This window comes from Anguilla rostrata, chromosome 4 (assembly GCF_018555375.3).
Source record: "Anguilla rostrata isolate EN2019 chromosome 4, ASM1855537v3, whole genome shotgun sequence".
Lineage (NCBI taxonomy): Eukaryota > Metazoa > Chordata > Actinopteri > Anguilliformes > Anguillidae > Anguilla > Anguilla rostrata.
Window position 1 is genome coordinate 59,660,530 of NC_057936.1, and position 144,179 is coordinate 59,804,708.

Genomic DNA, 144,179 nt, shown 5'->3' on the forward strand with positions numbered 1-144,179 from the left:
CGTGAGGCTGCAGCAGGGGCAAGGGTTCTTAAAGCTGTGGATGGATTGACCAGCGGGACGGCTGAAATAAGGCTGCTGGATACTGTGTGTTTTAGAAGCCCGTTTGTTTATACTAGCATGGTTTCCGTTACAGCGATTCCATGTTAAATTTATTGGCTGATTTTGCAGTTTGTTTACTTCGAGTATCTGATACTTCAGCTGAAATAATTGATTGTACTGTAACTGTGTTTGAAATAAACAGTGAATATATTAAATATCAAGGACATGCTCTGCTCACAGTTTTTAAGAAAAAAAAAAAGATCTTTTACATACATATTTACAGACTGGGGATAATGGAGCCATTCCATTAGCTACAGTGCTCTAAAGTGCCTCTCTAGATCTCGTAGCGCTTAGCATCCAGTGGGACTGCGGCACTTGCTTTGACTCATTGAAGATGTTGCATAGCTTGTGGAGAACATACATGCACCAAGTCCTTGGCTTGCCCTGTGAGTCTTCTGAGGGAGACAGGATCTCCTTTCATCCCAGCTGGAAATGAGAACAGCGCTCCTGTTCCTCAACCCCATTTCCCTCGTCGACGGTAAATTTCATAACTTCGTTCGCTGCCTCTTTTTTTCTCCAGACTGACAGGATAACGGTGAATTACAGCCTGATAGCAGCCTTATGAACATCAGATATCGGTTTGATGTTTTTTTTTCTTCCTCCTCCATTTTGCATTTTCACAGATTTTCTCTGGAACCCTGTCCAGCGTTTACATAAGATGTCTGTGATTTCAGCAGCGGGCTTCTTCAGCCCGACGGGACGCTAGAATCGTGACCCTCGCTGAGTGAAGCAGGCTTATGTAAACGGCACACGTTACACACCCAGTCCGCAAAAGCTTGTCCTGGCAGAGCATCTCGTCGAAAAACAACAGCTGCACCCTCGGCGCGGCGTGCCAGACTGTGCGGTGCGCTGAAGGTAGCCTGTTCCCAGCATGCATTGTGTTCGGAGGAAGGTCCTTAATTAAGCATTAAAACCGCTACCCTCGGTCACTTACGGCTTCCTTTGTGCTGCTCTTTGTTGTCTAAATCAGGCACGGTTCGTTTAATTTACCCGCATGTTAAAAGTAATGGGCATCCGGATTGTTCTCCGCACATAAAACACCCAGGTCTGCTGTGAATGTGCAGATGTGTATTGAAATGGTTAGTGAGTGTAGCCTTTGGTTTATTTGCTTATTCTCAACACGTTTAGATGTTTCTGATACGGGCTCGCGAGCACTCATCCTTTGTGAATCGATGAGCAGCAGTAATTGCGTGTGTTATGGATGTTTTGCCTGGGCAGTGCCTCCAGAAACACAGGTACTGGAGCAGAGTGCTGCAGCTCTCGGTGGCTTATTGACTGTGTGTGTGGCCAAGGTCTGTCTTGAAAAAAAAAAACTATTTTTTACTCTCAGTGGGATTGGCTGGTAAAAATAAGGAGCATTTAGAATTGATTGATATTTTTTGAGCAGTTCACTGTAATCTATGTGTGGAGGCTGGGTTCAGCGTGATGGATAACAAACCCCATCAGACTCCATCAGCTGTATCCCCAGTGCAATGCCTGACTGTCTGACCCTGACTGATGCTATTAAATGAGCCTGTGCAGGGCGTGCAGAGAGAGGGAGAGAGAGGGGATCAGTGGCAGGGCGTGCAGAGTGGGGGAGAGAGGTGAGGATCAGTGGCAGGGCGTGCAGAGATGGGAGAGAGAGGGGATCAGTGGCAGGGTGTGCAGAGGGGGAGAGAGAGGGATCAGTGGCAGGGCGTGCAGAGGGGGAGAGAGAGGGGATCAGTGGCAGGGCGTGCAGAGGGGGAGAGAGAGGGGATCAGTGGCAGGGCGTGCAGAGGGGGAGAGAGAGGGGATCAGTGGCAGGGCGTGCAGAGAGGGGCAGAGCAGGAGGATCAGCGGCAGGGGCGGGGGGTTTTCCACTTTCATCTAATCCAGGGGAATCTCCGGCGGCTCTGGTTAGGGGTTCGAGCGCTGCGCCGTCGTTCCTTTTCACTTCTGAGACGCGGCGCTCTTTCCCGCGGCGCTCAGGCGGCGAGCGGCCGGGCTAGTTTACGCTCGCAGACACGGCTGATTTTCCACCGGGGTTTTTTTTTTTTTTTTCACGCCGTGTTTTCAGGCCGTCGAATCGAAGCGAAATCCCGCCGCTGCCGCCGCCGCGGATCGTCCTGCGCGGACCTCCGGCTCGCGGGGGTTAAATCAGCCCCTCTTTGTCTAACCGCGTCTCCCTCTCCCACCCCCCACCCCCCCCGCCCACGCCCCCCGCCCCCCTCCCTGCATCAGAGCCGCGGCGTTGCCTGCCACGGTAGAATAATCTTCATTCCGGAGGCTCCTCAGTGCGCTCTTATCTTTTTTTATCAAAATAGACTGGGCCCCTCTTCTCTGCGCATTTATTTTTCATGTCCTGAATTCCTAATGCGCTCGCCTCACATGCGGTTCAGTCAGGAAACGTTCTATAAATGTTTCATGGTCATCGTGTCTTTTTTTCTTCTTCAAAAAAACAAAAAAAACAAATCTCCTCATTGCTAAATCCTACTTGCAAGGAGGCTCTTGAGCTGTCATCTTCAGACTTCTGGGGGGCGTTTGTCGCCCCATCTCGCTTGCGCCCGCTCGTTGTCTCTCCCAAATCCTCGCCCGAAATGTTGCCATTCCGATGTCGTCTTTGACCTGCGGTGGGGCCTCGGGGGGGGGGGGGGGGTAACACAGCAAGGGACAAAGGAAGGGCGTTTGCAGGTGCGTTTACGGGTGCGCGTTTTCTGAAGCGCGCCTTCAGTCAGTGCGTGTGACCGTGGTGCGGTGGGTCACGTCCTCCATCAGCACCGTGACTAAGAAAGGGACAGCAGTCCAGGCTTAACGGATGGTGCGTTCCTTCCCCTGACAGCAGTTTAATGGTGTATGCTCTGCACTGCTGAGAGCAGACCCATCAACCATTGTGCAGGTCACGGGACGCCCGCCGAACACTCACAGACATTTTAGTTCCGTGCTCTCCCCCAACAGAGATTTTTTGGAAAATGTAAATAATAAATTCTGATGTATCGCAATTCTTATATGAGCATAAATGTGTTGCGGACGCGGGTTTTTTATTTGTCTTATAACGGAGTGCAGGGAACAATAGAGGTTGGGCTTGTTTACCACCGGCGCTGAACAAAAGGCTGCACATAATAAACTGCGAGGCAACCCAATTACGCCCTGAAAATTTCAAGGTTGTTGACTGTAACTCGGGCATTTTTCACTGGGTCAGCACGAATCCGGTCTTCAGAAAGCTGACGTCGCTGATGATGAATGCGTTTTACGTTTCATTAATCACCCGCTGAAAGGTGTATAGAAAAACGAGTCTTTTGCCGTCTTTGTTTCGCCCCGTCCTAGCGGCCGCGGACGTGATTTACGTCCTGGAGCTGCAGTTTCGCACGAAGCGTCGTCCAATCAAAGTGACGAGTCAAACGCCTGACACGTTTGAACCGCACCACCTGTGTTCAGGCTTCATCGTGTTCAGCTTTAAGTCCATATTTTAGTTTTTTTTAGTTTTTTTTTTTTTTAATGAAAAGGTGTCACTGTAATACCATGGCAGTGTTCAATCATGTGAGTTCCAGTGTGTGTGAGTTAATTTCATAGCACTACGTTTATAATAATTCAGTGCCATGAGTATCTTAGCTGCTGGGTAAACAGCCTTTGATGCAGGTACCGTTTAATAATGTTGAAAATGCAGATTGTCCATTTTAAATGGGGGGAATTATAGTGTAACTTAATGGACTGTCCCCTCAAGTATATCTTAGCACTGTAAGTAATTGCTGTATCTCTTCACAGCATTAAATATTTATGTTTAAATTAATGTACTTGTTTGTCCTTTATCTATTCAGATAAGTGGCATTTGAATGTGGCCCCAATCTTGTGTATTTCAGAGGGAAGCATTCCGAAAAGCCAAAACCATGTATGTGTCAAATGTTTCACAGTAACAGTGTATTATCACGAGTTTCAGTAGAAGTAGGAATTAATTTATAATCAATCTTTGGTGTCGTTGTTCAGCTGTATCCATTATGCTTATGTGACAGGAACGTTTTTCCTAACTCCTAGCTTTTAGCAGGTATCTCCCCTGCGATCTGTTGTTTGTGAATGTTTCCATTTCCTTGCTGGACACATTTTGTTGTTTTTTTTTACTCTAGTTTGTAAGCTCATAATAGGTCTTTGTGCGGAGGTGTGGGGAGAACTGGTTTATTCCCTCAGTCCTTTGTTATTGTGAGACAGAGAAAAAAAGATCAGTCTTATTCTTGTTTCCCTTTTTATATCAGATTTGATTACTCTGTAATTAGATCAGGACTGTGCCTCTGGAAGATTTTCCCATATACATTCTTTTCATTTGTTATCTGATTAAAGTCAGCTCATGGGCCTCCAGCTCCTGATATAAAGGCACTGCCTTTTATTTAATGTCAAGCTTAATATAGAGAGATAAGAGAGAGCAACTTAATGAAAGATGAAGTTAATGAAACTGATAGCGGGAACCATTGAATCTTATCATAATTATAAATAATGTCACCTATGTAATTGTCCTTATGTGGTAAGAGCCTTGTGTTCAAGTTAATTCAAGTGAACCTGGGTGGCATTTTTTTAATCAACTACAATTCCCAGGAGGAATTCTTCAGGATCAGGTCCCAGTGAAATGTTGAAGTGTAGCCCACACGTGCTGTCTTTGGGAAATAGGTGGATAAATATTAAGAGCGTGTCCATTAATTGGAATTCTCTTTCCCGATTCCTGTCCAGCTCCATTAATCTGTGACTGTTGTGGGGAAAGTGATTTAGATCCTCCGCACAGAATCTGTTCGCTGAAATTGCACCTGCATCACCGCCATCACAATGCTAATTGTTTCGGTCAGTTGATAAGCTCTCTTATGCTTGTGTGTGTGTGCACGCGTGCATGTGCGCGCGTGTCTAGTGCTGCGTGTGCACGTCTCTCCCCGAACAGCTTAGATGGATGGCCCACAGCGACAAGTTAGCTCAGTTGAAATTGTTCAGTCGTACTCATCTGCCTGTGCCTCCGTGATTAATAGCGACGTCACGGGCCCCTCGCCAAACGCCTGAGAAACGACCGCGGCGGATTTTTTTAAAGAGCGGATGAGCAGGAGGAGCAGTGCTGGACACTGAGCAGGCCTGAGGTATGACCGCAGTCAGGCGGCTTTAATGACCGGTGAGCCTGGGACCATGTGACGAAACGCGCTGCGTGCTGCATGCAGTGCAGCTCTGTTCATCACTCACACTGGAGTTAAGGGCTCTCGCCTGACAGTCAGCAGGGAAGAGCATGGCTAGCGCAGTGCGTTTTATTCAAAGCTTCGCGTTCAGTCATTTTCCCTTGCACTGTGTCACGGGCGAATGTTCACAGCCTGTGCAGTGCAGCTCTCACCTACCATTGCCCTCCTATTACGGTGGAATGTCCTTACTCTGGGTAAAAGATGTCGGTCTGTTCTTCGGCCGTGTGAAAACTTGAAGTATCGCGGATGTACTTTCCTTGAAGTGGAGAGAATTGTTTGACTTGTTGAAAATGTCACAGCCGTGCCAAGTACAGAGAGTACGAGTCCATTACTCTTTTTTTTTTTGGGAAATGGTTTGAAATGTTCCGAAGCAGTGCCCTTTTGAATAGCCTTTAAAACAACTGGGCCATTAAGTATTGTTCACATTCCAAAACCAATTTCTAAAAAAAATATATGAAAATAAACCGATAATGAGAGGCTGGAAATGTACAGACTGCTCTTGTCCTTTTGGTTAGTTTTGCGGACACCGCTTCGCAAAAAATTGTCATCTGAAGCACAATTCAATTTGGATTCCGTGGAAACAATGGAATTTTAGCGGCTAGCTCGGTAACGAAAGAGCCGGAACGGAGAGGATGGCTATTGCTGTGACCGCATGGCTCGGTGGAGCGCGGAGGTAACATGGCTGCCCGTGCGCGCCTTTCGATCTGGCGATCCGTGTCTACCACCGGTTCTGAAGGCCCCCCTGCCGAGCCGTGCTGAGCGACAGCGTGCGCGGAGAGTGCGCGAACATGACTGATATGGCGCTGGAGCGCGGGGGTAGTTACATATGGCTACTGCCCCTCTGAGACTCTACCTGCACACATGAGCTCTCTTAAAAGTGATGTCTGTTCTAGCGCAATTTTCTGGACCATTGCCTTGGCTGAAAACCTTTAAAAATGATTAATCCCCGCCTTCAGCGGGCGGGGGGGGAGAGTCGCACGCTCTCGACAGGACACCGCGGGAGTCGGTCGGTTCTTGGTCGGGTTTATATTATTTTTTCGGCGGGGGGAAGGGGGCTGCTATCTGCCCCAGGAGCCTTCGGCCCTAAGCGTGGGAATGGTCCTCAGAAGGCCTTGGTGTGTGTGCCGTGCTCACGGTGCAGCTCCTGCAGGCTCCCATCCATTTTAAATGCAGATCCTGCCCCCCCCCCTTTGAGTGTGTCTGTTATAAAATAACTGGGGGGGGGGGGTTAAGCTTCAGGAATGTTGCTTTCTCAGAGCCCAACCCTACTCCATGGGACAGAGTTGAGGGGTGTTCAACAGGTAATTGTGTCTCACAAGCTGTTGAAGAACCATCTTCTGGTCTCATTTGCCCATTCTGGCACTATGACCTTCCTGGAGATGACAAATGGCAGCATGCTTGACTGGACAGATAACCTGCCACTCAAATCATCTGCCCAATCAGATTACAGATCGAAGAAATTCAGCCCGAAACATGCTGAGCGCGTGGGAGAGCTGTCTGTTAGATCCCGGCAGTAGTGCTGAACTGTGCGACCTCTCTGCTTCCATCTACAGAGATATCGCAGGAAGCCATATTGGGGTCACAGGTCATCTAAGCCATATTCTCACCTATACCCCAAAGCCGGCCACTATAACCCAAGTGTGCCGCAAGCCTTTTGTTCACTGTGCCGCTAATCTCCACCTGTGTATTAGCCCTCCCTTCCCAACACCGTGGTCTGCGTACGGAGACAAGGCCGCATGCCTCTCGGCCAATAAGGCGAGAGAGATGCTGCGCTGTCCTTAAATGGTTTCCTTAAAAGTTTATCTGGTTATCACGGTTCTGTCATGGCTCTGCTTCTTCCCATGAGCCAGCAGAGTGCGATACATCACAGGCTGCCAGGACGGTTACCTGATTTACATTTACATGCCGAGTTTGATATATCGAGAAGAGAACTCTTTGTATCTTGCAAATTGGTTCCGCGGCGTTGAAGATGAAGTGTGTAAAAGAGCCTGACCTGAGTGTGAATGGAAGGCAAGCATGTGTGTAGCTGTGCATGCATACATGCCTGCCTGCCTTTGTGTATACACGTGTGCGCGTTTGTGTGTATACATGTGTGCAGCTGTGCGTGTGCATTGATGTGAGTGATTGTGTGTGTATGCGCATATGCACTGCATTTGTGTGTGTTTGTGCTCTTGCGTGTATTTGTGTGTGTGCTGTGTGTCTTTGCTTGTACGTGTTGTAGGATGTCTATGTGCGCTTGCATGATGTGTGCGTGTGCGTCCATTTGTGCTGGCGTGTGTGTGTGTCTGTAGATGCCTGTGTGTGGATGTCTGCGTGTCTCCATGTGCAATCGTATGTGTTGGTGTGTGTGTGTGGATACGTGTGTGTGTGTGTGTGTGTGTGTGTGCTGAGCTGTGTGTTCCTTAGCAGCCTGTACATTAGCCTTGTCTGTGGCGCTCGGTGTGCAGCGGGCCTGCGGCCTGGCCGGTAATGATCAGCACTGACAGTGCGTCGATGGTCAGAGGCTGTATCACAGAGCATTAACACCTCCCCCTACAGCACACTGTCAGAGCATTAACACCTCCCCCTACAGCACACTGTCAGAGCATTAACACCTCCCCCTACAGCACACTGTCAGAGCATTAACACCTCCCCCTACAGCACACTGTCAGAGCATTAACACCTCCCCCTACAGCACACTGTCAGAGCATTAACACCTCCCCCTACAGCACACTGTCAGAGCATTAACACCTCCCCCTACAGCACACTGTCAGAGCATTAACACCTCCCCCTACAGCACACTGTCAGAGCATTAACACCTCCCCTACAGCACACTGTCAGAGCATTAACACCTCCCCTACAGCACACTGTCAGAGCATTAACACCTCCCCCTACAGCACACTGTCAGAGCATTAACACCTCCCCTACAGCACACTGTCAGAGCATTAACACCTCCCCTACAGCACACTGTCAGAGCATTAACACCTCCCCCTACAGCACACTGTCAGAGCATTAACACCTCCCCTACAGCACACTGTCAGAGCATTAACACCTCCCCTACAGCACACTGTCAGAGCATTAACACCTCCCCCTACAGCACACTGTCAGAGCATTAACACCTCCCCCTACAGCACACTGTCAGAGCATTAACACCTCCCCTACAGCACACTGTCAGAGCATTAACACCTCCCCCTACAGCACACTGTCAGAGCATTAACACCTCCCCCTACAGCACACTGTCAGAGCATTAACACCTCCCCTACAGCACACTGTCAGAGCATTAACACCTCCCCCTACAGCACACTGTCAGAGCATTAACACCTCCCCCTACAGCACACTGTCAGAGCATTAACACCTCCCCCTACAGCGCACTGTCAGAGCATTAACACCTCCCCCTACAGCGCACTGTCAGAGCATTAACACCTCCCCTACAGCGCACTGTCAGAGCATTAACACCTCCCCTACAGCGCACTGTCAGAGCATTAACACCTCCCCTACAGCGCACTGTCAGAGCATTAACACCTCCCCTACAGCGCACTGTCAGAGCATTAACACCTCCCCCTACAGCGCACTGTCAGAGCATTAACACCTCCCCCTACAGCGCACTGTCAGAGCATTAACACCTCCCCCTACAGCGCACTGTCAGAGCATTAACACCTCCCCTACAGCACACTGTCAGAGCATTAACACCTCCCCTACAGCACACTGTCAGAGCATTAACACCTCCCCCTACAGCACACTGTCAGAGCATTAACACCTCCCCCTACAGCACACTGTCAGAGCATTAACACCTCCCCCTACAGCACACTGTCAGAGCATTAACACCTCCCCCTACAGCACACTGTCAGAGCATTAACACCTCCCCCTACAGCATACTGTCAGAGCATTAACACCTCCCCTACAGCACACTGTCAGAGCATTAACACCTCCCCCTACAGCACACTGTCAGAGCATTAACACCTCCCCCTACAGCACACTGTCAGAGCATTAACACCTCCCCCTACAGCACACTGTCAGAGCATTAACACCTCCCCCTACAGCACACTGTCGCCCGCAGCTCCTGTCCCCCAGCTCCCTGCCGGACCTCCCAACTTCATGCCGGTCACCTTCTGTTAAGTGGCCCAAGAGCCTCGCCATCACTGTCTGTCTGCACTGTAACTGGAGTATAGCTTGCTTCCGAGTGAACAAGATGCTAACTGAAGTAGCGCGTCTGAATCGGAGCTCCCGGGGAGGCTAGCGAGAATCCGGTTTTGACCGGTAGTCAGCGTGGATCAGTCACGTTACATTTAGCTCAGGGGGGCTTTGCAGTGAGCCCAGCCGCCCCCAGCCGCTACGCTGTGGAGAGCCCGTTGTGCATTCAGCCTGATTGGTTCCCTCCTGAGGTCTCTCCCGGTACGCCAGTATGATTGTCTACCGCAGGGGTGTCCAGTCTTATCCGAAAAGGGCCAGTGTGGGTGCAGGTGTTTGCCTTAGCCCAGCACTGTGACACCTGATTAAAATCATTAACGAATCGTAGCCAAATAACAAATAACATCAGATAACATTGGGCACCCCTGGTCTACCGTCAGAACAATAAGGCCCTCTCCAGCCCTGTTATCAACTGCTTAATACTGTCCTAATTCTCCCCCCTTCCAAACCCAAACCCCTGACTCAGCCCCCCCCCCCCCCCCCAACCCCCCCTCCACTGGTCTGTCTGTGACCCACATTTTCTGGGTGTTTTCCATGTACAATGTGTTCCGAAATGTTCTTAACGTTCTTGAGTCGGCGTGAGCTTCCTTTGAGAAACGAAATGGCTGACATTTCCTAGCATTCCGAGGTGGAGCTTTGTTATTTGAATGCGCGTAATGGTGGGCCAGCTTGCTCCACACTACCTGCCAAAATGTGTCTGGCTCTCTGTGCCTTGCCTTCTTGAACGCCGCAGGCCCGATTTGACCCCAAATTTGGCAACCCGTTTTTTTCCAATTACGCTGGATTTTTCTCGGTTTTTCACTGTACACAAGCCAATCCGTCTGCTGGTTATTTCTTTGTAGCTTTTGGCCGTTGTGTGCAAGGGGCGGTTATGAAAATCCAGCCTTGAAGTCCCGGCTCTCCCCATACGCGGTGCTATCTGCGGACTCTTATCTCCAGCTAATCCCTGAGACTGCAGATATGGACAGGGTGGGGTGCAGAGATACAGTCATAATCGGCCTTTGGTGTGCCGTTTAACTTTTTTTTAAACTAGACGACTCAATCTCAGATCCGAAAGCTGTTCTCAGCACAGTTCTGTAGTGCTTCCCGTTCAGCGACTGTAGACTGTAGTCTGCTTTGTGTTTTAAGCTGGGAGAGCAAGAATAATGTTGTAAGACACACAGGAAAATGAATGGTGACACTGGCAGTACAGTATGTATCCACGGCAGTGTCCCCGCACACCTCGTACGCAGGTAATGTTGCAGTGTACGTCAGACGCAGCCAATGAGCAGCGAGCTTGACACACTGACGGTGGCGCTGTGCACTTGGCACTGTTTATGGACGATGGCAGCGACCGTGTGTAACGCAGGTCCTCAGAAGCCGTGTGTACCAGCGTGTTAGCAGCTCTAGGGCGCGCGCACACACACACCGACAGACTGTCTGCGCACAGCGCCCCCCCCGCCCCCCCCTCGCCCCCCGTTCCCTCCGTATGGCCCTGCCGGCCCGCGGGTCGTCTCCCTGAATCATTAACGCACGCGGACAGGAGCGGCGCTGAGCGTCCATGTTTGTGCGACTCCGTGGCCGAGTCCTTCTTCACAGACAAGCTTCTGGGGGCCGTCTGGGAACGGTGGAGCAGGTACACGGGGGGGGGGGGGGGGGCGTACCTGCGCTAATGATTGAACCCCCTGAACAGATGTAATCTGTAAAGCGCAGCTGGAGTTCGGCCGGAGGGTCTGGCAGTGAGCGATTTGCCGTTGCCGTAGATGCACGCCCACCCCCCCACACACACACATCTCCCCCCCCCACTGCTCGTCTCCCACCCCCCACCGCTCGTCTCCCCCAAATGGAGAGCGACAGGGTCAGGGGGGGCTGTGATGGAGGTCGCCAGTGATCTGTCACCGTTCCCATTCCGGTAAGGGACCCCGTCGCACGGCAGCGGAGAAACGCCCCCCCCCCCCCTCGCCCCCCCCCCCCTCCCCACGAACACGTCTCACCGTGCAGACCCACACCTGAACTGAATGACAATCGCCCACCAATGACACCGCGAACTCCCCTTACGACCAACCGCCGCACCTACCGCCCACCCCCCCCTCCCCCGTAGTGGAAGCAGATGTACATGTGCGACGGGACGGGGGGGGGGGGCATTATTATTTCAGACAAGTGCGGGGGCCCAGTTTAAAACACTGAGTCAATTAAACCGGGGGAAAAAGGGGGCAAGGGGATGGATGAACACGTTCATGGACATGTACTCACCGCCCAGCCCAGCCGCCCGCTGCGGAGAGCGGACAAAACTCCCGGAGAATCAAACGCTGCTCTTATCGCGCAGCTGCAGCGCTTCATTACTGACAGCGTAAGAAGAAAGCTTGTCATTAAGTGGATTCTTAGGGAAGAAGTCTTGGAGGTTCAAGTAATGTATTCAGGATACATTAACCAGGCCAGTATAATGGCATGTAGTGTGTAGCCATTTTGTATCCTGTTCTTTGATATTTTTTTTTGCTGGGATGAGTTATCATCTGCAGTAAATGGTGTTGTGTGTGTCACTGCTTAAACATGGGCATAGATTCCCAGGCCATGGTCCCCAACATCTTGCAGGCTGTGACTGTCCATTGGCCACTATCCGCCCCCTGTCCCGTGCAGAAGCCCCCTGTCCCATCACCGTCCGCCCCCTGTCCCGTGCAGAAGCCCCCTGTCCCATCACCATCGGCCCCCTGTCCCGTGCAGAAGCCCCCTGTCCCATCACCATCCGCCCCCTGTCCCGTGCAGAAGCCCCCTGTCCCATCACCATCCGCCCCCTGTCCCGTCACCATCAGCCCCCTGTCCCGTGCAGAAGCCCCCTGTCCCATCACCATCCGCCCCCTGTCCGTGCAGAAGCCCCCTGTCCCATCACCATCAGCCCCTGTCCCGTGCAGAAGCCCCCTGTCCCATCACCACCAGCCCCCTGTCCCATGCAGAAGCCCCAGGGCCTGGGAGGGGAGGGGCACACAGGGAGACGTGTGAGTAAAGTGCTGGGAGCAGGAGGGCGCTGGCCTACTTTCACTTTCATCAGCTTCTCCGAGCGCTGCAGCAGGCAGACACACACACTCACACACACACACACACACACACACACACACAGGAACGCACGCACACACACACACACTCACACACACACACACACACACACACACACACGCGCACACACACTCACACACAGGAGCACACGCACGCACACACACACACACACACAGGAGCACACGCACGCACACACACACACACGAGCGCACACACACACAAAACTTCAGACCTGCTTTTATCTCCCCCCCCCCTTTAATTATACATGTCTGAGCTCAGCGCGCTCTCGACGCTGGCGCTCGGGAAGGACGACGCGCGCTCTGACGACGCGCCACCCCACCCCTCCCCACCCCACCTGCGCTCCGGAAACAGGACAGGTCCCTGCGCCCCACCCCCCCCCAAAGAGACGCAGGGGAATCCAGCAGCGAAGCCGGCCCACCTGGGAACCCCCCTCCCCCCAGCACACGCCGCAGTCAGAGCGAGCAGTTCCCACATTCTGAAGAGCCGCTGCACGTGCTGGGAGATCATAAAGAGGCTGAAACTGGTTCGCCCAGGATGTTTTTAGTGGGGGCGGGGGGGGGGGGTGACTTGCGAGCGACCTTGTTGCCGTTCAGTGTGCTGGGATTGTGCGGGGTTGGGATGGAGGGCGGGGGGGGGGGGGGGGGCAGGGACAGGCTTGCTGCAGGCTCGGGGTATGCATGCGGTGGGATTGTACGGGGTTGGGGGGGGCGTAAGGGGGGGGGGGTTAGGGGGGAGGCTGCGCAGTAAATCTCCCCCCGCTGACGCGCCTCCTGGGTCGGGACGGGAACATCAGAGTGACTTTGAAGCGCCGTCTGCGCGCGGCGGCGAAACGGCCGTCCCGCGGAACACAGCGGAGTCGGGCGTCCACCGCACCGCCGAGGGAGGGGGGGGCGTGGGGGGGGGCGCGGCTCCCCGCTCTAATCGAAGAGGCATGTGCTCCGTGGCCCCGCCCGTCTCTCCTCCACCCCTCGCCTGCGCCTCTGCCATTGGCTGCGAGGGGAACGTCCCAGCTTCTGCGGGCCCGCTTTTCGGAACGTCCCACGGATGACCTCCCCCCGTCAGACGGTTCTTGGCACCTGCTTTTTTCCGGGGGCCCCTCCCCTCTGCTCCTGGCGCTCCGCTCCTGCTCTCTCGCTCTCTCTCTCTTGGCTCGCTCTTTCGTGCCTGGACAGCGTCGTGTGCGAGAGCGCGGTGTTCTGCCCAAAGCGTCTCTTTTGAGAAAACACTCGGCGGGCCTGCGGACCAGAACATATCTGCGCGGCCGAGCCAGAACATTCAGCGCGAGGGAGAGCGCACCGAAAACAGCCCGCCAGGGAGGGCCAGCTGGCACGGGCGCGAGGGCTGCGCTGAGCCAGGAGGGGGCTGCAGTCTAGACTCAACACAGGTGCAGACATGCACGCACGCACACACACACACACACACACACACACACACATATACACGCACGCCTACACACGCACACACACACACACACACACACACACACACACACACACACACACACACACACACACACATATACACGCACCCTAACACGCACACACACACACACACACATATACACGCACATACACACACACACACATAAACATGCACACATACACACACACACATAAACACGCACACACACACACACACACAAACATGCACACACACACACACACACACACACACACACACACACACACACACACACACACACACACACACACACGTGTACAAGCTGTGATGCTGCTCACACATTGCACTGCATATTGGCCAGGGCCTGAATAGACCCTATTGCCCAATGAGAAAGATAGATTTTTATGGTCTTTACTTTTTTTCAAGTTCTATCTGTAGCTTTCAGAAATACAGTTTTAATGTGTACGTGCAGGAGATATTGACTGATGATTTAAAGAGGTACATCAATAATATCAACATTAAACAAAATACTTTTCCATGATTCAGCCTTAGGCATATTAGCATTACTTCAGCTTCTGCTCACATTCAGATGACTGGACTTTCCCCTTCAGAATTTTCTGGTAACAGAATTCATGGTTCCTTCAACAATGGCAAGTCATCCACCATGTTTGAGTGTTGGTATGATGTCCTTAGTGCAAAATGCTGTATTTGCTTTATGCCGGGCATAATATATCATCCCAAAAGATGTCCATAATATATCATCCCAAAAGATGTCCATAATATATCATCCCAAAAGGCTTGGGGATCTTCCAGGTGCTTTTTTTTTGCAAATGTGAGATGAGCATTGAAACCATTCAGCAAGACAAATATGTACTAATAGAGGAAATCAGGAAGGGGGCAAATACCTTTCAATGGCACTGTATGTAAAATGACATGCTGACTTTCTGGGGGAGATGGTATTGGCTAGTGCTCATAGTGGGTAAAACCCATGGTAACTGCCCTACCTGCCCCCTCCACAGGGGTGGATTTACTGGAGATGGGCGGGAAGGGTGCTCACCCCCGCGCTCCTCCGCTGTGTGTCAGCATGTGAGATTGGTGGGGGGGGGGGAGAGAAGGGGGCGGGCGGAGCACGCTCGCTGGGCTCATCCATCTTCCCAGCTGCTCCCGCAGACAGGGTCACAGGCTAAATAGCATCCATCGACAGGGAGATAGGGGCTGGGGAAACGGATGCGGCGTGACAATGGAAACGCAGTCAGAGTCTGGCCCTGGCGCGGGGGGGGGGGGGGGGGGCTGCGTATCGGCTGCTAACAGCGTTCATCCGGTGGGGGGGGGGATCTGGGTGAGCCGCCACATCCGTCCCGGTGATGCTCCACGCAGCGGAACAGAAACAGCTCAGGCTGGCTTTTAAAGCCCCTACACGTGTCTATGGACGTGCACGGCGGGACCCCCAGCGAGGGTAAGAGACAGCTTCCGTCGACTCGACGGCTGCCCTCTTCTCTGTGGGGAGGTGCGAGCCCCTTGGTGTGTGTGTGTGTGTGTGTGTGCGCGGCGTGTGGGGGATGGAGCTGTTTGAAGTAGGTGCACAGGCCACAGGTGCGCGGGTGACCCCTGTTCCGCCACGCCGGACCGCGTGGGGGGGGGGGGGGACCGCGCCGTGCCGAGCAACATCCCCGCGGGGACAGGAACCCCCGCCTCGCGGCTTCCTTTGATGTTTCCCCTGTCACTCTCCCCCTTCCTGCCTTCTGGGAATTGTGTTCCAGGGAGGGGATGGGGGTGGGGGGGGGGTTGAACCACCTGGAGGATATGAGTGCTGTTCTGGTTGTGGTGGTGGTGGGTGGTGGTGGGGCGGCCGTGTGCCCTTTGACCCGTGGACCCCGCGAAATGTGGTGTCGGAAGAGCCCGAGCGTAACGGGCACATCTCCTTACCTGCCTGTAGCCGCTGAGCGCAGCGGCATCGAGCGCGCCTCCCAAACGTGCCTCCCGAGCGCGCCTCCTCCTGTCTTTGCCTGCTCAGAGCTCCTGCTCCCTAAAACACACACGCTTCTCTCGGCCTGGCTCTGCTGTTCCTCTCCTGATCAGTCCGCCATGTCTCCGTCTGGGCTTCTGACAGTCGCACTGGACAACCCAACCCCCAGCCAGCCTCAAAAAATTACACCGAATTGGAGGGCGTTTAAGGAGTATAGCCTGAGGTTGCTTTGGGTTGGTTAACTGGGAGTTTTTCAGTACAAGTTATTAGCAAAAGTATGTAGAAATAGCAAGGCTTTCCAACTAAAAGACGTTCTTCTGCCACTTTTCTTCACAGAAATTTCAAACAATGAGAAATCCCAACTGTTCTTTTCAGCACTGAAAAACCGTTGCGGACTGTGCATTGTCTGCTCAGACTGAGGGCTCCCCCTGGTGAGACTCAGGAGTAATGCAGCTTTGTTGAATTTAATTGTACTTTCAGCAGTTTATAGGTATGGACAGCTTTTCCACAAGGAGAGGAAAACGTTTTGTCTTGTCAATCATATTTAATTTTGTGTTGTCAATCATATTTATTTAAAGATGAATTGTTATGCTGTAGCCATTATTTAAACAGTAATATTATGGCAATGAAACTGCCATTTTCTTTATTTTAATGTCATTGTTTTGTTATTATTATGCTATTGTAAATGGACATGCACATTCTGACATATGCAGGAGCAGCAGAGAGATGCACAGCCACTGATCCTAGCTTTCACCCGCACAATTGAACCGGCCCCTTGAAAATTAAAAGGGTTCAAATCGCACTTCATAAAGCCGTTGCCCTAAGGAAGCCCTAATCAATAAATTATTTCCAAAAGAGATGGTCTTTTAAAAAAAAACGCAGCTTTGAATTTGTGCGAGTGTTTGTAATGCAAGCCAGCTGGCTTCAGAAGCAGTAACTAAATGCCTTTCTGGTAAAATGCTGATCCTCTCAATAATACCTGTCACCCGGTGCAGGGGAGCTTCCCCCTCGTTACAGCCTGCCTCGCCGCGCGGACCCAGGGAGGCCCGAATGAAAGCCTGAGAAATTGGTTTCTGTCTCCTTAATAGAAAAGGGATAAAATCTTAGGGGCAGGAGCATTCCCATCAAGCCGTGCGGGTGCCGGAGCAGCAGACGCCGCGCACCGATGCATGCAATAACAATGGAGCCGCCGCATTTGAATGGAGTGTTTTATTTACCGTAAGTGAGCAGGTAGCCTACTGGAGCACCAAATGATATTAGCAGCGGGAGTCTGGCTCTCTGCAGCTGCAGCGCGCCCTTTCTGTATTTTCAGGGTGAGCTGCAGGGCTCTGTTTGTATTGTTGTACCCCTCCTGAGTTAAAAAAAAAAAAAAAACACATTTCCTACATTTACACGGCCCTTGAAGCTAAACATTTTTATTTTTTAATTTTTGAATGCAGATGCAGTAAATGAGATGTGTAGTAAAACGCGAGAATGCACATAAGTTGAAATATGTGTTGCGATATGTGGTTGGGAGATATAGATATTTCAGTGTAGGTGTTAATGTTACTGCACCTGTTTCATAAATTTCCTTCACTTGTGGGTGTGAGATTAGGAAGATTTCATTGTGATGCAACACATGGATAGCTGGTCATGTGACCCTCGGCATACTCCGCCGCCTTGTTCCTCTCTAACCCTGGCTGATCAAGTGCCGCGCAATGTGAGAAATTGCCTCCGTGATGGCTTGTGACAGTGACGCTAATCGAAGCACTGTACGTAAAACGAGCAATATCTCTCCAATTGACACCGAAAATGCGTCTGGCCCCTGTGCACGGCACCCGTGTCTCAACATGCCACGGTTCACGCTGACACGCGGCGTGCCATCCTTGGAGGACGCGCGTTGGCGGCGGCTCGTTTCGGGGCTGTGGGAGTCCGCGCGCTTAGCGCCGCTCGGTAGCCGCTCGGTAGCGCGATCGTGCTAATGTCACTCGGCCAGGGGAGGACAGCAGCACACCATCAGCAGGACAACAAAGGGAGCCGGCAAATTAAAATTCGGTTTCCCTTCCTCAGCTGTTTGCACATTCATAAGCCATCCGGGGCGCCGTGGAGGAGCAGACAGGATGTGGAGCAATTAAACGAGCCGCGCGTGGTTTGAATATCAATGTGCCCCCGCTGCACGTGTAGTCCTGGGTCTCCGTGCCTTTGTGTTACCTGCATCAAAGACCCGCTGCCATTTTCGATATAGATGTCCCGGTGTTCCAGTTCTCAACAAGGACTTTTCAAAATACAGTTTTAAAATTTTGGTCACACCGCCGCCTACAATAATCATTAAAACTCAGTATTCTCGGCACATTTTAGCCATCTTGTGACTGGTTTCCCGAACGCTACCAGCCTGCATTATATAAAAATTCAAGGTTGTTTCACTCATTGTTATTCTGTGAGTAAATCAAGTCCACAGCCTCCATATCCCAATGATGCAGATGAATTGACTCTTCACTTCACACACATCAGGAAAGAAAAGCACAGAAATGCTGCTATTGCTATTGTTACCGTAGCATTTGCATTTTCATGACATTTAGAAATATGCATCCCCAATGAGAAAAGAAAAAAATCCCCTAAAAAATTACTCTCTGTACCTATAAGTATTCTTCATTCTGGCTTTTATATATGCACAGATATATACATATGTATGTATATGTAAGTAAGCATGTATGTGCAATCTAATATTTTCTGTGAAATTGTTTGGACAATGGCCTGTGGCAAACCGTGATTCTCATTAGTCCTGTCACTGAAGGGGACTTGCTAGATTACACACAGGGACAACAGCCATGCAGGGTTCAGGCCTGTTATGCATGTGTGGAAACATGACAGTTGCACTATGCACTTCCTCCCTGGAGAATCCACAATTATTCAATGGTAATTTCATGTAAATGGTAGGATCAGCTATGCAGATGGCATTCGGCGAACAGCTCTCCCATTGTGCAAACGCTGATTTATTTGCGTTTTCCCCCCTTTTTTAACCTTTTCCGGCTCAATTTATTACCAAATTATCAACACAATTTACTTAATAAATAAACCGGAGACGGCGCTGCTGGTCGTGAGCGATGGTTTCTGCACGGATGGCCGTCTGAGGCTGGGAAGCTCGGAGATCGTGTCCACCGGTGACGGCGTGATGGACGCCCACCTGACGCCGGCAAGGCCTCTCCGCTCATCTCTTCCGCCGCTCGGCAAGATGGATTCCCTGAGCTTTCGGTGTGGTGTCAAGGTTGGAGCAGGAACGTCCCGAAACGCGCGCTCGTTTAGAGACCGTAACGAAAGCCGCCGTCGTCAAGATGGGCCCGGGAAGCACTGAGAGAGAGAATGGGGCCGTTTTAAATAAAGTTTTGTTAATTTTTTATATATTTCTTTTGACAGGGACAATACACATTGATCAGCATCACTATTCTGTGATGCAAATGTGCCGTATTTAACCAGTTAATGGCCCGGAAAAGGCCGCTGGAGAAAGTTCCAGAAGCCGAGCGCTCGCAGGGTGCCAGAGAGCGTGCGGGGGATGAACCCTCCCCTCCGCGGCTCATCCCGCCGCGCGGCAGGCTGGAGCGGGAGCGCTGATGGCGAGCTCGCCCGTACGGCCGTAAATCCCGCCGCGTTACGCTGCTTCGCCGAAGGGCCCGCGGGGAACAGGCCGCTCGCTGCTCTTCCAGGATCAGCCAACTCCTCCTCCTCCTCCTCAGTGCGAGCTCTTCCTCTCCTGTTGAGGATATTGATGCCTCACGCTGCCCTTTTTTATGCGTTTCTGTTGAGTGTTTGGCCTGCAAATGGAGCACAGTTATGGTGCAGACTGTACACTGCGCCCTGTTGCACGTACCTCTATGGCTCTGTGTGTAGTCTACAACAGAGTGTGTGAGTACCATTTGCTTGTAGTTGCTAATTACAGAATTGGTGAGAAACTTATATTAGTGGTGGAGTACTGATTCACTGATGGTCCACCCAGAAAGTGAAGTGAAGTTCCTGCAGATGGTGTGGTTCAGATGTGGATTTTGGGGCCTTCTGTGTGTGTGTGTGTGTGTGTGTGTGAGTATCTGTGTGTCCGGTGTGTGTGTGTGTGTGTGTGTGTGTCCGGTGTGTGGGCTTCAGAGCAGTTAATCAGGGGCATTGCTGTTTCTGAGCCGTGTGTGTTCTCCTGTCAGGTTCCTCTGGGCAGGTGGATTTCCCCGAAGCGCCGCCCCTTCCGGACCTGGCCCCCTCGGTGGTTCAGAGGCTCACTGAGGCGTTGGAGAGACAAGGTAAGGCAGAGAGCACCCCCCCCCGAAACCAGCCCCCCCTCCACCCCCCGCACCCCACCCCGTGCTCCAGGGGGCTCTGTCCTGCCTGGGTGATCGCGCTTTGGCGAGAACACGTGTAATAAATTCCCTCGCACCGGGATTAGAGGGGAATGAAATTCTAGCTTTAAACCAAATCCCCGTCAGAATCGCTGATGCTCCCATTTGCATTTCCAGGGTACCGCACGGTGCCGTGCGTAACGTTTGGAACGCACAGGTGGACTCTTTAATGAGAGGTCATTTTTTTTAAGCCCTTCTAATGGCTCTCCCTCCGTTCCCCCCCGCAGGACTGGAGAGCGACTGTCTCTACAGGACGGCCTCGGGCGTCTCGGGGCCCCTGGAGCTTCGACAGGCCCTGGACACAGGTCAGCGACCCCCCCCCAAGACGGACCCCCCCACACACACACACACACATCCCTCGGTGCTCATACACATTGTTCTTTCTCAAGAACATTAAACCTTTTTAAATCTCTGGGGATGCTGTTATGACCAGAGTGGGTTTTTTTTTGCAGCAGTAGAAACACAGAGGAATTTTTTTTTTATGAGTCTGCACATTAATGATTTTTTCATGAGGGCTCACTTCCAGAGCTTAGATTAACATATCCGAGTCGACGCTGAAGAGCCCAAACTCAGTATGAACGAGGTATTAATGAGCAGAAGTGAGTCCCGTTAAGTTCCTAATGAAGTTCACGTAAGTACCACCAGGGAGTGCTCTGGCTCAGCACTTGGATGACAGAGAGGGTTTGGATGCCCTGCATCATGCATCACTCAGTCCTGCCTCCAGTGATGCTGAATGTGCATGCTGTGTCCACAGCCTGATCTCTACGAAAGACACCTGAGAAAATTCACACAGGTGTTCTCCGGGTATGTTTAAATATCTTAAAGGCACTGTCAGGGGCTTATGTCGATAAAGTTGAATATTACATAAGTGGAGGAAAATGCTGAGTCACCTGTGCCAGATCATACACGTACCCGCTTTTTGTGTTCTTGGGGATGTATTTTCCAATTCTGTGTTTAGACAGAAACTTTCTAGGCAGCCTGATGACAGTAATTGAATTGGTCCATTCCACCTGCAAGGTGGCCAATGTAGACTCTTAAATAAGTAAATGACAGACTCATTAGTCGATGATGTCACAGTTCTGTCTTAGCTCTGTCCTTACTGGGGTTGACTGTGTGGAGGGGAGCGGTGTTTCTATCTGTATACTGTATTGAAACACATAGACTGAAAACCTGCTTTATTTCAGTCTATAAGAGGATAGCATGCTATGTGTGTGTGTGTGTGTGTGTGTGTAAGTGTATGCGTGTGTGTGTGTGGTTTATTAAGTAATCGCAGCAGTTAGTTTTGTCCTGTGGAATGCACTGTGTTTCTTGGAGTAATTCTTGGCTGTAACCGTAAGCTGAAGCTCGAGTTATGATCCCTTCCCTTTCCTCTTTTTTCATCAGGTCTGCGGTTCCTGTCGTTATATAACTCAAATGGGGGGGGAGGGGGGGTACTCTTAAAAATACATTTATTGTAGCTGAAATGCACCAAGTATGTAATAAGTTCATGTGCAGACACACCAGATTGGTGTGTGCCTCTGCATGACCATATAAAGCCCGTGAAAGCATGATCTCACTGAGCGGGCGATCCGGTCTCAGCCATGTGGACAGCCAATCTGTGGATGTCGTGTGTTGCCATAGAAACAGTCAAACATTTTGTCGCGGACGCTTGGCGATTCCGTTCCCCTCCTCGTTCTTTAACGGCAATTATGCAAGCGTGCAAACGGCTTGCGCGTGACAAACCGCGAAAACATGTTTCTGGTGCAGAAGCAAGAAGGACAAAAAAAAAGACTTTTCTTTTCTTTTCTTTTTTGCCGCTCTTTTTTTCCCCCTCACCCGCAGTACTCCGTGCTGTACGTGCCGCGTCGACCGTTCGCACTGACGAGCGATTTGCCCTGCATAACGGGGCCGTGTTTGGACACCGGCCGTAGAGATGCTGAGTCAGAGCGGCGATGACAGGCGGACGGCCCCTGCTCAGGGATCAGAGATCAGAAGAGGCGGGACCGACCCAGAATAGCGAACCTCACACCGCCTCACCACCGTCCCAGGCCTCCCTCTTCTTCTTCTTCTTCTCCTCTTCTCAGTCAGCTGGGCTTCTTTTTCCTCTCATTTCCTCGTTGACAATTGTGCTGCGCTCAGCAAAAAAAAAAAAAAAAAAAAAATGGAAAAAAAAATGCCGCTCTCATCCTCGGTGAAAGATCGCCGCTGATTGGCCGCTGGTGATGTCATCATGCATGCACCAGTCAATAACCTATTAGGGCTATACATTTTTTACAATCCGCTAGGGGGGGAAAAAAAAGCACTTTTGCTGCCAGGGCTGTTTATTTTGTTTATTTTATTTTATTAACAGTAAATCAGTAAGCCGTGTGATTAACAGACGAGAGGGGATTGTCATGAGGGCCCCGAGCTCCCCGAGCCTTGCTGTAAAGGGGATTGTGTCTCCGCTTGGCAAAGTCTGTGTTTGCCCGTAGTATTTGTTCTGTACGGTATTGATACGGTTGTATAAAGTTGTACCCTGTCTTTAGTGTAGTTCCGCTTGTACTTTCGGTAATATTTCTAGTTATAGTCACAGTCACGGTCTCTAATCCACACACACAAAAATAAGCACACAGCCGGCTACAGGATAAACTGTCTCTGCGCCGTGAGATTGGGCTGCACCAATGCAGGGTCACACGGTTACTCTATGGGACACGTGCACCGTGAGAAACGTACAGCAGCCTGGGCCTTCGAACAAGAAAACATGCTATGACCCGGGGGTTTCCAAAACTCCCCAAAACCCACAACCGACTAAAATATTTTCTTAAACCCATCCCATGTTATATTTTGTCCCTTAAATATGTAACATAAAAATCTATAAATGTAGTGTTTATAGTGTTGGTTACTGTAAATGTCATTGGAAGGAGCTGAACATGTTTTTAAAATGGACCTTTTCGATCCACTGACCCCTCTCGCTACACAACCATAGTTCCTGACCCCACATTTTGGGAACGCCTAATACAGACCGCTTTAATTATGTAACTGACGTGCGGCACCTGCGCATTACAGACACATTATTTCCACACGCTGCCGTTCCTCTCTCTTTTTAGAAATTTTTGCCAGAGCTTTCCGTCGCTGCTTCGCTTTAGGAGCCCCCCGCTCGTGCGCTGATGTCATCGCTGATGTCATTCCTCAGCAGCGGAGCGATTTCCTTCCTCCCGGTCTTTCCGACAGCCTGTGTCTGTGAATCACCCGCTATATCCATGCCTCCTCCTCCTCTCTGGGTGTGAAGGTGGGAGAAATGCTGCACAGAAGCCGCAGCGTGGACTTGATTAACTCGAAATGATTCAAACCTGCAGCCTTCCCCCTTTAAAAAAAAAAAAAAAAAAAAGACCCCCCCCCCCAATGTTTGCTTGTTGAGTTCCCTGGCCTCCCCGGGGCCTGTATTTCTACACAATTTCAAATGACCCTGTCCCTGTAATGACATTATAGCACGTCTGAAAGGACACTTGTGAGCACGCTCAGTTCCTGCCTCATCGTGGAAAGGTGGAGCTGGACCCTGGCGTGGATCCAAATGGAACCCCCCCCCCCCGCCCTTCTGCGTCATCAGCTTAAGGCCCCTGGCACTACGCTATTGCCTCCCCAGGGCATTACTGCCGGCCTGCCCCTCTGGCCCCGCCCTCGGCTGAGTTAACGCAGAACCTCAACTCTTCACCCTTCACGGTCAGTCCCCTAAACCCCCGTCAGGCCACACTCTCCCCCTCCAGCTTTGAGCAAACACCGGGGTGACCGAGTGTCTCAGAATCCGCCTTTTTTTTTCCTGCCGGTTGCTATTCCTGTGAGCCACTCGAAATGTCAGAAGATTCCCAAGAGCGGTTGGAACCCTGATCCCTGTTTTGTTACTGTTGTGCTTTTATTTCTACGTATCGTCCGTGTACATTTGTTCCGGTCGGAGGGAATGATGTCAGCTCCATTGGTCAGCGTCGTGGTTCGAGGGGCGAGGGAGTTCACTTGGGCGGGGCCTACAGCCCCAGCGGCCCATCTCACCCGCAGAGGGACGGGTCCTGTGGTCAACCAGGAATTAAGGCCGCATTTTCTGCCCCGTCCAAAAGGGCAGTGCTTTCCTGGAACTGAGGAGCACTGAGATCGCACACAGGCAGATAATGCTCATAACACACATATAAACATATTTACAGTTACCTACCGTAATGCTCATAATACACATAACCATATTCACAGTTACCTACTGTAATGCTCATAATGCACATAACCATATTCACAGTTACCTACTGTAATGCTCATAATGCACATAACCATATTCACAGTTACCTACTGTAATGCTCATAATGCACATAACCATATTCACAGTTACCTACTGTAATGCTCATAATGCACATAACCATATTCACCATTAACCGATGCTCAGAAAGCACACGTCCATATCCGGCAGTTACTTGGTGCCCATAAGGCACATGGCCATATTCATAGTCACCTGGTCTCATTGGGAGCGTGAGTAAGAAGGACATTCGGTTAACTGACACTCAGAGCCTCTCAGAGTCGAGCCATAGTGCCACGTATAGAACGCTGCCAGTGCCGATTCTGTGCAGCTCTACACCTGGAGCGGACTAACGAGCATCGCTCTGCACGTGCCTCGCGGTCGCGGGAGTGCAGTGGCTTAACGTTATTGACGTTGTCTGTCGTGATGCACTGTGTGTGTGTGTGTGTAACTGACAGGCATGCCTCCCAGTGCGGCGGCTTGTGCTTCGCTTTTGGCGTTGGCGTTTTAGGCATTAGGGGGACAGGCGGGATGTGTCACGTGAGTCCCTGGTGACGCGGCCAGTAAGGATTCAGTGCGCTGAGCTGTCGGTGGATTCCTGCCAATCACTGCGCGTTGCGATCTGCGCTGCAGTAGGAATACAAGTAGAGCGATTGTGTCGAATCAAGTCCATCGGCCTTTGTGATCAACAGCCATACGCAGTCAGACCCCTTTCCGTTCCCTGTGGAGACGTAGACAGTGTATATAGCGCACAGTCAGACCATCCTGACAGCCATTTTCAAAATTTAGTGCTCTCCATTGAAGAAATCGCTCCTGTGCAGGCCGCAAGACAAAGGCAATCATTGCAAGATGGTGCACCATTTGTATTGGAAATATAGCAAAAAAGGATCAAAACACATCAGAACAAATGATAAAGCCAAAGAGGCTAGGCTTCGCATTGCTGAATGTGTCAGCAATAGCAACTGCATTATAATCCCTGTAGCTGCGTTTTAGTACTGTTTTTTCAACAACTGAAAGCTAATCTCACTCTAGGGTTTTGCCACTGATAAAAACAACTGCAACAAAGGTACTGTGGACAAGTCCTAGTATTGAGTTATGTTCCCAGTTAGTTCTTATACTCCCTCCCTCTGCTCTCTCGCTGGTCAGTGACTGAACGTAGTCCACAATAACTTTGTAAATCTGTTATTCCGAATCGATACAATATTACGCAGCATAATCAAGATAAACGTCTTGGTACTGTAAGCCCCAGCGAGAAAACTAAAGGTGGCATAGACAAAGTCATGGACGTGGACTTTCCTGTTCAAAAGAATCACATTTCGCAGGGTATTCGACTCTGTGGTGGTAGTGTGGTCTGGTCTGGATGATGATGAGAGTGAGAGTCGGTAAAGAATGAGAATCCCTCATGGATACCTTGAATACTTCCTGCTTTGCAGTCCACAGTGTACAGTACTCTGTCAAATGTGCTTGACAGGGGTTCATGAAACAGCACTGTCCAAAAAGAAGTTCCTAGTTAAAATCGAATATCCAAAAGGAGGCACTAGTTAAAATTGAATAACAACTCCCCACAAGACCCAGCATTGTTTTAGCCTGGGAAGCCGATAGGTTTGTCACTATGTTCTCATTTTGGCTGGTGGGCAAGAAAGTCACCGCAGTTTGAATTGGTCAGTGACAGAATGCGATGCAGTGGTTGACCTTTCTGTGTTGTTGTTACTGTGGAGAAACAGGGACTTACTTGTCTTGTCTAGTGATTGTAATAGATTGATTGGTTTAAAGGTGATCAAGTGTCTTCTCCGTGTATGACTATTCAGCTTCAGTGGCGCAAGACTTCTCCTTGAAGGTTTCATAAATAAAAGCAATTGTTCCGTGTTATATTTATGCTATCTTGCTAGTACAGTGGCAGGTGATAAACAGTGGTGTGTGGGGCTGTTCATCCATTAACTGGTGTGTAATGCCAAGAAGAGAGTTTAACAAAAGGGTGATTCATTTTGCAGCATCAAGAATGAGGAATAGTTTCTGTTTTAATTCAGTTAAAGTAACAACATTACACAAATCAGTATAGCAATGTGCGTCTGTCTTTCTATGACTGGGCTATTTTCATTTGACTCTTCTGTTGAATCTAAACCATTTTTTTCATTACGAATGCATGTAATTAAATAACTTCATTGAGAATCCATTTGATCACGCAGAGCATTTGTTTTCATCAAAACGGTGTCTTTTATTTCCCGGTGAACTAAAGACTTTAGTTACTTGAACGATGGAAAAAATTTTAACTAAACTGATCTTATGACTGTTTTAGAGAAAGGAAATTGCTGAATGACACATTGCATACATGGCAGTTGTAGAATGTTGCGGTGTCAGATCTCTAGGTATTACCTTTACATTCTTAAGTATGCTCTTGAATTCTATTTATACATAACCCCAAGCAAATAGTTTTTGGCCACCCATTAGTATTCATCTTCCATGCATTGGAATACTTGAATTTCTTCCACAGCATATACTGCATTATTATGGAGCCATTTGCTTGAATTTTTTTTTCTACAAATTGAATTTTCATTGTATGCAGTCGTACCTTAATTGTCACGTGATTCACAATTGTCATTGTGGTTTTAATGGTTTACTATATAACTAACTTTAATATATGATTTTCATTCCTGAGCAAAATGTAGTTTGCATTGTGAGCGTATCCTTCACTGGGCCATTTTCAATCCTTCATTTCATGTTTATAGGTTTGTCATGACTTCAGTTCCAAAACAGTGAAAATGAGACCACAGAAAGCAGAGGTCAAGAATGTTGGTTACTGGTGGGGCACCGTACGCAAAGATAGCCCTCGGCTGGACAAGGCTAATATACCCCTGAGAAGGAAACAGCATAATTTGAGTTTACTTTGGTAAAAAAAAAAAAAAAAAAAAGACTCTTGCCATATAAGTATATTGACTAAGCTAACAAATATGATAAAACCTCAGAGATATAAAGAGTTCTGCACCGATCGTTCACTGAAAGGCACACACACAAGTCTTATCAATGCGGGCTCTTCATTATCACCAATGCGAAATTAAACTGTAACAAAACTTAACAGAGTCACATTTTCAGGGATGTTGGATTTAGAAGGAAAAATCCACCCTTTGTCTGGTAATAAAGCAGCAATCCGGTCAGGAAAACACTTCACCCTTGAACCAATTATACGGGTCTTTATTTCTACAGAAAAGTGTATGCCTGCAAGACAAAGTCAACACTGTACTAAAAAAGCATTATTTACAGCAGTCCTTTATACCCTCCCAGAGAGGCAGAGCAACCGCGTGAGCCAGGTCCAAGGACAACCGCCTCATTAGGTAGAAAAGTAAAACTCATTTTCCCACCATTCTGCTGCATACTTTCTTTTTGGTTTTTTTTTTTTTGGTTTTTTTTTACGCTCAAGGTCTGTGGAAGTTGAGGATAGGGCCCCTGCCTGTGATATATCGGCACCTGATGCACGTGTATGCCCAGCCAGGACCACCGTCCTGCTTCTTTTCTTCCCTTTCTGTCCAAAAACTTTTTTTTTTTAAAAGAAGACAAAAAAACTATTCTTTTTTAAAAATCCTGGCACCCATTGTGGGACTTGAACATTTCCAAGTCCCACCCTAATTTGGAATGTCCCCTTAGCCACCCAGCGGCTCTTGAACATGCTTTTCTATCACAGAGTGACCTTCTAGACCCACCCCACCCCGGCTTTAGGGCTGACAGTGCAGCAGGGACTTGCACTCCTTGCAGTGAGTGAGGAGCTCAGTGCTGCAAAGCCAGCTCTTCTCTTCTCTGTTTTTATTCTCCTCAACCTCTCTGCAGCATTTGATACTGCTCTCCACCGACTCCTGCTGTCTCCCCTGACTGTGTGGCACAGCTCTCAACTGCCCTGCTTCTTGCCTCAACTGTTACTCCTTCCAGGTTGCATGGGGGGGGGGGGGCAGTTTCAAGACCTTAAGAACTCTTAACAGGTGTCCCCCAGGGCTCAGTCTTCTCCTCCCATAGCCTGTCTGATCATTCCTATGCCTCCGCTGACCTCCTCTAAACAACCTTTCTTTTTATCTTTCGTTCTTTAGATTTCCTGAATAATGTTATAGTTATGGCTGTGCACAGATAGGTTATCTGTCATGTGTTGATTTTGTTATTCTTACAATACAAATGGGTGTTTATTAGGTTAGTAGCCTTACACTTATTAATTGCAAATGTGCCTCAGTCTGTTCTTGGTGATATCTCATGTTTGTATTCCTGAGAATTACACTGATGTTCTCCACTTCTTTTACGTCACTCTAGATAAGTTTGTCTGTGATTTTAATGTGATGTGTTAACAGATGGAAAATAACAAGCAATGTTGAATAGAAGAGAATACATCTTTCTTAAAATCTGTGAAACAAAATGTAATAATGACATGGATACGAACATGTTGTCCCTTCTGTGAGAAACTCAAAATACTGTCAACACAGACAAAAGGGTACAGCTTAGCACTTAGCAAGAATACAAATAGGAAGAATAACAGTGTTTGTTATAAGTAAGGGCCAGAACAAAACTGAACCAGAAGACAGTGGGTCACTGAGAAAGAGATGGATCATTCAGAAGGCCAATGTAGAAAGAAGAATGGGAGTGCTAATGAGATTCTGATTACCTCTGGTTTCCTATTGGTTCATTTAAACCAAGATTGAGCAACAGAATGAGAGTAAACCTATTTAAGATAAATAAGGCAACTGTATGTTTTCTTTTTAGTTTGTTATGTTGTATCATGGGATGCAACTTTTTTAAGGAGCTCTTGTAGTCATTTGTTTAGTTCTACTATAATCCCTTTTTCAAAACTACCCTAAGTCTCAGTTCTCATTGCCGTTCTCTCCCCTCCTCCAGCAGTCCTGCTTTTACCAAAGCATGGCAGTGCAAGTGATACTGGAAAATATCACTTTAAGCATGGAAAGAAAAAAAAAAAAACTTTAGCGCAAAATGTAAGAGGTGCTCAGGCAGCCCGATTCCCCCTTGTGTAAATAAAAGGAGATTAATGACCTCTGAACGAAGCACGAACGCAGATGGTAGTCTGCCATCAGACCGGTGCTCTCGCGCTAGAAAATTACTCATTTTCAGTTGGCCCGGTTCATCTCTTGTATCTTTATTGTCTGTTTGTAACTGGGACGGCTGCCATTTAGGTTTGCGTTTGGTGCCCGTGCCAAAAAAGGCTGCGGCCTGCCAGGACCGACGAGAGGAGAACGGGGGGGGGGGTTGGCGGGGCTTCCGTGGAGAGCCAAACCAAACATGGCGGCCCGGAACAGCGATCTGGGAGAGACCTGCTGAGGAGTAACACGTTCCCCCTGGCACCGTTGCGCCGGGGCCCTGCTCGTACAAACACATCCCTTCACTCAACAGTCTGTCGGGTTATACGTCTCCGAAAACCGACAGTTGACCCCTGCAGGCTTACTTTTTTAGAAGACATCGTGGTTAAACGGATACGCACCTATTTTTTAAATCACTATTAGTGGACCGTGGTCGATGGTAAAAGTACGGCAGTGATCGAATAGGCAGTTCCAGCACTATTCTGCTTTTAGAATTTTTACTTAGTGTGTTACTTTTCAGTTGCCTTTTCCTTTTTTGTCTGTGCAGCTTATGCGATCTAGAATCTTAACATTAAAAACTAGTAGAAAAACTAGCTGGTTAAACGTTTGGAGTCCCTTAAGTGTCGTCTGATATACTCCGAAGCCCTCTTTAAACTTTGCAAGTCCTTCCAATGTAAGAGAAGTCACTGGGCAGCCATCACACACAACGGACCCTCCAGAACCCAGGGAGTTCATGGGTGGCGTCTGTCCGTCTAATGTCAACTGTGTTTTAAATGGCTGGATTACCATGCAGATAAATAGATAAACTGAAAAAAGGATCAATGCTGTGGGCAGACAGATTGCCACAGAATTTGACAGGGATTTACAATGACAGCCCTGTAAATGGATGGAATGAAAGCTCTGGGAGGGGCCAGTCCGGCTTGATTGATGAGCTGGAGGACTGCGAGAAAAGAAGAGAGGTTGTGAAAGACAAGCATCGATAAACAGCTCTAGAGAAACTCTGCTGAGGTATGGATTTAACAGACAGGGGGAGAGATTGATTACTGAATGGCTAGAAATAAAAGGTTGCAGCTGGGCATCCTTTTGGGAAAGCTATAAGAGTAGGACTACATACGTGTGTGTGTGTGGATATATATGGCTAGATCAGATGGACAGCTGGACCAAAAAATAGGATGCATTGAAACGGCTGATCAATACTGTGGGGTCGTTTCTTGCATGACCGCGGAGCGAGTGTGTTCTGCGGCAAAATCGTTAATAGATGCAAATTTTGGTAGATATGAGAGAAGAGCCCAAGACGTTGTCCATAAAGCCGTATGCATGTAGAGACTGGCTGAGCGTCGAAGATATAGCCAGTAGGCAGAAATGGATACCAGTAGGATAACTGGAGTGCAGTTTTCAGTGATTTACACGTGCAAGCATGACGTCTGCAAGAGGTCCTGACATTCCTGATGCACGTGGTCAGATGGCTCAGGCCACAGTCACTGTCCAGCAGTCACACTTGACCGAGGCTCCAGTCAGTGGAAGTCTGGTGTCTGATTGTTCTGTGATTGGCTGCCCCGGCGGTGGGGCCATTGAAGTCGTGAGCCTCCCACAACTGCCTTGGGGTGATTAAACAGCTGTTGGTCATTTGGGAAGCCATTTTCAATAAAACCTGACACGGGATCCCACCAATGGACTGCTTGGTTTCTGGCTGTCCGAATGAGAATTGATCTGATGATTAATTTATTTTTTCACAGCCTCCACAAGAATCCTGTAATGACTGTGCCTGAGGTTCCCACCCCTGGTGCCTCCCGGGTCCCTCTGAGCCCATTCATTACTTCTTTAACGACTCGGTGCAAATGCTACCCTAACTACTTAGTGTGATTGGCCACCGGACACAAAGAGTGCGCATTGAAACATGCAGATGTTAGGAAGAATATTTTGTCCTTCTCTGAATCATTGGGATGCATTTTTGCATATGTTCCAAGTAGCCAGCCCAAAACTAACAGCAAGCTTAGTGGTTGATTGTCAGATCTGGAAAAAAAAAACAAAAAAACTCATGGTAAAAACTGTGGGAAAGATCCAGGTGTCATAATTGTCATCAAATGTAATCTTCATATTAACACACTATAAATCCACAGAAAAGTATGTCACATAAATTGTCCAGATGGCGCTCAAAGCCACAGCCCAGTTTCTGTCTCCTCTGTTCCCTCTCTGTAGTCAGAGTTGGCTCAGCGCACTGTGATCCATTGAACCTTGGGCAGCTCATTGTGAGGCAGAGGCTGAGCCAGGCACCTTGGCTGGAGAGTAATTGTATTGGAAAGGGAGAAGGTCAGCACGGGAGCTTAATGAGCTTTTGATTTCCGAGGCACTTGATGACTCGAAAGTTTATTAGACGCGCAATCAGGAGTGAATCAATGCCATTAACAATGTTGCGCCGGGTCTGGCAATTGCAGGTGGAGGAGGGATGAGAGGATGAAGAGGGTGGTGGAGGAAGAGGGGTGGGAACGGGAGAACGAAGATGTCAGGCTTCACCCGGGAAGGCGGGGACGGTCTCTGCTGCTCCTCCCTCTTCTGAAGTGTGCAAAACTGCAGCTCCACCCATTCCCCCTATCTGTCAGCTGTCGGCCATGGCCCTGTTGTGTCTATGAGTTAAAACTCTGGGTGCAAGCACACTGCTCCGTACATGTGGGAAGTCTGTTATCTGATAGATAATTTCTATTTTCCCTTGAACTGACTGACCCTGAATTTTGAACGGTTTCCGTTCGTGTTAAATGGACTGCATTTATATAGCGCTTTTATTCAAACGCTTTACAATTGATGCCTCTCATTCACCAGAGAAATTAGGGGTTAGGTGTCTTGCTCAGGGACACTTTGACACGCCCAGGGTGGGGATCGAACCGGCAACCCTCCGACTGCCAGACAACCGCTCTTACCTCCTGAGCTATGTCGTTAACATTCAAACACAATGTCCGCAAGGCAATGAAATAATGAACTCTTGTACAATTGGTGCGATTGAGAGTGTGTGTGATCCCGTTGTTTGGTAAAGGATGCTGCTGTGCTGTGAGAGTGAACCATGGGGATGATGGTGTGATTCACCCTTGTTTCCGGCAGACCCGTCATCGGTGGACCTGGATCAGTATGATGTCAGCGCCTTGGCCGACACCCTGAGAGCCTATCTGCAGGACCTCCCCTCCCCCATCGTCCCGGCGGGCATCTACAGCGAGCTGGTCTACACAGCCCAAGGTACGGTAGGGCCCCAGGAAAAGGGGGGGGGGGCGGGGGGGCAGGGGAACAATGCACTATTCTACCTCAATGTGGTGTTTTTTCTGTGGACTGTCATTGGCTCAAACTGGCTTCCCCAAAGTGGCAACCTTTGGAGCAGTGGGCTTCTTACATACGGGTTATGAGAGCTGGTGATACAGATGTATAACATCTGCAAAACATGTATAACATTAAAGGAATAATGAATGTAAAAAATGTCAATAGCGTATTTTTATATTATCTGCTGATGATAATACATGATACCCTCTTCCTGTTCAATGAGAGAACTCCTCCTATGAGTATGACAAATCACACACGATGAACCCCACTCCTGTGTGATCAGAAGTACATGTGTATTGGCATTCACTTCCTTGTTATTATCCTTACAATTTCAAAATCAATCATCTACACATGGGTGGGTATTTTTTTTTCCTCTGTTAATTGAGCAATTCAAAATGTCAATACAATATTCCTGTCTATTAAACTATATCTTGAGAATCAACTCAGCCATTTCCCTTGAATGAGTGTTTCCCTTGTCGCATGTACCCATCATGCATTGCTTCATCCTTCCTGTGTATCCAGTCAAAGGCACTTACCCAGTTTAAGGGATATGCAGTTGGATCAAACCATATTCAAGTTTTTTTATTTTTTTTTATTTTTTACCATTAACATATTGTATGGTATGATGAATTTGTCCTTTATTCACTCTTTAAGCACACACTGTATTGTATGTATTGTCTGCACTTCCCTGTAGTTTTTATGATGATGTGGATTTTGTAGTTTTACTCAGCCCACGCTTATTCAGTTTGCCACAGCGGTGTTCATTTTGTGAGCTGGCCTTTTGGGTGGCATTCTTCTCGAGTGAGTAATAATTGAGCTCAGAAGAACTGCAGATAGTAAAGCCAAATTAAACTCATTTATCTTCTACCTTCTGCTAAATATGTTTATACATAAAGATTCAGCTTCTAAATGTTACGAAGAGCTTCTAAGATATTTTTTCTTGAACACGTCCTCTGTGGAAAGAACACATTTGGACTCCCACGTGGAATCACTCTTGTAGGTAGTGTGTTCTTTCTTTATTGATTGCCTTTAATGTTGCTCCTGCAATAACCAAATACACCGTGAGAGAGTTTCCTCTGATCCAAACCGTCTCATCTGCACCACTGCCTCCTGGCCCCAAATCATGTTTGAATTTCTTTTTTCTTTGCCTTGGCATCAAACATTTTCATAACCCTTTTTTATTTTTTGGGTAGTGAAGCAGTAGTTTGCTCCAGGTGCCTTCAAACCTCCTTCCAATTTAATGCAGTGAGTGACTCAAATCTCAGCATGCTCATGTCTCCACGGTGACATCACTGTCCTTTTTAAGAGCAGCTGATGTATTTTTCATAACCGCTGGAGCATGTGGTGTTCACTAAGTTGTCAGAGATCTCCAGAGCGTGAAGTGGGGGAGAGGGGTGATGACACACCTCGGGGCAAGTTCACACGCCACCCCAACCCCAGCACCCATCCCCCCCAACCCCCCCCACCCCCCGCGTCGGCCCGACCTCTTCTGAACCGCTCTTCAGACCTAACCAGTCTGACCCTGTCTATGCTGGCTGTGCAGAACTGCAGGCTCTTTTATTTTATTTTCTGTTTTCAGGAAAGTCGCTCGGCTAATTCAAAGCCCTGGCTGCGTCTCTGTATGTCTGGCCAGACAGGCTGTGCTGGGAGGTCAGGGTTCAGTACGTGGCCTGATCTTGGGCTGATACCGTGTGTGTAATCCTGGGTAAGGGCTGTTGAGCTTTGCCTCTCCTTCAGGGCAGTGAGTCCCGAGCTCAGAGGAGTGTGTAATATTTACAAGGCACTGGGTTGGTGTCACTGGTTTTTCACTAAGGAGCTCCTTCCTTGCTTTTGTACATCCATCCATCCATCCATCCATTTTCTAAATCGTTTATTCCCTGTCAGGGTGCGGGAGGGCGAGAAGGGGGACACGCCCTGGACAGTTCACCAGTTTATCGCTGGGCCCATCCCTGCTTTTGCAAACGCCTGCAATCTGATTTCTTGCTCATTGTAGTTCCTCTCCAGAAACAAATTCATCTCATTTCTTCATTTGGTTGAGCCATGCAGTAATCCCAGATCCTCTCCCATCCTGTTAATGTGGAAGCTGTCGCACCTGCTGGACTTGGGCTAAACCCATTTATATTGATGCCCGCCTCTGAAAAATCACTGCGCTGTGTGCGTCAAATCACATTAAGACGCTGTCTTTAGTAAAGGCGTTTGCATGCATCTCCTCTGTTGAAACTCAGACTGCCAAATGGTGTAATCCCGTGCGATCTGTGGAAAGGGCTGAGCGGAGGCCTCCATATGGCCGCTTGTCGCTGACGCGTTCTTTCCGTCCCCCGAAAAACTGCTCTCGGTCTGTTTGGCCAACCCGCATCGGCTCCTGTGGGGGACAGCTGGGTTGGCCAAGTTCCCAGCTCTGCCCTATTGAACAGGGGTCAGGATTTATCAATATTGGCCGCGGGAGCCCAGACGGGGGGTGTGGGATGGGGGTTGAAGGCCAGTGCTTGTGACGCTGGTCAGTGGGAGCGAGACGAAGGTCAATGCGCTGACCCCCATCAGACCAGCAGATTGTCAACCATCCATCAATCGGCAGACCTGTCCCCAACCGCTCGTGACCCCTGACCCCGGGACACTTATCTTATATAAGCATCCCAATAAAATAAAAAAACAGCCTCGCCTTAATGGCTCGAGTCGCGGTTGTAATTCATTAAGGAAGTACAGAGGACAGGGGCATGGGTGAGACCCCTGCAGATACGGTCCCAGGGTGCATGTGTGTATGTGTGTGTGTGTTTGTGTGTGTGTGTGTGTGCGTGCGTGTGTGTGTGTGTGTGTGTGTGTGTGTGTGCGTGTGTGCGTGTGTGTGTTTGTGTGCATGCATGTGTTTGTGTGTGCGAATGTGTGTGCGTGCATGCGTGTGTGTGTTTGTGTGCATGCATGTGCGTGTGTGCGTGCGTGCGTGTGTGTGTGTGTTTGTGTGCATGCATGTACGTGTGTGCGTGCGTGCATGTGTTTGTGTGCGTGCATGTGTGCTCAAAGCATTGTGACAGCATTTGACCAGAAGCTAGATGCGTTTACTAAATTCGAAATGCTAAATTACCCTCTCCATGAGTTCAGATCAGAGTATTTCAAAATCTGCCAAATGTATGCAGGCTAGTATGTATTTTATGCTTATGGAACTGGTTTGTGCATGCTGTTAAACTCCAGAATCAATTTCCCTTCTATTGTTGCTGCTACGAGTATCTAGGCTTTACCTCTGTTCCAGAAGTTAACCACCCCCCCCCTCCCAGGATGTCTATTTTTGTAAAGAAAAAAAAAAAAGAAATTAAATTTCACTTGTACCCCAGTTGCATCTACCTCTTGACTTCATTCTCCATTGCTCTTAACATTGCATACTTTGCAATAGATCACACAAGGGAAAGCACTATGTAAAAACATTCAAATGAGCCAGAGTTACTGAATCACTTGTATTTTTATTCCCTTTTTTGACCCATGAGGGGACTTGCTTCTCCAAGTTTTTGTTATTTCATATGGAGTTCAGTTACTCTTTTAAAGGAAATATTAGTGCACTGCACACTTCTGGCTTAACCATCAATGCAGGGCTTTTTTCATCATCCTTGCCTTTTGGCAAAGGGCAGCCAATGAACTATTTCTTGATATTCCCTGACTTTTTATTTATGAGATGCACATGTGCACTGGGAGTAGGGATGAATTACTCACCATATGTAGAACTGCGCACTGTGCGACTCGTCGGGATACGAACCGCACGGTTGATTTGAGGCCTTCCCCGAGACGAGAGCAGTCATAAAACGCAGGGTGTGTAGGATGGCGGGAAAATCGCCACTTTTCATTGGACCCAAAGTGGGAAAGACGTGGCTCTGAGAAGGTGATATGGACGTTATGAGTTGGTCGTCGCGGTGATTTAACTTTAAATCGCATTGAGAACCCTATGAGACCGGACTGCAAGCCAGGGTGTGTAGAGCAAAGCCCCCAGTGTCCTGCCGTGAGCTCCTGGTTGCTGTGTACATATAGTGAAGAACACGTTACCACGGAGACAGCTTGACTTTGTCTGACCGCCCAGCAGCGAGGAGAGGGGTGCGGTGCGGTTGCTTAGCTGAAGATGGACCCACGCTAAATTAGACTAATGGTTCCTTGGTTGATGTGGTGTCTTGACTGATAATGTACCGTATGAATGCGATTCCCAAATGCGGTCGTGTCCTGAATCCAGTCCTCATCTGAGGTGACCTCGCTGACCTCAGTTGTAACTGCAACCGTCACTGCAGCTGATTTTCTAGTATGCTGTAAATAAAGCGTAAATAATTTAGTCTTGTTTTTTTTTAAGGCACATTTTGTGCCTTAAATGAGCTACTCGTGTGCTTCTTTAGGTGACTGAAGAGCCTGGAGGTTAGGCGCGTGTTCAGATAGAAGTATGAAGGCTGAGAAACGGGGAAGAAGCTGTATTAGTTCTGGAAAGGACTGTGATTCTTTGTGTCATTTGTACGTGACTGCCTACCATAAAGGGAAATTAAAGTGCTGTATGGTACAGTATGTCCATGGAGGGAGACAGCTACATTGTTTAGAATTTGAGCGTACTCCAGAAATAGGGGGGGGGGGGTGTACTCCTGGAGCTTGCAGTGCATTATGACCTCCTCAATCATGAACGTACTGATACATAATGTACATTTCACACTGTAGTCTTCGACCGGAGTTCTTATTTAAGAGAAGCAACGGGCCTACAGTAGATCCTCTCCATTTGTCAGAAGATATTACCGTACCGGGGGGAGGGGGGGTAGGGGGGTAGGGGGGTAGGGGGGGGGAGGCTGAAACAGCTCAGCACCAACCATATGTTGGTTCCTATAGGAACAGCACATTATGTCCACAGTGCAGAAAGACAATGGGCTCGAAGGCAGTCCCAGGGTGGTCCTTGCTCCGCTGCTTGTCTAAGTGGAGCCAAAATTATGGTCCTCCATTACGGCAGACGGCACAGTGGAGCAGCCGCCAGCCCAGCCCAGCCCAGCCCAGGGAAACTGATGAAACGTAATGAACGCCGTGAGAAGGCAGCGGTGGGAGCACTTCTCTTTGAGTGCATATGCGAACCTTTGATTTTATGACACTGTTTGACGGGGAAAGAGTCATTCCGAGGGCCTCTGTCATCACAGTTCGCTCAGAGATTTTTTTTTTTTTTGATCAGCTCGCTTTGAAAGAGGAGGCATTAATTAGCAGTGTTAGTGATTTTACGCAGCCAGAGAAAAATCATTATTTAAAACCACAATGGAAGAAGCCCGCTTGTAGATTTCAGAAAGACGTGAGCATACTCGAGGAAGCGTACGAATGAATGGAAGGGGAAGACAACCATGTAAAAAAAAAAAAAAAAAAAAAAAAAATGGAAAAATGAAAAATGGAAGGACTGTTTGACTGGTGCTTTCATAAAGCCCAGGCATTGAGCGTAGCGGTTAGCTTTGTGACAACATGAAGACATTGTACTGGTTACAGTGAATCCGGGACACCCCGCGGTTCACTCCTGACCTCTGGGACTTGGCTGCGAGGCGGCCGTTGTGTGATGTGACAGGATCCTTTGTCTGGAGCTTTTCCTCAATGGACGCGGCTTCCCATTGGTCCGCTCCGCGGGGGCTTGCCAGAGTGGGCCGTCTCAAGGCAAACTTCAGCAGGCTTCGTGCTCCAGCCTTGGGAGGGGAAAAAAAAAAAACAAGAAAGAAACAAAAAAAGAAGCATGTATAAAGATTCTCTGGAAAAGTATAATTTTTTACACTCACATGTTTATCACTCACAATAGGAACAAAAAAAGGTTCAGTTTGATCCCCTGAAGTTACTGGTGGCTTGAAAGGACCAGAAATTAGACTGGAAAATGCTGCATATTCAGTCATAAATGTCTGCCCGTCTGTTCGTTTCAGAGACCCAGAGCATCGAGGAGTGTGGCCAGCAACTGAAGAGAATTTTGGAGTCTCCCAGTATTCCGCAGCCCAACCACCAGCTCCTGCTGCATCTCACTCGACACCTGTGCAGAGTGTCCCAGAGCGGGGCGCAGAGTCAGGCGAGCCCCAGGCTGCTCGGCCAGGCCTTCAGTGACGTGCTCTTTAAACACACCCTCTCCAGGTACAGTACCAGGCAGCCTGTCTTCTTTGGAATGAATTAATATGTTAAAAGATTTTGTGTCAAATGAGGGTCACGGTATGTTTTTAAGCCAACGAATCTCAGAATGGTATTTTAAACATTCTTAGAGGATTGCGGTCAAATGTTAGAGACAGGAATTAGTCGTCCCACTGTGATAGAACAAACATAACGATTGGCTAAGAATTGAAATGTAAATATCTTATTTCTGTGCTAAGAAGGAATGTAGCACAGTGGCCATATATAGTATTTACAGTTTAGATGGAAATTGAGGACATGGCTCTAAAAAACAGAAATATACCTTTCAAATAGTGGGTGGGAGTTTTTTCAGAAGCTTGCTTTGCTGTTTGGTTTGCTGGAGAGTTTGAAAAAGAACATGAATGCGGTGATGTCGAACTGATAATATTTACAAATGGTCTCTGACATTGGCCCTGCATTGTTATTTTTGAAGTTCTGAAAAATGAACACGCTATTATCCGGCAGCATGTGCTCTCCGACATGCCATGTGCTCGGTAAACATGACCCTTCGGTTGTTGTCTCCGTGCCAACGGCCATTAAACACGGCTGATCTCCTTTCTGTGAGCCGCCATGAATAGAGCACTTGAATGAGGAGGAAAAAACGTTAGCGACGGACCGACAAGACACCCAACCGCCAGTCCAACGAGAGGCAGGAAAGAAAAGTTCCACAGACCTCAGGAAAACAAGCCGCAGCTCTGCGGAATAGGTCTCATTTTCGGGATGACTGATGTACAGTACTGTAACCCATACTGTGACTGTATTTCTTTCCACTGATGTCTTGATTTGTAAATCATAGCCGTTTTCTGCTACTTCACGAGCCACGCGCTGTATTTCTATAAGAAAAGGAAACCCAGAAAAAGAAACTGCGTGTGGGTAATCTGAACTCTTGCTGTACTGACTGATCATTGTAAGGACCATATACTTTTTACTTGTATGTACGTTGCCATGTTGTTTTATAGAAACCATAAAGGTTATTGCCAAGTGATCATTGTAAAGAAAGCTAAAGATTGTCTTTCAGGGGCTGGACTTGGTGACAGGCCATCAGGGTAAAATCCTCCCCGACCTTTAGCTTAGCTTGAATTTGCTGATGAAATAAGCAGGGACTGTTTTGTGCCTCAAACAGGCTTTTGTTTAGTCAGCGGATTCACCAGAGTCAGGCAATCATCACAGGACAGGGACTGCGGAAAATAAATAACTAAACAACTCCCTTTTTTGCCAAAGCAAAATTAAATAGAGATCTAAATGGAAGACTGCCAGTCTCTATCACGTCTTCTGTTTAACGTGCTTGTGCTCCATCAGTAAAGCTCATCTTAATCTGTGCTTATCAGTTGGCAGACGAAAATCCACTGATACTGAGGGGAAGTTGTGTAAGGGTGCATTGGGTTCGGACGCATGTGATCATGTGATCCGTTTACCGGGGGACGATGTAGAACATTCTGCGAACGACTTAACTCAGTTATCCAGACGCCTTTTATTTATCGGGATGATTTTTTTTTTTTTTGCGTTCTTCGGGCCAAATCCAGACCTGTGCTTGAGTGCGTTTTCCGTGCAAGTGTCTCACTCTTTCAGTGGTGAGTTACACGGAAAATGCACTTAGTGTGAGCGCAGAGCTGGATTGGGCCCATAAAGGGTAAAATATAAAGCTACCCACATATAGGTGAAATTATACACATGCGGTTTTATACGAGAAACATAAAACCCCTGAAACCTTTGGGATTCATCAGGGGTAGCCTGAGAGTATTTTCTGTACGGCAGGCACGTGCGTTCCTTCCTGCAGGTACGTGTCTCACAGTCTCATTGGGCTCTTGGTTTCGAGTCGTGTGTGAGGCCGCTTGTGTCCTGTGTCTTCCCATGACAGTGCGGACGTGAACCCCGAGCACCACGTCAAGATCATCGAGGCCTTGATCGTAGCTGGAGGCCTGGCGGACACGCAGGCAGCACCAGGTAGTCCAAGTTTCCGCTCTTATGTTCCTCTCTCCTCCTCTTAGTTTTTGGATTTCTGTTGCAGGTGTTTATCAGGGTCATGCTATATGCCTTTTCCCTGTCTGCTTATTCTGTGTGCTGGGTTTATTATTAAGATATCAACCATAAGCTGTTTTTGTCATCCATTCCAGCTGGTGGAGTGTCTCCTTTTTTATTTTTATAGTTTAAATCCGTTGGTAATTGTTTGTTAGCAATTGTTTGATAGCGTACTGGCTGGCTGTAGCCTGCATGTTTTGCTTTTGAGACATCCCACAATAATTTCATTAGCTCAGCCCTGTAAATAGAAATTTCTGCTTTATATAAACTTGTTGTGCGCGCCGTGTTTCCAGTAACTGGCTATCAGTGAAACGAGCAGGAGACAAGGTAATAGCGTAGCTGTCAATGGGAGCCTACTGGGCCGTGGAAAGGTGGAGTCAACGTCGCTAAATATAGACAGCTAATTCCCAGACGAGGTCTCCTGTCTCTCGTCTCCGTTTTCGGGCCCTGTGGACAGCCAGGGAAGCCCAGGTTGTTTTTGCCTCCCCCCCCCCCCCCTCGTCTGTCTCTTGCTTTAAGCCGGCCTGCGGAGAGTCAGCCTGCCTTTTGTGGCGAAAGGAAATCAGGTTAACCCAAGGCTGCCGAAGAGAAGAGTGGGAAAACCTTTCCTGCCAAGGACAGCCTTCGTTTACAAGGCTCCGTGGGGTTTTGGCAGACATCTGAGATAATGAATTCTTGCTTTCTCTTAAGAGTTATTGCAGCGAGGGTTTGTTATAGGTCTATTTTGTGGTTTAATGAATAGAATTGGACCGAAGCCCAAAGCAGTGCTCTGTATTTTGTTCAACTTAAGATATTTCTCTCAGCGGGAAAATTACTGGGCGTCTTTTGCAAAATAATCTTTATTACCAGAAATTGGAGCAGAAGTTTTTTTTTTTTAAATGACAGAACTTTGGAAGGTGTTGTAAAAAAAAAAATTGGATAGCAACATGGGTTTCCAAAGGTAACTTGGGTGCACATGCAAAGGTGGAGCAAAGCTTCCATCCAGTAGCATTTTTTCATTTAAAGGCACAGTTAAAGATAGGAAATGAATAGTTTTGTTTCGGGGGTTGTATTTCAGTGAAATATTTTATGCGTCATAAATGTGTATTGATTGGGGGCTGTGTTGATGTGGAGGTTCCCAGGGCTTGGCTGGAAGGGGCTTGGTGAGATAGCAGGGTTCCTGAGGCTGGCAGTAGGGAGTGGGAGGGTGGGGGGTTTGGGAGTGGGGGGGGGGGGGGGCATGGGGTATGTGGTGTTGGGTGTGCTATTTGCTAAGGGTTGACCGGAGCTGGCCAGCCGGTTTAATAAAATGTTATGACAGTGGTAATGAATGCTGGAGCCGTAAATTAACATAGCGACTCACCAGGTCAAGAAAACACCCCATAACTTAGGAGCAATCAATGGTCTGGGCATGCAGTGGACAGACAGATTTATGGAGCAGCTTTTGTCCCTAAGAGGTCATGGGGGGGTGGGGCAGGGGAGCAGTGAGCACTGAGAGTGGGAGGCTCAAATTCATCTTGTGTGCATGGTGCTGCTGCTGCTGCTCCTAGAGCCTGCTTTGTCATCCCACTAATGATGTAACTGCACACAGTGACTGTGAGCGTATTCTATGCAGCATATTCAAACAAAATGCAGTGATAAATATGCTCTGAACTACAGCCCGATTACAGGCTTGAACGTTGAACATAAATGGAGGATTGGTTTGTGCGTGTATGTTCGTACGTGATTACGCGTTTGAGTGTGTGTGTTCATTGTGTTTCTACATTGAACATGCCCAATTCATATTACGAATGCTGAACTTAGACTAGAAGTGCACTCTGTTTGGTTTCAGCTACGTAGAGTTAGACATTTTCGTTCTGAAATTCAACAAGAGGGAGCGTTTAAAGTGACAAAAGCATGCTGGGAAGTATGAAGAGCCACATTCTGTTTTTTTATTAGCTGGGAGTGTGACAGGAGGGAAGCCATACGCAGCAGGGGCCAGGCTACTAATGATACCAGGGAATTTCTTCAATGGATAAATGTAAGACGAAGGAGCATTTTGCCTTCTGGCTTGCAGGTGGAACGTGATCACAGATTCCTCCTCAAACAGAGGGCAGGGAGGGAGAGTCTTGCTTGTTTTCCCCTCGCCTGTGATGTCATCGCATCACCGGTAGTGACACGCTGAAGGCAGCACCGCAAGGCTTCATGGGCACTGCCGGGGGTCTGTGGGAGGGCTATACATTTCCACAATTAACCCAGGAAAATTGACCCAGGGCCTGTACTATTATACGGTACATTCAGTAAGCTACTGTGAGCAACAAGACTTCTCTGGTCTGACCTGAAAGCATTTACAGGGGGCTAATTTTTCACCCATAAAGCTAACTAAATATAATGCCATATACTAAATATAACAGCTTAGGTGCAGCAAATAATTAACAGCATGATATTTTTCTCCTCTCACTGGCATAGAAACCATACCACATGGCACAGTGTGTTTACCCCATACCTCAGGCCATTTAATAAACGTTTAAATGCGGATCGGCTTGGGGAAGCTCGCTGGTGAAACATCTGGTCTAAAGGCAGATCTTCCTCACTCTCGGACGACTGCGTCTGTCAGCTGTCCATGGATTCACTGTGGCGGCAAACGCCTGCCCTGAAAATAATAATACCAGAATAGAAAATAATAAATGAATAAAAAGTGCTAAAGAACAGACGGTGGGGGGGGGGGGACTCTACAACATAGAGGGAGTCCTCCCACACAACTGCGATGATGTCACTTTCCCCTCTTGGGTCTATTCTTGGCGCTCATTATTGTTCTATGGTCTCTTGTGTGACAGCGCTTTCCGTTTCAATCGAGAAGTGTTCCGTTGGGTTTTTTTTTGTTTTTAATTCACCTCTCACCCCATCAGTACACAAGCGCGCTGATTCATTTGTTCATTTGAAAGAAAAAGTATCAGCGTCGTTACGTGCTGGCGCTGATCTTTGCGCTAGATGCAAGGCACTGCATTTGTGTCGTTTTTCCTAAGCTCTTGCTTTAATATGGACTAAAAAAAAAGCAGTGTTCACCTCCCTCTGGCTGAAGGTGAGTCAGCCCTGGTCCCCTGTGAGTGACCTGCTCTGCCGCACGCGCTCCTGCCGCATCCTGTCACTCAGCACTCTGTGGTAAATAGAACGTCGGTCACGACAGCATTCCGCCTAGGGCTTAACAAGGTGTGCCAGGCGCCCTGTATTGTTGTGAAGTGCATCATGAAATTGAGGTGCTGTGCGGGTTTGCTGAGGACAATAAATAGTGTTCATTCAATTGGTGGGGGGGGGTGTGGGGGGTGTGGTCATAACTCCACTTGATTTAGGCCATCTTCAGACCACCTTCTGCATGATGCTTGTGTTTCCTCTGTGTCAGTAGCTTTGCAGGATACTGGCGCGTCTAAGGTCTGCCCACGAGCCCAGGAGAGACAGTGTGACTCATTAAAACGTTGTGAGTTCGTCTGAGATGTTGACCTGCGCCAAGACAAGGGAAAAAGTTTAGATGTTGCCAAGGAACAGGGCAGCTCGGGGGCACCTCAGAAAGCTAAGCTGTGCGAAGACTTGTTAAAAAAGAAAAGAAAAAACTGACCCACGCGCTGAAATGAAGTGTGGAGAAGTGTGTCTTCGAGCGGGCCGACGGGACTGAGGGCCTGCTTCTGCCCGCGGAGCCCAGACAGCTTCTGCCACCACCAGACTGAGCCGCACTGAGATCAGAGAGCAGGCGGAGGGACAGCGTCGGTGCGCGGGGAGAGGAGGACCGTTCAGAGAGTCTGGCCCCGCATAGCTGACCCCAGTGCCACCTCTGGCCCGAATGCCTGCCACAGTCTGCTGTGGTTTCTCGGCTGTGTGATTCTCTGTGGTTCACTGTGTGAGGCAGCGTGTCACAGCCACCATTTTTCCCTTTTTGTTTCCACAGAACATTATAATTCCGGCTTCTTTGTTAATCGATATATATATATATATATATATATATATATATATATATATATATATATATATATATATATATGTATATATACGTTTGAAACTTTATGCATACGTAGATTGCGTTAATGTTTGGCTAAACGCAGTGTGAATTAAAGAGTAAAGTAATCGGCTTCAAACTAAAACTTCAACATGCATGTTGTCGTCTTGGTCAGGTTTTCTCTGTGAAAAGGATTTCACGTCACCGCGAGACCTCTTAATAAATTAATAGGTAAATAACACAAAATAAATATTTGCTGAGGTGTAGGTGAGGCGAGAAGTCAAAGGATAAGGCAAACAGACCGGTGGCGGTGGTGCTATCTGGGTTGGCTACGTGCTGCAAACAGGGGTGTCATGTTACAGACGGATTCCTCTACACCCGTTAGTCGTAAAGATTTTTACCACGCACTTGTAAAAAAAAAACTTTACCTTTTAAAGGAGCTAAACACTATTTAGACATTACCTGTCGACTTACGTATCATTGTGATTCAAGTTAGCGCCATCTTTAATGATGCTGGAGAGCGAGTGCGTTGATTATAATTTGTCTTCATAGTATTTGTTGGATTTTTTCTTCTCCTGTTCAGTTGAATGATGAAAAGCTTAAAAGCCTGATGAATAAAGACAACGTGCTGTAGGGTAGCGTGACCCAGCTAGCCTCAGGGATGGGTCACGGATCGGGACTGGGTTGTTGATACGAGCTGAGGGAGACAAGCTGTTGGAGACATAATCCAGGCTGACAGACACATGGGGCATTGCGTGGTAGCTCTGGCCATTCACATCCTCATCATCGCTTACCGCTGGCTCTACTGCTCGGACAGGACCTCAGTCAACAGCTCCTGGTCTCCTATGCTGTACTGATGTACTGTGCTGGGTACATCGCAATAGGCCTGCAGCTGTTGGAGTGGTGGATTGCTTATGTTTTGAGAAGCATAAACCTTTGTGTATATGTTGGCGGCGGCGGCGGGGGGGGGGGGGGGGGGTAATGATGTGTGGCAGTGGAGTTAGTCTGTGAGGTGATGGAATCACACTGTTAGAGATGGTGTGGGAATGGTGTGGGATGAGAAGGGTCGGTGTGGTGGTTTGGGTGTGGTACTGTATGTGGAAGGATAGGGTTAGGTACTATAGTTATGGAGTGTTTGGTGGAGTTGACACACCCTGCTATGTGTTGGTTGCATCAGGGCCAGACCACAGTCAACAAAAATGACACTCATTGCCCAATGTCCCTCTCACAGAAAACTCTCTCATCATGCCCATTTCACATCAGAACATTCCGTTATGTATTTAGTGGCATTCTAGTGTTAGAAATATATCTTTATGCATTTGTTGAGAAAATAAATTTAATGTGAAGATTGCTTATATTGGAGTAGTTAAAGTCCTGCATCGGTAACATCAGCCAATCAAATCTTCATTTTAAACATTCCACTTTGAAGATAAAATTCCATTTCGTTTTCCCATGATTTATTCAATAAAAAGTGGCATGTAATTCCAGAATAAAAGCTGCCCCGGTCATGGTCTAGTTCTTTTATGGTCCAGTTCTTTTATGTTTTTAGAATTGCCGGCCCGGCCAACTTTGTAAGAAGTGGGCATATGTCTGAGAGCTTGAAACATGCAGTTAATTTGGCATTCAGCCCGCGTCTGTGAAGTCTCAGACAAAGGCATCGTCGCAGACGCTCTTACATAATGCAAACATCGCACAGGCCAAGGAGAGGGCACGGCTGCCGGCTCTACCTCCTTAACGAGTGCTGGATGGGCCGGTCCAGCAGTCGCGGCGGCGGCTTCAGAAAAAGAAAACAAAAAACCCTACCGCCACTGTGCAGGGCACATTGGAAACGAACGAGGTCCTATCATGCGGTTGTAAACAGAATGTAATCAGATCTTTTTTTAAATCAGTTATAGAATAGGAGTCTGTCTTCTTTAAGTACATTGCAAATGAATCCCTAATTAATATGATGTTCGCTGCCCCTTAGGCAGTTTGCAGGGGTCAGTGAGTTTGTTAAGTGCGTGGACTTGGGTTGACTTTCATGCACCACTCAACTGGTGTTATGTTGACGTGTGGTTGCCAGGGTGTAGGGTTGCAAGGTTGATCTTATTGTGCTCGGGTAATAAAACCATGGCATATCAACTGGAGATTTTGGGGTAGATTTTGGTAATGTGAACATCCAAGCTTGTACGACTTAAATACATGACCATTCATGTGTTTTTATAGCAATCAGAAATATCTTGTATTATAAAATACAATATAAATAAATACTCATAACAGTGAAAGTAAATACTTATAAGAGTGAAAGTGGAATCAATTCTGCTGTACCCCTCCTGGGACTGAAGGAGACGCCATTTATCCCTCCTGGGAGTGGAGGAGACACCATGTACCCCTCCTGGTAGTGGAGGAGAGACCATGTATCCCTCCTGGGACTGAAGGAGACGCCATGTACCCATCCTGGGAGTGGAGGAGAGACCATGTACACCTCCTGGTAGTGGAGGAGAGACCATGTACACCTCCTGGTAGTGGAGGAGAGACCATGTATCCCTCCTGGTAGTGGGGGTGAGACCATGTATCCTTCCTGGTAGTGGAGGAGAGACCATGTACACCTCCTGGTAGTGGAGGAGAGACCATGTACACCTCCTGGTAGTGGAGGAGAGACCATGTATCCCTCCTGGTAGTGGAGGAGAGACCATGTATCCCTCCTGGTAGTGGAGGAGAGACCATGTACACCTCCTGGTAGTGGAGGAGAGACCATGTACACCTCCTGGTAGTGGAGGAGAGACCATGTACACCTCCTGGTAGTGGAGGAGAGACCATGTTTGTTCCTCAGGGCGTTTCCAGAGTAAGCTTCGGCGCTGCGGATCTCGTCCCGCTCCGGTCCTCCGGGGAACTTGGCCGTGTCCCACCACTGCCTAATCTTAGACAAATATTTGAATCAAACGGTCAACGCGGTGCAGATGGGAACCGGTCCAGGCAGCTCTCATTACACTACTGCTGACGATAAGCAGGAAATGAAGAGGGAGTGAGCAGCCGTCACACAAAGAGGGGCCATTATATAATCCCAGATCAGCTTTAACGGTTGAGTGGAGCGGTGGAGGTTTAGAAAAGAGCCCAGAACTACCGAGGCTACAGGACGAGTAAGCATTATTATGAATTGAACATGTTCATGTAGAAACACAATGAACACAGACGCTCAAACTCATAATCACACACGCACGCACGCACACACTCACACGCACGCACGCACGCACGCATGTACGCACACACATACACACACACACACTCACAAACCGATCCTCCGTTAATGTCTAGTGCCAGGCCTGGAAGAGTCAAAGACAAAGACGTGTCATTTTGCCAGGCTGCTCTCTGCCACATTTGCTAACAAGAGAACCCTTTCTCCTGATGCCATGACACTGCGTGACCGCAGGCAAAGGCTATGACCTAGAGTAAACCGAAATCCGGCATTCAGTGTTGTTATTGTAGATTGTGTGCATTATAATGTGTTATCTGGCTTTTGTTTATGGATTTTCTTATTTTGTGTCTCTAATTTTGTTGTCCCTTGCAAAGGGTTTGTCAAGCATTGAGCACAGAATTTCACAGCGCCAGTAAGTGCATAGCTTAAAATATTATTTGAGTCTTTGGGAAAACTACTGGTTCCTTAACCCATCATGCATTGAAATACATTCAAATGTGACAATATTGTAGACATTTCTATAACTTTATATAGAAAATGACAAAATGCAATGACCGCTGTCCTGCCAGTTTTTTTTCTTTGTTGCTTTTAAATGCATTAAAATAGTATTATAGGCTACTGTGCTAAATGTGCCATATCATTAGATTAAGCTCGTTTCATTTGTCCTCAGTTTGTCAAAAATGTTGACGAGGAGCATCATAAATATGATTTTAATTTTTCAGTTTCTCTAAATATATGAAAAGACATATCGTGGCTGAAACTGTGCTGGTGATTACATAAAATCATATCACCCACCCCTGATGTTTATTTTGTGTGTGTGTGTGTGCGTGTGTGTGTGTGTGCCTGTGCATTTCCATGCCTGTGTGTGTGCATGTGCATGTATGTGTGTGTATTCCCCACACTTGGATGGAATGAATGTTTCACCTTGTAGATTTCTCAGGGGTATTAGGCCAGAGCCAAAAAAAGAAGTGCTCCACTGAGGAGGATCTAGAAGATGTCTCTCTCCACCTCTTTCTTCTGTGATTAAGCAAGGCGGTGCATGGGACTCTTTCTCTCACTCTCACTCTCTCTCTCTTCCTCTCTCTCTCTCTCTCTCTCTCACTCCCTCACTCCCTCTCTCTCTCATTCTATCTCTCTCTTTCTCCCTCTCTCTCTCTCTCTCTCATTCTATCTCTCTCTCTCTCTCTCTCTCTCTCTCTCTCTCTCTCCCTCTCGCTCCCTCTCTCCCTCTCTCCCCTTGCCTTGAAGATCGCGGTTCAAACAGACTTGAAAAGGTCCCCGGCGTGGGGAGAGGGCTTTGAAGGTCCGGTGTGGCTGATCTTCAGTAATCCCGGCTATATTTAATCGACCTGTCTGGGGCTCTTTCGACGGCGTCGACAGGCAAAAGCGCTGCGAGTGTTACGGAGTGAAAATGTGTACAGTATACCCAGTAGAGAACAAAGCTTCTGGTCCTGGCATCAGTGGTTCTGTTCCTCATCCCTGTCCCTCTGTATCGGGAATGTCATAGTGGAACTTGGACCTGTGTCCGTCCCCTGTTGCTATTGCAAAAAAGAGAAATTTATGCACAACAACATTTATTGCCGTCATTCATTCTTCAGGCATTGCCTGTGCCTTGTTAATCATTAATGTCGTGCCACTGACTTATTGCTGTGATGAGAAATTGGATCGTTAGCATACGGCAGTTGAATGCTACGCTGTAACTATGATTTGGTTCACGAAAGTGCAAGTAATGCCGATTATGTAAAAGGTTAGCTGAAAGAATGTCCTGCAGACAGTTGAAGAGACAATATCTTCTTTTCTTGCGAGATACCAGATACCGACATACCAGTTTCCGGGAACTATAACTGAATGCGGTGGCTTTGAGGTGAAGGGTACATTTTCTGTCTAATTCTCTCCTTTGAGTGTTGGACAGAACCAGGTTCTCTTTAACGGAAGTGTTTATACAGCATTGCACTGAATTTTGTTACACTGAGCCATATTGAGATTCAAGAAATGACTCTCTAAGCGACCACGAGTTCCTGCCTAGAACAGTAAGTACACATTAAAGAGCCCGGGAGCTGGAAAAGATATTTGTCTATGCCAGGTGCTTGTTATTCCACACCGGTTTTTTTATTAACATTAATGGCTGCGATAATGCTGGAGAATAAGGAGGTTCAGCGGAAAGCCTTGGCTTCTCTGCTGGGGTTTGGGGTAGAGAGACAGTCAGGAGGGATCAAACTCAAACAAATCAAACTCAAGCGTGACTCAGACTGTCACGTGCAATAACCAGCATTCTCCCAGTCAGGAAATCAGTTCAGAGCAAAAGGCGAAAGCAAAAAATCTGTCTTAATTGATAAAGGAACAAATGGAAATTCATTTGGGAAATGAATTGTTCTGCAACCGAGAGGCATTCTTTTTGGATCTCTGGGAGCTCTGATGTGCTGCAAAACAAATGCACCAGCATGAAGCTTTTCAGCTTGGGCTGAAGGTCTTAGGGCAGTCCTGCAGGCTTAGGAGATTGTCTGAGCTCAGGTGGGCCTCTGCCGGCTGGACAAAGAGCTGACGGTGGCAGCTGGCGAGGCGGTGGGGGGGGGACGTGGGCGGAATGGCAGGCCCCGGGCGGTGGGCTGGGGCGGTGGAGGAGCGGGTGGGGCGGTGGGACTGGCAGGGCCAGCGGGGCGTGGGCGGGGCGGTGGATGGCCAGGGGCGGTGGCGGAGGCGGTGGGGCGGGGGGTGGATGGCAGGCCACGGGGGGTGCGCAGCGGGCGGTGGGTGCGGTGGTGGACGGCGGGCCAGCGGGCGGGGCGGTGGCGGTGGATGGCAGGCCAGCGGGCGGTGGGCGGGTGACAGCGGGCGGGGGGCGGTGGATGGGCCAGGTGGGGGGGCGGGGCGGCGGGCGGGCGGATGGCAGGCCAGCGGCGTGGGGGGCGGTGGTGGCGGCGGTGGGGCGATGGGCGTAGCCTGCTGTGACAGCCTGAGGGGGACCGTGACCCAGCAGAAACGCTCAGGCCTCCTTCTTCACCACAAGCACCCGGTGTGAAATCCGGCATGTTCAGCCGCACACTGGGGCCTTTGTTATATTGGCCTCGTTGCAAGGAGGGAGGGAGAGAGAGAAGAAAACAACATCCTCCCACTGGGGATTCATCGCAAAGCGTGATTGTGCATACTTGGGATTGCATGACCTTTTTTTTCTATTTATTTTTTTTGACATCATGTAAGTTTTTAGTACAAATTTGTTTTCGGTGCAGGTGAAAGCTCTGTAGGAAATTTGGAAGCGCCCCAGGTGAATGTGCCGGCTCTTTTGGCTGGAGGGGAACCCCCCCCATGCTGGGCTGCCTGGTCTTCAGAGGGCAGCTGGTGGTGACGCCACCGCAAGCTCTGTTCAGATAATTAATCCAGGCGGAGCGGAGAGCACTGGGAAACACCTGGGGAGATCTTCACCGTGCCTGGGGCACCCCCCCCCCCCCCCAAATCCTGCTAATTTCTCATGTCCCCACTAAGGGGAGGAGATAAGAGAGGAGGAGCATGATAAAATCACCAGTGCACTAGGCCTCCCTCATCTCTGGTGTTTGGTAAATTGCACGCCAGTAAGCGAACAAACGGTGGCCAAAACTGTCCCTCTCAGCTTAATTCAGTTACCCTGGCCTCTGATCGGTGGTGGAAAATGTGCCGGTTTCCTTGACGTTTGTCTGTTGAACGTCTCGTTTCAAAAGCAAGGGAGGGGAAAATCCGTAAAATGCTGAAGTTGAAGTCTATATTTGTACATCGGTGTATCAGTACATTCATTGGTAAAGCCCCAATTTGTGGGTGTTTTTTCTCCAGAAAGGAGTCTTTGTTTGATCTGAGGTCACAAACTTGTGCGGTCACGGATTACTGGCACGTCTAAACTCTAATGCGTGCATTTATTTCATGTGCGCATTTTACGAAAATTTCAGCTGCTCGTTAAAATCAGTTGAAGGCTTGTGCGGGCCAGTCCCAGTAGCGGCGGGGAGAGCGAGGGGCGGGGGGGGGGGGTGGTGGTGGAGGGGGGGCAAGGGGGATTTTCTGAGAGGACTGTCGTTAGCAGTGACTCATAAGTGAAAGGTCGTCCCTGGTTGACAGAGAGCACTTGCGCGGGTGAGCTAGCGGATAGCATCCACCTCTGACATTAACTGTGATGCCACCAGCCCACACACCGGGGATGCCAACGTAGCACAAAGCGGCACAGTCCCAATGTGAAGTTTTGGGGGGTTTTTTTTTTTTCAGTGGCGAACAGACACCAGAGAAGTTCAAGCGCTCAGTCATAACAGGCGGAATCGGGCGCACCGCAGGCTCACAGCTGAACGCTTAACACACGCTGATTTACCGGCCCTTGGCAACGGGGAGATGTTTTATATGTCCGTGGAGTTATGGCCCTGCAGTTTATCAGCACGCGCTGCGTTATGATCTGGCTCACCTGCATGGAAAGTAATGGTGTCGCATTACGGACTTAATGTAGCGGTGGAGTTAAAGGTCAAGGTCAATTCACCTGCCGGAAGGCAATCAGACCTACTTTTCTGAAGGTGTATTCATATAAAAACAGGACTAATTCCTCCTCACATTTCTATTAGAGCCCCCATCGCATTTTCTTTCAAACAGTGCGTCTTTACAGGCGGCAGGGGCCCTATAAGCACTGCCTGACAGGGTACCCTCTGATGCGGGAGCCTGCGTGTAATGACATCTCATCTGTGCCTGCCACACCACCACTGGGAGCCACATTTCACCGCCTCTCATTTCCCCCCAGAGACGGCTGTGGTCTCCCCTACACGCACACACACGCACACACATACACACACACACACACACACACACACACGCACACACACACACACACACACACACACACACACATACACACACACACACACACACACACACACAGGCATATAAACACACAAGCACACCTGCACTCACACAAGCACACACACGCACACACGTACACACACACACACACACACACACACACACACAGGTGCACACACATGAGCCTGCACACCCTCATCTACACACACATATCACACTGGCCAGGTTGGGACCCAGGTGCGATGAGTTTTCTCTCCCTCAGTTTGGGCAGAGGTGCAGGGCAGCAGGGCGTGGCCGATCGTTCAGCAGGGCGTGGCCGATCGTGCGGCAGGGGCGGATGTGACCGTTGGGTCGGCTGCGCTAGCCGGAGGGGTGAGGTCAGCCGCGGAAGGCCCGAGGAGCTGCTCGGTTTTCGGGAGCCCTTCCAGGTGTCTGTCCCTCGTCTGCAGGGGAACCGCGCGTGCTGTCTTTCACCTCCGAGCGGCCGCCTGCCTCCAGGGCTTCGGGGGTTCGAAGGCTTTTTCCTCTCGGTGCTCTTCCGTGCGCTCCCCCTTCCTTCCTTCCTTCCCCCAGCTCTGCACCACCACCACAGCAACAGCCCAGGAGCATTTGTAAAAAAAAAAAAAACCTGATCTAAGTCATTTACTGGGTCTGCAAAACAGTCAAGCTCGAGCTTTTTCATAAGGCAGAAAGGTTTAATCGCATCGCTGGCGTCAGCATTGGTGTTGCATGCATGAATGTGTGGCCAGAATCATGTAGTCAGTGAGCCAGTTGGACTGCAGCCAGCATGTGCACTGCACCCGTGTGTGTGTGTGTTGGGAGCATGCGCCCATGAAGTTGCATGGAAGTTACCTTTTGATGGCTTTTTACCATGGAAACCCAGGTGACGTGCTTGAATTTGAGTTCCAAATAAGGTAAGCGAGCCGGGCTTGCAGCTCTGGGGTTGCAGGTTTCATTCCCAAACGGGACTGCTGCCTTTGAAACCCTCGAGCCAAGGTGCTTAACCCGAATTGCTTCAGTAAATATCCAGCTGTATAAATGGATTGTGCGTAAAAAAAAAAAGAAGAATGAAAGTCGCTCTGGATAAGAGCGTCTGCTAAATGCCCAAAGAGTGAATGTAAAAATGAGTGACCCATCAGACCCGGCGCTCCTGCGCTTGAGCTGATTTATCGTCTGCTGCCGTGCTCTCCAGGGCACGTCAGTTATGTTTTCTGGGAAGGCCAGGCAATGAAAGGAATGCCCTTGGGGGCCCGTCGCTGTGTGTGAAGTGCCCCTTACCCCGCATCCAGCCGCTTACCGACACAAAATTGCCTGCTCTACTCGATTTTTATTTAGTGTTTAGAATGAGAGATTAGGAATGATTTAGTCTTCCGCAGTAGGTTATTGCTGTCTTTTGACCATGTAGTTTTTTTTGTCTCTTTCTGGAACGATATGAGCGAGCAGCTGTGTTCGTCGAAACGGACCCATCGCAGTGCCTTTCACTTTGACCTTTGGCCACTTTAGAGGTACTTTGTTGTATCGGTGGGAAGTACTCCATTTTAACCATTCTTTTTAACGCTGAGGTTTCCCCTGCTTGTGCTACATTAAAAGGGAATGTATCAGTTTTCTTATTGAGCAGTACGCACAGAAGGAAAAGAAATCTGTTTTCAATGGAAAAAACCATGACATACTAAAAGGACTCTCCATTGGGAACAACATGAACAGAATACACAGAGAATGATTGACTGTTGGCTATTCTGAGGGGTGGTTTTAATGGTTGTTGGTTTGTTTAAAACCAAGGCAATAAATTGAATGTGAATATTAAAACCACATTTTTGGATACCGAGAAAAGTCGTCTTCCCTTCAAAAAGCATGGAACTGTGTTGGTAAACAAGGCTTCAGCCTTTTAAAGAGCGATTAAAAAATCTAAAGTATATTTTTGTACAAGTGCAAATCTTTTCACAAGCCTGAAGATATTCAATGTTCCATATCTTTCATTCTTTGAAATCGTGATAGTAACTTCAGGTGTGATATTAAGATAACGCATTCATCAATGCCATCTATTAGCATATATTTGTCAAATTTGTTTAGTGCTATTGACACTTTTACATATATGTGTGTATAAAAGCCTTCTTTTTGAATAACTGCAAACAATTTTTTATAAGAAAAGGATATTGGAGGGATAAACTACCTTTCATATATTTAATGCCTCCAAGCAAATTGTGTGAACAATGTAAGACCAAACACATTCTTATTATTTTTTGTGCATCAGACTGTTTATGAGTGAATATTTAAGCAAAACAAAAAATCTCCTAACTGTGTCAAATAGCGCACAGATTAAAATGCCATTTCAAATTGTGATATCTGATAGAAATGTGTTCTATCGAGGAGCACAGCTGCACAACTACTTACGATATATGGGGGATGGAAATTGGTCAGCTGATATATTTCACTTGAAATTGGATGATCTTCATAACCTGCGATGTCCAACACTGTATGGAATAATAAATGACTCCTCAGATAGGATGGAGAGGGAGATCCATTCCTGCATTTTCACGGGTTGCTGGTACGAATCTGATATTCTATCAGTAATTTGATAGCTGCCCCTTTCCCCCCAGAGTCCCTGCTAATTGCCGCTCATAAATCCTGCTCAAGGAGATGTTCTTCAGCGCTTCAGATTCATGCGATTGCTTGATTCAGGCAATATAATGAATCTTATTCAGTAGTCATTTTTATAATTGTCTTTGTTGTAGCAGCGTATGATATGTGTAATAATTCAAACCCTTGAAACGGTGGAGAAGTAACGTTTCGTATTTTTCATGGTATGTCCCACTCTTGACGCCCATTATTGCCAGCGGTATTATATTCTATAACTCAACCTTGTTTTATTCGGAGAATATGATTGAAATTATCAGTGAAAGTGTGGAGTCCCCTGGGAAGATGAGTGCTTTAATATACTCCCACCTTTAAAAGAATGAAGAACTGTGAGTTGTACGCAAGTCATTGGTGTTTGTTGATAAGTCCTTGTTTGGTGTGCCGTACATTTGCAGCACACACAGGACAGCAGAAAACACAGTCGCAAAAAAATGTCTGTAGCCTTCTGTAGTCTTCTGAATGCCTCATTTATGTGAAGCAAATCCCCATTAACGGCATTATACAGTGAAAGGCTGACCCCTGAAATGGATCTAACAGAGGGGGAAAAACCACTTAATTGAATAAGAGAATCACTGTAAGACTGTGAAGTACAATCTAATTCCTGACTTTATTTCTAATTTGATTGTGTTTCTGGAACATTTTAGGGTATTAGCTAAAGGGAGTCCTTGTCAGAGCTTTATTGTGTTATTTAGATGTAGGTGGCCAGCGCCCTGTCTGAATAGAAGCAATGCACGAACACATACACACAGAAACACACGCACACACACACACACACACACACACACACACACACGCACACAAAATTGGCCTAATTTTGTATTAGCCTAATTACATTGCATTCCAGTCTAATGACCTATCAATCCTGAGAATGTCTTGATTGTGCATTCTTGTTTCTGTGAACAAATGTATTGTTTTTCTGCTTCTTTCAGTTAGTGTTTACTGTCACAGCTGAATACCTTTGAAGATAAGTTTGTGTCAGCTCACACAATAAAACAAGTATTGCTCGGGAAAGGAAATTCCATAGACCAAAGCTTTTAGATGTCCAAAGGAAACCAGTACACTTCATATTACAGGTGCAACAGGTCATATTTTTATTAACAATAAAATGCTTATTGCTTATTTTTTCATGGTCCTGGCTTCATATACGTATCCGACTTTGTCTCTTTGTCTCTTTTCTCTTGCTGTTGTCAGCATGACCTCCCTTGTGTCCTGTGAGCTGAAAAACCTCACCAACTCACAAAGCATCCGTCTCCACCCTCAGAAGCTTTTTCAGCTCCGCGTGTTTATCTGCCGAAACGCACCTCCAGACGCAGACCGGAAACGAAAGCGGGGCGCGTTGCGATCGTTCTGAAAGCGGAAAGCGTTCGGCGCCGATTGTTCTTAATTTTGGGATGAAGCATGAACGTGGCCCGGCTGTGTGGGCTGTGGACGGGGAGGCCTGTTGTCATGGAACACGCAATGAGAGCTCATTTGCAGCTTAACAAAGAGTCTGGTTTTTTTTTTGGTTTTTTTTATTTTTATACTGCGGTGTCCACCGGGCCCGTGCCAAGCTAAGCACCTTGTGACGTGGAGCTCTAAACTTCTTTATTAAAGCCCTGCAGTCTTCAGTCTTCATGCAAAGATTGGGAAAGGCACCATCTGCATTTTAGCGCAGTCACGTACAGTATTGAACGCAGGCAGGAGATGAAGCTGAAGCACAGTCAGTTATGAAGCACAGTTAATACTTGAGTTATTTTCCTTCTTTCTGTTCACATTTCATCCCCTCACCTGCACTATTCTCTAGGTTGTGTTATGGAATGGTTTAGCAGGAACCGAAACGAATGGAGACCATACGTCCAGTACTGCATACTATGCCTGCTGGGTTTCAGTCCCTGTGTAAGGCCATACTGTGATTATTTTTGTAATACTTCCAATACAGTGTAATATTAGTGTAATCGAATGTTACGTTTCTATAATCATTTCTATAAATACCTTTTATAATGGAATGGAAAAGGAAGCTTGTTTTTAAGAAAAACAGTATCATAGAATGGCTAGAGAATTACTCCTTTGAGACTTTTTGTGACTTCATGTCTACACACATTTAATAAAATACTATTTTCTCTACGTTTTCAAGGAAGTACACAATTACACTCAGGCTAACCAAGCAAGACCTTTATCAACTACAAATTGATGGGTATTGAAATTGAAGTATTTCAGTTTTAGTTTCTTAGTATTAGCCAGTTTTTTACCAGTGGTAATTACCCAATTATGTGCTATCCTTACCACATATTTACCTGATATATGCCTAGTGCTTAGGGGACTATAAAAGGAAGCATTGCAGATTATGCATGATTTAAGAGTCATATAAAGCTTTGGAAGCCTTTCAGTTTTACTGTAATGGATAGTGTTTTGGTACGGTTATAATGGCAGGTTGGCATTCATTTTTAAATGGGCTTTTCCAGGAATGATCTTGTGGCTTTTAATGTTCCTGAAGTGCAATAATTCGTCACTGCGATAATTGCAGTAAATCCTGATTATTAAACTGTGATCGCAGAGTGATGCCCGGAGGGAGCTTTGGATCATCATGGTGCCTTCTGGCCCCAAACGGCACACTGCGCTACCCTTGCCTCAGCCTCCGTCCCCATGCCCCTCTCATGGGTCAGCCGTGTCTGCGCATCAACTGACTGTGGGTGGGAGGCTCTGGTCCAATTGGGATGCTGTGAAGTAGCATCCCTCCCCACCTTCCATCCATTTGTAATTTCACTGATCTGAACTTAAGTGACAGTTGGTTTCCTAGGTGAGGTTTCATTTGCCTTATTGCTTTCATCTGTCCGTACACCAAAGATCAACTGAGAAGGAAGGAAGGAAGGAAGGACACAGCATTAGAGTTTGAATTTGTGTCCTTTCTGTTCTGTTTGAATTAATCATCCTCTGGGTAGTTTACTTCATTTCTTCAACGTTGACAGTAATTGTGGTGCTGGTGCAAAGCACCACAATTGCTGGCAGTGTTAAAGAATTGCATAACTTTGCAACTGTCAAAAATACAACGAAACCAATGTGTCACATTGCTCAATACTCTTTCTGTTATGTTGGTTTTTTGCTCGCTGTATTTCAGGCCTTGATAGCTTCCAGAAGCACGGTTATTTGTAGCATTTGTCTGTATGACAAGTCAGTGCGACAGTACTCCCCGACTAGTAATGGTAGGAGAGACATCAACCCCTGTAGTGAGGCGCTGTAGAAATGCGAATTGGCCGATACATCTGGGACAAGTAGTCCTTCAGCAATATCTGGTGCTAACGCTCCCCATAAAATATTATGAAAATGTGGTCTACCGCACATTAACACACAGCTGAGTTATTGAACTATGATGTCATTTCTGTGTAGTAAAAACAGAGGCATTCCTCCATTATACCGTTTTTTGCAACTGGCTAGAAAGTTGCAGCTTGATGCATTTTATTGCAAAATTAAATCATAATGGGATTGCCAAAGTGCCCTCAGGCCATGAATCCGTTTCTTAATAACCATTCGAGTTCTTGCAAATAATTGCTAATGTACTGCTGCTATGGTAACAGGAATCAAATTATAACGTGACGTCTTTGGAGTTGTCACCTGACGTGATGGAGGTTTGCCCCTTGGACGGAACCCTCCGGAACTCAAAGGTCTGCTTTAATAATCTTGCAGGTGAAAGAGCCTGTTTAATATGCTTTTAAAAAAAAACTGGCATACTGAGATCTGGATCCCTTTAGTGTCATCAGTAACCCAAATGCAGTGATTTCAAGCCGCAGAGTCTGAGCTTCTGGTTGCTTTTTGCAATACTTCTACCCAACAAGTTAGATATAAAGCACCTCTCTAATAAGTGCTAGCTGTCCTGTAGCACTGTATTTCCTGTGCTGGGTAAACCAGTCAGTTTTTCCTGTGAATGAACTAAACGAGTGCATCCTGCTTCAGGTACAGTACTGCTACACTGGAAACAAAATTGGTTTAAGCAGTGCTGTAGTAGAGTACAAAAAATACAAAAAGCATAGTCAAACAAATAAACCAACGTGTAGTTGTGTGCTTTACACTGTACCACAGGTACTGGACCACAGAGGTTCCCCCTCACTTGCTGTAGAGTCAGGTTCACTTGCGGTGACTCATACTCAGGTGTGAGCTATGCAGGGCATTTGGGGGGGGGAGGGGGGGGGGTTTAATTGACGACCCCCCCGCCACTGCTCCTCCCTTACAGTGCACTCCCCACAGAGGCCTTTGCCTCGGCCGGGCTAATTAGCCTAACAGCCAGAGGCTGGCATAATGGGACCCCTGTGTGAAAGGGGGATGCGGGGTGGTCTACTCTGTGGAGAGATGAGCCGCAGCTGGTCTGTCGCCAGCGGCAACCAAGGGGGAGGAGCCGTGGCACACCACAGGGGACGGGAGGGGCTTGGCCTTTCAACATCACTGCCTACTGTACCTGGAGCTGGCTGGGCTGGAGTCTACCTTCCAGTAGCCATCCCATTGCAGGAAACTCCAAGAACCTGACAGCACAAGCAACAGAACCATCACAGGCCCAGTGGGGTCAGGAGAGGAAAGATTAAAGGTCCCATATCTTAAAAAATCAGGAGTAGTTTTGAAATTGATTGTGCAGTGTAGCATGATACTCGTGTTGCTGGTAAAATATGAACTCTGTTATACTTCAGATTTTATGACCTCTGTTATACTTCACCAGGCTAAACGGTCCATTTATTGGCCCCAGTTTCTGCTTCACAACTGGGCTCCTGTAAAAACAGCCAATCATGTTTAACTGTATCATTTGCATAAACCCGGGCCTTGGTGATAACCTTCTAAGAACAAGGTAATGCCCGCCTTTTTGTGATTTAACATTTACAACCACAGAATAGAATTACGAACAAAATGGCAAGCGCCGTAAGATTTTGAACATGACTGGCTAAACTGGCCATGCTAAATGTGCTGTGTCAAGGCATTTTTAATCTTTCCAGCTACAAGTATGATCAGCAACAATAGCACTGCATTTTACAGCTCTTAAGCTAAGTAGCTGGGTATGCAATAGCGGGCTTATAGTTTCCGATTAGATATAAAAAGCTTACCAATTCGGCCTATTCCTGCAGGACCCTTGCTTCTTAAACTGACTCCTGGTTTTCCTCTATGGCTTTGAATTCAGAATCCGACTCCCAACTCGAACATACACGGTGTATCCAGGGTGATTTGCGTACGCCATGTTTGTTTGTTTGCTTGCTTTTGCTTGAGGGGGTATGTTGGCAGGAAATGGGAGGGGTGCTCGTGTCATTCCTGGTCAACTAATCAATCAACGAAAAAAGCATGCAACGCCCACCCAAACCAGCCCGTTCAGCTTGAAGGGTAAGAATCCCACTGGATTTGTGTGGTTTTTTAAAAAAAAATGTACTGCAATATAAATTTTCCCTTAAAAGACCTCAACAACATGCTCGATAGGCCTTGCGGGATAATATAAAATTGCCGAAAAATAGCATAACAGGGGACCTCTGAGGGAAATTGGGCTGAATGCTACTTGTGCCAAGACCCATGCCGTGGAGACTGCAGTGCCCCGCTCCCTCTCTCTCTCAGCCACCGTAACGTGCGGAGAGATCTGCCCTCTCCGGGTGAGGTGGACCTCGGGGAGCGGCGGGCCGCTGGGCCGGGCTCCAGCGACCACGCTGCCCACAGAGCAGCCTCCCTCTCCCAGCCGGCTCTGGCAGCCCGTCCCCTTATTTGCTTTATTGATAGAAGCAATCCCATGCTCGGTCTCGCCCCCCCCCACCCCCTAATGATGCTGTCAGAAAAGAATGTGTAACCAAAAAAAGCCCTTTTTGCCTTCTGCACGCACACGCCAGATTTCGTTAAAAAAAAGATTTTTACATAACGGCGCGGATCCGATATTATACAAACACACACTCGCACGCACGCACCCGACACGCGCACTCATGCGTGTATACACACGCACACACGGGCACATGCTCATATGCAGATACACATGCACATATGCACACACACACAGGCACACACACATATGCACACGCACACACACACACATACACACATAATGGCACACGCACATACGCACACACACACACATAAAGAACATAACATGTGACATTCAGTGCGCACTTGTTTTTATTTACATCTGTACTGGGTTTTTAAACAGTATGCGTGATTATCCTGCAGACCTGACCATGCAGCTTTCCACGCTGGTCCACTGGCGATCAGCCTGGATGGCCAGCAGGATCCCGGATCTTTGAGCATATCTTCTTACTCAATCCAGATGCTGCTGTTTTCACAGTGTCTGCTGACAAATTTAAAGATTAAGGGAATTTTTCCTCCTGGAAAGCGCACTGTTTTTGTTTCGGAGGTCTCTGCAGGGTTAGGAAAACCTCAAACCATCCTCCGCTTGTCCCACTGTCCGCTCCTCCTCTGCAGTTAGCCAGGATTGGGCCTTATCGCATCTCAGCGAGCTGTAGTACTCGGTGTTGACATACTCCCGTTCTGACATGGCTATTAATATTTCTCTACCTATATACTATACATTAATGCTATACACTGAAATCTCGCTTCACCTTAGGGGTCTCTGTAAAGGAAGAAATGCTACGCGGGTATAAGTAGCAGTAATGCATATCGGCCTAACTAAACAGGATTGACCTGCTCTTAAGAATAAATCCCAACTGCAACTGCAGCGTGCAGATTGACCTCAAGGCTGGCAAAGCACTTAAGCTTGTTCATTCATAATGGATGGTGATATTAATCCACTGCGATCTCTTTGCTAATGAGACCAGCCACCTAAACACATGAATGAGCCCCTGCTGTTGGGGGAAATGATGGAAAGGGGGTGTGTGTGGGGGGGGGGGGGGGGGGGGGGAACAAACAAGGTGCAGAAATTCTACCTTATCCTCCGCCCCTAATGACACTTCCCCGAGGTAATTGTAAGCCATGTAATTGCTGATCAAATTACCGGTTGCTACAAAAAAGGATCAAATCATTAAGTAATGGAGGCAGCTGGGAGAGGATTATGAGGGTAGAGGAGAGAGAGAGAGCTCACTTAAGAGTCTTTGTATGATGCGGGGGGGTGGGGGGGGGGGGCGGTTTCTTGTCCAGAGGCTAATGTGCCGCAACAGGTAGCCTTATGATGTCATGCTAGCCGTTCTTCTCCGTTGAGATTTTACATTGAAATGATCCCTGTCCAGGCCCACACGGGTCAGAGCCACCGAGCACCATTAGGGCTCAGGAGGCCCTCCCTGAGTGCAGTTTCCTACGTCTGTGAGTGTGCAGATGTGCTTTAAGCGCAGTGCGTGTTTCGCTGTGGGTACTATGGCTGACGTCTCCCGCAAAGAGTTTTCTGCGCGTGTTACTGACACGGTTGTGGTTGTGGCTCCGTGCCAGTGTGAAATGGACCAGGGATCGATTCGAGGCTCCGCACTGCAGTTGACGCTGCTATCCTTCCTGCTTGTTGCAGTTTACTCGTCGCGTTGAAGTACAGCGGCCGTGTGAGGAATCTGCTTTGGAATGGTCTCTGTTGAAACTGGCTGAATGTATGCCGCTCTGGGGGTGGTCTTTCATGTTTGTTGATTCTGCATTTGCACTCGAACCTGGGCTGGAAAAACGAAAGACAGGCTCAATGATGATCCGTGTGTTGAAAAGCTTTTAGCTGCTTTAAACGTGCTTTATTGAGACGAATACAGAATGCAAAGGAAACAGTTCACATATTTCATATCTCTTCTGGAAAAACAGAGTGCTGAAAACTCAGGGATACACGAACGTAATGTGCTCCTGGATATCGCCCGCCCTCTCCTGACCCTTTGAGTGTGCGTGCGTTCCTGATGTTCCTCAGTCTGCTGGCGCGGGCCCCACAGTCAGGGGTCCTCAGTGCTCATTCTGCGTCATTGAGCTGAGGGTCCCGGGGCGGCCCCCGTCCTGTCCGTGCTCCCAGTAAAAAGGGCCCGACGCCTGGTTCTGACAGGCTTCCCGGCGTCGCGTGGTTCCTCCTGAGCCCGCTGGGTCATGTGCCTGCCCTGTCCGCGTGCTGGTGCATACTGGGTCAGGGCTGCCGTGTCCGCGTGCTGGTGCATGCTGGGTCAGGGCTGCCGTGTCCGCGTGCTGGTGCATCCTGGGTCAGGGGGCTGCCGTTGCGTGCTCTCCCTCCAAGCCTCGCTCACGCACGCCCTGGTCCCAGATTACACGCTGTGGTTAACCCCCCCCTCCCCCTTCACACCCATCCCTCTCACTCAGGCAGGGGAGGGGGCAGGGTGGCAGGGCAGCACGCACTTACTGGTGCTTGTTTCAAACAGACTGTGGCTCAATGGCTACACTAAAATTTCAGTGAATTTCACAGTAATAAATCTGTAAAATAGTGAAATTTTAAACAGCTGAAATGTAAGTAATTGTATTATTTATGGTGAAACGTCATAATACGTTTAACATTTGTTAGATATGCAGCCTGCTCCCATATGCTTAACATATTGTAACCATAACAATAAAGTTCTCTCAACCCAGTTACCAGTATTTTGCCATAAAAAATTTTTTACAGTGTAGCTTTGCTTAGCCTGAGTTCTGAATGCCTTTGTTTTTAAGATGAAGGAATTTGAAATACAGCGGTACTGGTCTCACTTCCTCTGCCCATGACAAAGTGACCTATTTTTTAAACTATTTTTGTTTGTCTTTTTCACGGTTTCTTAATTTCAGTGTGCACAGTATGAATGGCCAGGGATTTACTTAAGAATAGTGTAATTTCATGGGTGCAGTGTAACATGACATGGTCGGCGTGCTGTTCCTCACTTTTAAAGACCTTTGTAATGAAGGGCCCCGTCCATTGTAAACGATAGCCACGCATAGGAGGTGCGGTTTCCTTGGAAACTTGAGGAAGTGACGTTTACAACACAAGTGAGCAAAGTAAAGATCAGAGTCTGTGGGCCAGCAAATTGACCCTTGTTTAATCCTCAACAAGCATTCCATTCAGTCACCAGATGGGCCCGGCGCATTGGCTGGTCATAAGTGTAATTCCTTTTGGAAAAACCAGTTGTGAAGGTTAGCATGTTGCCATGACGATCATCGTTTAAAAGTCTTTAATTGAATTCATCCAGACACAGGAGTGATACATGGGCACAGCAGACCTGGGTCAAATACGTATTTGTTTTGGATTCAAATACTTTTCTACGCTTTGATGTTGGTGTGGTGTATTGCAACCAATTAAATACTCTCAAAAAGTGCAAACCCCGCCTTCTTCTCATATTGGCAGGCTCAGTTATACCAGGCAAGATCAATAGAGCGCAGAAAAGTATTTGAATCCAAAACAAATAACGTATTTGACCCAGGTCTGGGGCACAGTGTAGTTTAGTGGTGGAGGGCTCTGTGCCTGTCTGAGATTAATTCCTGTAGAGGATTTATATGTGGTGCTGTGCTCCCAAATTATACGCATGGAGTTTAATTGAATCCCAGCTTCGGAATTTCAGAGGTTTTGCCTTTCTGTGAACCAGAGAGGAGGGAAAAGGCCCATATTTTGGTGTTATTATTCCGTCCATGCCCCAAAAAAGTTAAAAACCACTGCATTTACTTGGGCAGGAAGTATAGGCAAAAGCCTTCCTATGAATGTTTGAAAACTAAAGACTGTACAGTATTTGACTTCATAGCAATCAAACTGATATAAATATAAATATATCAAGGAGTTTTTTAATCTCTTTTTTGTATGTTTCAGTATATCCTCTTATAGAATGATGGTTTGTCTGGTTTGGAGATCACTACATATACAGAGAAATACATAAACACGAAAGAAATACAGTTTAACTCACGATTTGAACAGGCTGTACAGATGTAATTTTTTTCAGAACCTCTTCTATACAACTAATTCAGCATTCCATACGACTAATGTCATCGCACAATGCAACCAATTCTTAATACTATATTCTTTCATCCGTATTTGAAATTCACTTCTCTTCAGTTCATTAGTCATTGTAGCTCGGAATACATTATGAGTCGAGCACATAGAGAATCCAGTCACAATGAAGAGCTGCACATACTGTGTCTTTTCACTCTTCAACAAGTGAAGGCCAAGTCTATTCGCCGAATCAAAATGGAGTCTTGGAGAGGCTCATTTCTCCTATGTCTTCCGTGCTCTTGTGCTACCTTTTGTACGAACGTAAATTACTCGTCGGGGCGACATAGCTCAGGAGGTAAGACCGATTGTCTGGCAGTCGGAGGGTTGCCGGTTCAAACCCTGCCCTGGGCATGTCGAAGTGTCCTTGAGCAAGACTACTAACCCCTAACTGCTCTGGCAAATGAGAGGCATCAATTGTAAAGTGCTTTGGATAAAAGTGCTATATAAATGCAGTCCATTTACCATTTACCATTACTCGTGGCGCGTCAGAAATAATTTTTTCGAAGGATTGTATTTCGTCTGCTTTTTCCCCTCCTCGGTGGCAGAAGTAGACCGCAGTGGGCAGGATGAGTGCTGTGTGTTAAAGCCCGTTTTACTCCACAGATGCGTCTCAAAATCTCTTGCAGCCTGACTGCCCAGGAGCGCACGCTGGTTTCACAGTAGACCTCCACCCACCCCCCTACCCCCCCACCCGCCTCCCCTCAACCCCCCCGTGCTGCCTGGATGCAGACCCAAGCCGTAAGGACCATTAAGTCAATAAATAACCCCGCCGTTGATGCCGCGCAGGCTTCCTCACAGACACCCCTGTATTCTCCTCCTGTCAGGCTTATGTATGCTACAGTAACTTCCCTCTCATTTAAGTACATTAATTCCAGTCTGGAGTAATCTTCCGACGCTCCCCCGACGCGCCGCTCAGCACGCGCGTTAGTACCAGTTCACGAGTCTGCGGGGCCGCGTGTCTGCGCAGACCAGCATGGGGCGCCGCGCATCGCGTCGGGTTCGATTGTTAATGAGGCCTGTCTGCGAGAGAGTTCTGCGCGACTGCGGATTGTTTCGCCTTGCCTTGCGTCGCGTGGGCTACAAGTCTTCGTCCCTTGTCCCGTATCTTCTTAGGTTTGTGGTTAAAGATCACACACACCCTTGTACCCTTGTACCCTTGCCCTCTTTTATTTTTAATCTGTTATTGGACCTTCTCCATTGTTTGTGGCCACATAAGATGGTTGGACCTAAAGACACTGTATGTGTGCTGCACTTTACTAGCAGGTGAGTGTAGCTGTTCTGGGGAAATTCTACTATGTTTTTGCAGCAGCATGTTATCCTTGCATAAGCAGAGGATAGGATATTCCCCTCTCTGTGTATTTTGGGAAGACCGGAGGAGTTTCTCAACCAGGAAGTTTTTCTTAAAATGAACAAAAAAAAAAAAGGGGGGGGGGGGCATTCACCAAGTGGGCTGAACCGCAGAGAGCTCAGACAGTTTTTCTCCATCACCTTGGGTGACATCAGCGACTCCGCAAACTGGGCACGGTTTGGACAGGCGGTAAATAAACAGCGATCTGGTTAGCAATTAGCGTGGTCGCGGTGTTCCTTTTCGGAAGTGTGTCAACCTGGAACCTATGCGCCAAGCTCGCTGGGGGGGGCGGGGGGGGGCCAAATGCGCAGCCGTGTGGGTTTGAGCAGGAAGTGCGACTGCGCAGACCCGTTTCACCTTCGGCGCGTTCGGGTAGGGGCAGGTGCTCGTCGGGCCACCGAGCCGTGAAGCGTGAGATCGGCCTCCCTGAGTGGGCCCGCAGCATCCGGCCTTTTGCGCTACGAAATTATTTTTGGACTTGGAGGTCTTTGTGATCTCATGTACTCCTGCGTCCGAATCTTCGGATTCCAGTGGATTCTAGCGGAGGCAAACTGAGAATTTGCGGTGGAACGCTGTGGGGAGATGGAATATATTGGATATGATTGCATAATTATTCCGGAAAAGCAGCATGTTTATTTATACAGCATCAACTGTTTAAAACCCTTACAAGCAGATATTGTAGTGCGCTAGCCATGCTTTCAATTTGTGTATCTGTCAGTTTATCCCATAATCTGATTAATTAAATGAAACTGATGAAAATACCAAAGAAAACACATTCATCAGTACAAATATATGAAAGGGGGGGAGGGAGGGGTGCAATCATACGAAACAGTAAATGCCTTATTTTCAGTGTCTGGATATTCTCTCTGTCACTTCTGCATCCGGATCCAGTGACAGCATAATGCCGAAGAAGGAGTGAGTTCCTTCTAAGTGTAGCTGTATCTTATTTTACCGGCCCCATAACCACAGAAACGCAGTATACATCCTTATCAGCAGAGGGAAACGGTTCAGATATAATCTACAAAATAAAAATAAATGCTTCCACGTGTGTAGTGTGGTGTAACGCGTACAGTGGATTTGCGGCTTTTGGAACATTAGGAAACGCATATTTCAGACGAGCCAAGTTATGTAACATATTATATAACACGAATGTCAGAACACACACAGGCATGTGCACACACTCATGCTCACACACTTGCACACACTCGCGCAGACACATTCTCGCACACACACGCGCACACACACGCACACAATCACACACATGCTATCATAAACACAAATTTACACACGTGCACGCACATACACACACACACACACACACACACACACACACACACACACACGCACACGCATAGAAGCACATGTAAATCCACAGGGGCTCAAGGAGACCAGCTCCATACGTGTCAGTGTCATACAGACTGAACCGTATTAACCTCAGTGGGGCAGTGACTTGGCACGCTCTGTGCAACACAAAACAAATATGCATTATTACTTATTATTTTGTATCGCAAACTGTATTAAAGTCTCTACTAATGATTAAGAAAATTAGTCTGGGAAAGTGCAGTGGCACGAACACAATGTGACTTTCTGTAGGGACAATACACACACGTTCACTTTTATCTCGCTGTATTTATGTAAATTAGCATAAGTTATCACACAGTCAGTGTATGGCCCAACTTGGATTGGTAATTGGTTTTTCAGCTTACACTTTTGTGTATAGTGAACACGCCATTTATAAAATATCAGTTATTCAGCGATACATTCCAGATATCTGTTACAGGCTTTTATATGTGATAAGCATGCGTGCGTTGATTCATCCATTGTTTTTCTACAAAGGGATTTGGGAACGCCATTGAGAAGCAAGCGTGTCATTGCTCTAATGGAATGATCCGTCAGCGTGCTGAGACAGACCCCTCAAGACTCTCACCAGTGTTTAGTAATAAGAACATAGACCCCCCATTTGTGATGTGCTTCCATTTATGCTACGCTGTGCTCCCTGGGCTGACGAGCGCTGATGACCGGAGAAGAGGCATATGTGTGTTAAACTGCATTGGACAGGTTCATGAATCTCCTACGCTGGGTTGACTGCAAATTTGAGGCCCTTTATGTGATCCGCGCTCTCTCTCTCTGGCTCAGCTTTGTTCTCCTGGCTGACTTAACTCGACCCGTGGCCATTCTAACGAAAGCTCGGGTTAGCGTTATTTTTCTTTGAAGAGGGGGGTTTTTTGGGCCACGTACCTGGTGTGACCTTGGCGGGTAACCCAAAAACGCCACGCGAAGACGAGCCTGACCCTTGTCCTGCGAGGTAATGATGCTCCAGCAGCAGCAGCGGCACCTTTTCCTCCTTAACGATGATAACAAATTAGCGCTCCACAAATCAGCGGAACATACCCACAGGAGAGTCGTACAGAACGCACTATGAATCTTCCAGGGCTTCATGACCTCGCCGCTTTCTCTCGGAAGGCAGCGGTTGAGGGTGACTGGAGAAGAATCTACGAGGATTTGCTTCCGTTGATTCATTTGCGGTGTCGGGTCACATCTACGGAGGTAAGGACAAATGTGACCAGCGAATGATTCACTCCTGAACCCCGGGCCGTGCGGACGAATTTAGCTTTGTCTGAACCCTCAGCCGTCCACTCACTGCTATCCCCCGACTGAGCCAGTGTTTTCCGACCATTTTATTCAACACAGTGTCATTAAAATGGCTAAAATTTATTCTGGAGAGAAAAGCCATTTACTGCGGCCTTTCTAAGACCTTTGACGAAAGTAGTCTACTGAAAATTTGATCCAGCTTCTGACCCTACAACCTCTACTAAAAATCATTGTTTGATTGTGATGTTCAGTCACTGCACTCAACACCCACAAGGAAGGATTTGAAGATAAAATTACAGCTGGTCTTCACAATGCCATTTCATTTATTTCATGGACTCTTTCATGTAAGTTACCTGGATTTGCATTTGAAGGGATAGCTATTATTTCTGTTTTATTTCAGTTGTATGTTCCATTGACCCAGACAGTGTTTGTATGTGATGGAGGACATTTTATATGCTTACAGGACTTTATGATGGTGTGCTGGCTTTACACTGGCTGGTAGCAGGGCATTTACAAGTTTGTGGTCTGAAGCCAGAAAATACATTTCTAGGTACTCCAAAATGGTTTATAAAAAGGTTTATAAATCCCTTTATGGTTGGCAGAGTATCGAGCTCAGAGGTGCATAGTAAAAGAATGAAAAATTTGTATTTACTACACAGGGAAACACGGTGTTGGCTTGCACACAATAAGCATGTATCACTAATATGATATTGCTATTTTTTATTCCTTGACCAGATTTTTTTTAAGCCTGTACTTTTCCAGGATCATGAAATCGTGATGGAATTGTGATTTGACCTTTAAAATTGAATTTCCATTTTCTGACTGAAAGGAGCATTTCAAACGGAAATGACCGTTTTGGCACCGGGCCATCAGTTTCCCCAGCCATGTAGACTAATTTAATGCCTGGCAACTGGCATAATAATATGTGAAACAGGAAGTATTATTCAGTCGGTTTAACTATATAACAGTAAAGTAAGGGCAGATGTACGAATTCATTGAGGCTTCTACATTAAGCAGAGACAGGCGTTATTCAGCTGTAGCGTGTTTTTTTGTGCATGCTTTGCTTGGTGCGTATATCCCTTATCCCCCCGCCATCAGATGTCAGTCATTATGGCATTTTTTTACAGAAACACAAAAAATAAACGCAACTTTATTTTCAGTGTAAATGAAAAATATGTTTAGACATTAGTAGACTGAAAAGTCAAAGCACAAATAATAGAAATGCAAAAAAAAAAAATTTGAAAAATGAAATGAGCCCTTTTAAACAAACTTGTCTGTTAGCACATATTTTGAATTGAGAACAGCATTCATACGGAAGGATAACACTGCAGTACAGGTTTGGGGTATATTGCTTGGGAGGCCAAATGGGTAACAGTAGAACAGAGGACGGGTCAGCTAGTACTGTGTTTGCTGCAGTATGATATCATTATCTGCTAGCTTAAGAACCAAGGGTAGCCCTTCATTAACCCTCTTAAACATAAAGGTTATACACTTAAGCGGGTTATTCGGTGTTCATGCAAAGGAGGTCGTTTTTAGTGAGGATTGCCTCTGGCTTTGCGTGTGTTTGAATCACACAAACGATGTATTTGTTCGACTGTTGTGCTCTCGCTGAGCAGAAGCTCACTTCTTTGTGTCCACGTGCACATGCGCACACACACAGACACACACGCACACACACACACACACGCAGACACACACAGAGGGTAAATAGATCATCACCCTCCAGTGACAGCAGTGCAGCTGCTTGTAGACCACCCTTTATTGTCATTACCTTGGCCCCGCAGACTGCACTGAGCAACTGAGAGAGAGAGGGAGAGAGAGAGAGAGAGAGAGAGAGATAGAGGGAGAGAGAGGCTGCACACAGATGAAAATTAATGTTCCCTGGGAAGGATTCCTGAGTAGGGGGAAAAAATCTGCACTTCAGCACATCTTACGGACTGCGCCAGGGGAGTGATGAGGAGGGGGGGTGGGGGTGGGGGGGTGAGGGGGGGGCACAGATAAAAAGGAGAGGTGGATCCATTTGTTTCCTACCAGAGAAGATGCCACTGTCACAGGGATACTGGCCAGGGGTCAGGGGTCACGAGGGCTTTGATGGGTCCGTCTCAGGACTGAAGGAGAACCTTCGGAGCGGACTACATCTGGCCACCCCAGAAACACGTTCAGAAGCCTGCGTTTGTCCACAGAGCTGTGAGATGGAGGGCAAGGTTCACATCGCACTGAGGGTTAAATGGTCAGCCTGAAAAACGCACTTTTTTTTTTATTTTTTATTCTCAAATGAATAGATTTTAATTGCAGCCTGTCAATGAGGTTGCTGGACCCTGACAAGCATATTAAAAACAATGGCAAACCTGATTCCCCACCGGCTCATATGAAACATGGCCAGCCATACCCTGGGAACAGGCATAGCGTTGCCTGATTGTACAGTTTATTGAAATATTGACCCAGTGCTTCGAAGAGTATTTTATAAATCATATAATCACTTACCTACTAGCCTGCACAACCTACAACTATTAATATCTTTGCTGGAGTAGATTGCAAAGGAGGAGTTAAACCATTAATATCTTAACAAGAGTAAATTGCAAATCAGGAGTTCATTGGAATGGTATTTTGATATGCATATTTTGACATATATATTTCATGTATATTGCTCTGTCTCGTTTTGTGTGGAGTGGATCCCTTTACAGATCAATGTGTTGAATGGACCCTTCTACAGATTTCTGTGTGGAATGAATCATTTTATAGATCCAGGGGTTGCATAGATCCCTGTGTGGAATGGATCCTTTTATAGATCCAGATTTAGTATAGATCCCTGTGTGGGATGGATCCTTTTATAGATTCGGGGGTAGTATAGATCCCTGTGTGGGATGGATCCTTTTATGGATCCAGCAGTAGAATAGATCCCTGTGTAGAAAGGATCCTTTTATAGATCTAGCAGTAGTACAGATCCCTGTGTGGAATGGATCCTTTTATAGATCCAGGGGTAGTACAGATCCCTGTTTGGAACAGGTCACATTCCAGGCTAGTGTGAATTACAGTTTAGACCCCTTTGTTGCAACTGATCCCTTTTTAACCTGGTCAAATCCTTGAGTCAATTATTGTTTGGATCTCCTTGTGGAATCAATACTCTTTCTGGTCCCAGGGTAGCGTAGATCCATATTCCAATCCGTCTGTTGAAACAGACCCCTTTTGTGGTCCCTGAATGGATTGGCTATCGGTGGTGGCTGGGCTTTACCCGGAGAGGTTTGTACTGAGAGCTGTCTGCTGGCTGTGTCCTCCCACAGGGACAGTTTGAGCCTGGGGCTTTGCGGGCACAGGCCCGGTGACTAAACCACACTGGCAGCATTTCTCCGCCTCTTAATGGTATTGAGTCACGGAGAGGGAAAACGTGGAATCCTCTCACTCCTACTGTAAACCTTCACAGGCTGAAGGCTTCAGCTGTCTGCTTGATCATTATGTGCGATTTTAGCTAAGATGGTGATGATGATCGTTCCGATCATCGGCATCGGTGTGGAAGATAACTACCGGCCTTATCGCCAGTGACGTGATTGTCTCTCAAAAGCGTTCCTCTCTCAAAGTCTTTTTCGCTTTTCACTTTAATCGAAATCGCTCTGGGTCTGGAGGTGCAATTGTGTGAGTTTAATCTAATCTAGCCACATATTCCGCTAATGAAAAAGCACTCTAAATGTTTTCAGTGTCCGTGAAGCCAGCCCAGGGATTTACATTATTGACCCTGTATCTCTATTGTGAGTTTGTGCGCCCGTTTGATTGGAAGGATTACTATGGCTATTACCGAGAAAATGGCCCTGTCCATCAAGCCGCTAAAGCTGGCATATCAGCCGAAACACGAGCGGAGGGGAGATTTACTAGGTTAAATGTCGAAGGGTAACCCACGGTTCGGCTCCAGAAATCATCCCCTGCAAAAACGGGGTCTCACACGAGCATGAAATCTTAAAGGCACAGCTTTGAAAAGATGTAGATCATCGGAGCCCATCTCTAACCCCTCCCTCCTCCCCCACCCAACCAACCAACTGGAACCCATATAGAGTATCACGGTTTTGGTAAAGGGGAGTTTTCAGATGCAGCATTCAATAGATTGTTTAGTTTTTTTTGTTTTGTTTTTTTTCCTGGAGGTGAGATGTGGAAAATGGAAAATGGGATCGAGAGGGGTGGGTTTGATTTAGCTATAACCGGGGGTTCAATCAATCAGTGTCCTGCATTATGGGTTCATCAAATTAAAAAAAAACACAACCCTTTGAGTGGCTGTAGCAGTCAATGTCCCATGTCATACATGAGTAAGAATGATTTTTATTCCTTCCAAAAAAGCAATTTATGTCGTGAAACCGTGGCACCTTAATAAAGGTCTCGAAATGGTGAAATGGAATGGTGGGGGGAAGGGTGTGAAGGGGGGGGGGGGTAAAAAGCATTCTTATCTGAGTCACGTGTCTAAGTGCGGTACTTCATTAAAATGGAGGGTTATATGGGGGACCAGAGACCTATCTGAGGCTGACCAGCCCCTGTCAACCGGGAGTGGCCCCCCCCACACACATCTCAGCTGCCCGGTGCGGTCCGCAGTCGCCGGGGCGATCGTCTCGGGCCCCCCCGCCGACAAAAAGCCCCGCAGCCACGCGACGTCGAGCGCTTCGGGGTGATTTGAGACCCCTTTGACTCGTTCTCCTCGCCCCAGAGAGGAGAGGCCGCTCGACCGTCCCACCGCCGTGGTCGCGGGAACGAGGTTTCTCCAGACGTCAGTACCCCGTGACCGAGGGTTCCCAGGGAAGAGGTCAGGGGTGTAGGTCACCGCGCACGGGGAGCATAAATCCTGTGCCCCCCCCCCCTGCATGACAATGGGGGGCACTCTTACCGCACGTAAATAACGACGCCATTGTTGCGAAAATTGTGCCCTGCGTCCGAGCGATAAGCCAAATATAGTCATAGCTGTGCTTTAATAGCGCTGTGCTGGGGAGCATTATCCTTTATCTGTGTCAGAGCCGCCGCTCCCTTTTAATTATTAATAGCCAGGCCAGGCCATTTTTCCTCCTCCTTTTATTTCTGCTGTCCGTCCTGCCATTCGGCTTTTGTGAAAACTCGGGTTCGATCCCCGATTTATTTGAAAACCATTGTAGTCACGGCAATGGTCGATGTCACGCGCGCATGGTACTGCTGTCATATTGTTGCTAGCAAAAAAAATAAATAAATAAAAATTATAATTATTTCAATGGCTCTCACAACAAGAGAAGACGTGGGACAAAAGCATCAATGAACCGCCTCGGTGATTGAATGCGGCTCCTGTTTAATTGCTGTGTTGTGTAAATGCTTTAATATACATGCCTAATCTTAGTAGCACTAATGGAAAAGGTTAGCTCACCTTTGATATAACTGCAACCTTGATGATTCATCAGACCTTCCTGCTTCTACAATCATTTCCTATATATAATTTTATATCAGGTGGAGCAAGTAAAGTGATTTTGTTTTTTCATTTCTTCTATAAGATTTTTATTTTATTTTTTGAAGTTTTTTTTAAATATAAACATATAAATAATTTAATTTGTTGTGGCTCAATCCAATCCAAAAGCGGATCAATCTTCAATCACGTTTTGTTTGTTGTGGCAGGATGAGGCGCCTGCGTTCAGGTGTGAGTAAAGAGAGGTGTTTAGCGGATGTCAGTCTTTCTGCTCCTCCGGGTCTTTTGAGGGCGGGGCTGAGAACGTCCCGCGCGCAGCGTTCTTTGTCGTTCGCGCGCGGGAGCGCGACATTCCGAGACGCGCATCCGCCAAGCGTCGTGGCGGAACGTGTCACCTGTGCACAGCTGTCGTCCGCGTGCGTTTGGGAGCCTTCGTTCCTACAGCGAGGGATGAGATGACTTGTGATAGAGGAGTCAGTGAGGGAGGGAGAGAGAGAGGCAGAGAGAGCGAGAGAGTGAGAGGCAGAGAGAGAGAGTGAGTGAGTGAGTGAGTGAGAGAGAGAGAGAGAGAGAGAGGGAGAGCAAGAGAGAGAGGCAGAAAGAGAGTGAGTGAGTGAGAGAGAGAGAGAGAGAGAGAGAGCACTGGGGAAAGAAAGACTTCAGAGTGCATAATGATACCCTGGTTATAAAATCCTGTTGTAGAGGTTTTCTAGTTCTTTTGTCCCACTCATCTTTTTAAAAATAAAATGCTAAGTTCCCAGACCCCGGCTATTTCGAGTGTGTTGTTTTGTGCCTCAGAGTTTCTTTGTTGATCATCCTGTGGGCTGAGGCGCTCCCCACAGCTCCACTGCTGGCCGACCCCGGAGGCAGAGCGGAGGCCGCTCCTAGGCCCGGCCACACAGGGATGCTTCTGGGTAACTGCTGAATGGCTGTGTCATGGTGGTCCAGAAGGAAATGCCCTCTGCTCCGCAGTCCCAATCTGCATTGTCTAATAGTTTCCTTACCGATGCATATTTAGAAAATTTAGTTTCTAAATTTCCACAGTTGACAAAAAGCCTACCATGGCTTTTGAAGAACTTCAAACCAATTCATCTGAAATTAAAGACCCATAACTCTTCTCACAATTATTTTGAAGGGTGTGAAAATTGTCACAGCATTTGTACGTATTACAGAAACAACCTTTACCTATATTGTAAACCTTTCCATTTACTTGTAGTTTACCTGTTTTGAATTGCAGAAGTTATCCACCTACATGAAAGTTGTTCAACAATTTATGTTAATGTCGCAATGCCCGGAAATCCAGAACAACTCCTGTTTCATAGACATTTAGCTTTTTTCCCTGAATGATGATGATATTATTATATAGATTTACAAGTAAATTCTTCTGTAACTATGTATTCTTATATAGTGAGAGATAAGAATGTTTTGGAAACTATTGTGTCGTATAACAGAAGTATTTCTATTGAACATTAATATTTTCACTGGACATTCCCTGCTGACCTTCATCTTCATCAGTCCTTCATCTTTTATTATTGTTTATTTATTCTTATCATTTATTATTCTGAAATGTTTTTATTTTTATATGAATCCTCTTGCTAAATATTCTTATTTTGCTTTTTAGTACGCTGTTCGGCGATTGCACCAGCTTATTCTCCCCCCCCCCGCCTCGCCTGACATTTTCTTGCGTCCAGGGACATTGTGGGTCATTGTCTTGTCATTGTTGCGGTACAAAAGCACCAGGCTCACGACAAGAGGTGAAGTCAGCTCAGCTGGTGTCTTTACAGCCCCGTCCTGTATTCAGCTGAGCCTCCCCCCCACCCGTCAAAGCCTGCTGCTCTGTCCGAGCTAGCGCAGCGCTAACGGCAAGGTTTAGGGAAGCTTAAGGGCCCGGTGTACCAGTTGGTTCCCTCTCACAAAAGTCCCGTGCTGTGGCAGTGGGCACTGGGCACGTGCCTGTTGTGGGGTGGCACTTCTTGCGTATGAGAGAAGAACTGGAGATCTGGGCTCTGAGGGTTTAATGCTAGCCTGACTCCAGTATAGGCTTACTAGAGGTACTTAGAAATAATAATCTGTTCATGCTGCTGCAAACTGCCGACCTCCCTAACTGCTGACCTTCAGCCTCACATGCCACACGCTTCCTCAGAAAAGAAAAAGTAATCCACTCACTGTGCCAGAAGACCCAGACCAATTGCATGTCAATTACTCTTAATCTTGCGTGGGTAAGTCCACATTTATTTCATAGATAAAAAAAGCTAAATGCTAAAATTCTACACGTGAAGCTTTGCATATTCTGTGGTGAGCGCTGTACCTGTATTTCAAGATACCTCAAATTATTTCGAGAGCATGCTGCTGTAAGGACTTGTCGGGCAAAATTTATAAAGGTAGCTCATAATTTAAATGGCGGTAATCTGCATTTAGTCACTAAATTCCCTCGTCTGTATCTCCCTAGAGGCCAGTGTCAATGGCAGAATGATCCCCTATAGTGACAGGGACATGGGAATTCCCTCTCTGCTCTCTGCCCTCCTGTGCCTCCCTGGGGTCACAGCTGCAGTTTAAAGATGGCCCCTGGCTTCTTGTGTCCAGTGTCCCATGCCAGCTTCCTCGCCCGTTTTGATGCGTTGGCCCTTACTGACTTAACGCCAGCTTGTCAGGGCCAGACGGGTACGGCTCAGAGCCTGGGGAGCAGCGCCGGCAGACCGAAGCTCTGATGTTATGACTGTGCAGTCTGCTCACGGGATAATGATCAAACATTAAATTTGGGGCTCTCAAGCTTTTTGAAATCATCTTACCCCCACCCCCCACCCCACCCCACCCCCCAGAGATAAATACTTTTATCTGTCAAACCACCCATTAAATATAAACGTCCTTGATCACGACTACGGATTGCACGCAGCTGACAGAACACGCAAGTGTGTTTTAAAAATGCATAATGGTACTTATGAAAAATAATAATGTAATTGACCTCAAGGTTCACACGATAAATTACTGTACGTGTCCTGTTACATTGTCTGCACAACGATAGGAGATCACCAAAGAGCTGGTCCTGAAGAGGTCCAAGTCTTACATATTAAATTATAAATAAATGTCTTTGGCTTTAGTCTTTTGGGTTTGATTATCCAGAATGGCTTTTATTGTGCTTGAGCTTCCTTTTTTTTTAATCTGAAAACACCATGCAAAATATGAGGCTCATGCAAAAAATGTGAGCCTAGCTCCTGTTCAACTGGCAGTTTGAGCAGAAAGTGAGAACGTGGAGCAAGCTTCGGTTTTCCCTTTGAAAAGGTTTTGGTTGAACTGTCTTATCGTCATTGGGTTTTGTTGTCTGAACTGTGGAGCCATAGCATTAGCATGTTTACACGAACATCCCACTGACATCAAAGCTTGCTATCAATAAACTCTCCTTGTTCTTCGGTAAACATTAGTTTATTGAAGAGCCATAGCGTTTATTTATGCATGTACGTGGGGATGAAATAATTAATCGGTTCGCCGTCCTCGCCCCTTTGATGCCGTGATTTCCCCGGATCTGTTTGATGTGCGCCGGAACACGCGTCTCCGAGCGGATGTGCGCGGGCGGCGGGCGGTCAGCTGACCGGGCCCCGACCCCCTGTCCCGCCCTAAAACCCGCCGGCCTGCAGGTCAGCATCATGACTGATTTAACAGAGCCGCCGGGAGGAGGCGTGGAGCCGCCGCGCAGGAGGCCCCCCCCCCCCCCCCCCGCTGAGACAGGCCCCCCTGCTTCACAGCGGTAACTAAAGGGGGGGCCTGTCTCAGCGGGGGGGGCCTGTGAAGCAGGGGGCCCCTGGCAGGCCGCAGAGCTGCCCCGGGTATCAGCGCTCCGGGCTGTGGCTGGCTCCCTACAACGCGGGGGGAGAGAGCAGACAGGAGAGAGCAAGAGAGACGAGAGAGAGAGAGAGGCAGAGAGAGAGAGAGAGATAGGGAGAGAGAGACAGGGAGACAGAGAGAGAAAGAGAGAGAGAGAGAGAGAGAGAGAGGCAGAGAGAGAGAGAGACAAAAGAGAGAGAGGCAGAGAGAGAGAGACAAGAGAGAGAGGCAGAGAGAGATAGAGAGATAGGGAGAGAGAGACAGGGAGACAGAGAGAGAAAGAGAGAGGGAGAGAGAGAGAAGAGACATAGGAGGACAGAGAGAGACACAGAGCAGAGGGGAGAGAGATGGAGCAGGAGCCTGGCATCATGTGGTAGAACGTCTGTGGGTGTGCGGTGCTTGCCCGTGCAGCAGGCAATACAGAGCATCGTTGTGGTGCTGGGCAGGGAGAGCTTGCTTTTGCACGGCTTGATTCCTTAAGGGGGGGGGGGGGGGGGCGCTTCGCTCAGAGCGAAGCTGCGTAGCCCTGGTGGGAGGCAGGAGCTTGGGAGGGTTTTGTGGGGGGGGGGGTGCGTGTGCACGTTTGATGCTTGTGTGAGAGTGCCCAGCGGTCAGAGTGTGCAGCCAGTGCAGGCCCATAGACTGCCCAGGCTGCAGAGACCAGCTGGGCAGTCATGTGACCACCGGGAGGTGCTTGTGGGCAAGGGGGGTGGGGGGGGCGCTAGAATGCTCTGATCCTGCGTTGGGCCCCAGTGGCTGATGAGCCTGTTCCTCCATCGAAGCCACCGGTCCGCACACAAGTGCAGGTCCAGCCTTGTAACGGCCGCGCCGCGCAGGAGCCCGTGGATCATTTCCATTCACGCCGCCGGGGTTTACAGCGGCCATCCGAAGGCATGTATTAAATTATTAATGGAGGAATATGACGGTGTTAGCACGTACGCTAGCAGGGTGCTAGCGGGAAGAAGAAAAGGAAACAATTCCCGTGACTGTGCATTTTGACGTACGGAATAGTGCTCAGGTAAAAGTTCAGCTCCTCACTGGATACCTTTCTTTTCAGTATCATTTATCAAAGCCTGTAATTCAGAGCCTACACACTAAAGGTGGAACTGCTGAATTCCTGGGAATGGAGCTGGCAGCACTACTGACCTGAGAAACCTCCTTCCACGGAATTCTATGAGCCTTCAGTCCTCAGATACTCGAAGCGCTGGTGTGATAAGGCCTGCATGCTCCACACACGCAGTATCGCAGTCCCTCCCTGTAAATCCACATTCATTTTCCTTCATTAATCCTATTAGTGGAGCATTGAGGGCCCAGGGCCAAGAGAAACTGAGCTTAGCACTGTTCCCCTTGTCCCATTTTGTGTGATTCATTCAGCTTCAGCTACTTATTTTTCTCAGATGTTTGTGTACTTACCTACTACAAACTTATCGTATATTGTTCCTGCGTTTTATCCTACAAACTTGTCATATATTGTTCCTGTGTTTTATTTTAGGTAACCATACCGCAAATTGAGGTGATATTAAGTGATGAATAGCTGCATTTATTTGCATGCTTTTCCCTAGTAGTTCTTATTTGTTTGCCCTTAGAAACATTAACATTGTTTTCTGAATGGAGAAGAATGAAAACCTCTCTTCAGGAGACATGGGAATATTTTCAACCCTCTGAGTAGCTTGTACTACTGTGTTGATTACTTTAGAGCAGGGGTAACCAACCCTGTCCCTGGAGATCTACCGTCCTGTAGGGTTCTCTCTCTAGCCCTAACAAAGCATACGTCATTGAACAACCAGAGATCTTGTTGAGCTGCTAATTATTATTGTCAGGTCAGCCGAATTAGGGTCGAAGTGAAAACCTGTGGGACGGTAGATCTCCAGGAGCAGGGTTGGTTACCCCTGCTTCAGAGAATCGGCAGCCTGGGTGCTGAGCACGTTTCCAAGTGCTTGCTCTTCTTGATCCCGGGAGGGATGGTCCAGTGTGATTGGCTAAGGCTAGGGCAGAGAGAGTGAAATGCTTCGATAGGGCAGCTGGCCTTGAGTTGAATGCTGTTGTTGGAGGCAGGTGTCAGTCATCCTGTGGATGCTCTGAGGTCATCAACCCCCAACTACAGCTACAGTCTTGAGCCTGGTACATTATAGGCCATTAGAACTGCTCAATTCAAATCCCTATTAATTTTTTTCTAACTCTGTCATTTAAAGCTGGGTTGGGTCCCCTCCCTATGTCCTCAGCTGCACCTGAGACTTACAAGTCATGGAGGAAAGAGTGAGCAGTATGTCAAACCAGGTGCGATCCCTCTCTGCTAATTGTCCAGGGATACTCCTTAATGATCATTCCCCGGTGTTGCTGTCGAAAGAATATATCTGCCACCGTGCTTCTCACTTCCTGTTACATCACCAGTCCGATGTCACCTTGTCCCCATAGAGTGCTGTTGGAAAGTCACGGAAGCTGCAGTCTGAGTGTGCTCAGTGTTTCCTAAAGAGCAATACAAATAAGAGGAATGGATTTTGTGTGAAAAGAAAAACTCTCTGATTTAAGCTTGTGTTTAAGCAATCTTTTTTTTTTTTTTTTTTTGAAGTTCAACATAATAACTGTCTTGTTTGGCCTTTTGGTGCCTGAGTTCATCTTTCCAAGGGCACATACATCTTCATCAAATTGGCATTGATAATTGACTTTTAAGCCATGTTTAATAATTTAAGATGGTCTAATGATGTGACGTTCAGTTCACAATGAGTATGGCTTCTAGGTCAATGACACTGCTTGTCAGTTGTCATGTGCGGTAGTAACTCTGACTGCCTGTCTGTGGTCCGCTGCCATACACTGCACTCTCTGTGTCTGTGTCCAATCACAGCACGTGCCTCTTCGCTTAACCCACAAATTAATGTGGTTTGAGCAGCTACAGATATCCTATCCGAGTTTTAGCATATCAAATTTAGATATTTGCCCTTTTTTTCCCATTCCCATTCCAATTATTTTTTTTCCCATTTTTTTCCCAGCCATATCACTGTCTTCATTTAGCCAAACTTGTCATTGAATTTGATTTTGAGTAGAAAGAAAGAGCCTGTACTGGCCATCTAGTCTGCTTTCACATACATAATCAGTCCTTTTTGTCCCTACCATAATCAAAGGCAAGTGCACACGGGTAAATCACACTCTTTAGCTGGGGAATGTTGTTGACTACAAAAAAAAAAAAAAACCCTAACTGCCATATTAGCAAAGCTGATCTGTATTCTGTCACATAGTGACCATTTGACTATTTCTGTAAGAGTTCGTGAGAATGTCTGATTCTGAAGAGTAATGGGGACAGAAGAAAGATTAAGATAGTGATCTCCGCAAGGATCTTCTAACCAGTGCAGCCTGACTTGGAAGAAAATGTAGCAGATCTCTTTTTTTTCTCTAAACCGCTTTTTCTTCACCTTCTGCTTGTCTGGCGGTCTTAACCGTTTCCTTCCTGGTTACAGAGGCAGGCTAGTGTTCTCCAGGCCCCTATAGCACTGCAGATCTGCTGCAGTCTGTACCCCAGCATGCCAAGTATTTAGTGTGTTTACAATGCCAACGTCTACACTGTACCTACTAGAATCATGCATACTTGGCATGAAGTTATGTGCAATAAACCTCATAGATTTGTACCCCCCTGCCCCACCCCGACAGGCTGCACTGACAGGCAAACACAGATTACTATAATTAGTCCAGTGGGTCTCTGGGTGATGGCTGCAGATGAACGAGTGAATGCAATATTATGTCATTGGAGGCATATATTTTATAGGCATGTATGTTTTTATGCAGGCAATCACTTTGCAGGTATAAATCATTTGTCAAATCAAGTTTGTAACGAATAAGAAAAGAAGTTCAAAGCTGTGTTTCATTAAAGCATTAAAACTATTCTGAAGTCCTTTCAAAAAGATGCCGTGCGATAATAACTTCTCTGTAGCTGACAACAGCTAGCAAAAGAAAGTGATGCCTGTCTTGCAGTCCAAACATGAATACATTACAAACTGAAAGTTAACGTCATAAAGTGTGTAGGCAATGTGTGCTGTTTGCAGAGATACTGAAAGCTGCTAGCCAAGAATAGCGCCAGAAGGGTGTGTTGGGCAAACTGCATGTTCAGAGCAAGTCGGGGATGGTTCTTGCGATGCCATAAAAATACAAATGCAATGGCCTGCAGGGATACAGCTGGCTGCTGACTACCCAACTGCACTGAAACCTCTCTTAACGTTGTTGATTAGTGAATGGATCTGTGTGCTTCAGAAATGCATCAAAATGTGTTTCATTCAACATGAGATGGTACCGATGTTATACCCCTTACAAAGTAGCAGTGCATAAAAGTTTTTTTTTTAAAGTTATATTACACTTTACAGAACTAAATTGACCGATGCTTAAAGTATTTCCTGGAACTATACTTCAAAGTATACCTATGAATTACTTCTAAACTGTATCCTAAATTGGTATACTCTAACTGTTTTAGACAGTGATCTTCTGTAAAGTGAAGTGAACGTGCACTTTAAGCACACTGTCTGCGATTTAGATCAGAAAAATTCACTCAAGTCAAACTTCTTTTCTGTAGGGGCTCACTCCCTTGGAAGCTTGTTCCAAACTCACTGATTTTAGGTGGACCCAACGCAGAAGGAGAGGAGGTGTATTTACTTTTTTACTTTTTAGTCAAGGGTAAGTCTGACATGTTTCATTTTAAAGCTCCCTTTTTTTGCACCGGTGATAATAATGAAGAGAATCTATGTATTGCTCAGTAAGACATGATTCCTGGTTCGTAGCCTGCTTAGTTGACCAATCAGTTTGTAACTGATATGTGTATTTCTGAGTTTCCATCGTATGGTTCTGCATCAGGACGTTGTTAACTCAAATGTTACAGACTAGATAATACCATAGTCTGTGTTCCATTGTGAGGAATGGGGGAAGCGCTTTTCCCAGGTCTTCTCGGGTGGACCCAGAGGGCTGTATCGGTGTCTGCTGGGGGAAAACTCTGTTGCTATGCGCTGGGCAAAGTGTCACACAGGGGCTTGGGTTTCAGACGAGTGCGCTGTGCACTGACAGACACTGGAACCCACCTGCCTCTCTCCGAAAAGCAGCCGTCAGCGTCTGAGCTGCATTTAGACAAAGGCGTCCCCGTGTGCCAGGAACCCCAGGCTCAGCGAGGCAGGTCTGGGGCAGTAATGCTAGCCCCGTCTGGGAGGAGTTTGGCTCCCCAGTAAGGGTTGCGGGTACAACGGACGCATCTGGTGGCCATTTTTTAACCAGTCTGACATCCTGAGTCGAATGTGCTTGGCGATGCTTTGTATTCCAGTCCAAACGCTTGTGTATTTTTGTCGTGGTTGTTTAGAATTTTTTTTATTTTTTTTATTTTGTGGCCATTGATCAGTTGTTCTTTCAAGAGTACACAGTTTTTAAAATGCTCATATTTTCCTGCTCTGGTTTGTGTTGCGCAGATGATGTGTGTACAAATACTGGGATGTGTGGCATTCTGCACAAAGCACTAGGCCCTAGCTTGGTCTGTGTTGGAGCCCATTGACAGCGCCAGGGGAAATGTTTCTGTATCTCTTTCCTGTGCTTCCTGGAATACACCAATTCACCATTCCCATTTCATCAGTGGAAAACATAAGTCATTATTAAACTGATATTTTATATATATTGAATGTAATTAATACTACAGGAAAGACTGGGACCAGTAAATGGTCCTGTCCCCTTAGTTTGGTCTTTACTATCATGATTTTGGATCTCTCTGCTGGAAAAGCGAGGACGAAATATCCCTAAAAAGTTTATTACATTGAATGCACGTTAACATTTGATTAATTTTGCATTTTATTGGTATAACAGTTCCCAGAGTCTGACTATGGGGTTACACCCTGTGTGTTTCAAAGTTATTGTTTGGCCAGCTGTTTCTCTGGATGTGCTGCTGTTTTTCTTGCATACAGTCTATGAACACATTACAAAAAAACCTCAGACATAGAACAGAAAGCCCAGAAGTAATTGTTTTCCACAGGGAAAAAAACAACAACTTGTGAGATCTGTACAGCTACTTCTGCATCTGACAAGCTCAGCTATTGCGTGCAGTCGATCATTCTCTGGGGTGACTTCCAGTACTTTATTGTGTTGTTTCCAGTAACATTTGTGCTGTTAAAAACATAAATTATACGGGAAGCCTCTTGTTAGTGAAACTCAAACACTCATGTTAGCATGGAAATCCAAGTGAAAGTTCACTAGGTAGTTATGACTGGGCAGATATTTTGAGGCAAACGGCTGGCCAGTGGATACTGCTGAGTACTGTCCTTGTTCAGCCTGAATGATGATTGGTAATGTGCTTTGTCTAGTGACAGTCCCTGCACATGTTAGACTCAATATACTTTTGGTAGACTTTTGTCTTAATTTCAGAAGAAATTGAGGGCATACACAGGCACACACACATGCCGACACACACACACACACATGCACACATACACACAGCCTGCTCCAGTGATATTGCTTTAGGGTCCACCACTATAAAACCAGATTCCTCACCTCCCTCAGTTTTCATAGAAATTGCCTTTTTGGTTTTGAGGTTTCATTGGATACGCCTCCATTATATACTTACTTTTTCATTTTCAGTTACTACAGTGGAATGACCAAACCCTGTGGGTTTTTCACCGCAAACTTTTTTTTGAGCCATCAAGTTTTTAAACTATATCTTTCAAGACTTCATCTAAGGATCTAATTGAGCTGTACAGTGTAATTGCAAGTTTAAAAACTGGAATCTTTTGGCAACCCAGAGTCACAGAGAACATCCTTCTATACTAACTGTGCTATCTATACTATATTAGCTCTCTACTTCAACTCCAGAGTGCTCCACAAAAAAAGGCCATGCTTTCACATACTGCCCTTTCTCACTGCACGTAAGCAGGACAACAAGAACGCACATGAAGCACCAGCACCACTTCCTGCTACGATTTGTTATTGATTTCAGCTTTGCAGTGTTTGAATGATTTCGTCAAATGGATGATAGTGACTGTCAATCTGCTGGAGTTATCTGTGTCCAAGGCCTTCAGAACAATGTGTGGCTGAGTGAGGAGGGTGACGGGGAGGGAATTTGGACTAGCATGTGGAACATGCACCTCAATGGGAATGCATATCTAAGGGTTACCAACATTGCAGGCGGCCCATGATGCATTGTGGCAGTCTGTCTGAGAATGACCCAACTGCCCCCACAAATTTCTGGGCTGGTAGTGTAAACACCAGCCATTTCCATGATGCACAAGGCCCAAGCAGCCGTAAGCTGCCATGTTTGTGTAAACTGCTCCCTTTGTTCACGGTGTTTGGAAATAGTCTGTTATCTCTACGGGGAAGGCCCCGGGGTAGACAGGGTCAGCAGATGTGACGTTTCTTTTGCGGACGTGACTGCACATTTTTGTCAAGGACTAATTTAAGTATTTCTTTCACCTGAACTAAAACTCTCAGAGGCATTATCTAATGTACAGCGATCTCAATGCGTTATGCTGTGACCAAAAATAAGTGAAACTTGAGGTATGTGTGATCTTATATTTAAAAACGGATTGTTCCTCTGTTGTGAAGTGGCGTCTACTCAATAGTCACATGTCACACACTCCCTTTGGATGTCAGAAGACCTGGGTAAATCATTTTCACTAAATGTGTGGACGCTACATCAGCAAGCAATTTACAGTGTGACTGTAAACAAAAAAAACCCTTACTGTGAAAGTTGCTGCCACTAAAAGCAAATTAAACAGCTGCTAAACAGACATGAATAATTTAATACCTGCAGTTTTATTTGTTCAGTTACAGAAAGCCAAAACACAGATGTATGGAACAGATCAAGTAAAACTGATCCATTGTCCTTGACAGAAATGCAGTTTCATAAGTCTCTTCCTGCAAGGCTCTGCTGCAGTAGCTTCCCTTTGTCCTATAACTGCTGTGGGATATCAAAGCAAGTAAATACCCATGGGCTTCATTTTGAGCATGTCGGTTAGTTTGAGTGTTAAATTTACAAGCTATGGTACCTTTGCAGTATACTGCCTGGTTTGTTGGTATCGCTGTTTTTGGTGGAATTTAACCTTTAAGCAAACATTTTTAAAAAGTGTTCAACTTTTTGTTGAGAATAATTGCAGTCTATATTTGTGCACGCAGTGATGTCCCATTGGATTTTGTCTGCTGCCATGGCCAAAGTCTTGTTTGTCGAAATTTGTTGTGTGGTCCTTATAAATTAGTAGAATGATCCGAGTGAGAACCTTTCCATTTTTTGGCAAGTTGTTCAAGTTCATTATCCATTATTTTCATTCTGTGACTCAGCCGGACAGGAACACCCTCTCGATCTCCATCACAGATATGAGCACAGCGAATGCCCCTATCCAAATGTGAGGTTCTCTCCTGTTTCAGTGCATATACTGTGTCCGTGTCTACTCTCCTTTCATTCAGCACCTGTGCTTGCAGTCGTATAATATTTGAATGGCATACAAATAAAGCAGGGACAGATGTAAATTCAGGTAAAGTGTCTCCCTGTGTGCATGCCACCCTCGGCCATGCAGTTGAAAAGGACTGCAGTGCATTCTGCAGTGTAATGAAGGCAAACGGGTCCTACACTCAACCTGCAACCCGCTCTTTGGTGCATCGGTATGGAACTTCTTCAGTCAGAACCATTACGTCTTCAATCATTTGTGAATTTTGTTAGTATTTCATGCTCTCTTTTTTTATAAATTGGACGGTTTCTCGCAACAATTAATAATTCATTTCTTGCTGAAGACAAACCTGTCTTTGAGAACACGGCCTGTACAGTCGGTTCTATAGTAACATATTGAAGCTATGGGAGGCAGTGGGCCAGCTAGGTCACTGAAACAATCTGTCCCGATCTACAGGCTTCTATGAAGGGTACAAAGCCATGGGGTTTGATTTCCTCAAAAATCAGACCTTTCGAACTCTAAAAATAAAAACTAAACTAAAACTAGCAAACCCACTTTTAAAACTAAAACTAAACTGAAATTGAAATCAAAATTGAAAAATAAATTTAAAAAAACAATTTTTAAACAATTGTGAATACTAATCAGTATTATTCAGATAGGTTAGTTAATGTAATTAAAACCAGTATTCATGTCTGTAACTACTTTAAATGATTTTGCATAAATAATGAAACATTCTAAATAGAAACATCTCTGCATGTACCTTTACACATATTTTTATCGTACCTAAGAACCAATTCAAATAAGAAAACAATTTCAATGATGAATGCGAAAATGTTTGTGGAAGCATTTTTCAGCACAGTTAACGATCACATCTGATTTTATGCATGTTTTATGAATGAGGCCCATTGTTCTCTTAGTGACACACAATGTTTACATTTTAGAACATTTTATTTTAAAAGACAGGCAGCAGGTACTGATTAAAATATCTGAGTTAAGTTTTTGCTGTTTGCTTTTGATCTTATCGGGGTTATGGATTGCTGTACAGCAGGTATTAGTGCATGATTAGAACTGTGTGTTCACGATCACATCCAAGTTGAGATACCTTGCGTCTGTGCTTTTCCATTTTCCCAAGTCACTCAAGCAGTACCCTTCCAGAAAAGAAAAGCTTAAACAAACAGCTTTTTTTTCCTGAGGTGTGTCTGACCTGTTAAAATATAATGCTGAGCCATGTAACCCTGGAGCACTGACAGGTGAAGGGGCATTCACAAATACAGGAATGTTTGGGGGGGGAGGGGCAGGTATATTAAGAGGTTGGGTGAGAGGTATAGAAAAAAAAAAGAAACTAAAAGCCGTCCAGCGAAAATGCAAAGCGATGGCTGAGAAAGCAAAAGAGTTAAATGGAGAGAGAGAGAGAGAGAGAGAGAGAGATGTTGCCAGCTCATTACAGGGTGTCACCGGAGTATTGCATCAGTCCACGCGGGCCGCTCACGTTGCAGGATGACATCACCCGGTTGGCGGTGTGGACATGAGCGCCGAGCATCTGCAACCCTGGAGACAGGCAGAGAAGTGTGTTCCCGGGGGGGTGATGTAGGGGGGGGGGTTGCTGTTGCTGCCCGCTTTTCCTCAGGTATCCTTCCACTGGCTGTTGCAGAGAGACAGGGGAAGGATAGCTGTGCTGAAAGCGGGGCGGGGTGTCACTGCATGGCACTCCGTAATTAACGCTTTGCTGCGCGTTACAGAGGACGAAACCGCTGCAGAAACACAGCGCCGCGGATCAGCGCTCACAGCGGCGACGTAACGCTCTCAGATTCAAGTGAATCCGCGAAGCAATGTCGCTGGAGCAATGCACAGTTTAGAGCCCTACCAGAGCCTTGTCATTTGCCTGAAGATTGCCCAAATCTATGAAGCTGAATAGAACTCAGAGACTCAAGACCCCTTGGCGAAGGCGTCTTCACAATGTCCTCCCTGACGTAAGCCAATCAGGAGCTGGAAACACTGACACGGGATCACGTTGCTGTCAAAGTATTAAATACCCTGGTCTAGAACATGTCTTTATTTTAGTAACTATAATGTGACTCTGACAATTACAGCAGGTGTAACATTTATGCACTTGTTGCACTCTGGAACTGGATACCCAGGGAGAGAGACTTGACTTTTAGCTTTTAAGCCATATCCATAAATCCAGAATCTTTACTTTGGACCATTTGTGTCCACTGTTTTGAAAAGAAGATATTTAAAGCGGTTTTATCACTGTCTGGGGTGTGCTTGTCCCTCCAGACATCCCTTGCAGTGGCCAGTAGGTGTAAGCCACCTCAGCGAGATTTATTCAGACGCTTTCAGATATCACATTTCCACCGAGAGAGCAATTCTCATTCTGTCTGTAAGAATCTTCACTACAAAAAAAAATCTTGTCTCAATGTCATTTGTGGTACATTGAGGAAAGAAAGAGAAAAAAGATTGTTACATTTTCTGCATGCATATTGTCACGTAAATAATGCTAAAATATTAATGTTTCAGACCTGAGATGTTTGTGTACAATGTTCCCTTTCCTCGTGTTCACATAATGCGTTGTTGTTTCCTAAATATTAAGCTAGAGTTCAGCTGTGCGGTGCAGGCTATTCACATCTTCGGATAAAGTGTGCCTTCAACTGCGTTCACCCCCAGCCCCAGACAAAACATGAAAATGCTGTAGATAATCAGCCCCATAAATAACTCAGTCAGAGATATGTCACACCGAAAACAGACTGTCAGCACATTGCAGGCCCGGAAAGTGAACCGCAGGACCTCTCCGTATGCAGCAACATATGCTCTGTGCTGTCTGTCTGCAAAGCCACAAGTCCTTTGTATCCTTAAAACTCACGTCCCCTTTTTCTCTCGAATTTTCTCACGATCGGGAATCGGTTGGTTTGGTCTTGTAGCCAGGCAGACTAGAATCTCTCTTATCATTTACTCATGCCTGCCCCTAGGGCATAAGCGCAAATGCCAAATTTACAAGTCTAAAAGTCTTTTACACACGACGAACAGTGCAATTGCAATATTTGTGATTCTTGCATGCAACCAGAAGTCTCTCTGGTGTCTGAATCAATGCCTTGTTTCTGCAATCAGTACGAGGAGGATGTGAAGCCATGTGTACAGATAAAGGGGTTAGGAAAATCTGCACCTTCATGCAGATTAAACTAGCTCCATGTGAAAACTGTCTGCGTTGTCCCCATTTTTGTTTTTTTAAGACGTTTCGTTCTCCATTTACAATTCTCTGCCATTTCAGGGCAGTTTTTTTCAGTTGAAAACAAATTGTGATGACCCTATCTGCCCTGACTGCCTGTGGTGCATATAATAATCGGTGTAATAGGGCAGAGTCTTGGACAGTTGATTGTGTTAATTTTAAATGTTGCCACACCATTTATGTGATTGTAACATGATAGAATAATCTTTTTCATATTTTACATTCATTTGCACACAAAAATGCTAAACTTAAAACAACTGTAAAACCAATTTCACAGCTTGTCATGTGCATATGTTTGTACACCAGTGTTTTTTGTTACTTGACTAAATGAACAAGATGTCTTAGCACATGGACCGATTTCTAGGATGTATTAATAGCTACGTAAAAGACACTCTGCTTTTGGATTTATTCTAAGTTCAATGCTGCTGTGGTTTGTGCAGTCATAGTCACAATACCAACAGATGAACACCTATATCCCGAGATGGATTTCTACCCAGTTGGGCTCATAAGTTACATGCATTTACAACTGAATATATAGGTATATTATAAAAGTAAATGCACTGTATAGTGCCATAACTTTGTGTTCTTTGTTTAACCAGCTCTACTTTGAGTATACAGGGGCAGAGCTGATTAATTTTTTCCCATGGTTCATGAGGATTATGGTCATGTCACGAGTCAGTTCCTGGTCATTGTTACAAATCCATCTGTCCACGTAGCTCTGTGGAGGAGACCGTGACAATTAAGTAAGTTTGACACACTTGACAGTGTCTGTGTGGCAGGCACAAGCCATCTGTGAGCCTTTACCCCGTATGCTGTTTGATTCACTGACTAACAACTATGGCTGGTACACTGACAAGGGAATATTTTTTTTTTGACTGACATATTAGACAGATCAGGACAACAAAGGGCTGGGGGTTGTGTGTTCTGGGGACAAGGGCAGATTGGAGGCCAGACATATTGTCAACTGAAGTAGGCCACCACACCTCTATTTTTAATCAGTGTACAATCATCAGAAAAGGTTTCTGTGCATAATCTTCAAATATTACCGTACAGACGCATACAAATAATCAGCTACGATTATGCAGAAGGGACATTTCTGGTCTCATTTTTAATAGTCTTCGCTGCAACTTTATTTGCCCTATTGCTTATGTAAATAAATATTGTGTACATAAGTGGTGTTACATAAAATTATTTTCGAATTTTTCACATTTGATGTAATCTTTTATTTGACTTTATTTAACCAATATTAATTCACCTAACATTTATTTTAATGTTGCCAATATTGCTGAAGAATTGTGTGGGAAATATATAGCCTGAATGTTTTGTACGTGCATTCGTGCATGAACTAGGGTAGTCGTGTCCAGAATACAACAGCGGAAACCCCTCTGTCACATCACTCCTGTTTTTCCAAATGGCCCGGATCCCTTTGTCCCTCATAGTAACTGTTTCGACCAATAGTGCTTTGACTTCCGCTTTCCTAAGCTGTTCATTGGCTAGAAATAGGCATGCGGTTTCTAGCATCGCTACGTTCCCCGTTTCGTTCAAAAAAAAAAAACGGAAAGACAAAGAGGCAAACTCCGATTTTGGCAACAGAGTTTGAGAAACATTCCTTTCTCATTGGCTCCCAAATCCAGAGCCTGCGTACTGCACGGCACTGGCCTCCGCAAGCAATCGGAGATGAGACATTCCATTTTAGACTGAAGCTAGGGGGGTTTAGAAATGATGTCACTAATGTTTGAAATAATTTTTCATCAGATACGTACAATGCACAACGAATAAAGTTCGCCATAATATTAAAGTAATAGTTCATTTTACATATGATCTAAAGTAAAACTATCTGGTCTCTGACAGTTCGACAAATTATTTTAACGCTGTCATTGTTAGAGAATATCCCCCCTCTCAGCTACGCTCAAAGTGGTTGTGTCGGCATGATGTGAAAGGTTGCTTGCTGGCTGTAGAGCCCTGAAAATGAAGACCACAGTTAGGTCTTTAGAGAACGGAGTAGATAGTAGAGCTGGCATCTACTTTCTGTTCTGTAGAACTGATAGATTTTGTATATGTCCGGAAAAGTATAACATTGAAGCCTGGTGCTTTTACATATTCAACCAAACTTAGTTATTTATTCTGAAGCGGGAATTCAGATTAGAGACTTAAGTTTAGCCGGCAAAGTACTACGTTAGCTAGTGTAGAAGCTAGCAAGCTAGAGCTATATTAAATCGATCAAGTATTTTTGAAGCTACATTTTCCGTTCACCTTGCAAGAGAGATATATACTTTTCTCTATTCGTTCGGAGAGACGTAGGGGGTGTGTGACTTGTCAGTGAAGTTAAACAATGTACAACACCGTCTGGAATACGGAAAAAGAAGATGATGATTGGAGAGACATGATGATGCCGTATTCCACAGAATTAATATTCTACATTGAAATGGACCAACCTCCAGGTAGCGTACGATTTATTATATAACACTGAATAGTGCATCAAGAACAATGTACATCAGGGGCAATTTCGCATATGGGTCGAATTACACAAACTTATAGCTAGCCTAGCGACTGTCACTGGTGCGCCTTTGTATCCTGCTGCTAGCAACCAAGCTACGATGGGCTAGCTAATTATGTAATGAATGTGGCGCCATGAATTGTACGAACATTTGCGTGCCGTTTTCGTTGTATAACCTAGATAGACTAATACCTAACTATGTAAGTTAATTTAGCACAGATATCTATTTTTATGTTGCATCTAGTATGTTTTTTTCTCTACGTTTCAATGCAGGTCATTCGACTTGCTAGCTAGCTAGGTGTCTTTCGCCATTGTCAGTCAGTCGGTCAGTTTCTAGTTTGAAAGACAGTTTGCTAGCCAAGTAACGTTAGCTAGCTTGCTGTAACGTACATCATCATACGTTGCTAACGTTTGCTAGTTGGTGTGTAGCCAGTTTGTTAGCTAAGAGCAACTATTCTGTTCTATAACAATTGCATCTCCTCATCTCCTTACTTACTTTCTTTTACTTTGCAGTCTAAGCTGTTGCATTTTTCACATGCACAGACAACGGTATGCATATATTTATGTCTCTAAAGCTTTAATGTGCAGCTTGTATCAAATCCAGGTTTTCTCCCTTGCAGAATATTCATATGAAATTGCTGAGTGAAGTGTTAACTAACTTTGCAGGCTAACGTTACAGCAGCAAACCATCCAGACTAATTTGTAAATGGCTCGCTATAAGAAATCTAGATTTCATAGCTTGGGAAGTGCACGGAAATCTGTACGTTACAAAAAACAAATTGCGAGAATGAGCTGTTCGTACTAAAGTAGTATTAGATTAAATCCCTTTCTTTGTAGTCCACTTGGCTGTCGTTGACGTTGGTTAACGTTAGTTAACTCGTAATATTACAATACTTTTTGAAACGAGAGGAATGATGGAGCCATAGACTGGAATCTAGATAAATTTAACTTAATCTTTATTTAAGTTGTATGTGTGCAATGTAGCTTGTCTTATTTCGTTTTAGCCTGGTACCGCAGGCTTGCTAGCGGTGTTGAACATATTAGATTTTTGTCGTCTTTGTCCTCTTGTCCTGTTGTTATTAATAAATGAATTGAATTTCTGGGTAGTTAATATTCTAGTCATTGTACATCGTAATCGTCTTTATTATTGTTTCACCTATCTAAGGTTAGATGCCCAGCTAAATACCTGAATTGCGTTTCCAGTGTCATAGCGATGGGGGAGGGGAGTGTGATTTGAACAGAATTCGTTAGCTACAAGTCAGTGAGCAGAACCTTCCATAGAATCCAGCAGTGCTACCGATAATAACGTTAGTTCTTTTAAAGTGTGGCGCAACATATTAATAAGTTAGAATTTCAACTACGTCGCGTTTTTACCTTTGTCTTTGAGCACAAGCTTCATTTCATGCGTCCCTGATTTAAATTAGTCGTATACTAAATGGAGGCGCAGTTGAATTATATTCTTTGTGTTGCATCGCCTGCAGCTTATTTTCCCATTAACAGGACGACTATAGTGTCTGTTTCTTTAGGAATTCTTTTTTTATTTAGGCTTTGTGATCGGACTGTTGTAATGTCTTGAATCAGTCCGTATGCGGCTAACCTGTCTTCTACTTTAATGCACAAAAGGTCTCAAGTGCTTTGACTACCTACCAGTCTTGACGAAACGGTCCCTAGTGGCGAGGGGTAGCGCACTCTCCGTATGTTTTCCTCCTTGTGAGGATGGTATGTTGGGAATTATTTTTTTTATTGATATCTAGTGTAGCTTGATGATTTCTACACTTCTATATTGTAATGCATTTAAAACGGCTGGGTTTCTCAGTTTCCATTGGTGCATGAGTTCTTTTCAGTAATGCATTTGTGCACAAGACCTGCAGATTAGTGAATGCTTTGTCATACCCTTTTCTGCCAATCCCAACAGTTTTGCAGTAATATAGCCATTATATAGATTAACATGCAATGCACCTGTACCCTGGAAAAATATTGTTAGTCAACCAATCAAGTTGTTACTTCCGGTAGTATAACAAATTGTTTGTTGATATATAACGAAACAGTTCTGGAAAATTGCATGTGTCAGTTTTGATCACCCCTTATACTCTGCATGTGTTACTTTTTCAATAGACATGTGTGGCATATTTTAGTGCACCTGACTTACTGTAAACCTCCAGAGTTTTTTAAGATACTTGTTACTATCTCTAGCATTACGTCCATCTCTTTTAGGTCCGTTTGCAGGGCACAGGCAGACCAGTGGCCGTGGAGCCACTTGCAGGGTTAAAATGAATAAACCAGAGTTTTGCATTCAAAACTCTGCGATGGCTTGTTTCTGCTCGTCTTGGCACGACACTCGTTTGAAACTCCCAGCGTATGAAAGCGAGGGAGCTGCAGCGCACCGGGCAGCAGGAAGGAGGAGTGAAAAGCAGGATTCCTCTGTTGCCTGAACGAATATAAGCCCCGTCCGATCGGGCTGCGCATTAATCTTGTCGTCCGTTGTCACGGGCCTGCGCAGCCCCTCTGCGTGGAGCTCTGTGAGAAGGGGGGGAGACGAGGCTTTTGGAAAGGGGGCCGCTTCCCTACAAAAACCAGTCTGCCTCTGCGAGGCTTGGCCTGCTGCCTAGCCTAGCCGCGGGCTTCGCGTTTCAGAGACAATGCAAAGGAAGAGCCTTGCTTGTCCTCTCTCTCTCTCTCTCTCTCGCGCGTTTGTCCTCGCCACAGACTCTGTGGCTTCTTTCTGCTAGGCTTGTGGTTAGACGACCCCCCCCCCCCCCCATCCCATCCCATCCCATCCCACAGCGAGGGCTGAGGTCCTGCAGATGTTCATTAGAATATTTATTACAGTGGAATTGAAATGTGAAAGGGCTGGTGGTGGTGGTGAGGAGGAGCAGGAGGAGGAGGAGGAGGAGGAGGAGGTAATCCCGGGCCCCGGTGCCGGTGCTGCTCGGCCGGGCTTCGCCGTTTCCTCCTCGGCCTCTTTGTTCCGCGGCCCTGGCCCGATTAGCACAGGTGGAGCGCAGGCCGGGGGGGGGGGGGGGGGGGGGAGCGCTGGCTGCCTGCCTTCAGTCTCCAACGGCAACTCCGCGACGGGGGGAGGGGGGCGGGGTTCAGGGGTCACTGCTCTGGATTTATGCGTTCGCTCGTCAAACAGAAAGCAGCGGCGGTATCTTCCTCTCTGTTACCGCTGGGTAGTGAATCGTAGGGGAAGTCTATGATTTATTTACACATTGGTTCCGTTGCTCTCGCTGCTCGTGTGTGTGGCCTTTGTTTGCGGGTAAGCTGTGTGAGTAAAGGGTGTGTGTGTGTGTGCTGTGTGTGTGTGTGTGGTTTCAGTGTCTCGGTGCGGTTCACTTGGAGGCGTTCAGTCCTGAACACGTAACTCTTGTGCTTGGAAGGGAGCGGTGTCAGCTGAGCGGCTCTTGCGTCGGCCGCTGACTGCATTTCGCTGCGAGAGAGGCCCTCTCTTTGTCCTGAGCGGGTCACAGGAAGCCGCGATGTGGGAGGAGGAAGGCTCCGCGCTTTGGGCACGTCCTCCCCCAGACCTCCGCAGTCTGCCGCCAGCGTGCTCAGGTCCTCGTCCCCACTCCCGTCGGACATGGACTGCATTTATACAGCGCTTTTATCCAAATATGGCGGACATGTGGCGGTCTGTTGAATTCCGAAAGCGGCGTTTGTTTAGTTTTTCTTCTCCGGCGAGTTGCGTGTTAATAATAGGCCCGGCTTTGGGACGAGCTGCAGTCTTCCTCGTTCAGCTGATACTCCCGTTTGTTTGTTTTTGGGGGTTTTGTTTGTGTGGCGTGTTTGGACAGTTGGGAAAATGCACATTTAGGCGTTTAAGGAGGACTTTTTGTATAAGCAGAAATGGGAGGCCGCCCCCAGCCCCCTCCACCCCCCTCCCCCCCGGGTATGTGGGTGATCCCAGTCAGGTGTGTAAAGACTGACTGCGTGCTCTGCTGTCGTGACCCCCCCTCCCCGGCCCGCTGCCTCCCCTCCCCCTAAAGGGGGGGTGCACCTGGCAGTTTAGTGGAGCTCCACCCCGATCCCGCACAGTCCTCCCAGGTTCCTGTCTGACACAGAGCCGTCCACATCTGGAGCTGCTCTCCCATTGGCCGAGGCTGCGTCTCCATTCAGAGATTACCCCTGCCTGGGTGCCGTGTCTGATTTTAGGATCGGGGGTTTTGCCTCTCGCCCCGGTCTGAGAGGGAGCAGAGAGAGCTCAGCTGGCCTGCCGTCTCCCGGGCTGGGGGGGGCCAAGCCTGACGTGCAGCTCAGCGAGGCGGAGGACGGTAAGCGCCGGGCGGGGGGGGTGGTGTCTTTTCCTCTCCTCCTTTTCTCTTGTTCCCCACTCCCTGGTTCTTCCTGCCTGCCAGGGGTGTGCATGGTGAGCGGTGGAGCCGCCGTCGGGGGTGTGGGTCTGTCATCGCCCCGGGGTCGCGCTGAGGGGGGGGCGGTCCCCGCTGGGGCTCCGACTGACGCACTTAACGTGGAGCTCTTATGGTGAATTTTATATGTTCCGTATGGTAATGTGTATGATGTGTGTGTGCTTTGGAGCGCAGCGTGTTGGGCTTGTGTGTGTGTTGGACTGGTGGGGGGGGGTTTAAAGTGAAAAGCAAAGTGTAGTAGTTGGCCTGAGGGTGGTGTGTGGAGCGGGGGGGTGCTGCCAGGGCTGCGTGAGGCCTCTCTATCTGTCCTCGCTTTGGGCCCCCGCCCCACTGTCCCCCCCCTTCAGCACCGGTATGGTGCCCTCAGTCCGCCATGTGGAAGAGTCCCGTGGCGGTCCCCAGAAGCGGACTCCGTGGCTCGGCCCGCCGGCCCCTAGGGGTGAGGGAGGGAGGGGGGCGGGGCCACAGCGAGGCTGCCTTAGGGAGGCGTGGCCGTCCCTGCGGGGCAGCTCTGGTTGCCCGTGGCGACCCCTGGCTGGAGGTGATAAAGGGTCCTTTGTTCCGGAGCGCTGCGGCCTCCAGACCCCTCCGCCTGCGACTGTACGCCGGGTCCCCCTCCGCCTCTCCGGACACGGCCGGCCGCGTCCCGCACGACCCTCTCAGGCTCGGCTGCCAACCCCGCGACGCGCCGCACGGACGCCGCGGGCACCGCCGGCGAAGCTTTCACGAGTGAGCGGTCTGGCCGTGTGAAACGAGCCTGTGACCGTCCCTGCTTTGTGTGGCGTCTGGCTGAGCGGCGTTGCAGTGGGGGGTTTTGGTAGCGCGGTGGGGAGAGAGAGGGAGAGAGAGGGAGAGAGAAGGAGAGATAGGAGAGGGAGAGAGAGAGAAGGAGAGAGAGAAGGAGGGGAGAGGGAGAGAGAGAAGGGGAGAGAGAGAGAGAGAGAAGGAGAGAGGGAGAGGGAGAGAGGGAAAGAGAGAGAAGGAGGGAGGGAGAGAGAGAGAGGGAGCTCCTGACCGTGTGCTCCTCTCCTTTGTGTGACGCGGCTCATTGTGCCCTGCGTCGCTGAGGACTGAACCCCGAAGAGAGAGAGAGAGAGAGAGAGGGGGGCGGCCGCTGCACCGCTCTGACGCGGCCACACCTCCCTCTCTCTCTCTCTCCCTCCGCTCGGCTCCTTTCAGCAGAGAGGCAGTGAGAGAGGCAGAGAGAGAGAGAGAGGGGGGCGGATGAAGGAGTGCAGAAAGAGCTGACAGCAGGAAACTGCTGGGCTGGAATTGAAGGTTTGAGTTGTGCTGCTGCACCTGCCTTTTGGCTTGTTTGAAAAGGAGAGGGGGGGGGGGGTTAGAGCTATTTCCCTTTCTGCTTCCAGAGTCCTGAACGGGGCTTTGTGCTCAGGACAAACTCCCTCAGCCCTTTCACCTGTGCAGGGACGGCCCTGCTCAGTGTGTGTGTGTGTGTGTGTGAGAGAGAGAGAGAGTCTGTCTGTCTGTATGTGCCTGTGTGTGAGCTTGTGTGTGCCTGTGTGTGTTTGCCTGTGTGCGTTTGTGTGTGTCCTTGTTTGTGTGTGCGTGGCTGTGTCTGTATACCTGTGTGCCTGAATGTGTGAGTGTGTGTGTGAGCTTGTGTGTGTCTGTGTCTTTGTGCATGTGTGTGTTTGTGTGCCTGAGTGCATGAGTGTGCGTGTGTGTCTGTGTACCTGTGTGCCTGAATGTGTGAGTGAGTGAGTGTGCGTGTGTCTGTGTGCCTGAATGTGTGAGTGAGTGTGTGTGCGTGTGTGTGCCTCTGTGCATGTGCGTGGGGCACTCGCCTCCCCCAGTTCAAACAGGTTGGAAAGTTAGCGCTGCATTAGCAGCCTTGCTGAAGACCGGGATGTATAATTAATCAGTGATTATGGCGCTGGCACGAATGGAAGGGGGGAAGCATAAATCTTTACGACTGCATAAAAGACTGCCTTCAGAGGTAGCCGTGCCACCAAAATAGCTTTCATCCTGGAGCCTTCCATCGCCTCACGACTTCTGACAGGAGAAAAGTACACAGGGCAGCGCTTTCTCATTTTTTCTGAACGCACAGTTTCCCTTCCTGTGCCATTATTCATCGGGAAAGTGAAAGAGGTGCAGGGGACAGGCTGTACTGCAGCTTTAAGCTCTCTGGGCATGTCTGTCTCTCTCTCTCTCTCTCTCTCTCTCTCTCTCTCAGTCTGTCTCTCTCAGTCTCTGTCTCTCTGCCTTTCTCTCTCTGCCTCTCTCTCTCAGTCTCTCTCAGTCTCTGTCTCTCTATCCGTGTCTCTGTGTCTCTCTGTCTCTCTCCCCCTCTCCCCCCCCAGCTGGGCTGCCTCAGGCTGCAGGGACATGTCCAGGCCATGTCCGGAGTCCTCTTGACTCAGCGGGGGATTTCCAGGGCAGGTCAGGGGAGAGGAGTTTGGCAGACTCACTGGGGACGGTGGGGGAATCCAGTGGACCCCCCCCCCCCCCAGCAGCCGTCCCTTAGTGATGCAAGCACCCGGCAACCCCCTTGCAGAGGCGTCCCGTCCCGTCCCGTCCCACGCCCCGCTCCTCCGCTGGCTTGGCCCGGCTCCTCTCTCTGGGGGAAAGCACGCGGTGTTCTCTCTGATCGGGACGGGGGCGCGCGGACGTTTGGGCTCAGCTGAGCTCCTCTGGCTGCGGACGCTCTGTCTCGCACCACAGCCGGAGATCTCTGCTCCTAATGTCCAAATCTGAAGAGACGGCTGTTTGCCAGAAGTCGACGTGTGCGCCGTCGTTCCGCACACGGGATGGGTGATGGGTATTTTCTAACGTGATCCTTTAACCCTCGGGATAGTACGTTATTTTTTCTTCCCTTTTTTTTTTGTCCCCAGAATTGTAAGTCGCTGTTCTAGAACACCACTGCTTTCCATTACCAGCAGTGATACTGGATTACATCAGCATTAGAGTGTTAAGATTCTGATCACAGATTTCTGATCGCACTCATTAAAGGATTAAAAAGGGAAAATAAGAAGTTTGTCAGAGGATAGCTGACATTGTCCAGAGGAAGTATAGTTTGTGAATAGCGCTCTCTCTCTCTCTCTCTCACTCGTATTCATGTCCATGTGGTTCAAACGCTGGCTGCCTGCTGGGGGTGTGTCCTGTGAGAACGGCGGCTTGGAGTGTTTCGTGCGTACGCGGACCGTTTGCATTCTGTGAGCACTGACAGGCCCCCGCCCCGCCAGGCCCAGGCCCCCGCCCCGCCCCGCCAGGCCCAGGCCCCCGCCCCGCCCCGCCCCGCCAGGCCCCCGGGGCCTGAGGAGGGCCGCGGAGAGCCAGCACGGTGTCTGGGTCAGGGGCGGGTTAGTTTGCCTTGGCAGAGAGCGGGAGGCGGGGTGGTTGGGGGATGTGGTCACAGCCGAATACTGGAGCTACTGTGGCGCTGCAGGGTTTTTCCACCGTCACCGTGACTGCACCGCAGCGGCTGAACTCTGTCCTACCCTGCCCCTGCTCCTGCTCCTGCCAAAACCCCCTGCTCCCTGCCCAAAACCCCCTCCCTCCACCCCTGCCCCCTGCCCCTGCTCCCTGCCCAAAACCCCCCTGCTCCCTGCCCAAAACCTCCCTGCTCCCTTCCCAAAACCCCCTCCTCAAAACCCCTCCCTCCACCCCTGCCCCCTGCTCCCTTCCCAAAACCCCCCTCCATCCAGCCCTGCCTCCCCGCCCATCCCCAGCCCCCTGCTCCAAAGCCTAGCAGCACCAGAGGCCAAAGGCAGTTTCATTTCAGAAGGCAGGGTGACGTAGCACTGTGGAATACCCGGGCCCTGGCTCTGAGTTTCCTCTGCGGACGGGGAGCTGGGCCGCTGGCCCGGGCGGGACGGGCCCGGATCGATGGGTGTGAAGGCAGGGCTGCTGTGACTGGCCCAAATGCCCTGCTCCCCCCGGCGCTCCCTCTCCTCCTCCTCCTCCTCCACACTGTTGAGTCAGCTGCTTAATTGTGTTTGTGTGGAAACAGTGGCCGCTCTGTGCTGGGCTGGTCTGCAGCTCGGAGCCCTCAGGAGCCCAGCGCTGACCCTCACACCCAACCCCCCCCCCCTTGCCGCAACCCTCACACCCCCGGCGCCGCACACCACGACCGCACGCCTACCCGCCGCGCCGGGCCCTGACCGAACGCGGGCGACCGGTGACCTCGTTTAAAACGCGCTTTCGGCTGAAGAGCTCTCCGGAGCGCCTCTGGAACTTTCCGCACATCCAGTCTTCCGTAGATGGGAGAGCCGTCGTGAAGTCGTTGTGAGAACTTCTGAACGCCTGCGGGATGCACACAATGCTCTTTTGGCTGCGTCACTTAGAGAAGCAGGGCTGTGTTCTGCTGGTCAGTTTCCTATTTGAGCTGACTGGAGTTGGCTGTGTCTGCTGGTCAGCCTATTTCAGCTGACTGGAAGTGGAGCTGTGTTCTGCTGGTCAGTTTCCTATTCAGCTGATGGAGTGTGAGGCTGTGTTCTGCTGGTCAGTTTCCTATTTCAGCTGACTGGAAGTGTGAGGCTGTGTTCTGCTGGTCAGTTTCCTATTTGAGCTGACTGGAAGTGTGAGGCTGTGTTCTGCTGCTCAGTTTCCTATTTCAGCTGACTGGAAGTGTGAGGCTGTGTTCTGCTGCTCAGTTTCCTTGCGAGGCCTGTGAGAGGGACCCAGTAGGCCGCCTGACTGGACCATCCTCTCTGATTGGCCGGGTAACCAACGGGCAGCTCACCGGCCTCCTCCGGTTAAACCCAGCCATGGTGCTTGCCCCATCCCCCAGGACATGCGAAACACATGCAAGAGCTCCAGCCTCGATCTGACCGCCCCGCTCTCTCTCCCTTCTCTTCCCTGTCCCGCAGCTCTCCCTCCCAAACCGGCCAAGCCCATGACCCCCGTCAGCAGCAACGGCATCAAGGAGACGGGCGCCAGCTCGCTGCAGGAAGCGGAGTGGTACTGGGGAGACATCTCCAGGTGAGGCGCGCCTCTCTCTCTCTCTCTCTCCAGTCATGCCACTGTTTGTCTTTCTCTGTCTGCGCTAGGTCAACAGGAGAGGACCATAAAGAGTGTGTGCGTGTGTGTGTGTGGGAGTGAGAGAGAGATGGAGCATGTTTACCATCTTACTCATCAGTCTGCTGATCTCCAGTTTGCATAGTCATGAGTTTGCGCAGGGAACAGTCGAGGCGTTCATGGGAGTCCAGTCCACACAACCACACGCAGCGAGGGGACCCTGAACACCAGCGGGGGGGTGAATTGGGGCGGGGGGGGGGGTGGGGGGTGTGTCATGGTGCCCCATATCTCCTGATATGCCGCTGAGCGGTGGTGGCTGATCCAGGTCTTGGTGCTGCGTGCCGGTGTGATCACGGCTCTCCCTCTCAGGCCTGTGGGGGCTGATGAGACTCGGGTCAGCAGGGAGCCACGCCCTGTCCCAGGAACTCCTCTCATTGCGCGGGGTCGCCGTCTCCCGTATGGCAACCGCAACCGGGCCTCCCCCCCCCCCCCCAAGGCCTGTCAGCTGCTTCAGATTACGACGAGAGGGAGGAGGGGGCGAGCCTAAAATCTCCCAAAATGTCACCCAGCCAAGCGAGCTCCTAAAACCCGATGCCGGGACTGAAGCCCGTGACCCCGGCAGCAGGTCGCTGCGCTCAGATGTATCACTTTGGGGACAAAGCCAGGCCCGGGCCCAGGGGGGGTGTAATCCTAGCAGGAACACGCCGGCCCGGGCTGCCGTCGGGGCTTATCGGAGCAGCGGACGGGACATGAAGGTGCCGCGTGCCCCGGGCGCTAGCCTTGCTCTGGCGCACACGGCGTCCCGTCCCACACGCGTCTGACCCCCTGTCCTCACTCGGGCGTGATTGGCCGTGACCCAGGCGCTCCCCCCCAGCCTCAGGATTTAGGCTTAGCCAATCGAGCGGCTGGCCACACGCAGTGTTCCCTTTATCATCTCGTTATCGCCTCACGCCGCGACTCTGGAGCACCTGCGCAGCCTCTAACGCTTCAGGATCCCAGGAGCGGTGCATTGTGGGTGTATTCAGCGGGGATACTGGACTGGTACAGTGACGGGCTCTTAGGTCCCCCCGACTGTGGGCGTCGCTCAGAGGCAGCCAGCACTACTTGATGCGGCACCCGCCCTCCCCGTCAGAGGCACGTCTGTCTGTCACGTTGGCTTTGGCCGCTTTTGTCCATTTCATGCTCTGCTTGCTCAGATTATTCGCCGCTCGTTCTGTTAGCAGCGATGTGAAACGGGCTGATCTTCAGTCGCTCGCCCTCGGCTGCGCAGCTGGAAGAGACCGACCTGTGCGAGCGAAACCCGCCCCCTTCCCCTTTCCTGCGGACTTCCTCGTCTGCCCCCCCCCCCCCTGTGGTGCAGAGTAAGTCCAGGCACACTTCCGTCCCAGCTGCCTGTGGTAATTATGACCGTTAGAATGAAACTGGGCGCAAGGCCAGCTGACCTGGGGCGTCCTCTCGAGGCTCGGTAAGCCCCTCCCCCAGCGGTGGGGCAGGGGGGGGGGCAGGCACCCTCAGAGCCCGTCTGTCTGCGGGGGGAATTCGGAACTCCGGACGGGACGGGGGGGGAGGGGTTAAGGAGCCAAAGCGCTTCAGGATGTGAGCAGACGGTGCGGGTCACGGCCTGGCCACTCCGCCCCCCGGCCAGACCAGAGGCGTTCCACGCTGCAGAGCACCTTGCACCGCGTCTGGGGGCTTCTTTTTGAGGGGGTGGGGGGGGGTTTGTGTTTTACCTGTATTTGCTAATCAGTCAGCGCTGCCCCCTTCCTGGCGTGCCATCTGTGTGCTTACAGCTGCTCACCGTCTCTCTCTCTCTCTCTCTCTCTCTCTTTTTCTCTTTCTCTTTCTCTCTCTCTCACCCTCCCTCCCTCTCTCTCTCTCTCTCTCTCCGCAGGGAGGAGGTGAACGACAAGCTTCGCGACATGCCCGACGGAACCTTCCTGGTGCGGGACGCCTCCACCAAGATGCAGGGGGACTACACGCTGACCCTGAGGTAACTACGGAAACCAGGCGTTGTTATTTATGAGTTTTTGTTTTTTGTAAAAGCGAACGGCTGTATTTCTGGGAGGGCGAGCGGGGACGTGAGCGCGGGGCGGGCTCGTTAATCACAGGCCCCGCCGTCGGGGCGCAGGGTTTTGCGTGACCTTGCTCTTTTAACTTTGCGCCCCCCCCCCACAGGAAAGGCGGCAACAACAAGCTGATAAAGATCTACCACCGGGACGGCAAGTACGGCTTCTCGGACCCGCTCACCTTCGGCTCGGTGGTGGAGCTCATCAGCCACTACCGGCACGAGTCGCTGGCCCAGTACAACCCCAAGCTGGACGTCAAGCTCATGTACCCCATCTCCCGCTACCAGCAGGTTTGTGTACCCCCCCCCCACTCACCTGGGCCCCCCCCACCCCCCCAGCCTAGATGTGTTTTCGGGTTTCCCGAGGAAAGCGCCGAGCCAGCAGGTTTCCCGCCCTGTGAAATATTGCGGCCCTCGTTCGCCGGCGCGGCGTAAATAATTACACGCGTCCGCGCCATCGGAGGCCCGGCCGCGCGTTCGCTCATCCCTTCCCCGCTCCCTCCTCTCCTGACACCTGTCCCGCGCGCTCCCACGCTTTCAGGCTTTCCCGCCCAGTAAAATCCATCAGAGCCCCTCGCACAGGAGCACTCTTCCCCACTGTAATGACTTTTGGGGGGGGGGGAAAGCCTCCGGGCAGAGACGGCTCTGCTGTTAGCGCGCGCGTCTTTATTCTTTTTGCCGTGGGGAAATTCTCCTCAGCCGTTTCGAACCCGTGCTCGCTCCTCCCCTCAGGATCAGCTGGTGAAGGAGGACAACATCGACGCCGTCGGGAAGAAGCTCCAGGAGTACCACAATCAATATCAGGACAAGAGCAAGGAGTACGACCGTCTGTACGAGGAGTACACCAAGACCTCGCAGGTACGGGGGGGGGCGTCGGCCATCTTAAGCACAGCGCCCACGACGCTGGAGAACATGTTTGCTTTTTGAGGCTCGCGAACGTTCGGGGTCACGGTTTCTATAACGACGTGGTAGCCACGTTGCCGGGCGAGGTCGCTGGTGCTGCGTGTGCGGGGGGGACTGACCCGTTTCTCCCCCCCGGGGTTTTGAACGCGCAGGAGATCCAGATGAAGAGGACGGCCATCGAGGCCTTCAACGAGACCATCAAGATCTTCGAGGAGCAGTGCCACACCCAGGAGCGCTACAGCAAGGAGTACATCGAGCGCTTCCGCCGCGAGGGCAACGACAAGGAGATCGAGAGGTGAGTCCCGCCTGTCCTCGCCCTCCCTCCCTCGGGCCTCCCCCTCGGCCCGGGCCCGCCAGGAGCTGCTTCCCCTCAGACCGTCGGCGAGAGGCCTTCGTGCTTCACGAGGAACCAGCCTGCGGGCGATCCCTAGCGGAAGGTTCCGGAAGCCGTGTGTGCTGACGGCCCGTGCTCTTCTCGCCCCGCGCCCGCAGGATCATGATGAACTACGAGAAGCTCAAGTCCCGCCTGGGGGAGATCCACGACAGCAAGACCCGGCTGGAGCAGGACCTGAAGACGCAGGCGCTGGACAACCGGGAGACGGACAAGAAGATGAACAGCCTGAAGCCTGACCTCATCCAGCTGCGCAAGATCAGGGACCAGTACCTTGTGTGAGTGTGGACTTCCTACAGCTATCGCCTTGCTGTCTTTACTGTAGTCCTCACCGTGCAGCTGCAGTATTTCTTTACTGTAGTCCTCACCGTGCAGCTGCAGCTTATTTCCTGTAGTCCTCACCGTGCAGCTGCAGCTTATTTCCTGTAGTCCTCACCGTGCAGCTGCAGTATTTCTTTACTGTAGTCCTCACCGTGCAGCTGCAGCTTATTTACTGTAGTCCTCACCATGCAGCTGCAGCTTATTTCCTGTAGTCCTCACCGTGCAGCTGCAGCTTATTTCCTGTAGTCCTCACCGTGCAGCTGCAACTTATTTCCTGTAGTCCTCACCGTGCAGCTGTAGTATTTCTTTACTGCAGTCCTCACCATGCAGCTGTAGTATTTCTTTATCCACGGACGTCACAGCTGCAGCTGTGAAGCTGTAACGTGCAGCTGTGAAGTTTATGTACTGTAGTCCTTACCATGCAGCTCTGGCTTATTTACTGTAGCACTGACTGTGCACTGCAGCTGTAGTTTATGTACTGCAGCCCTCGCAATATTGCTGCGATGTTTATGCGCCCTAATCCTTACCGTGCAGCTGGTTTAATTATTGCAGTGGGTTTAATGATTGCTTGTTGGTGCTCGTGGCGCGGTGATTGAAGTCTGGGCGTGCCGGTCCTAAAACCTCCTTAATCATTCACAAATTGAACGGAACGAGTTGACTTGGGATCTTTTTTTTTTTTTTCTTCCCCCAGTTTCTGCGCTGATTGGACAAAGTGCTCGGGTGAATCCCCTGAGACTTAAATTTAATTATTTCTCTCTCTCAAAATATATTTTTTCAGCAATACTAGCAGGGTTCTGATTAAGCACTAGCGCAAAGGGACTCTGGAGTCGCACGTACCGCCTTCCCGCTCTGTGGAAAATGTGCATCAGGAGCAGACGCGTCTTTTTTATTTTCACTAGGCTGAATAAGAAGCCGGATGTTGGATTTCAGCACATACTCAGCCCACATGTTCCTCTCACCCCTCTGTCCATTCCTGTTGGAAAGTTGAAAGCATCTTTTTGAAATGATCTTTTGTAGAGTTGAGCTTCGCCGGTGCAGCCGGTGCTGAGTGGAACGTGTTGGAGTAATCCTCCTTGGCCTCTCTCTCTCTCTCTCTCTCTCCCTCCCTGCAGCTGGCTCAATCACAAAGGCGTGCGTCAGAAACGAATTAACGACTGGCTGGGAATCAAGAACGAAAACGCTGATGAGTAAGTGCGTTTAGGGGGGGGGGGGGGCGTACCCTGCGTTCAGCTCAATTTCAGGTAGCTCTGCGGTTACGCGTTGAGGTTAGCCGTGGCTAGGGAACGGGGGGGGCTCTCGGTAGCCGTTTATGGACACGCTTTAAAATTGCTGTGGGGCGTTGGGGCTTTGCAGGAGGGCTTGGCTGAGTCAGGGTGTGTTCTGCCCTATAGCACTTCAGGGATATCAGAGTGAAGTCACGGCTGCTGTATTTTTGCTATACGAATGCACTTGTTACCTGCACAACTAGTATCACTTATGTATATATCCCTTTTTAGAGTTATATACAAGTGAAGTCAATATGATGATACATTCTTTATAGTTTGGAATTGATTACTGTTACTTTTCGTTAATGTTTTTCTCAGCTACAATTGTAATTGTCACAGAAAATCAAAATGGCGGATTTTTAACGGACGGCGTGTCTTGCGCGCGCGACCTCGTCCGCAGGGCCTACTTCGTGAACGAGGAGGACGAGAGCCTGCCGCACTACGATGAGAAGAGCTGGTTCGTGGGCGACCTGAACCGCACGCAGTCCGAGGACCTGCTGCTGGGCAAGCCGGACGGGGCCTTCCTGATCCGCGAGAGCAGCAAGAAGGGCTGCTACGCCTGCTCCGTGGTGTGAGTACCGCCCGGGGGGGGGGGCGCAGAGGGGCAGCCGGGGTGGGGCGCGGGGGAGGCGGGGGGGGGCAGCCTGGGGGAAGGGGGTAGGGCAGCAGGGAGAGGGGTAGAAGGGGGGAAGGGGTGGGCAGCAGGGGGAGGGGGTAGGGCAGCAGGGAGGGGTGCAGACGGGGGAGGGTGGGGCAGCAGGGGGCAGGGGTGGGGCAGCCGGGGGGAGGGGGAGTTCGGGTCTAACGTTCTCTGCGCAGGGTGACGGCGAGGGAAGCGGTGATCGTACAGCCGGGCGCGGGCTAGTTGCCGAGCGCTCAACCTGTACAGCACCTGAAGACTGGTCCTGCATACAAGGGGGGCACACCTCGCTGGTCCAGCACAACGACTCCCTCAACGTGCGGCTGGCCTACCCCGTGTATGCACAGATGCCCTCGCTCCGCAGATGAGCCCCCCCCCCCCCACACTCACACCCGGGAGGGGGGTCCAACAAACAAACAAACAAACAAAACAAACGAAAATAAACAAACAAACACTTGCTGCAACACAACACGTCAGCCACCTTGGAGTTATATATATTTTTACTAGAACAATTCGAGGGCATTCTTTCTAAAGACTGCTTGATTTGCACAAGGAAGTTGAAACATTTTGTGAATGTGAAACGGACGGAACGGACGGGCCGAGTTTCGGGTGACCCGCTGCTACCTAAACTCCAGCCGGGACTTTTTAACGCTAACCTTTTATCTTCGGCTTTATTTCCTTTCATCACCTTTTATTTTTTTGTTTTTTTTATTTTGTTCCTTTTCTTTGTTCGCTTCTTTTCGTCAGCTTGGATGCGAGGGAAGAAAAAGCAGTAATGTTTCGGGATGGTTTTTTTTTTTTTTCCCATTCCCTCTCCATGTTAAAAGCAAAAACTTATGTAGCATAGAGGCGACCGACACTTTTCCGGATGTCTCTTATCATTGCGATGGCAGCCGAGCAGAGGGGAGGTGCAGTAGAAAATGTTTGTAGTCTTAAAAGAAAAGCTTGCTTTTATACTAACCGTAGGGAAGGAGATTTGTTTCTTGGCTTCACTTGGCTGGACTCTCAAAAGCTGGCTAATTTTCCTATTAAAAGCAGTCCAGTGCAGAGACCAAAGTTAGCATGGGAGAAACTCCACTGAACTTTAACTGAAAGAAGAAGCAGATTAATTAATGCCAGTGCTTTGTTTAGTACCACACATAAAATGGAGTTTGGGCGGGTGCTGACACACTTAAAGCTCTTTAAAATGTATTGTTAACCAAATTGTACACGCAGAAAATTTGAAAGCACTTATTTAAAAGGCGTCTGCAGCTGCACATTTCTACACCAAAATTTTAGAACACGGACTTTAAAGGAAAACTGAAACCCTTTTTATGTGTGGCTTAAAAAATATAAATATGTTATGTGCTCATGTTTGTTCGAAAAGGAAAGAAGAAGAAAAAAAAACAAGCAACTTGGATTTTTGTATTCTTTATAGAACCTACGAAATAAGCTTTGAAATATGTAACTGAAGCAGGAACAATGGTTCAGAGTTGAGAAGAGACATGCTTTAGAAGATGAAAACTTGAAGAAAGTGCAATCCAACATGTATTATTAGTAGGGTAGGAGTCTACTGGAGAGAGCTGCACTAACCCTGCCCAGTGGCACAGATGAGATAATCAAGGGCACAGTGAACCTTTGAAAGAAAGATTTTTTTTTTTTATACTGCTCCTATTTATATCGCTGCTTGACTTTATAACCGGTTGAAAAGCATTTTTGTTGGAAGGTTTTAACGGTGGCTGCCTGTTTTGTTTTAAGTCTCGAAACAATAAAAGGAATAAAACAAAAATGACCGCAGGCAAAAAAAAAATGGCCGTGTATGCAGTGACTTGACTTCCTTAAACAAAACCTTGCTGTTTTCCTATTGGCTGTGGTGCTTGCACATCGTCATACCTGAGTGTATACGTGGTGATCCTCCAATCAGCAGTCTATGTGAGGAGCCACTCGTCCTAGTCTTATCCCCCCCGCCTGCTCGGGAGTCCGCACTCCTCTTTAAAGGCCTCGTGGACAGGACAGGCCTGAGGAGCAGCAGGGCCATTGGTTTCAGTGGGCACAGAGCAGCAGTGGTATTTGGGATGGGCTGGGCGCCTTGCTTGTGGAGCCTCTTCTACTCTCTTGCATATCCATATACCTGAGATGGATGCGTTTGGCTGTGCTTAAAAAATTTTAAACAAGTCGCCGGGACTGATGTCGCCAAATTTAAAAGTTGGAGATTTGGAGTTAAAAAAACCTCCATAGGACCTCCTGAGAACAGAAATACCAAACTGATTAATAATTGATAATGATTGATTAGCTTTTTTTCTTGCAAGATTGCAGGCATCCGATATTAAAAGTGTAATAGCCTCTAAACTGCAGGCTTCCTGTGAATGCGCTCTCTGCTCGGCCTCTCTCACAGGCCTTTGTGCTGCATCTGAAAGGCCTCACCCCAGCACAGCCTGACACGCAGGTTCTGATGTCACCCAGCCCTCCTCGGCTCCAGTGGGACTGGGAATAGCGTCAGCGGCCAGTGCAGCAGTGTAAGTTACTGGCCACTCTGTCGGGGCGAGGTGCTTTGGTTTTAATTGGTCAGCAAACACGTGGACGTCCAGCTGATGGCGGTGCGCGTCTTTCACGTTCCTTGGGTGCTTTTCTCACGCCTGCCTGCCTGCCTGCCTGCCTGGCCTGGGCCCACACCCACGGCGTATTGCACTAAGATAAGACCGATGGGGAGCGTCTCAGCTGGGCTGCTGGCCTGAGACAGAGGCCGCAGGCGAGGGCTGGGGGTTCAGGTGATTTAGGGGTCTGTGCAGCAGGTGTATTTTTAATTTTTTTTAAGGCCCACACGAGACAGATAAGATTGCAGTTCCCTCGCTCCTCTCTGGGGTCCTGCCCTGGGTTCAGGTATGTGGCTGTCCCATGATCGAAAGTGAAGGGAATGGGGTGGTAGGAGTTGAGCTGAATGTACAGCAGGGGTAAGGCTGCTGTGTGTGTGTGTGTGTGTGTGTCGGGGTCATGAACCCCCCCGCCCCCCGCCCCCCTTAGGCGGGAGCTTCTGCAGTGTGCTGGCCTAGCCTTGGGCCTCAACCCCACTCAGAAGACATGGGTCGGGATCTGAAGACCTGTAACGAAGGCCATTTATCTCCCTCTCTGCAAAGGAGACTCTTTGATGGATTTGGTTTATTTTTTTAAAGAGCTCTGGTTTATTTAGTTTGTTTAACGAGCAGATGGCTGTGTTGCTTCACGGAAAGGGTGACGCTTCTACTTTCTGAAGCCCGCCCACTTTTTTAAACGGATAGGTAGTCACGGACCGTACGCTAGGCTATCTCTGTGACCACGCGTTGGCCATTGTGTTCCGTCAACTTGGTGGCTCAACAGGTGTTTCTCTGTGGCTTTCTGTAACGCCTGAGCTTATATTATCTATACATTTCATTTTTTAAGTTTTATTTTTAAATTCCTCAACATTATGTGAGGGTTTTATTTTTTGTTTTGTTTTTGTTTTTTGCATTTTTTTTTTTTTTTTTTTTTTGTAACAAGGACCTGAAGTGTCCTGTCTCTATTACTTGAACTATTGCATTGCTCACTGTTGAATGTCTTCATATTATATACGTATACATATTTTACAGAACAAGAAAATCCCTTTTGTGTTACGGTCAAAAAGACGACTGATATGTTGGGTTTTTGAACATAAGAATGGCGCTTGCGTATTGAACTTTAATGGAACTCATGCATTTGTTTAATCCCAGGGACGACTTCTTTTTATTATGAAGTCCTTGGAAATGAGGTGGGATTGGATTCGTAATGACGGGGATGGCTGAAATTGCACACATCACATTTAAGAAAAACATGTCTTCAGTAAGGATCACAGCTGACTTCTTCACTGGAAAGTCAGGCTTTCACTGTAAGTTACTATGATGGTAATTTGAAGAGGTTATACTGACATTTTGTTTTGTCATATTTTCTTCTTTATATTTCTTACCTGGCATCGAGACCAAAGATTTAAGTTGAGTTCATTTAATGCTAGATATTGACAGCTAGTTTGAAAGGGACATTGGAGGTGTTCTGTTACTGTTTATTACTGCCTTTGATATTTTACTAGTCTGAAGTCACCATTATTTGCAGTTGTCTGAGCAGATTGGAGAATGACCGATCTGCACCCCCTAGGATTTCATCTCCAGTTTTTATTTGATTTTATTCCATTCTATTTGGATTTATTGGGGCTTCATTCGATAATTTGAAGCTGTCCAGAGTCTAGAGAGACTGCATCAAAGTGCTTTGGAATGCTTTGTGTGTAAACTACTCTTATTTGCGAGAAAATCAGAACCAACAGGAGACCAATTAAAACTGCCATCATAGTACACAATTTTGGACAGTGGTTGCGCCATTCGTTTCTGGTTCAGATCAATTTTAGTCTTTTCCTCAAAACAATCTTTGTTTCAGTTGCCCTGAAGCAAACATTGCGTGAGGTTTTTTTTATTTTTTTATTTTTATTTTTTGGTTTAGCTGATTCTAAAGCCGTTGTTTGTTTTTCAGGATTACTAGTTACGGAGCTACGTTGACAATGGGGTTTGAAGGCCTAGTTTAGTAAGGCTCCACTCATCAGGATGAAAACTTTTATAAGCCCCTCTATCTTCTTTTTTTTTTCTGAATTTAGTCTGTCTTGTATTTGCACACTTGCCTAGCTGGAGACATGGTTGCTCTTTCCATTATAAAAATGTGTATAATACATGTTCCCCCCCCCCCAGCCATTGGTGGTTTAAAATGCGTTTAATACCTGTTCCCCCCCCCCCCAGCCATTGGTGGTTTGTCTTTTAAAGAAACGTGATTGGCCTTCTCTGCGGGGCAGAAAGCAGTCCGAAACATTACCGGTTTTGAGAGCTTCTTGCTTTGTTCACTCCAGAAAGCATGCAATATTTTTATTTTTATTTTTTCTCTTTAATACTTCAGGGACAAAAGAGCATTGCTTGGGGGTTTTAAGGAGCTGGCCTGCAGCGGGGGAAAATGTGTGCTTTTTTTAAACCGTTTGGAGACTTTTAAAAAAAGGTGCGTTAATTGAATTGAATGGTATTTTGTAGGGTGGGGGTGGGGGATAAACCAAAATAGGCATTTTCCATGCTCCTGTTTTTACTGACAGATGGCAGATGGATAGTACAAGGCCTGATTGGTTTACATGTGGGCTGTTTGTGGCAGTTGTCCCCTACGCAGTTCTGCAAAGTTTTATTTGCAGTCGGGTTTGATATTTGTGATTTTCACCAGGAGTCTCTTTGTGTTCCCAGTGTATCGCTGTCTCGTCACAGTAGCCAGCACAGATTAATGGGATACAGCGTCTTTAACCAGAAAGCAGATCTCACTTTTCCTCCCCCCCCCCCCCACCCCCCCTTTCGACATACAAACAGAAAACCCAGCATGCATCTTTGGTACTCTTGACTGTTGTTTTTGTGTATAAAAAGAAAAAAAAAATTTTGAAAAAAAGTTAAACAAACTGTTCTTTGTCTGTTAATGGTGTATTCGAATCTGAATTTAATATAGCTAACAAAACAAGTCACCGCTTTTTGCTGAGACAAGTTAGTCCTGTTCAGCCGCAGTGGTTAAAGATACACTCAAAAGAAAAATACTGAGAAAGAGGAAAAACGAGAACAATGCAAAAATGGTGTTATTTGCTGGACTTTAAGGATTCAAGGATTTCCCCTTTTTTGTTTTTTAAATAAATAAATACTTTCTAAATGAAGGTTTCTGAATGTCTCCTCTCTATGAATTTTAACTGCGAGCAGTTGTTTGGCCTGTGTGCATCTGCATATGCTAAAGCTGTATTACCCATATAGCAATCCTAAAGCAAAAATCACCCAGAAGTGTTTTATATCACGAAAGCTTTCTTTTTATACCAGCATTTGATTGTACTGGCACAATTAAATTCTTTTTAAATGGCAATTTTAAGGCTCAATACAAGCAATAACAACATATATAGACTGTCTCTCCATACCTGAAATTTCTAGACGACCTGCAAAATCTTATACAAATGTGCTTCCATTGACTATTGGAAACTTTGTCCATATTTTTATTTTTATTTTTTTTTTACTTCTGTTCCTTGACCAGCCGCCATCTTTGTTGCATATTGTTGCATGTTGACAGTGGCTATTCCTGTTGTGCATACTAAGCTAATGTACTGTTGGGTAGCCGTTAACCCAGGTTTCCAGTGTGAGGACCTCTTTCTCAGTATTAAGACTGTACTTGCTTCAGGCTTATAGGTGTCCTTCAGTTACATTGTTCATCACAGTAAGATTTCTTTCTTGTATCTGTTGGATAGTTTGTATTGGTTGTAGAATCTCCATTTGTTATGGGATGAAGTCATGTATATTATCAACGGAAACTCCACAATACTCATTTCTCTTGCAGAATAAAGAAAATATTTTGTTCAAATGTGTTCTTTGTTTTTTCCTGAAAATGTGATGGGGGCGGGGGAGGGCGGTTTATTATCCTTTTTTCCCCTGCATGGGACAAATTTATTTACCGCACTAAATCCATCTCTGTAAATCCCAGTCAATCTTATTTCATTATAAATGTAGTATTATGCTAATGTAGCATCTTCATAAAAATATTGGAATGTGAAATTAAAAAAAAAAAAAAAAAAAGCCAACTAACTGACCTGGCTGACTGTGGGAAAAGACGAAACACATCAGCTACATGCAACATGGCTAAGAAAGGGAACTGGTTTGAAAAAAGCATGCACATTTCAGGTACTCCATATGAAGAGTAATCATTGAGGAACTGAACAAATAGTTCACTTTATGAATTTGGTATTTGACTCACAATGACAACAAGCATTTCCTACTTTTGAATTAATGCTTGCAATTAATGAAAGGTGTGCAAGGTATTGTCAGTAGAGGGATCTTAATTACAAACACATTAATTTAAATTTAACTCCAATGTGCAGTTTTAGTTGTAACTGATTCCTTTACAAACGTCTTTGACTTTTGAGAACTGGACATTTGGGAAGCATAAACTCAACAGAATTTGTTCTTTAGAAGTTTAAAAGTAAAGCAAGATGGGTAAAGATGTCTGTTCAATGAGTCAATTCTTAGTTGAAGACAATCAGGCTTCATTTATGCATTTGCTGCATGCAGACTACAGCCTTAGCTCAGAATACTTTTCTCCTGTTATACTGACCTGAAAAGGAATTCACATGCATTTAACATTTCTGAATTTAATGAAGTGGATGAACAGGCATGACTCTACAAATCCAGCCAAACCAATCCTTCAATAACATATTTCTTAAATTTCCTACATTTTTAATTTAGCCTTTGCCTTTTTTCTTTTTTTATTCGCCCTCGGTTTTGGAGTCGAAACTTGGATGCACTACTTCAGCGCAGTCCAAACACCGCAGTCAAATTGTTGGATGAGGTTGCCGCAACGGGCTTATGATTGCAATTGAGCATAACAAATTGGGGTATAAAGAAAAATGAGGAGAAAATTTTGTTGAAGAAATGCATTCAATGATGGCATGCATGACCACACTGCTATTTCCGTACTGCTACTGGACCAAAAGGAGTTGTGCTCATCAGACACAAACGCGCACACACACTCACACACACACACTCACACTCGCACACGTACACACACGCACACGCAGACAACCACACGCACACGCACACACACACGTAGACCAGCATGGCGGGGCCGTCACATCACCGGGCTGAATATGTGGATGGGCAGAGTCATCCCTGCTGCAGAACCACAGGCCCTCTGGGAAACGTAGTCCAGCGGGGAGTACGCGCCCGCCCTAGAGACCTGTGCGTTGACACTGCGAATAAATCCCACACAGCAAAAGGCCAAACGCGCCGGCTAATGCGCGAATGAAATTAATTGGGGTAACCGCGAATTTGGAGGGGATCAAAAGCAACATAAATGAGAGGCAAGCGGCAGTCCACCGCGGCAGACCCTCTCTAAATTGACACCTCATTATCCCGGTAATAAATGAAGCGCTCCCCGCCACCCGGCTGATCTGCATGCCTGAACCATCGGAGAAACATGCGACGAGCGACTCATTAGGGCACCGTGATGGATCCTAACCATTCATCGCGGCGAGGGTGTTCTGCAGGACAGTTCCGGAACGTAGGCCGGTTATACATATGGAAATTGGAGTAATTAAGAGGCGGCTTTGGGGAGAGGCTATGTGAATGTGCCTAATAAGTGACTATCAGTCTTGCAATTGCTTGTGGATAATTGGAGTTTCTCTGGCAGCAGAAGTAATTTCCAAAAGCTTACTTTATTATTCATAAGGCTCAGGTACAATATAACCTCTCCAAGGACTAGAACTGTTTAGCATCTTTCTATAGTTTGTCTGTTTGAGAGGTTTTAAGCAGGCAAGGAGGGGGGTGGAGGGGTGCGGGGGTGGGGGGGTGGAGGGGGGCAGCAGTTAGAGGTCGGGATCTGCGTGTGGAGATTTGTGAGTGGTGTGGATCCCTCTCACTCTCTCCCTCCTCGTTTTCTATTAGAGTCGCGTTTTCTAGCCTTCATTGTTTTTCTTCACTAGTTAAGTGTCATCACATGATCACCCTTTTAATTAAGTTTGTTCAATTGGAGACTCCTGTCTTTTTCTATTTGTATAATTCAGCTGAAATGTTTGCTTGGCTGTAATGGGCTGATTACCCTGCTGAGGGATAGTTCCCTGTGGGGAATCTATGGTTTGTGCTCAGGCAGAATATCTCCAGTCCCGATATTTCAAATGGACATGTAGAAACACTGGCACTGTACTTGTAAAGACTGGCACTGTACCTGTAAATCATAGTGCTACATTGGCAAGATGGTTCCAGTATCATGAACAGGTCTGCTTTCTGTCCGAACAAACACATTGATGAAAGACAACAAATATTTGATAGTTTGGCCTTGGAGCCAGCAAAGTTGTTTTCTTTCGGCAAAACATTTCACATTGCTTTTAGGCATGTGAAGCTAATAATTGTATGAAAGACCATTATGCTCTGTCAGATTTTTCAGGGAAAACATGAACCATTAATGACTTTAAAAATACGCCCATCATTATTCAATACATCCTGCCAATTGCATTTTGGGTATAGACTAGAATATATGCGCAATGAAATCATTAGACCAATTCAGCCTCAATGGCTAAAAGTTCAACAATGACTATAAAACAGGTGATGGCAGCAACTTGGTGACAAACATCAAACCTAGGCTCAAATTCTTATTTTTTAATTTTTTTTTTTTTGCTGTTTTTGCAAACTTTTTTTAAATCAAATATTTACAAAATGAAGAAAACAAACAACCGAACGAGGAAAGAACATAAAAGGAGGTGACATGCAAAAATCACCAACGCATTACAAACGTCATCAAAGGTGTAGAGCAGGGCAGCCAACCAACAGCTTGAACTAGCACAACTTGACCAGTGCCTCCGCTGACCGCTCCAAAATCCTAAACCTAAAGGAATTAAGTTAACTAAGCCGATATTAATCGATAGCAGGCTCCGCCCAACCAGGCTGGATTGATTTCTCGGATGAATTCAAGCCTGTCAATAAAAGGTGCCTCTTGCGTTGTTTTAATTGAATTTTGATGTCATACCCAAAAAGGAGTCGGCTTCAGGGAATGCAGCCACATCCATACTCAGTAACCAGGAACGCTCACACACAGGCTGTTTCCACAGAGGCTCACTGACACTGGGTTCATGAAACGTTTCAGGAGAAGAGGCAAAGGGCAAAATCGGAGGGAGCACAAATGCAATGCACTGGAGGACTTCCGTAATTCATTTCCATAATTCCTTGCTGAAATAATTCCTTGTTTTCAAATTTTCTGCCGCGTGACGCTCAAATTTAAATAGAATTTAGGTTTATTTTTTCTCCTATTGACCATAGTGGAAATGAGGATGAGTAATTTAAACAAAAAATATATATAATCTGTTTTTGAGGCAGCTGACACGTGTGCAATTAACATCCCTATGTATGGAATAATAGCTTATCACAGATCAATTATAACTTAAACATGGACATACAAGGGCTGAGATCCTCTGCCCTGAATTAATGCTCCTCAATTCCTGACCTGGAGGAATATAATGTTCCTGCCGCCCATTCAACTTGAGCTCTTAATTGCTAAATTGAATCAAGTGGTTTCTTGATTAGGTGCAAGCATGCATTGCTCATGGGAAATGTGAGATGAAACCAATGAACTCCACTGGACTGCACTCTTTCACGGAGTGTTCCGTGACAATCGACTTCAGCACTGGATGAGAATTTTGCCTGAAGAAAATGATCTGTTAATACATTTTTTATTTTGAGTGCTAGCATCAGTAGAAACACAGCGTCAGGCAGCAATTATCAGAGAAAGAAAATTTCAATATGCTTCTTTCTTCTTTAGCCCAGCTTAAAACATTCATACTGACTTCAAGTCAGGAAAGAAAATGCCTCATTTTGCCTCGTCTGTGACTGTCTTGAGACATCTCATTTCCAGTCAGTCTTCACTGTCCGGGCATCACTCGCAGCCTGTCTTGCCTGTCCTTGGGCTTCGTAGCTGCGGTCCTGCTAACGGTGCTACGCTGGTCAGAGGAGACACAAGTTTCTGGAGGAGCTCTGAGTTCCACATTAAGGGTTTTTTCTCTCCCCTCTCTACCTCCCTTCTTTATTTCCTCTCCTCAGCAACTGGGCTTAATTAGACCCCTGAAGTCAGTGCGGCTCCTTATTGGAGGGGGGGGGGGGGGGGAGGGGGGGGGGGTACGCAAGGCAGCAACAGCCGCAGCCACGGAGGAATAAATTAAAGCCAGACAGGGAGACTAATAAAGTAATAATGAGCTCGCAGATGCCCGCCGTGCCAACCCCGGGCACAGCCCAGCGAAGATTTACCAACCCCCTAATAAGTCCTCCATGTTAAACCACAGCTCCCATGCCATGACCGGCCACCAATAAAAACGCTGCAAAATAAAAATAATTTCCGAGGACAAAGCAGGGCAAGGCACCTCCGTCATGTGACACTCACGTTCAGCACTCGGCTTGGTTCACACCGCTTTCCCCTGCTTCTCTGCCGAAGTTTTTATAATTCTTATTATTACTCATTGTCATGATGATTATCCTTATAACTATCGACATAATAAATTATCATAATCATCACAAAATAGAATAAGAAGAAGAAGAATCACAATCACAATCATAATAATAATCATAATTACATTCATAACACTCACAATCATAATAATAATACTAATAATAATACTTTGTTGTCATGCATTTATTCATATAATAAATGCATCAATATTAAATACTATTATAAAAACGCATGAGTGGTTGTTGAAAGATGAGGAAGTGATTCTGCGATCCTAACCATTGCAGGCGCAGTAGTCTGTTGCATCCCCGGGGACACCGGCGATGATGAAAGGTGAATTCTGGACGTCAGTGTGGGGAGTGTTTGCCAGGTAAACCCGAGTGTGCTGAGCAGAAAGGTTGCACAGTGGCGTAAGGTACAGTATGATGATGGATGGAGGGTATGAAGGAGCTATACCCTTGACTACGCCCTGGCTAGCACCAAGGGTTTTGAATTCAACGTGAGGAACGATCAATCAAATCGATTGGCGATCATCACCACCCGGTCCGATTCAATATATCTCCACAGCCAAAAGTCTTCTTGTTTCTTCTGCATGCATTTCTGTTTGCAGAACGCTGCTTTTTTGTGTGCGTGTATTTGTCTTAATTAGCTGTGGCGCTAGCTAGTCTGGAAGTAAAGGTTGAGAAAGTCGGCCGGTTGAGTCATTTAAAGGATTCCGCTCGTCCCCGCCCTCCGAGCCCTCTGCTTCATTAAGAGAGAGTGCGGCTGTCATTGGGAATGGAGATGAGAGGCGCTGACAGCTCACATTCAGTAATCCATAGGAGTCGAAGGTCATGTGATCTTTACACTCTATATCAACTCCACTCCTCCGATGGGAACAGATATGAGGCAGAGTGAGTCACAGCTTTCACCGAAGAGTTCAGAAAATACAATAATAGCAAAATCAATATCGCCGTGTCACATGGTTCAATATGATCCTCTCGCCGTATCAGTTATTAAAAAACGGAGCTCACGGCCCCAGAAATTAAACGGGAATCCTATCTTCTCGCTCTCGTCTTCTTGCTCTCATCATTTCGGGTTAACCCGTTCATTTTCCCATCAAATCGGAAATTTCCGCTAGCTGCCTCGTTCATTCCACGGCTCCTATCAAGTCTAACCGGAATGCTTCAAGATGGTAGGATTCATCACACTTCTGGATGTTACCGGCCTGACACTTTGATTGGAGGAACAATTTCAGAGAGCGAGTAAAGTGATAAACTATAAGAGCACAAGGGAGGGTACCAGAGCAACTGTAGATATTGCAGACTTGGATCGACTTCTCATGTAATACCTTCTCAAAGCACTAGTTATTCATTTTCTGGAAGACATTGCAATATTTACAGGAACAATTTTTGGTTATGAACTCAAATCTCATTGTCCTGGGTAATATTATGCTAAAGGAAACCAAACATCAGTGTTAACCAGACTCCTCTCTTTTGGCTGAACCTTTGCTGGCGCTGTAAACCATTTATGGACCTTTTCTGTGTGTTGCACGCCTGTCATATATGTTGATAATCGCATTGTGAAAAATCAAGATGGCTTACACTTGCAATATGATTGCAGTGTCATTATTCGTTTTCATGATGAACTCCCTCCTCCTAGGTAAGTGGAGCTTCTTTTTGTAAATTCAGAGCTTCACAGCATTGCCTTCTAAAGCAGTGGGAGGTAGAGGGGTGCGGGGGTCTAATGTGTCGTATTTCCCTCAGCAGCAGCCCACCGCTCTGCGAGAATCGGCCAGGGCAGGAGCAAAACGCATGTTGTCATGACACCACCACCGCAGAGGGGGCGCTGTACTTCTGTCTGAGGACATCTTACCTCACCATCTCTGCACCTGCTCATTCTTTCTCGTCAGTGAAGAACCCTACGGGGCTCTGGCGTTGCCCAGCACTGCCCGGATAACTCCAGAGAACAAAAAACACTTTCACTGCTTCTGAAAAAACAAACATTTATTTATTTTTTTGTAATTTTATTTTTTTTCCATTTTTTCCTTCTCCCATTTTCTATAGTAGGCTTTCTTTGATGCTCAGTTAATGTTGGTTTTATTTTTGGTCTTTCAACCATTTGACACACACCTTTTCCAAAAATTCACTGCTGCCATATTAGGTCATATGTAGCTCTTGGGAAAAAAATTCTCAGCATCTACATCCCGCCCCTGCACAACTCCGTTGCTCAGCTAACACAGGGCACAAAGTCATAGAGGCTGCAGAGCTGAAATTACACAGAAGTTATGTGAATGTAAAGTGTTATGTGTCCACGCCTGTCACCAGCGCGCCTAGGGAGGGGATAAATCTGTACCAGCCAGGAAATGGTCAAAGTGACTTCAACAATAAACCTGAAGTTAACTATTAGAAAAAGCTACGTTGAGTTAAGTTATAATATATGTGCATGATATATACAGAACTCATATATATTACGATTTTTTTTACACAATGCTCTAATTAAGAACTATAAGAACTATATAAAACATCTATTTAATGTTAACCTCACCATGCTGCACAACATCCTAAAACCATAACTGGTTGTTTTCTTTTCTTTTCTCAAATCAGGCCAGTATAATAATTTAAATCCATTTGCAAAGGCTTTTGAGACTGACTGAAATAATAATGACTTACTGAGGCTCGAGGCTGTCTGCCATCTCTAACAGTGCCTGATCAAAGGCCTTCCTTAAGGCCATGCGGAGTCCTAACCAGAACCGTCACGTATAAGAGCACACATACACATGCAGGCACACGTGAAAATGCACAAACACGCATACACACACTTACTCTTATATACACAAACACACATGCACACTTACACATACGCACACAAACACACATGCGCATACACACAACACGCAGACATATATACTTACACATATGGAGAAAAACATACATGCATGCACATATAGACACACACTTACACATACGCACACAAACACAAACACACACATATGCACACAAAAATAGCTGCACACAGAACTTCACACATTTACACACGTATGCGAACACATGCACGCACATAAACATACATGCACTCACACACACACAAGTATATACATACACTTACATATATACACAATATACACATATATACACAAACACACACATACAGTATGCACACAAACCTACCTGCACACAGCAGATGTTGCTGCTGGGAACTACGTTCAGCCCTGAGCGCCAGCCTCAAGCCACTGACATCCGGTACCGGACCTGATCTGAAACAGAATCAAACACGGATTACTACATTCAAACACAATCATACAGCCATGCATCAAAACACACTTGAGCACGACTGAACACACCAAACGCATTACAGCACAATCACACACTAGTCTAATTCACCCAAAGACAATCAGTCTGATCCCTCCTGTTCATGGTCGGAGCCTTGCAAGTAGCGATTTGGACCTGACTCACAGGAGCGAGCTGTGGCAGCCGTTTCGTTTTTGACTCCTACTCTCTCCCACAGGTTACGTGAGCTATTGTGGGTCCCCTTCCTTACAGTGAGACGCATACACCCAAACTCTAGGATGACCTATAATTTGCGCGCACATTCGCTCTTTGAGGTTTTCGAATGCTGAGTGTAGGATAAAGTATGGCTTCTCTGCACCTGAGGCCATCTGCAGTGAGGCAGCAGCGTAACTGACTTTGGCCTGACTCCGCAGTCATCACGATGCAGTCAGGTGTCTAGAACGCCCCCAAACCCCACTCCTCACTGTCCCCTACGCCGGGGGGACCATGACCTGTGTGGGGCCCATTATCATTAGAGGTGGGGTGAGCAGAGTGCCGTTTTTTTTTTTTTGGCGGGGTGGAGGCCCAGGGGTTCTCTGTAATTACAGGATGTGTGGCCAGGCCAATAAAAGACCTGCGAAGGTAATGTTTGTAAATATAGTAGTGACATAAAGGACCGTTTCCAACGGCGCTGCTTTTAAAAAAAAAACCCTGCGGTTCTGCCTTCGCTTCTGCGTGCCGGTTCGGCAGTTCATGAAAGGGGGGCCACTGTTCCCTGTCCCAGAGAGGCGATGGGTGACTGCATTCACCCTGCGGTAGGGTCAGAATATCTCCGATGTGTTTACTTAAGCAAGGCCCTTGTTTTTAAAGACCGCTGCGCTGGAACGCGTGCTATGAAGTGCAATCTCGCTGGCATAGCGTAGCATAGCGTAGCGTAGCGCAGCGCAGCTAAGACCCAGATATCAGCTCTGGACGTCGCACTGGAAACCGACTACTGCAAAGGCTCACTGGATGTTGAATGTTGTTGCACATTCCTCCCTAGACGATAAAATAGTTTGACTTGAGCACGGCTGTAAAATGGTCGGGGGTGGGGGGGGGGGGGTGGAAGCACACAACACTCCCATGGGTTCGGGCATATTTGCGTGAGGGGTAAAATGAGGTTGTGTCCTCGTGTCCTTGAATGTTTTCAAATTACTCCATGATCCATCACTCTAATTACAAAAAACTCAATGGTGGAGGCAGGGAGCCTTCAATAAAGCTAAGTAAACACTGCTAATGAAGTAAGAGAGAAGATCAGAAGGGAATGAATGGAATACTAATCGTGTGCATGTCCCTCACGCAACAAAACGCAGGATGGAAATTGGAACTTCATTCAAAATGGCATCACGTTGCTGGTGGAAGAAATGTGTGCTTGGATGGGGGAAAAAAAAAAAACTTTACGACGCACCAGATTGCTGGAAATATAAATTACTGTTCCACGATAGCCTCTTTTCCACCTTCTGCAGCTGAACTTCCATGCCAACTAATGGCTGATCCAAAATAAACGAGAATTAGAACAGCGAGGCAGTTAACGTCTACGGTCTCATTTGCACCAGGTCCATTACAAACGAAAAACACGCTTTCTCGATTTTTTTTTACCCATCAAGCCTCTTGGTTTCCGCACGCTGCTCTCCAGACCAAACCTGGTTCTGTTTTGTAATGGGGAGGAAAGCGTTTAATGTGAACGGGACAGTCCACGCGGAATTAGTTTTTTGGACTCAGAGGCCCTGTCATTGCGGAGTGAAGACATTTCCAGGTATTTCTACATCGCTCCTAAAAGGCTGTACCCCCCAGCACCCCCACCCCACCCCACCCCCAGCCCTTCTGCACAGAGCGGGCCCCCCAGAGAGAGGAATGCACTCGTTCTAATTATAACTCCATCTCCTGGCAGCCCGCGCACGCAGCCAGACACACGGCCCTGCTCCCCCGGGGGGTGCAGGAAAACACACACCCCCCCCCCCCCCCGAGGCGGTTTTACACCCCCTACCGCACCAGTCTACTGCGCCGCGAGTCTCGGAAAGGTAAAGAACGACGAACGAAGGATGGAGGAAAAAAAGGGAAGAAATATTAGGTAGAAAATATAAAAACTTCCTGTTCCTCACAATCTGCAATTAATAATAAATTTTTTTTTTTTTTTAAAGAGTGCCCTCGGGGCTGGTTAATATTTCTTTTCCCAGGTTGGTGACAGCGAATGACAAAATGGAGGGTGCTTTGTGACCCTGGCAGAGCACCCAAAGCTCGGCTAACAAAGACAAGCCCTGCGTGTAAATGTGTTGCACAAACTATAATATAAAGCGAATTACAATCCATAATAATATTCTCCTTATTTCAGCTTTTTTTTTTTTTCTTTCTTTTTTATTCCAGCCTGTGGCACGTGAGTCAGGCTATTGAACGTGTGAGTCACAATGGCAGCGGGACACAAAGGGCCCGCTGTGTTTTGGGCGCTCCGCGCCGCTCGGCGCACGGCCCGGCGTGTCACACGCTCGCCGCAGCCCCGCGCGCCCTCGCCCGCCGCGGTTTGGCCGTGCCGTCCGGAGCTGGGGCTCATTGACAGACGGCTCAGCTGATGCTCACGTTGGGTCCCGGGCGCTGACGCGGGGGGGCCCAGCCGAGCCGGGGCGGGGTGGGGCGGGGCGGGGCGGGGGCGAGTCACGCCGCTCCCGCACAATGAGCAGCAGTGTTGCGGGAGCGACTCTCTCCCCCCCCCCCTGCGCCCTTTCACCAGGTGACTCAACAGGCTGCTCGTCGGGGGGGGGGGAGGGGGCTCTGGTCTGTGTGGGTCTCTGTGATGAAGTGAGAAAGGGGGGGGGGGGCAGGGGAGAGCCTGTTGCCATGGTGCTGGGTCTTCCTTGGACGAAACCCTGTGAGCGTGACTCAGCATCTGAGAGGGTGTCCTGTCTCTGCGCAGGCAAGGCCGGGCATCCCATCATCCAATTCAATCAATCAATGCGGCCATCTTCATTTTATATAATTCCATTTGCAATCAGATTGGCACACAGAGCTTCCCAGTAGAAGTTTTCCAGAGGGAGTTAGAAAACAGAAAAAAAAAACTTGGAAATGAATCCCGGATCACTTTACAAATAGAGTTGAAAATATGCTGAAAAATAGCGGAATGTCTATGTTTTTTTTGGTCACCTAGATCCAAACCCTGCTAGAATACATTCAGAAAACCATACAAATATTTAGAGCTCAGATAACTTGTTAAATGATGTACAGTAGCTGCATTATAAATTAAGATATTGACCATGTTACATTTACCAAGCATTAGATTTATGGTAACCTCCCCTACCAATTCTAACTTTAAAGAAATGAAAACAAATGCATAGTAACCTTATGTTTTAGTATTATTATTATTATTATTATTATTATTATTTAATGCTATTTGAGCATATTTTATTTCTAAAAACTTTCCGTTATTGCTTATAAAAACGTTTTTGAATAGCTGTTTTTCCATATTTTTTAAATTGTTGTTGAAAATCTTTGCTAAAGGTTTCAGTGTTATTGTATTTGTACATTTACATTTTAATAAGATGTTTACATTGTTTTGCATAATTAAAATATGAAAAAGCAACTGATTGTTCATATGCAGTTGTCACTGTGTAAGCTTATGATAAATTCTTCATGGTGTTCTATGCAAATACTGTTTAATATGCAATGGATATTGTCTTTGTTTTTATTTTAATTTATTGAATAAGAAAAGTTGTTGTAAAATGACATTAAATGGTCACATTTACAAAATGAACAAATGTTATAGTAAACTACTGGCTACTGAATAGAATAACTTTTCCAGTTGATTTGTAAAAAAAACGGATGATTACTGTTATTTTACAGTAGCATCTAGCTATATCACAATAATCCATGGTCTCTTTGTCACTGTGAAATCACAGTATGTAGTTGTCATTTAGTTTTAATTTACTGTGAATATATTACAGCAAATTACTGTGAATAGGTTAACAGTAAATTACTATGAAGCATACTGTAGAAGTACTGCCACCGGTAGCCAGTAATTTACTCTAAATTTACAGCCTATTCTTTTTACAGTGCGTGTTTCTGGGGAAGAATGTGTCATATCTGCGTCTGAAAATAATCGCAAAAGGCTCAGTAAATCTGGACTTATGTGTCATTTTTATGCTTATGACAGCCATAAAATGCATCTAATAAGGGTTTTCAGACTATGGATCACTGCGCTCAAGGCTTCTGATGATTTGGATTCCACTGCAAGGACATGCTTCAGGTTCCCCTATTCTGGGCTTGGGAGGACCGGGATGGGATGATTCAGGATCTCTATGGTTCTTCTGCACATTTACAGGCACAAGAATGTTTTGCTATAACCCTGAAAATGTATTTAAAAATCATAGCATACATAGTATACATAGTGGCACCTTACAGTGAAGTAAATATTTTGAATAAGGCAGTTTAGGTAATGTGAAAATGTCAAATTAAAAAGAGAAGAATATTCCATTGATATTCCAAAATATGTTTCATGCAATCGTATGCAGTACCCTTATGTATTCTGATTTACTAACAGGAAGTGTGCACGCATGCAAGTCATAAATAACTTGAGACGTGACACTCCATACTTAATGCAAGCATCCTGAAGAATCCAAAGCTAAGGCAGTGTGATTGGCCTAACTCCTAAAGGGGAAAAAAAACTGATAGATCATGGAGATATTGTTTTTAATTTTACCTAACGGAAATGTTTAGAATACCTAAGATAGTCACACTCTGTACTTTAATACTGTAAAAAATATCCAGACGGGATTACTGCGAATCTATAAATCATCAGATGCAGCCCTACGGAGTTTGAAGGAAATGGTTTAATTTGATCATTAATCACTTCAACGGCTTCCTCTTCTACTATTTTCTGCAGCCGAGGAGAGAAGAACTCCAGGTTTTGGAAACAAAAACTATTTTCCCCTCAGTGAGCTTCCAGGTTCCTCAGACCCTCGCCACATCACGTTGGCTCTGAAGGCTGCGGCATTTTTTGGGTGTTGAGCTGAGCTTTTTGTCTTTCTTTCGTCCGGTGGGTTTGTTTCTGCAGACTCTTAGTCTTGTTTTTCTTATATCACCTAATAGTAGCTTTTATATTTCATTTAAAATCTCATCACAAACTAGTCCCCTTCTCGGCAGGCATGTGCGCATGCATACATACATGCACACATGATCAGTACATCATCAGATATGATGTATGTATGTCAGTTCTTCTGACACTGGGGGTTTGTAAGTACCGAAAACATCATAATATGAGCAATGTAGACCATCACACAGAAAGCAATCGTGTCATGAGCCATACCCATTGAAAAAAAAATCACGTGAAGAGAATACATTTATCTGATTGTTTGACACTGAAGTTTTGAAGAAAATGTATAATATTTTGCTGCCCTTTGTAAAGAATGTGTTCAGGACAGCACACTGCATGCGTGTCTGTCTGTGTGTGTGTGTGTGTATGAGAGAGAGAGAGAGAGAGAGAGAGAGAGAAAAAAAAAGAGAGAGATTCTGTTAAATGACTCATTGCATTTGGCAAGTATGAAATGTGAGGTTGAAAATGAACCTACAGAGAGCATCCATCTACGCTGTGCTGGCCCGTACATCATCGCAGTACAGTACTTACTGTGTGTGTATAGAGCTCATCATCAACAGAAATGTCACGCACAGAAATGCTAAAGCATCAAAAAAAAAAAAAACTACAACAAATATAGTAACATTTTCACATTCAATGCATTATTCCAGCAGTACTACAGGCAAATGTGTTAAAATGTAATCCTCGGTGTAATCTGGACTGGGCCAGTAAATCATACAGTGGCAGTGTAATGGCAGCAAAAGAAGAAGAAAAAAAAATCTCACTGAGATATCACATCAAGATGGGGACTTTTAAAAAAATATATTATACGTGGGGTCCTTCCCAGGGGCAACGAAGATGCAAGAAGCGCAAAGCAATTTAACTGTCGGTCTATAAATCATGACGATGGACGGACTGCCCTTGCGTTTTTGCATCCTCTCATTTCCCTCACTCTTTCATTTCAATAAAAAAACGAGTGCTTCAGATCTTCAGCATCAACACGAGATTGGATAAAAAGATTTTTGTGGTCCTTACGCAAGCGCAGTGGCACGGCAGACGCGTGTCTCCGTGTGAGTGAGCATCCGAAGCTGACGAAAAAGGGAGACGAATCTCCTCCTAACGTGGAGCGATGGAAAAGGGGGCAGAGCGTCCGAAAACGCACGCCCGGATACGAAACGAAGAGAGTGCGAGGCCACGACTTGTCCTGCCGCGCCATTGGCTGACACGGAAACAGCGGGCGCCCTATCACGTTAAGAGCGCTCTGCGTTTAGCGCGGATTAGGACCACGAGGGTGGGGGGTGTTCCCGGAGAGATCCAGGCCATGGATGAGCTCTCTCTCAGTGTCACTGTAACATGGGGCCCCCGGGGAGCCGGAGAGGGGGGGATTAGGGGAGCAGGGGCCCTATGGCAGGGCCCGCCATGGAGGAACTTTATCAAGCCAGGCCAGAACACTTTTGCTGAGCTCCGCTGGGCTTGCCAGACTCAACACAGCGGACTGCCTCACCTGCTGTCATGTACAGTATAATCACTTTTAAGAGACGCTTTCATTTCTCATGGCAACGAGCAGAGCAGCTCTGTGCTGCAGTGAATGTGCAGATCACACCACTTAGCCCAGCAGGAAGCAAAGCGTGCAGGAGCCACTGGCAAAGTTCAAAGTTCACAGAGCAGGTGGACTGGTCTAAAGCAAACGGGACCGGGATGACTTAGATGATGTACTCACAGAATGACACACAAGGTTCGCTGCTCTATTCAGGGACTACGCGCGCCTGTGCTGTGCGAGCGTGTGCGTGCGTGGATGCGTGTGTGCACACGTACGTTTGTGCGTTTCTGTGTATTTGTGTGTACGTGCCGTGCACCTGCCGGTGCCGCGGAGCCGGTGTGGGGAGAGGCCGGCTTTCACTCTCTCAAATCGAGAGGATTTCATCAGCGCTTCTGAGCCCCTCTTCCGGGTTTGCTAAACCGCACCTCAGACAGCGCAGCACAGATTGCATCTCCGCAGGGAGATCTGACCCGCGAGGACAGGCGGACCCCGGGACCGTATCGAGAGCCCACAGGACTCCGGCAGATCCTCCTCAACAGGTCTGGCTCCGAGGGAAGCGAAACAAGGAGCCCCCTACGCACAGGAATGGGGAAAAGCCACGGAATCCACCGTCTGCTACCGACGCATCATGGCTGCCACCGCTGGGGTGGGTGGGTGGGGGGGCGGGGGTCACAGTCTCGTCACTAAATGACTCCAGTTTAGACAATTTTGTCGGCAATGACTGCGAATGCGTTCGGCGCAGAGGGTTAACAGGGATGAGGTTTACTCATTATTACAAGAATGATGCATGCCTCTCTTTCTCTCATCTCTCTCTCTCTCCGCTCTCAGTATTGCTCTTTCCTCCTCTTTCTGGCAGACAGGCAGACTGCGCCTGATCAGCAACAGACAAGGTCTGGAGACAGAAGACAGAGATGACGTTTTACTGATCACTGACACCGTGACTCAAAGGCCCTTCAGGCAGCGGCTTTATCGAAAAAAGACCCAAAGTGCTGGAGAATATTCTTTAATTTAAACCACAACAGCGCGCACTGTTCCGGTGCTGGACGATTTTTTTTTTTGTGTGTTTTCCGCACTGAGCAATGCCCTTCCCAGCATAAGCGTTCCGCAATCCATGTCTACCCTCCCGGTGCCCGCCGCCCCCTCCGTCTCTGTGGCCAAGTTTTACAGCCTATCTGGCCCTGCCTCACGTGGCTCTACCCTCTGTCTCTATCTGCCTTCCCTGACAGCTCTGTGTCTCACACCAGAGCGAGTGCACCAATGGCGCGCAAGGAGCCGCCTGACTGCCGGCCAATCAGCGCCTAGTTGCTATGTTGGAAGAAGGTCTATATCCTGTCCATGAATTGCTGAACGTCATACCCAATCTTACAGGAAGAAAAAAAAAAAAAAAGATTATGCGTCACATTCACAAATAAACGCGGTTATCGAGGGAGCACAAAAGAGACAAGGTGGGTGCGTGTTGGTTTTTTTTTCTCGTTGTTGTCGTTGTTAATTAGACGGTTCTTCTTTGATGAACCTTTAAAATATTTTTGTACTTCTGCACTTGTCAGCGTTGAGCAGTTTCCTCCCTCTGTTTCCTGACCACGGAGGAAGAAGAAGAGCGAGGCGTGTGAGCCTCGTCGCCATGGCCGCTGGACGCCGCGGCAACGCGCCACTCCGTCTAGACAGACCGGTCACTCCCGGCACCGGCGCCACCTACAGGCCCTGCGCAGCCCCGCGTGTCACGTTTGCTCCACCGTGGCGCGGAGGAGAGGCACCTGGACCAGACGGAGGGACACGGGGGGGGGGGGGGGGGGGGGGGGACACGGGGGGGTGAGCGGGAAGGAGGGCGGCTTTGCGCTCGTTGCGTAAGGCGATCTGGAGAATCGGCTGGAATGAGTTGTGCTGAGACCCGACGGGACGAACGCTGCTCTGAGTGACCGCTGCTGGAGACATGGCGCACACCCATGAAGTGCTCCGCAGTTTGACAGCTTTTGAAAATGCTGATCGTGCAGATAAATAACATTGGCTGACCTTGAACAGGGACCGGGTGATGCTAGTTGGGTTATGCTCTTGTTTAAAGAAGAGAACCCTTTTCTTGAGGCATGCATGTATAAAATGTGTCCCAAAGCATGGAATGCATAGAATTCACATTCACATAAGATATTTCAGTCTATTATGCTAGGGTGTGAGTGTATTGCAAAAACTGCCACTATTTAAAAATATTATTTATATTTTGTTTTTTCAAAAACATTTCGCTCCAAGTAGTCCCCTTTAGGAGCCAAAATGTTTTCCTTAGTCAGTGCAGGAGTGCGCAAAGATCATTGAACCCCTGGGAAATTTGGAACGGCTATTTTTGTATTTTACCCTTGTAAAATTCACACGTGGAACTGCCAATTTCACCAGAGAGAACTGTTCAGGGCCCCCAGAACACTCACCACAACTGCTTAACTTTTTTTTAAAATTGTAATGCATCCTAACAATGGAAGCAATAACCCTGTTTACAATACAGGGGCTACAGCAATCACAGGAAAGACCGCAGCCCTGGGGCTCTGCAATAAAGGTTCTGGGCACGTTGTCAGTGTGCTGCTGTAGAACAGATAAAAATACAGTACACGAAATGGACTCCGCTGAACTCGCTCCTCTACCAGCCAGGTATAGAGAGGTGTGTTGACCGCCACGCGGGCGGACTGAGCACGTCTGAGCATCGCAGAGATGCCTGCGCGTATTCCAACACGCCAGCCCTGCGAGCGCGTTCTCTAACAGGGGGGCAGCTGACCCACACGGGGGGGGTGCACATTACACTCGGCCGAGCCTCTCCTGTGTTGAGGTCCCCTGAAGAGGCCGGTGTGGGGTTTCTCTCGTTAGCTCTCTCCTCCGGCCCCGTCCAACCAACGAGACCGACAACCCGACGTCTCTGTCGGGGACATTAAGGATTTATGAGGGCTCGGTAATAAAAAAAAGACGGGGGAAAGTCGAAAAACTTGTGGTAGCGCTCAGCTCCTGCGTCTGGTTTCTTCTCTCTCGTCTCTCCTTGCCTGCAGACTGTGGTTCTGAGCTGAGAGGAAGAGCGCAGAGGTCTAACGCAGGGCTCGGCAGCTACAGGAGAGCCTTTGGATTAAATATGTAAGAGAGAAAGCTTTTCATTTGATCACTTTTCCCCCCACACACATATCGAGCACAGAGCCGGAGAGGTCTGAGCAGGCCTCCTCTGCTCGGAGGCAGCGGTGTGGTACTGAACTACATGCCAGAGGGGGGGCTGACAGATCCGAAGCAAACCCCAAAGTTCCTGGGCCAGACGGTGAACTTACGGTCAGCTGTTCAGAATGCAGCTCAAGTCTGGGATTGCGTTTTTATTTTATTTTTTTTTCCTCTGCGTGTTTCGATGAATAAAATCCACAAGCGTGGTCCCGAATGCCAAGCGGACCGATGCAGCTGAGAGCGGGGAGAAAGCTGTGGCTGCAGGACAGTCCCATGCGCGGTTACTGAGGTTCTGGCTCGGCTCTGATTGGTTAAGCCGCCGGCCAAGGCTCGGAGACCAGTAATCCCAGGGGGAGGGCGGGGTGCAGTCCTGTGGGCAGGGTGCAGTAGGGGAATCCCCAAGCCCTCTCTGGGCTGGGCTGCACCCAGAGCTCACCACCAGCAGAACAAAAATACCCCAAGGAAATCCACAGCATGGAGAGAGAAGGCTTACCACTGCAAAAAAAAAAAAAAAAAAAAAAAAAAAAAAAAGCAAAGAAGCCTTTCAGCTTCTCTCACCTCAACTGACGAACACAAGTCAAGTGTTTTTGATTTCCACAGGAAGCCTGGCTGCTTGTGACATCATAGGGCGGGGCTTATGGCCAGGATATGCACCAGGTGCTCTCGAACCCCTGCAGGACTGCTCCCATACACGTTTGAGGATATTTGGTTTTTATACTGAAATAACTTGAGTCCGCCTTGCAACGCATTTCAGTACTACGCAAAGTGCCCGCTGCTCACAGCAATGTATTCCTGCACTACCCAACTCATACCAATATATAAATTAATGGTTACTTTTTTGTGATGATGATGATGATGATGATGATGATGATTATTATTATTATTCACAACAATCACAAAAAGTATTCTTTCGTGTTTATGCCCCAAAAGTATTTCAGGCTATTTGAATCAACTACAGTTTACGCACAGTTTGCACACTTTTGTATTACTGTGTTTCTGCTAGTTTGCAGTTGCACACAAAAGCGGTTCTGCATTCCCATTCTGCACACGGGACCGTGAATTCACCACTAATGCTCATAAATTACAAAAAAACTTCATTACGGGGTTTCCAATTCACTGCGTATCTTACTGTTAATTAAATTCCATCCAGGAGAAAGAAAGAAAAAATGATGCTGTTTCAACACTTTGTGATATATAATTCATGTTTTACAGAGAGACTAAAGAAGAAAAAAAAACTCTCAAAAGAAATACAATGGCATTTAAAAGGGCAGCTAGTACAATAAATTCAAGGACTGCAGCACACAGGCCAGCAATAAGGAAACTCTGCATGTGGTTGGCAGCGATGGAAGAACTAAACTACGCTATACCATTCATGCACCTCTCACGTATTAAAAAAAAACTTCAATTGAGGTGGTTCAGAAGTGTTTCAGAGGAAACTGCGAGTCACAAGGCCATGGAAATCAATGTCCAGGAATCAATTAAAAAGCTAATTATTTCTACATCAGACGCCGGGGCAGCCAATAATTTCAGGGCTGACGTTTGTGCCGCTGTGCTTGAGACAAAGACGGAGCTCGGGCGACCTATGGAAGACAGAGAGGACGTAAACACTGCCCACGCCGCAGTGCATCATGGTCCTGATGTGCGTTTGAGTAAGGGCTAAGGGCGAGCAGGAGCTGTTATTTCCCCTCTTCTGCGTTGTGCATGCAGCTCAGATGTTTTCCATGGTGGAGCACACACGTTTCCAATTAAATGTGACTCAAACTAAAAAGTTACAGTCCCAGTATAATTGCTACCGAATAATTAGTTTGGGGTGTTGATCGAAAATCATGTGCTTAATAAAGACACGCAGGGCGGATTTGCTTCGGGGGTCACAATTTAAACTTGTCAGCGACGCCTTTTCTGCGCCCCAGAGGGACAGGCGGGCCTTTCTGCAGCGAGCGCATCCCCCCGCAGTCCCACAGGTGCAAAGGCGCCCCGCCCCGCTGCTTCGATTCAGCAGCGCTAACTGCCTTCACTGCACGCATCAGTCCAGGCTCCGGGTCTGAAGGGGCTTTTAATCTAAGGTATTTGACTGCTGCTCTCACTCATGATTTCACACACTCACACACACACACACACACACACACACACACACACACACACGCACACACGCACACACACACACTCACACACACACGCACACGCACACACACACCAGAAAAGTTGGTACAATGCGTTTTGAGCCTTTAAATTAAGAAACAAACATCAAATTTAACAAATTTACCTCAATCCAATATCAAAAGTGGCACATTTTCCTGCAATTTAAGTGCTGTCATGAATTGTTTTAACAAGTAACACACAATATTATTTTACTCACACGTCTCTGACAGACACATAAAACATTCCCCATCAATATTTATTTAGCATCAGCACAGCATTAGTAATCCTGCACAGTTAAACAACATAAAAGACAGCTTTTAATTCCCCCTCCCTTGGCTGTATACAGTGTAATGAGCGATGGACATCATTTCACAGAGGAGGAGTCTGGGGAGCAGCATCTGCCGTGGAGAGCAGCCCGCATCATAAAACAAGGTCGCCGGAGTGAGGGAGGGAGGGTCCGAGCGCGCTGCCTGAAACAAGTGCATTCTGGGTCATCACATTCAAGGGACAATGAAAAAAAAAAAAACACACTTATCAAAAGGCGCGCAAGCCTTTGTTCGTGTTTTATCTCCAGAACTGTGGCTGGCGTGCTCCGTCTTCACCATGGCAACAGCCTCTATCTTACTTTATCATTTTAATTATCCCCTTGGAGACCAAAGCAGTTTGTCGCCGGCTCATTAACAATTCCAGGGGGGAATCGGATAACCCTTACGTCTCCCTCTTTTTCTCTTCATCATTTCATCTGTTTTTCTTTTTCTTTTTCTTTTTTTCAAACCGCACGCAAGTCACAGACCGTCAATCCTGGGAGTCAAACTCCGGTCATCAGAATCCTTTGCATCACATGACAGGAGCTGAAAGACTTTCAGATCTCACATTTTCAACTTTGAAAGTTTGAAACTGTCGGGTGGGAAAAAAAAAGAAAAAAAGAAGTGCTGTATCCTGTTAAAAGTGAAGTCTTAACGGGGAAGTTGGCTGCTCAAATAACACATAATACTTCTCCAAGTTCACATCCAAGCCATCAAGTTAATAATAGGGAAAATGGCCAAGACTGCAGTTTCAAACCATTCTGGGTTCATTGCTCTCTCATAATGGAGCAGATAGCCCTCTCCAGCTAAGACGGTTCACACAGACCCCTTTAGTCCTCTGGCTGAAATAGAGCAGCGTTTGCTCTTATACGGTGGTGGCAGACACTGGAATTAAAGCAAAGAATAGCATAAAAAATTAATTTAAAAAAGTCTCTTTTTTCAACTTCACAATGCTCAAATGTAGCAGGGTAGTGTTCCGCTGGGACCCGAGCAGCAACTCTCAGGCCCAGCAGGGCAGCCCTGCCAATACTCACAAAGGCTGAGGTCTCTAATATCCAGCTATTAAAATGAATCCAGCCATGGATCGCCTCCCCTGAAACCTGATTACTCCACTAATCTGGAAGATCCTGCACTGTAAATCTCCCTCTCTCACACACACACACACACACACACACACTCTCTCACACACACACACACACTCTCTCTCTCACACACACACACACACACACACTCTCTCTCACACACACACACACACACACACACACTCTCTCTCTCTCTCACACACACACACACTCTCTCTCTCACACACACACACACACACACACTCTCTCTCTCTCACACACACACACACACACACTCTCTCTCTCTCACACACACACACACACACCTCTCTCTCTCACACACACACTTCCTCTCTCTCTCTCTCACATACACACACACACTCTCTCTCACTCACTCTCGCTCGTTCTCTCTCCCTCCCTCTCTCACACACACACTTGCTCTCTCTGTCTCTCACATACACACACACTCTCTCACTCACTCTCACTCGCTCTCTCCCTCCCTCTCTCACACACACACGCATACTCACTCTCTCTCTCTTTCTCTCTCACATACACATTCTCTCTTTCACTCGCTCTCTCTTTCTCACACTCACTCTCTTTATCTACATCTCTATCTCATTCATATCTGTGGACGAACTGATTGATAGACAGGGATGAGAATGTGATATCAAATTAATGTAATTTTTTAGAGAAAAAACTTCTTCAGAAGATGAAAGACAGATGAACCAGACAGACATAAAATCAGATTTTTCAAGGGAAGTTCTATCCAGAAATAAATGTAGGCTACAATGTGCAAAAAAAGACAAGACAGTGGTACAGTATGTGGCAATGGGAATGTCCAATACAATTAGGCTGACAGAAAATACTGCAACAGCCTTTTTTTCCTCTTTGATTTTTTATGAAGGCCAGACAGAGCACATTTTGAATTAAACTCTTATTTTGAATCCTGGCAAAATATGCCATTTCTATCAGATGTGTGCTAGGTCGTCTCAGGGATGATGTCCCATGTCATCCCTACATATGCTTTTTGCATAAGTACTTATGTTCCCCGTAAATTTTCAATGGACAAAATTCTAATACATAATAAAATTTAATGTGAAAAATTATATTTCTCCCCCATCGTTTGCCACTAGTCAGCGCTCAAAAGTTTTATCAACTGACCCGTCCAGTGATCCACACCAGACCAAATCATCTTAATAGGTTGAGCAAACTCCTGCATAACTTCTGTAGTCTCATTGGACTATCCTAAAAAAAAAAGTAAACATCCATCTTTTCTCCAGACATATTTTTGTAAATCTAACTCCACTTTCTTTCTGAGGACATCTCAAACAGTTGACATTTTTAAATGAAGACTAAAAACATACCTTTTTAGCCTCACCTTTTTTATTTTATTTTATCACTTACATTTACTAATACTCTTCTACTTGATTATATTTTATTATTTTATTCTATTTTATTTTTTCCTTTGTGAAGCGCATTGCATTGCAAAACCTTGTAGGAATGTGCTATATAAATAAAGTTTGATTTGATTTGATTTGTAAAATACTTATTAATAGAAGTGCAGAGGGCAGTACTCTGTCGGGGCGCTGTGTCCGAACTCCCCGGACGAAGAGGAATGGGAGAGAGGGTAGAAAGCACAGAGTCCTGGGAGCCCTGGGCAACCAGAAAGGAACCCAGCGTGGAGAAGGCCACCGAATCGTTCATCATGAAAGTTTAATGCGCCTTCTCGCGGCTATATGTTAATGACCGCAATTGTTTCGGTGTTTATTTAATGTTTCCATTTGCAGCGGCGTCCTCTCTCTGAGCGCCGGACAGCATTTTCGGGGGGGACTGAAGAATGGAAGACGAAATGAGAGCAATCTTTCAAACTACGCTTTTTTTTTTCCCCCCCCATCACCGCAGTCCCTGAATCCTAGGAGTGTTTTTTTTTCTTCCTTTTTCTGATTGTATGGATAGTCTTTCTTGTCAAGCGCTCTGAGATATATACAAGGAGCCTGTCTTATGATAGCTCTCCTGAGACAAGCAAGGTTGATGGAAGAAGCACCAAATGGCGCTAGACCCCTTTGCTCACTGCTAGAGGGGGAAAAAAGCTCTTCCAATAATGTTTCTTTTTCTCGTTTGAGCACAAAAAAACCCGACCGGGGTCAGTTCTAATTAAAGCTACAATTACAACAGCCTCGTGGATTAGGCTCACAATTACAGCGACGCTTAATTAAAAATACAACCTGGCTGCCAAGATTATGGTTGCGGGAGGAAGCAATAAACACAGACTTTTTAATTGCCGCTAATGCAAATCCCCCTGCCCCGTGGATCATTCATCAAGGAGCTGAAATATCAAGCAGAACTCTGGTGTAAATGGAACGCATTTAAAAACATTATTTTTAATTGGACGGCTAACCGACCCCAGGATCTGCTGCTGATCACATCCAGCCGACAGGAGTGGGACTGAAAGAGTTCTGTTCATTTAAATTAAAGCAGGCTTTGCCTGATCCCCGGTGGGGGGCAAGCGGCAAGCTGGTGGTGTTTGCCCCGGGATCAGCGTAGCACACTCCACTCACACACACACTTTACCGCTCCGTGTGCCCCCCGGGGGGACAAACGAGGAGCACGGGGCGATTTGGGCCACGGCGCCGGCTGGGGACCAGGTAATCTTCCACAGGAAGAGACAGACAGCGGCGCATTCTTTCACGGGCAGGAGAGAGGAAAGCTACTGTTCCCAGCGCTGACCTGACGGTGTGTGAAGGGTTCCTGTGTTTCCTCAGCTTGTGTAAACATCCTCTGCGTTCAGTCGCCAGCCGTGTGCGCGTACTGTAAATGACTCCGAAAACCACCGCTGTTTCGCAGTGACACACAGCAGACTTACGCGCAAGCATTGCAAAAAGCAGCTGAGGCGGAGACCGGCCAATGACAAAGAAGCGGGAGGCAATGGAAGTTTTCAGTTTTTAAAAACTTTATAGACCAGGTTTCTCGAGCACAGCTCAAAATCTCATGATTTTTAATAGGGGCCTTCACCCAGAGGACAGTATGCCACATCTACCAGCGTGCTGTCAATCATACTGTGGCTTCAAACAGGAAGCAGAGAATATGCTTCCTGCCTGGCCTGATTCTGGCTGCCAGAATGAATCAGCAGCAGAGAGGGATGAATGCAGAGACAGGCAACCCTCCCCACTCGCCAAGATGAACAAACGAGAAATCTGAACTCCAAATGAGAAATGTGAACCCCGAACTGGAATCTGAACAGCAAATTGGAATCTAATTCCAAACTGGAATCTGGTAGATGGTAAATCTAATTCTAATTCTAATTCTAAACAGGATTTTTTTTTTTTATTGTAAAATTTTTTTTTTTAAACGAATAAATAAATAAGTGAAAGAAGGTCTTTGGCTCGAATCCTGGCCGGGGCCTTTCAGTGTGGAGTTTATATGTTCTCCTGGTGTCCATGTGGGTTTCCTCTGGATACTCCGGTTTCCTCCCACAGTCCAAAGACATGCGATGAACTGGAGAACGAGCGGATGGATTGATGGATGGATAATAATAATAATAATAATAATAAAACCTGTATAGCAGAGTTCAGAACAAGTTAACTGCCTGACAAAGAAGACTTTCCAGATAACCATATTGTACAAAGAATTCACCGACTCATAAGTCCATAAAACAGATTAAAGCTTGAAATACGCTGATCGCTGAGATGCTGGGATGCATCTGGGGCCACACAGGGCCAGACGTCATGCAGTTCCGACTTCTGTGCTTTTTATGGTCAATTTGCATGTTCTGATTTCGGAGTCCTTTTCTGAGTCAGCCCTCCTCGAGCAAGAAAAGCCCGGTGCATTCTGGGAACTGTCTGTCGGCCTTTTCACGCTGATTGTGACCGCTGTCCACGTGACAGGGCGCTGCGGTGGCAGTAAAACGCGCGTCTACAGACCAGATACATCTCTCCGCCCCGGCCTGACGATCGTTCAAGGCCATATAAGGTCATTAGAGATGAGCGCGGACAAGCTCTGCGGGTTCGCTTCCCCGCTCCTCTGTGGGGTTAAAGCGGCCAGTGACCCCGCAAGGCCGAGCCCATTCATCACGCCCCCCGAGCTCCCGCCTCCGTCTCCTTCACCTGACTTTGGAGCCCGCCGGGTTTCTCAGACTCCCCGGTTGACCTGTCGTTATGCGCCTCGGCTTTCACTGCGCGCTTCTGGGAGGCCTCGCTTGCCCTCCGCGCAGCCGGGAGATCTGCTCCGACACCGTGACACCGCATAACCCCCCCCCCCCATACCCCCCCGAGCCCCCCCCCCCCTTGCAGCCGCACACTAATCACACAGCCGTACGACAGAGAGCGCTCCTTAACTAAACAGAGTGCCCCTAAACTCAAACACCCAATCAAAACACCTAATGTAGCAAAGAAATATAACCCGTGCACCTATTCACTAATTAGGCGTATCGCATTTGACAGGCGAAATTCCGCATTTATGTTTTTTTTGCCGTGATAGTCCCAGATCCCCGCAGCCAGACTGATGATCTCCGATGCTTGTCCTAGAGACCTTTGGGCCGGGTCGTTTCCATATCGCCCTAAATCAGCCGCCTCGGGGGGGGGCGGGGGGGGGGGGGTCGCGTGGAAACTGCCCATTATTAACCCGTGTCTTGCTCAAGGGAACTGGGATGACTGATGTCTCAATGCTATGCTGGCAATGATTAAAATGCTATCTCAAGGGTGTGCTGCTCGGCCATTCCTACACAATGTGTGGGTTACTTTGTCAATGTTATTGAAGCGTGAATTTGAATTAAACACGTCCAATACATGCCCTTTTGTTTGACGAAAAATATTGCTTGCAAGCTGTCGTTGGAAGTCATCTTAACTCATTTAAGCTTCTGCTTATTCGAGTATTGCAGTCACATGGATACCATTGAGATTTCTGGAATCTTGTTTCCTCCTCCATAAACTGCTATTTTAGTTTTGATGTGACAGTGAAACTAAAGTTAGTGACAACCACACAATCTAGCCCAAGCCTTCCCCTCCCTTAGAATTCTGATGGGGGGAGGAGGGTCAAATTCCCTCTGCAATACATACACACAAATAAGGAAGGTGCCCTGAAGAGATTCTGTCTAGCACCTTGACAAGAGGCTAAACTTATACCCCTGGCCTAAAGTAATAGCAATAGAGAACATGGAACCCACATAAACATGTTCAGCATTCCAACCTAGACTGCGTTTATATTTTCACTCCAACTAAAACATTGAACGTACCTCCTCAATTCACATTTGTGACAGAGGCTGACTATTTTATGTATATCCATCAGGGTCACAGGATATATTTTAACATTTATTTTTAGTAACATCACTTATAAAGTTACATGCTTATAATTGACAAAAATGCACACGGTACTCATCAGAATCCAAAACCCTATTGAAAAAGCTTGCTAAAAGATTCCATGACAAATGTTTTTAATAAAAAATAGTGGCAGGTGAAGAATTAATTGCAAGAGAAGTAGAGCCATTGATCTGCATTGTCTCCTGATCATAGGTCCTGGTGTCTTTGAAGACACTTCGCTCTCAAACAGAGAGACGCGTTGGCTGGGACTTAATTCTCCAATCAGGACAGGGTGACATTTTGATCTCAATTCCTCTCTCGGGCTCACGTCTTGAATGCAAATAGTCCCACTAATGAACTTCCCCTGACCACAGTAATGGGCAACACACAAGCTAATAACTGAGAGGCGGAGACATCGGCCACACCTGGGAGGGGTTCCTACACAGCCCCACCGAGCAGCCTGTTCTGCTCAGGCGTTTACAGACACTACGAGCAGCCTGTTCTGCTCAGGCATTTACAGACACTACGAGCAGCCTGTTCTGTTCAGGCATTTACAGACACTACGAGCAGCCTGTTCTGCTCAGGCGTTTACAGACACTACGATAAAAATGATATATCTCATAAAGCTAAAAAACAGCCTGAATAATAGATGCACTCCGTGCCAGAATAAATATATATATTAGGGATGAATAATTAATAGATTAATTTCACAGGGCCCTCAGACCCCCCCCTCCCCATGGGAGGCACACCCCAGCTAAACGAGCACGCTCCGAACCGGGGGGGCGGCTGCTGTCTCTATCCTTCATGCGTCCGACTCGTATCGACATATTGCGAACCCGTACATCCGAGAACACCGGGAAAACCAGCCCACCCTTAATTAACCCTCCCTGTTAATGATTGGCTCCACTGGGGTGGTGGGGGGCGGGGGTTTGAAGGGGCAGGTCATCTCCAGCTGGACCTGAAGATGAGGAGAGGAGCTGATTGGCTGCAGGACACACTCCTCTGTCTTCGGGACGGAAACAAACTCCTGAGACAGCAGACTGGTGGAAAACAATGGAGCAATTGCAGGACTGACAGGCCGCAATCAACCTGTAACAACAAGGGGGTATGAATATCTCTATTATATTCATACAGGGTGCAGCTGAAGCTTATTTTATTTGAGGGGGTGGCCTGGGTTGAAAGGGCAGCAGAACAATGGAGTTCAGTTGGTTTTGGGCTGGGAGGCTCTGTACTGTCCCAGACCACCCAAAAGCAAGAAACTCTTGGCTCCTGTCCTGTGAGCATTTCCATAGCAACGCAACACAGTGGCCCCTCTCTTTGACAGCGGGACTAGCAGGTGAAATGTTTAGTTGTCTTCACCAATTATCATGCAGCCCACACCTGTTTGAAATTCCAATAATAGCTGCTCAAGCTTCATCGCTGTTGGAGAAATTCACTCCACCCACAGTGCAAACTCTGTCTGTCTGGCAGTTTGCTGGATTATGGATATCTAAGACCCAGTGCTTCGTTTCAGGGATATGGGACTAAACAGCAAAACGGGACACAAAAGTCATTTAGTGCAGCACGGAATTACAGCATTTATATTGCTAACACATACGAGCTAGAAGGACTTTGGCTCTGGAACAAATTGTACAATAGGCTAATGGAATAAAGTTCTTGAGCAGCTAGACCTTTTTAACCTTTTGTTCAAATGTTCCGTAAGTGGATGAGGAGTTCAGACAGAAGAGCTCCAGGAGGCATCTGAGATCAGAGTACAGCCATATAAACCCAAATAACATCACTCACCGCCACGAAAGGACAGCTCCAGTTCCTCTAAGGTGAACTAAATAAGGGCCACACTGTAAACAGCTTTTCAGCCGATTATAAACTCAATGCAGATTTATGTTGAATGCTGGCCATTAGATACATACAGTCCACACAGGGCACATTCATTTAGCTGAAGCCAAATCTATGCACGAGCACATAGTGTTTGTTGCTTTTACACAACTTGCATAATTTCAATGTCATCTTTTTGGGACTCTGTTGCACTACAGATTGGTATTGCACATTTCAGTTATACAGTAAGGCTAAACTGTTCAATTATAACCTCACAAATTGTACTACAGATACCCAACCCTGTTTGCTACAATATGGGGCGATATGGTGGAAAGGGGGTTGTGATTTGCCGGGGTTAGGATGATTCCAAGGGCCCTGACTGAAAGGGTTCCTCAAAAAATTGTGCTGTAATTTTGCAGGAATGGGGCAGCCTGGGGGGGGGGGGTGGGGCCTTAAATCCTTGGTGGTACCCCTGATGACACACAAGGTTTGAGTACTTGTTAACAATACTTTATTAATGTATTACTTGTTATATTAATTTTACATGAATCCAATAGAAGGTAACAAGGGCAGTGTTAGTGCTTTGACATAACTTGAAAAAGACAACAGAGATTTCCCCCCCCAAATGAAAATAAATAAAAAATGAAACGAAACAGGGGAAAAAATGCCCTAAAGCCTACCCAGCACTGCCCAACACAATGGATTCTGTAGCACAGAAAGCCAGACAGTGGATGTGTGTGAAGCAGCACATTGGTGGTTCTGGTGCTCATTGTGGGTTGTCTGTCTACTGAGCAGAATGTCCTGGCGCCAGTCTTTAACTGAAGAGTTCCTGACTGGGCTAAAAGGTTGAAAAATGGTATTACCCCACTTAGAATGAACATTCTTTCCCAGCCAAAAGAACTGAATTTAAACCTGGTCATGAGAATCTAAAATGAGACAAACACTGACTCGATAGCCAAAACTTTGCTTGGCTTACTAAGACAAGCAGGACCGCTGCATCAACATCTTCATTCAAAGAATATCTCTCAGCCTACACCAATTCCGCAATGAAGCACTAAACTGTTTGCTTTTGAATGTAGAAAACAATACCCTAGTGTCCTCATGTCCCATTTCTTTAGTTACCTGCTTTGAGTTGCAGTTCCTATTTTTATCACTCCCAGTATAATGTTATTTAGTGGGTACCCTGCTCAACTCAATTAAACAATTAGCCACAATATATGCAGTGCAACATGGTTAAACGTCTCTTTTATTATTAAAAAGCCTATTTAAAGTTCATAATAATGCTGATGCAACCCACAATCTCAAAATTATTCAATAAATAACCAAAAGACCTGTCTGAAAACAACAGCTAAAAATGTTTTATCTAATAATGTAACTTCTATTTCATGATTGTATCATTATTTTCACATACATCTGTACAGGAGCTGTCACATCGAACAGGCCAGAACATTCTTTGCATATGATCTATTTCATGTGTGTGTGTGTGTGTGTGTGTGTGTGCCAGCACCATGCTATAGTACTAAAATAAGCTGCCAAAACTTTTTTCTTCTTTTGAGGATAGGGGAGAGGTGTGTTCCCTGTGGGATCTTGGAGATAAGAAGCTTAAACAAAATATATCGCAAGCTTACTTCAGCTTGCTTTTTGTGGTTTGTTGCCTAGTACTTTTTTTTAATCTCAATTGATCTTGCTTTACAGTGTCGATTTTTTTGAAAAAGTTTATTTACTCGTATGCTGTGTATGCAAATTATCATCACACTAGTACATATCTGCCCACTTTCCCATGGACGATAAACACTGGCGTTCATAATACTGGCCAGACTCATAGCTATATAATATGATAACTAATAACTAATAGTTCAAAGATAGCAAGGAACTATGATATTGAGGAAGTTTGACCTAAATCAAATATTGATTTATCACACCTTTTCTTGAAAGCTGACATTGGCCAAAACTAATGCCAAAACTT

General features: G+C 47.2%; 1 protein-coding gene across 1 annotated transcript; it reads left to right on the forward strand.

The window, feature by feature from the left end:
* The first annotated feature begins 17,027 nt into the window (after positions 1-17,027).
* Positions 17,028-107,479, forward strand: pik3r3b (phosphoinositide-3-kinase, regulatory subunit 3b (gamma)). Its single transcript, XM_064333635.1, has 14 exons — positions 17,028-17,061; positions 20,010-20,105; positions 20,429-20,506; positions 32,589-32,720; positions 38,690-38,891; positions 40,783-40,868; positions 101,812-101,923; positions 103,851-103,949; positions 104,135-104,315; positions 104,757-104,882; positions 105,080-105,222; positions 105,420-105,596; positions 106,752-106,826; positions 107,305-107,479. Exons 1-14 carry the CDS (start codon positions 17,043-17,045, stop codon positions 107,477-107,479), a joined length of 1,701 nt encoding a protein of 566 aa, XP_064189705.1. The 5' UTR covers positions 17,028-17,042.
* The last annotated feature ends 36,700 nt before the right edge of the window (positions 107,480-144,179 follow it).

Coding starts and splice junctions, on each gene's coding strand:
- pik3r3b (XM_064333635.1), top strand. Junction 40,869..101,811: donor GGACACGCAGGCAGCACCAG/GTAGTCCAAGTT, acceptor CCTGTCCCGCAG/CTCTCCCTCCCAAACCGGCC. Junction 106,827..107,304: donor AAGAACGAAAACGCTGATGA/GTAAGTGCGTTT, acceptor CCTCGTCCGCAG/GGCCTACTTCGTGAACGAGG.